Source organism: Tenrec ecaudatus, chromosome 2 (genome assembly GCF_050624435.1).
Source record: "Tenrec ecaudatus isolate mTenEca1 chromosome 2, mTenEca1.hap1, whole genome shotgun sequence".
NCBI classification, from domain to species: Eukaryota; Metazoa; Chordata; class Mammalia; order Afrosoricida; family Tenrecidae; genus Tenrec; species Tenrec ecaudatus.
The window spans coordinates 13,049,554-13,171,449 of NC_134531.1; the positions used below are offsets into that span (position 1 = coordinate 13,049,554).

Genomic DNA, 121,896 nt, shown 5'->3' on the forward strand with positions numbered 1-121,896 from the left:
GGAGATTTCATCTCACGTACTTTGGGTGTGTTGTCAGGAGAGACCAGGCCCTGGAGAAGGACATCGGGCTTGGTAGAGCGGAGGGGCAGGGGAAGAGAGGAAGGCCCTCAGCGAGATGGATGGACACGGTGCCCATGACAACGGGCTCAGACGTACGAACAATGAATGGTGAGGACGGTGCAGAACCCGTGGCGTTTCGTCCTGCTGTGTGTGAGGTCCCTGAGTCGGAACCAACTCAACGGCTCCTAGCAGCAACAGCAATGCTGCTTTTCCGTTGGGGGAGAGGCAGGATCCCAGGAGTCCAGGTGGAGACAGATGGCCCCGCGAATCGGAGCCGCTGGTAGTTGCAAAGGGGGCTGTTGTAAGTGTGAGCAGGAAGGTCAGGTGGGTCCCTCGGTGGAGACGTCATCCCCCTTGGTGCCAGGAACCTCTGCTGGATGCTGGCAGCCAGGGGAGGCCCGTCTCCTTCCTCTCTCCCCATCTCTTGTGCTTCTGCCCTCCGCCTGTCCCTCTCAGGGCCTGAAGGCAACAACCCCTTGGTGCCCTGGAGTTCATCCTCTGGCTCAGGGAGACGGTGGAGAGAGTGTGGCAGGAGTCCTGGCACAACAGTTACATTGTCTCCTGTCAGCTTGTGACGGGTGGAGTCTAGCCTGTCGATCGGGTGGCAGATTGATGACCTCATTTGGAGACATGACAGAAATTAATAGCCCACTGGAGGCCTGATTCTCTCTCTCCCCCCCCCCCCCCATCTCTGCTTCATCTCCCTGTGAGACATTCCTGTTGCCAAGCCACATGAGGCTATGCTGATGGCAGCCAGGACCCTGGAGCTGGAAAAGGCACGTGGAGACCCCACGCCAGCCAGCCAGCCAGAGATGCTTCCACCCAACGGACTGTGATCTTCCTGCATCCTGCATCATTGTGTGTGTTGCCTGAGTCTGGAGAGGAATTTATCGATTGGTATCAGACATACAGGCTAGTTAGTATTGGACTTACGGACTTGATCTGGACTGGCCGGGATGTTTTTTTAATATACAATTACTCTTTAATAGAATGCTCTTTATTACACGCATGAGTCTCCCCGGATTTGCTTCTCTAGTCTACCCGGACTAACACACCAAGCACATTGCCAAACCTTCCTTCTGAGGGGCTTCTGGGAGGACCCCAACTGCCATCCTTTGAGGCCAATGCTTCCAACCCTTTAAAGGCTGTTGGGATTCCCACTAGCCCAGTGGTCCTCAACCTTCCTAACGCCACGACCCTTTAATACAGTTCCTCATGTGGTGGTTACCCCAACCATAAAATTATTCTCATTGCTACTTCATAACTGTAATTTTGCTACTGTGATGAATCATCATGTAACTATCTGATATGTAGGATGTATTTCATTGTTACAAATTTAACATTAAAGCATAGTGATGAATCACAAAAACAATATGTCATTATATATTGTGAAATATTTATTTCTAATGGCAAATAAATGAAATTTTGTCTTGAAGCGTGGTATATCATGAGTAACAGTCTGCATGCCTGGTACTCATGTGGGCGTATCTGCATGTGGGCAGAACCCCCTGGAGACGGATAGAGGAGCGGTGTCTTGGTTCCTAAGACCATGGGAAATATGTGTTTTCCGATAGTCTTAGGTGACCCCTGTGAAAGGGTCATTCAACCCCCAAAGGGGTCGTGACCCCCAGGTTGAGAATCGCTAGCCATTGGCACACATCCACTGCCTGGGGTGAGTCTGACTCAGAGCGGCCCAATTGCTCCGGGCAGAATGACTCCCTAGGGCTTCAGAATCTGGGAATCTTTACAGGAGCAGAAAGCCGTATCTTCCTCCCTGCTGACGGCTGCGGGGTTCCAACTGCTGACCTAGTAACACCGCGATGCCACCAGAGACCCCACCCACCAGCCCTGAGGGGGATAGGGGAGCGTGAGCCCTAGAGAAAAGCCCACGGAGACCCCACTGAGCTGTGAGTGCTCCCTGTTAGATGGAGAATGGTCACAGGAACATCATGGATGCCGCATGCTGGCAGGGACACCGACACGCCAGCTCATGCGTGCGCTGACAGAGGCATGTCGTGTAGTACAATCACTCCGGACAGGAGTTTCAGACTTTTAGGAAAAGCTGACCATGCAGCTACCACATGACCCAGCAGTCATCCGGGCTTCTCCCAGAGCAATGAAAAGATACATTCATGCCCCAAACCAGGCTCACGAGCAGTCACCGAAGCTTAGTAACCCTGTCGCCTGCGGGAAAACGCCCAGAAGCCCTCCGAAGCACAAGCGGTCAGGCAGGTACCTCAGACCACGGCACACATCTGACAACGAAAAGGACCAAAGCCTGAGGACGACACCGGGCCACCCCTCCAGAGCACTATAGTGGGACCAGCGCCCAGGCCGCCTCCGGGAGCAGTCCAGCCGTTTGGAACGCCAGCGGTTTAGAGGTCAAAGAGGAAGTCCTGGTTGCCAAGGGGTGAGACGGTGGGTGGGAGGGGGGTGGGATGTGACGCTCAAGACCATGGGATTACTGGAACGATTCTTTGTTACACTGTGATGCAATCACGGGGGGAGGGGGGAGCGGGAGGCTGTAATGAATTCAAAATGAAAATGGACAGAACAAAGTGCCTTGTTCTCTTGGCCAGCAAGTGGCGGACACGACCCAGGACTGAGGCTTTAAGGGGTCCCACGGGGACAGGCGTGGCTGCTAGTGAGCAGCCACTGACAGACGCACCAACAGGGCCGGGGTCACAGGAACCCCCTTCTCTCCCTCACCCGTTCCTCAACCTGGAGAGCCCCCTCCCGTGCTCCCTGGGCCTCGTTGACAAGGCCTGGCCAACCCCTTCCGGAACCCCATTTCCTGCTTGCCTCTGCTCTCATCCTGTGGCCAGACTGGTGCCAGGCCAGGACACACTCAGAGGGTGTGTGTGTGTGTGTGTGTGTGTGTGTGTGTGTGTGTGTGTGTGTGTGTGTTGACGCTCAGGGGCCGCAGGCCACCACCCTCCCTCTGTGCAACTTGGCTGCAGTTCCTGACATCTCTGGGTCCCCTGGCACCTCCCTCCTCAGAGGCCAGAGTCAGGCGCAGCTCGCTGGGTGCAAAGTCTGGGCAGGCTTGCATCCTGGCAAAGGGAGCTGATCTCAGGGTCTCCGTCCTCCCCTCGCTAGTTGGAAAGGGAGTCCCCGTGCTTTATGGGTCCGGTCCGTTGGGCTCCAAGCTTTACTGAAAGCTGAGCACTGCCGAGAACGTGGTGTGTCTAGGAGAACTTTACTGACAACCCCTCTGGGGCTGTGACCCAGTTAATAAGCTGAGATGCGCGGAGCTGGGGGAATTACGGGCCATGCTCGTGGGAACAAAAAGCCCATCATTCCGCCTCTTCAGACTCTCTGCCAAATGACAGGCGGTTCCCACGGTCCCGTGTGAGGCTCTACAAAGTGCGTCTCACGAAGGAAGCAGTCTTCCACTTTATGTGTCTTTCTGTGGTGAACCGAACACGCTCGGGCATTTGTCTTTGAAATCTCCATGGAGTGGGTTGGTCAGTCTGGCCGCATCTCTGGGTGTAAAAGAACCATCTCAGAGGCAGGAACAGAGAATGCTGGGACGACCAAGAAAGACGGGCCACCAGTGGGGTCCAGGAGAGATCCCTGCCTGAGGTGGCAGGGTCACCACATCGCTGAGACCGTGAGGCGGAGCAGCAGGCAGGCTTCCTGGCCCACAGAGGTAGAGTCCAAGGGACCGTGTGCCTGACAGGCTGAGAACTGGACGGAGACTTGGTGGCCGGCTGAGAAGAGGCACCACGACAGACCAAAGGCTGTATCCTTCATGCTTTCTGATGCGGGCTTGTGGGCACCTGCTAGCTTCCCTAGCACACCCCTCTAGTCGTGCGTCTCGTCTGTGAGTTGGGTGTGCCCACTGCATCGACTTATTGAACCCGCCCAGGAATTAGGAAAGGTTTCCGTCAGAATAGGGTAAAGACGTGTGGAGGACGGAGAAATGGCTGACTCCCCTCTTTTGGCCATCGGCCCTGGGCGGCTGTGGAGGGGGAATCTCCTTCTTCTTCCCGAAGCTGAAGGCGGGCAGAAGTGGCCACTACGCCGGTTCTCCGATCAGGTCATATGGAACAATGCTCTTGGATTTGAGAAGCTCTTTAGGAGCGTGTGGTAAAAATGTATGTAACAAGGCCAATGCCACCTCAACTATGTCTACATGCAGAACTCAGCAACGTCGAGGACAGCCGCCCTCAGTCTGCTCCCCAAATGCATCCACCACCATTAACCTGAACCCCAAACCTCCTAAGCAAAGCCTCTCCTTTCCGCCCCTGTCCCTCTGCCCTGTCGTCGTGAGGGGCCGTGGAGTAGACTCTGACCCAGAGCGACCCTGTGCACAAGAGAACCAGATACCGCCCGGCCGGCGCCACCTTCCCCCTGGTCCTTTGCTTGAGCCCAGTGTTGTAGCCTCTGTGTCCATCCACCCTGTGGGGCTTTCCTCTTTTTCGTTGCCCCAGCCCTCGGTAACGATTATTCTTCAGTTTCTCTACATTTGCTTCATTTTACATAAATGATATCACAAAATGTTTCTCATTTGGCAGCTGATTTCTCTCAGCATGCATTCATGTTGTGACACACATCAGGACTTCATTCCTCTTTCGGTTCAGTTGCCCTTCACATTGAAATGACCTTGAGAGGGGCGCTGAGACAGTGGGGCAGGATGGCGCTGGCGGTCCACAGCGGGCGTGGGCCAGGGTGCAGCTGCGCAGAGAGCAGCTGCCTAAGACGGGCATGATCAGGTGTCTGCAGGATCGCGGTGCAGATTCGTTTCTTGCAGAACATAAGCCATTAGGAGATGTTTTATTTTTAGTGGCTAAAACCGTTAACGGGATCATTTCATTACAGGGTATGAATATCTTTTTGAAACAAGTGCCTCAAAGGAAGCATGTGAGCAGGTGAACAATGTGAAGGTTACTGACGACCAAGACAAAGAAAACACGTCTGAAGAGATGCTGGAGGAGGAGCCCCCAAAACATATAAAATCTGTTCTTAAAACAGGAGATAAACCAACTTTCCCCCACAGGACGATGCTGTTCGTTGTTGGTGTACGGGAACACTACAGGACGGGCCTGGTTTGGATACTAATGTCCAAGCACGTGCCGTGAAGAATGCCGAGCCTTGACGGTGGAAAGTTGGGGTTATCAGAGGAGGGGCTGAAGCACTCTCAACTCTAGAGGACAGGAGAACAGGCTCCCGGAGAGATGGACCCAGACAGACTTAGGGGAAGAAAGGACAGCCTGGTGACAAAATCCCACTTATTTTTGAAGTTGAATTAGTGCTACTGATGGAAATGGCAGCACTTCAAGTCTAAAGGCAGCAGTAACAACGGTCATACCCGCCCGTGATGGAACACAGTGTAATGAATTAGAGCTGGTGAGCCTATGCTTGAGAGAGGAGTCCACTGGAAAGAAGTTAAAACCTGTCTACTTGATCCTTGACTTGAGAGAAACGTAATCCACACCCTTGAAATAATCTCAAGTATTTTACTACAATTCTGTGAAAAATTGGTTAAAAGGAATTGACCCTTTACCGCGTGTTGTAAACTAAAAGGCTCCATACAAACATATCCACTGAAAAACAGAAAAAAGAAATGACATTGGGGAGAGGTCATTTGTCCTATTAACGTGAGGTAACATTGGCTCTTTTTTTTTTTTTAAGGTTAAATTGCTTCTACTATCCAGTCTGGAAATGAAGACAATACCTGGAAGATAAGCAAAGAAGTTATCATAAAAATTGCTTGAGTAAACAGCTCAGTTGCTAAATTACTTTTAAGTGCCATTGAGTCAGTTCTGACTCAACGTGACTCACTTGCTCAGCAAACAGATGAAACAAGTATAGTGAAAGATCTCCACCCTGGCACTGCCTCTGCTGATTTTAACCATGTAACAGTCCCGGGTTCTATTTGGCTGACTGCCCCTTGGTCGGTTTATAGGGTCCGCGTGAGCACAGCGAAGTCTTCTGGAATTCCTACAATTCTCCAAGAGTGCATTAGGTTTACAGTCAATAAAAGCAGAGCAGACCCCGGAGAAGAAATCCAGTCCAGGTGCTTGCTTAAAGATAAGTGCTGGCGCCAGGATTTGAATTCCTGTAAAGGAGTCCTTAAGGGGAACAAATGGTTAACTCCCCACTGGTCACCAACCTGTCGGCAGCTTGAATCCATCCAGAGGCACCTCAGAAATAAAGCTTGATGTCCACCTTCCCCCACATCAGCCCAGGAAAACCCTCCGGTGCATGGGTCTGTTCGGACATACGTGGAGTTGCCATGAGTCTAATTCAACTAGGGACAGCTGTTGGCTGGCTGGCTGGTTCATGTGCTTCCATGATGCCAGGGTACAACAGAGCCCAGCGAGCATGAAAACCAAGAACTTCCTTGTCATTCCGTAAGCACTGACGATCCAAAAAGCTCAAGAGCTCAATCTAAGACAAAACAGTTCACAAGTAGAGGATCAGGTAGACAAACGTAGGCACAGTCAAGCCACGGCTCACTGCTATAGGGTTTCAGCAACGCATAGCTCTCTGCAGATTTGGAATGCTCGCTAGAAGAAAGCAAAAAGCAACAAAGAAAGAAAGAAAGACAAAGAACAACAGTGCAAAACTGTGTAGTTGAGTCCCTCGCCTGTAGGAAGTTCAGATGCCATTCTTTTTTTATTTTTTGTAAACCCACAGCTAGGGTTGCTGTAAGCAGGAGAAAGCAGTCCTCTTTGGACATCATGCTCGGTAAAGAAGAGATGTACCAGAAAGGAAGCCCGTGGGCGAGATGGAGTGACAGGCTGCCTGTCACATGAGCTCACGCTTGGCAACACTGCTGAGGATGGGACACACCCTGGGGTCTTTTCATTCTGTAGTGTCCAGGGTCTCTGTGAGCAGGCACCAACCCAGTGGCACCTAACAACAACAACAGCGTGACAAATGACCACCAAGGGGGTGGCCTACAAGGGCAGGTATGCATCTATGCATCCCTCCTGGCTCCTGGCAATCCTGGGTGCCCCGTGACCTGTGCTACTTTATCCTCTGTCTGTCTTTACACGGCCATCTCATCTCCTCTCTTGCGCTCCTGTACAGGACAGCCTGGAGGCAGACCCACGCAGTTCCTATATGACTCACATCAACTGAGATTGTCCTCCCAGACCGTATTTGTCAGCAAGGTGATATCCGTGCGTACTATTAGTTGGGATGTCGTCACCGGACATTTTTGGAGAACATCATTCAGTTCCAAACATAACATCATTTAATTAGCGAAGAAGCAGTTGGCCATGGTTATAGAATCAATGGTCTGAAGAGTAATTCAGTTCTATCGGCATCTCAAGAAGACTTTGATGGTGAACTTCATTCTAGCCCTCCGAACCGGGCCATCAATCATCCTCTGTCTTTCTCTTTGTTTAGTTAAAAGATCATTGCATGGGGGGCTCTCACCGCTCTTACCACAATCCATACATCAAGTGCATCAAGCATATGTGTACTTGTGTTGCCACCCTTCTTTTCTAGACATTTACTTTCTTTTTTTTTAATGGACTTGTTTTGTATTCGGATATAAATGTATGTTGATCACATGTAGAAATTGACAATTGGCTTGACTTGGTTTGCGCGGACAATGAACTAAGACACCTGGGAGCCAGTGTCATCCGTGTTGCTGTTTTTAGCTGCCATCGAGGCGATTCCGACCCCAGCTAGTCTGTGGATGCAGAGAACCGCTCTGTGGGACTTTCACGACCATGACCTGTCTCTCTCTTTTTTAATCATTTTCCTGGGGGCTTGTACAACTCTTACCACAGTCTATACATCCTTCCATTGTGTCAAGCACATTTGTACATCCATTATTCTCATCGTTCTCAAAACATTTGCTCTCCACGTAGCTCCTCATTTTCCCCTCCCTCCCCATTCCCCCTTCCCTCATGAACCCTTGATGATTTATAAATTATTATTATTTTGTCATATCTTACACTGTCTCACCCACTTTTCTGTTGTCCACCCTCCAGGGAGGAGGTTATATGTAGATCCTTGTAATTGGTTCCCCCTTTCCACCCCACCCTCCCTCCACCATCAGGTATCGCCACTCTCACCACTGGTCCTGAAGGAGTCATCTGTCCTGGATTCCCTGTGTTTCCAGTTCCTGTCTGTACCAGTGTACATCCTCTGGTCTAGCCAGATTTGGAAGGTATAATTGGGATCATGATAGTGGGGACGGGGAGGAGAGGAGGAAGCATTTAGGAACTAGAGGAAAGTTGCATGTTTCATAGTTGCTACACTGTACCCTGACTGGCTTATCTCTTCCCCATTTCCCTTCTGTAAGGGGATGTCCAGTTACCTACAGATGGTTTTTGGGACTCCACTCCACACTCCCCCTCACAATGATATTATTATTTTTGTTCTTTGATGCCTGATACCTGATCCCTTCAACACCTCGTGATCACACAGGCTGGCGTGCTTCTTCCATGTGGGCTTTGTTGCTTCTGAGCTAGATGGCTGCTTGTTTGCCTTCAAGCCTTTAAGACCCCAGATGCTATATCTTTTAATAGCCGGGCACCATTAGACATTTACTTTCTATCGAGCCTTTGCATCCTCTATTTCTGCCCAGCTAAATGCAGCTTCTGTCGGCATCATCAAGAGTTCTTCAGAAATGCAGACTCTTGGGCCCCGCCCCGGACCTAGAGAATGAACGAAGCTCCATTTAACACGACTCTGGAAGCCCCGTGAGTTCATAAATGGCTGCGAAGCACACACTGGTGACACAGGGCAACGTCACCCATGTTTCCGATCCGCCGCCGCTGCAGCACACTCGGGGGGCGGGGGGAGCCACAATGTTGACAAGCACAGAAGCAAAGCTGCCGCCTCAGTGCTCACTTGCCAATGGAGAGCGTTCGAAATGGCCACGGTCAGGGTGGAAAGTGAGTGGGCAGTGACGTGCCCCAACGTAACTAGCTGTTGTTCTCAGAATGGACCAGTCGTTTGGAGGAACAGCCCGGAGGCAGAAGGCGCTTCAAGTCTCTCTCTGTTCCCTCTCTTTTCTCAGCCACGGTCTGCACGAGAAGTAAACACACCCTCTTCGTTAGTCGGGACTTATAAACGACGCCGAGCACATCAAGCAACGCCCTGAGATGGGAGAGTTTTTCATCCATAAATTGCAGCGGCAACATAAAAGGAAAGCGAGACCTTTGGCTGGCGACAAGACGCTCAAGAACTGTGCTGGCAGAATGCCAGCGAGTGCCCTGGGACCATGCAGCAGATTCTTCCTGCCCCCCCTCCCCCTGCTGTCTCCCTTCGGCTTTGAATTGGTGATACAATTGCAAGAAGATGTTGCATAATGACCACCCAGTGACTCATCGCACAGCCTTTGAGTGGTCTTGGGTGCCGAGAGCCATGGTGTGCTCGTCTACTAACAGGGGGTTGGAGGTTTGAGTCCATCTAGAGGTTCCTCGGAAGAAAGGCCTGGCTATGTACTTCTGAAAATTCAGGCATTGTAAAGCCTGTGGGGCCCAGTTCTACTCTGACACACACGGGTCACCATGAGTCAGAATGGGCTCAGCAACCGCTGGTTCAGTGTCCCCATAGTCCCTTCGTCCATTTGAGCTCTGGGGACGTTTTAAAGTTAGAATTTCAGCTTGATGTTCTTGCGTGGCCACAAGTCCTAAGAGCAGCATGACTGAACCATCTCCGAGGCAGGCAGGGGAAGGTTTCCAGAGTGAGACAGCTAAGCACTTGTGTATGAGTTGCCTAAGCTGCCAGAACAATCTATCGCGGATTGGGTGGTGAGGTAGTGTATTGTGCCAACCTGGCCGATAAACACATGTGAGGTTAATTGAAGGGAGGAGAGATAAATGGCTCAGTGAGTCTTGCCTTTCTAATTCTTGGGTCTCTGGCTTTCTGATGGTTTGACCAGGGTGCAGCTGCCTTAGCCAGTTCCCTGCTTCAGCTAGCAAGGCTCACTTCCTGCAAGACAGCCCTGAGAAGTGACATGGACCTACCCCGATGCAGCCCTGAGTGCTGGAGCAGCTGTGTGGAGACCCCTGCCAGCACTGAGATGCTTACACACTCACTGATTCGGCTTTCCTCCTGCAGTCAGCATCGTTGCATCTGTTTTGTGAGATGGAGGAAGGAGGACTTTGTGGATTGGTGTTGGACCTACGGGTTAATGCTGGACTTGTGGGCTTGGGCAGCACTGGGTTGGGATGTTTTCTTGATGTGAACTTACCCTTTATATAAAACTCTCTCCTATACATGAAGTTTCTGTGGATTTATTTCTTCAAAGTACCTGGACTAACACAGGTGATTTATAAGAGAATGGGCATTTATCCACTCACAATTCTGAAGGCTAAAATCCTGAATTCAAGGTGTCAGCCACGTTGATTCCTTGAGGGGCCTGAGCTTCCGGTATCTCTCTCCTAGCTTCCAGTCATGGCTGGTGAGCCTTGGCTTGTCACTCACTCCAATGCCTTATTGTCCCGTGCCTGTCTTCTGTGGAGCGCCGTCTTCTCTTTGATGAGGACACCACTCACCTATGAAGCCTCCTCCAATATGACTTCCTGCTGACTGGTACCATCTTCACAGACTTTCTTTCCAAACAAGGTCCATGTCCAAGTACAGGGGGCTAGGACTACAAATGATCTTACAGGGTACACCATTCAATCCATGACACCAGGACCCTGACAGGGGCATGAGTGTGCATGATGAAGCCAGGAGGGTGAATAGCAGGTGTTAGACGGACCACAGCAATTGACAGAGTCATCCCCAGTTCCGTTTCCGGTGAGGAGTCTGTTAGGGATTGCATTGTGTCAGCTTGGCTGGCTATGATTCTAGTATCGTGTAAGTATCCCCACATCGTGACTTAACGTAATTATCCTATGCATTGGAAACACCCTAACCTTTGTAATGCCCAGAGGCACAGTTGGAGGCAGTTAGGATGAGGCAGAGTACAAGAGGCATGATTAGAGACCGACTCAAGGTTGTGTCTTGAATCAATCCCTCTGGAGATGATAAAGCAGCTAAGCAAGCAAGTAGAGATCAGAGAGCCCTCAGTACTATCATGAAGAAGCCAGGAGCAGAGGGCATCCTTTAGAACAAGGGTCCCTGTGCTGGGAACCACCTAGACCCAGGGAGAGACTGATGCCCAAACACGTGGAGATCTCAAAGGGACACCAGACAGACTCACAGATGTTGAAAGGAGACAAGGACCTTCTCACAGAGACAACTGGGGAAAAGTCTTTCCCTAGACCTGCCATCCTGAACTTGGACTTGTGGCCTCCTAAACTGTGAAAGGACAAATTTCTGTTTGTTAAAGCCATTTAGGTAGAGCTACTACAAGATCATTCCAACAGCAGTCAATTCATCCTGGCTGGCCGAGGATTTCCTCATTTTCACATCGGAAGTCCCGAATCCATTGGAAGTCCCGAATCCCTAGAAACACCCATGTCCAGGGCAAACCCAGACAGCTGATCCCCTTCTGCTCTGTCAACTGAAACTAACCAGGACATATACAAAACAGTGTCCGGCTGGTTCCTGGACACAGAAGGCTCTCTGCAAGCCATGGTTGGTCAGAGGTGGTAAGTCAGCAGGGCTTGGCCAGACTGTTCACAGAACAAGCTTTGTATGAAAGGAACAGTGGAGGTGGGGGTGGGGACTGGTGAGGGCGCATCACTTCCCAAACATAGGTTGATTAACCCTTGGTGGAAACTCTGGCAACAAGGGTGGTGGTTTTCAATATGACCAGTCAGAGGATGCTTCTTGAAAAAGTCCTTGAAAATGCCTCCTGTTTCCAATTAAGGAGCCCTGGGGAACACTTCCACGGGCTCGTTGACCGCGCCCTTTCTGCCTGAGCTTTGATCGTTTTCCCTCACACCACGTGAAAGACTGAGGCTAATACCACACCGCCACCCCTCCCCACGACCTTTCCACTGAGACCAGAGCCGCGGGCGGACCGCCTGAGGTGCACATGTCATCCTTTCTCCTCAACAAGCACATGCAGACGGAGAGAGCTGCGTGGCTGTCCTCACCCTGGCCTGGGAGAGAGGGCGGAGGATCATGGGAGCCCCAGCGCCTGTCCCAGCACTTGTCTGTTTGTCGCCCTGTGGTGGCTTGTGTGTTGCTGTGATGCTGGAAGCTAGGTCGCTGGTCTTTCAAACGCCAGCCGTGTCTCTCAGTGAGCAGGTTTCAGTAGGGTTCCCAGACTAAGAACAGACTACAAAGAAGGAGTGAAGTAGAAGCTACTGACAACTATAGGCACGGTTTTGAAGCATTTTCTAATGCCGAAAGCCTAAACAAAAGAAACCGAACATTGCCGTAGATACTGCCGACAGATGGACCCCATCAAATCCAAGGGCACTCAGAATGTGACTGGGGTGGGGCTGATTTCTCAGAGGGGAGTTGACCACGGTGACACGAGTCTGGTAAAGCCTGTGGGAGTGGATCCTTCGGGATCGTCATTTGCTGATGGGACACGACCCAGGGTAAAGAGAAACAGCGGCAGAAATTCTCTAAGGATCAGAACTTGGAATGTGTGAAATATGAATGTAGGAAAATTGGAAGTGGCAAAAATGAGATAGAATGCATGATGATCGATATCTAGACATTAATGAGCCCAAATGGACTGGTATTTGGCTTTTTTAATCAGAAAATCATATGATGTAAGATACCTGACATAGCACACACACGAGGAATGGCTTGGTATACATTGTCAGAAAGGATCTTGCTAATTCATCATGAAGTACAATGCTATCTGTGATTGGATCATATCTACCCACCTTCAAGGAAATCCAATCAACACAACGATTATTCAATTGTGGGCACCAACCACAAAATCTAGTGATGAAGCCATCAAAGATCTCTACCAATGATTTCGATCAGAAAGTGATCACACCTGCAATCAAGATGCATTGGTAGTAATTGGAGATTGGAGCACAAAAGTTGGAAACAAAGAGGAAGGAACAGTAGTTAGGAAATATGGACTTGGTGATGGAAATGAAGCTGGCGATCACACGATTTACTTTTACAAAACCAAAGACTTGTTCACAGCAAACAGCTTTTCTCAGCCACACAAAAGGTGACAATACATGGGCATCCCGAGACAGAATACACAGATATCAAACTGACTCCATCTGCGGGAAGACACGGTGGAACAGCTCAATGGCAGCAGCTAAAACCAGCCGAGGTGCTGCCTGCGGAGCAGACCTGCAGTGGCTCAGATGGAAGTTCAGGATGAAGCTAAAGAAAATGAAAACAAGTCCACACAAGTCCAAATACGACCTTGAGTCTATCCCACCTGAAACTCAAGGACGTCTCACTAATGACAGAGGCCTGTTGACCTGTGGAGGACATCCCCATCATTCACGAAGAAAGCAAAAGGTCATTAAAAAGACAGGAAAGAAAGAAAAAATCAGCATGGATGTCGTAAGAGACTCTGAAACTTGCCCTTACTGTTAGAATAGCTAAAGCGAATGGAGGAAAGGATGAAATCAAGGAGGTGAAGAGAAAATTTCAAAGGGCAGCCTGAGAAGAGAAAGTGAGGTATTATGATGAAACATTCAAGGACCTAGATTCAGACAACCAAAAGTCAAGAACGTGCTCAGCATGTCTGAAACGGAACTCAAGGGAAAAAATGCAAGCCTTGAATTGAAATTTTAAAAGATTCTAATGACAAAATATTGAATGATGCAGAAGCATCAAGAGAAGATGGAAAGAATACAGAGTCCCTGAACCAAAAAGAATAGTCAACAGGGCACCATGGCAGGAGGTAGCATATGAGCAAGAACCAATGGTGCTGAAGGGAGAAGCTCAAGCTGCCCTGAATGCATTAGTCAAAACCAAAGCTCCAGGAATTCACCGAAGGCCCACTGAAATGTTTCAGAAAGCTGAAGAAGCACCGGAAGCACTCACTCATTCTTGCCAGGAAATTTGGAAGGCAGCTACCTGTCCAACTCACTAGAAGAGATGCGTATTTGTGCCTATTCCAAAGAAAGGTGATCCAACACAATGCTCCAACTATAGAACGAATCACTGATATTGCACACACGTGAACAAGATCATCCAACAACCCTGCAACAGCACATGGGCAGGGAGCTGCCAAATGTTCAGGTCAGATTCCATAAAGGACGTGGAACAAGAGCTATCCTTGTGGATGTCAGATGGCTCTTGGGTCAAAGCAGAGAATACCAGAAAGATGTTTACCTGTGTTTCATTGACTATGCCAAGGGACTGTGTGGACCATAATAAACTGTGGATCACCTTGAGAAGAATGGGAATTCTGAAACACTCCATTGCACTCATTTTGAACTTGTATATGGATCAAGAGGCAGTTGTGTGAACAGAATAAGGGAATACTTCATGGTTTAAAATCAGGAAAGGTGTGCATCAGCCTTGTATCCTCTCACCATACTTTGCCAGTCTGTATGCTGAGCAAATCATCAGAGGTGCTGGATTACATGAAGAAGAGTTTGACATCAGGGTTGGAGGAAGGCCTATTAAAAATGGGAGAGGGGGAGGCAGGGAAAGGAAGAAGGATGTCAACAAACCCAGGGACAAGGGAACAACAAGTGATCTAAAATTGATGGTGATGAGGGCATAGGATGCCTGGTGGGGCTTGATCAAGGGCAATGTAGCCGAGAGGAATTACTGAAACCTGAATGAAGGCCGAACATGATGGTGGGATGAGAGGAAAGTAAAAAGAAATAGAAGAAAGAACTAGGAGACAAAGGACATGTATAGAGGCCTAATTACAGGCATGTGCATATGTAAATATATTTATATATAACAATAGGGAAATATATCTGTATGTTAAGAATTAAGGTAGCAGCAGATGGACATTGGGCCTCAACTCAAGTACTCCCTCAACACAAGAACACTTTGTTCTAATAATCCGGCATTCTGTGATGCTCACTTTCCAAACAGGATCGTTGAAGACAAAGTGGGTGCCTAAGCAAATGTGGTGAAGAAAGCTGATGTTGCCTATCAAAAGATATAGCATCTGGGATCTTAAAGGCTTGAAGATAAGCAACCAGCCATCTACCTGAGAAGCAACAAAGCCTACATGGAAAAATCACACCAGCCTGTGTGTTCATGAGGTGTTGATGGGATTAGGTATCAGGTATCAAAGACCCAGAACAAAAAATCATATCAATGTGAATGAGGGGAGCATGGAATGGAAACCCAAAGCCCATCTGTAGACAATTGGACATCCCCTTACACAAGGGTCGTGGAGAGGTGATAACCAGTCAAGGTGCAGTACAGTACCAATGAAACATACAACTTTCCTGTAGTTTTTTAATGCTTCCTGTCCCCCACTATCATAATCCCAATTCTACTTTATAAATCTGGCTAGACCAGAGCAAATACACTGGTACAGATAAGAGCTGGAAACACAGGGAATCCAGGACAGATAAACCCCTTAGGACCAATAATGAGAGTAAAGATGCCAGGAGGGTAAGGGGAAGGTGGAGGAGAAAGTGGGGAACCAATCACAATGATCTACATATAACCTCCTCCCAAGGGGAAAGGACAACAGAAAAGGGGGTGAAGGGAGACATCGGACTGTGTATGACATGAAAAAATAATTATAAGTTATCAAGGGTTCTCAAGGGAGGGAGAGGGTGGGAGATGGGGAATGAGCTGATACCTAGGGCTCAAGTAAAAAGAACTTGAAAATGCTGAGGGCAACATATGTACAAATGTGCTTGACACAATGGATGGATATGTAGATTGTGATAAGAGCTGCATGAGCCCCCAATAAAATGATTTAAATAATTAAAAATGGCTTAAAAATAAAATAAAGAATTCAAATATCTCAAAAGCAAACAAACTTGCTTTCTCTGAGTGAGGAGAATCTGAAGTACTTGCTGATAAAGATCAAGGATTGTGGTATTCAGTATGGATTACAACTCAATGTAAGGAAGACCAAATCCTCACCCTGGACCAATAGGTAACATCAAGGTCAATGGAGAAAAGGTTGAAGTTGTCAAGGATTTTTTTCTTACTTGGATCACAATCCATGCTCATGGAAGCAGCAGTCAAGAGATCACAAGACATATTGCATTAGGTAAATCTGCTGCCCAAGACCTTAGAGTATTGAAGACCAAGGATGTTAACTTTGAGGACTAAGGTGTGTCTAACCCAAGAACATCACCGTGGGGTGTCCTCATGGAAATCCTATTAGGGGTCACTCAGAGTTTAGAATCAACTTGATGGCAGTGGACTTGGCTTTCCTGGTGTTAGACCACATCTTGAGAACAACATTCTCTCAACAGCAGGGCCATACCATGCAGCTAAGAAAAATACCTTCCATTGCTTCCACTGACACGATCTTCAGGGCCCCGTTTGGTGGGCCACAACAGCAGATAAGTTAAGAACTGCATCTTGTGCCTCACAAATAGTTAGGACGCTTGCGCTACAAATGGTCATCTTTTGGAGGCGTTTCATAGCCACAAAGGGTACACCCCACCCCCCCAACCTCTACCCTGCCCGCCTTGCAGAGGTTTTATAGCATCAAAAGCTGCTCCAAACAGCGTGAGCGAATACAAAACCTGCCGGCTTTCCAGGCTCGCAGATGTCCTGGCCACACTTGTCAGGGTTGGAGCAGGATCCTTGGGCCTCTCTTTGGCCTGTAACTGCTCACCAACGGGCAGCCCCTGGAAGAGGAAATTAAATCGGGAACGTTACCTAACCACTTCTCGATTTTCTTTTGCTGGGAACTTTGCCAGAGCCTGGGACTTGGGGGTGGGGAATGTTCCAGAAAGTCTGGAGAACTCTCTCCTCACCCTCAGACTAAACCACCGAGACCTCCATGGCATAGAGGGGTCCAGAGCAGGACAAGGCGCCCAAAGTATTTCTTTACTGCCCACAACTTTGAAGGTACACACAGACCTAGGTGTGATCATTGGCTGGGACAGAACGATCGGGATTAAATGACTCTCCTGATTTCTCATTGAAGCATCTATGGTAATTTACAGATATTCCACCTCCTGTTCTGGGACACAGGTCACTGAGGGCCAGAGGGGGTCTGGATGATCCTTGCAGGTGGGAGGTGGGTGGTGGGAAGCCGTCATCGCCCCCCACACTTGGGTGACCAGAATGGCTGATGGAACCTCCCCACAAAGCTGCCTGAGGTCTGCAAGAGAAAACACAGAAGCAGTTGAGAGCTCACAAACGCCTGTTGGCCAACTTCTCTCTCTGGACCACGGGACTTTCCAGCCTTGTGATGTAATGAAGAGGTGGTCTTTATGTTAAAATGTTGACAGTGTTATCCACCTGTAATTCACATACCAAACGATTCAATGGTCTAAGCATTTCCGAGAGGGTTGCGCAAGCATCACGACCAATTTCAGAATAATTTCATCTTTTAAAAAACAGTCTGCATTCTAGTACTCATTATTATTAGCACCTCATTTCCCTCCAATCTCCCCTGCCATAACCCTAAGAAACTGTTAATCCGGGTACTGTCTCCATAGATTTACCTATCCTGGATTTCATCGACCAAAATACCATATAACTCCCACCCCCCAACAACAATAACAAAATAAAACACAGAAAAACCTCAATCCAAATGAAAGCAGTAAGGAATAAAAACTAAAACAAAATTTCAGTGGGTTAAAAGGGAGAACAAATGATAAGGAGTTAAATTTTAACCCAACTACATCTGCATTGATCTACCTTCCAATGCTCTCTGCCTGGGAGCATGCTTCTTCACATTCCTGGTCTCTGGTCTCACAGGCTGAATCCATGCAGGGCTATGGAAACGGATTTGCTGCTCTCATGTCATCCATAGTCTTCTGCAAACCGGGTGCTCAGAATTTAAGTTCAAATACAGTTCCCTCCTCTTGGATTTTATTTTTCAGAATCCTTCTTTCATTCAGACTGGTGTGCTTCTTCTGTGTGAACATAGCTGACACCTCACTTAGATGGCTGCTTGTGACTTTAAGAAACCAGACACGATTCTTTCTGAAAGCCAGGCACCATCTGACTTCTTCACCACACTTTGCTTTAGCACCAAGTATTGAGTAGGGCCACATCATGAGAACTGATTATTCTTGGATTGGTGTTTATGATTAAGTGCAAGCTCAACATCCACTCATATAGCTGTGGTTTCTATATGTCCCTGGCCGACTTTATCTCTTTCATTTTCTTTGAGAATATTATAAATCCTCCCCATAGGGCACATGGTAATTCTATGGATAATATCATTTATTTAACCTATGTTATTAAATTTATAGTTGAGAAAAGGAAAGGATATATGTATAGGACAGATTTTCAGACTGAAATACAAGGATTGTTGACTGACACAGAAAACAAGTGACTAGACATTATTTATGCAAGCCATACAGATGGCAGAGAGCGCAAACGTCCAACAAGGCTCATTCACTGAAGCAGAACTGGGCCTGCTGGACTAAGACTGGTCATAGCAAAGCACAGAGAGTATGAAAGGCAAACTCTATAGTCATCTTGAGCTGCCATTTTTAGACACCTTCAAAGCAAGATATTTGAACCCCAAGCCAATGACTTCCAAATCCATAACCTTTGGATAGTAGTTGTCTGCTTGTTCGCAGTAGGGCATTTCGGCCTTAAGTCCAAGGGGGGATTCCAGTTCCTCTCAGCTGCTACAGGTGTGTGGAAGGTAAAGTCCGTTTCTCTTAGTGGGCTTTCCAAATCGTGTCCTTCACGTGTGGCCTCTGAGGGACGTTGTGTTCGAAAGGACAGCCTGAAGTCCCGGCTGTCTACTGCATGCAGTACGGATGAGCTCTCCTCGTGGCCCCCTGAGTCTCTTCTTCTTCTTCCTCTTTCCTCCACTGAGAGGTTACAGTAAGGAAGTGGGAATGGCTGGTGTAAAGAAGTCCCAGTAAGCTGAAGGAAGGGAAAGAGACTTCCCTTATGGATGCCCAGAGGGCTTAGGAAGAGATCAACGACCCCCAGATAGCACAGAGCGATGAGGCACAAAATTCTTGAGCAGTTCGTTGGTCACTCCATGAGGCCCTTGTCCTTTGTGTGGTGCCTGTCTTCTGCCCCTGTGTATTCTGGTCGTTGTATAGCTCAGAAGTGATTAGATCTAGGACCCACCTGATGCCTGCGCCACCTCATTCAGGTAATAAAAGAAATCCCTGTCTACACGCAGGATCATATTCACAAGCACAGGTGACCAGGACCTCGATACTTATTTTTGTGAAACATTGTTCAATCTGTCACAGGGAATCTGGTTGAGTTCCTCCTCTTCCTTCCTCATCAAGTCTTGCTCTTCCAGCTCCACCTTTTCCTCGGGTAGCCCTCCAGGTGGAGTTCCTGTCTCTCTCAGACTCTGAACTCCAACTTGGATGCTACGGGCCTCCCGTCTTCTCCAGCAAGCTACAGAGACTCGAACACGCGAGTGCCCGCTTGATTGCATGCAGCTTGACTGTCTCAAAGGCACGAAGCTCTGCTCACCATTTTTATCCCCCCAAGTTGTTTTTCATCCATTGCTAGTGGTGCCCAAGGAAACTCAGGTTAACGTTGATTTCTGGTCTCTCTCTCAACACCTGTCTCTAATCAATCACCAAGTATTTTATTTTTTGTGTGTATATATACATACATATATATATAATTCAACACTTGCCAATTCAAAGTTTTTTCAGGTGCACCGTTTAGTGCCAATAACATTAATCATGCTGGGCACTCATGCCCCATTAATCACTGCCGAATCTAATCACTAGATCTCGGACGTTTTGCCTCCTCAACACTTCACTGCTTAGTCCGGATGAAGGCAAAGGTGTCGGCCAATGGCTGATGCAGTCTCCAGAGATGAGAAGGGGAAAGGTCAAGCTAAGATTCCAGTGGTTAGAAGTCAGTGTGACTAAATCCAGGCCACATTCCAGGGACGGGACCTTGGGCCCCAGCTCTTGAAGGGAGACGTATTGAAGAACGTAAGGGCACATTTTACACCCTCCATGCAGTTCCACTGGGGCAGTGCCGTGGGGTTGATGAAACGAGAGGAGAAGGGGTGGGACATGAATATGGCCCACAGCTGAGGGGAGTTGGCACAGGGCAGGAGGGTCTCCCTTCAGGTGTCCTCTCCTCACTCTTATCAGCAGAGACCCTGCATCTCCACTTCTCTGCCTCTAGAATCAACTGAACTGTCAATGCCTCCTAAGGCCAATCTCAAGTTCAACTTAATTTCCAGAATGATCACTGCAGCCAATTCTAAGCTTTGTCCTTTGGAATTTCACACACACACACACACACACACACACACACACACACACACTTTGCCCCTTACTAGTTGCTGTTGAGTTTTTTTGCAATGCAAGTCATCCTTGGTCTCCATTGGGTTTTCAATAACTGTTTTTTGGGGGGAAATAGATGGCCAAGACTTTCTCCCGAGCTACCTCTGGCTGTACGTGAACCAATGACCTTTGGTTATGCGTCAAACACATTCACTGGTTTGCAGCACCCAGGGACCTCCTCCTACGTTGTCAAGCACTCAACAATACACAGTGGCCGCACCAAAGGCTTCAAGCCCACCACCAGCCATAAAGATGGTGGTGTTGTCCCTGGGTGCCATCTGGTTGTTGATGTTCAACTCACAGCAACCCCAGGTGACAGGGGAGATCTGGCTCATAGGAATATCATGTATGTGATTTATTTCAGAAACATCGGATTGTGATTTGAGTGAATGCTTCCAGAACATATCAGCTTCCCACGAATCGGTTTAAGCACCAGTTTGTTGCATGCCATTGCTTGCGTCCCCCTCAATGGAACAGCACTCTCCCCACTTCCTCCGTGGGGTTCCTGTTTCCAAGTGTCTTTCCTTTCCAGCCCCTTCCTGACTCTTAACATTCCTTGTTGGCCAACATTGCCCTTTTGGTCTCCTCTGACTCGCCCAGTGTCAGAATGAACTCCGAGGAAGCAGGATCGAATGGTAGGTCCAGTTTGGAGAGGCAGCGCTTCTTCCTGTTTCTCTCCCAGTGTTCTCTCCTTCACTCTCCATCTCTAGCCTCATACCTACAAGCTACTGAGAGTCACCAGAGCTCTCCTGGCCTCTTTGAAACCAGCATGGAGGGGGCGCCACGACCCATAACACCAGATCCTTCTGCCCCAGAGCTGGCTCAACTCCTTCCCTGAAATGTGACCTTGAGGTTAGAGCCAGCCAGGGTGCAGCATAGCACCATTGAAACATACAGCATTCTTCCAGCACAGTGGTTCTCAACCCTCCTCATGCCGCAACTCTTTCATACAGTTCCTCATGTTGGGGTGACCCCCCAACCGTAAGATTATTCTCTTTGCTTCTTCATAACTGTAATTTTGCTATAGTTATGAATTGGGGAACCCTATGAAAGGGTCATTCAACCCCCAAAGGGGTCGCGACCCACAAGATGAGAACCACTGCTCTAGTACTTAATGCTTCCTGACCCCCACTATCATGACCCCAGTTCTACATTACAAATCCGTCTAGACCGGAGCATGCACACTGGTACCGATAAGAGCTCTCCACACACGGAATCCAGGGCAGATAAATCCTTCAGGACCAATAATGAGAGTAGTGCTACCATGAGGGTAGGGGGAAGGTGGGGGGAGACAGGGGGAAGAGATCACAGTGATCAATGTATAGCACTCCCCACCCAGGGTGACGAACAACAGAAGGGTGGGTGACGGTAGACAACGGATGGTGTAAGATATGAAACTAATAATGATTTATAATTTATCAAGTGTTCATGAGAGTAGGAAGGTGGGGGAGGGAGAAAAAAAGAGGATATGATACCAAGGGCTCAAGTAGAAAGAAAATGTTTTGAAAAGGATGATGGCAACATATGTACAAATGTGCTTGACACATGTTATAAGAGCTCTAGAGCCCCCAATAAAATGATTTTTTTAAAAAGGAGTGTCCAGAAATTCAAGAAAAGAAGAAAGAAAAAAATATGACCTTGTAACCCTCCCCCCATACCTGTGAATGGGGTTGTTTGGAAATTGGGGTGCATTTTGTTTTGCTAAGGTTATGTAATATTATGTTAATAGACTCATGGCAGAGAAGACCTGCCCACTTCAATTGCCATTGAGTCCATTCCAACTCCTAGTGACCTACAGGACAGGGTGCACCTGCTCCCTCCGGCTTATGGGAGCCGAAATCTTCACTGAAGCAGACGCTTCACTTTTCTCCCTCAGAGCACGTGGTGGGTCTGAACTGTTGACCCTGCGTTGGCAGCCCATCAGACTAGGCCATCAGACAAAGGTGGGTCCTCCACTCTTGTCTCAGTGGTGTCTTATTTTAAGAGATAGAGAAGGCACACACACACACACACACAGGGATGTCACTCCCTGCAGGATGGAGCCCGACATGTCTTCAAGGAGGGAAAACCACAGGCTCCCAGCAGCTGCTAGAAGAACAAATACCCTGATATGAGCTTCCAGAAATCCAAGGCAGTCAGTTCTTCATCTTCAAAGTCACCACCTTGCCTTGAATTTTGTGCTGGCAGCTCGAGGCACAGAACACATTCCGTTTACCAAGTCAAGGTTCCAGTCATCACTGGAAAAAAGCAAAACTAGACTTCTATCTCCTTATTATTGTTATTATTCGGTTAACCAAGGAGAGAACCAAGAGAAACGGAAGTCAAATCCTCTCCATTCAGAAACAGGACTCTGTCCTTCTCCTCCCATGATTTACATTCTTTCTCTTGCTCTCCAACTCTTGATCAAACTTTGCCTCCGAGCGCCTTGCCGAGAGGGACCCTCGTTCCTCAGTGGTCTCCTGCTGGCCCTGCCTGTCAGTCTCCCGTCAGCTCGGCTCCATCCCATCCCAGCAGCACAGCCACCCCGCGAAGGCCAGCTGAAGTCCATCACCAGGGCCCTGGTTCCCCTGAAGGCGGTGATTAGGACTCTTCCTGCTCCATCTGAAGCTTCTCTCTTGTTTGCCCAGCAGCCTAAGTGGCTAATGGCAGATGGCTCAGGGATCAGAACAATGGCTGCAGGTCTGCAGAGATGGTGCCAATGAGGCGCAAATTCATTGAAAAGTGGCTCTACACCTTTTTCCATTTAGAACTCATTTAGTATTACCTATGTGGTCGTAGAGCCATGGTGGCATAGTGTGTGCTGTGATTCACAAGGTCCACAGTTCTAAACCAGCAGTTGCTCCTTGAGAGAAAGACGGAGCTCTCTACTCCCGTAAAGAGTTACCGTCTGAGAAACCCACAGGAAAAGTTCTATCCCACCCCAGAGGGTCACTGTGAGTCAGAACTGACCCGATGGTTGGGAGCTTAGTGAGAGCTGTGGTAACGAGAATCCATGCATTTGAATGATGTTGCTGGGGAATCATTTTGAAAATTTGTGGACTGCCAGAAACACAAACAATTCTGTCTTGGAAACAAACAAAACTGTCTTGTCTTGCCTCCTAGTTCTCTTCCCTTTTCCTTTCCTCCTGTCCCACTATCACGTCCCGCCTTCATTTGGCTCTCAGTGATTCCTCTCAGCTACGTTGCACTTGCTCAAATCCCACCAGGCATTCTCTGCCCTCCTCACCATCGGTTTTAGATCACTTGTTGTTCCCTTGTCCCTCGGTCTGTTGGCTCCTCCCATCCTTTCCCCAACCTCCTCCTCCCCCGTGTTCCCCTGGAACCATCGGTCCCATTGTTTTCTCCTTGCGACTGTTTATCCTCCTTATATAGATAGACATTAAAAAAAAAAGTCTGTAAATAGTTCCAGGTCTGTCTGTTGACCTTTATGAATGCTTTCCGACTGAGTCTGATGAGGTACCAAGCCCTGCCCCCAAACTCTATTCTTGGGAGTCCTCGGAGACTTCATTGCTTTGCTCCCCTTGCTGCTCTGTTGCACTCCCATTGTGTTTCACCCCGGTGAGGGGCGGGGAGTGTCAGACTGGGAGCAATTCCCACACTGTGTCTCCAGTGTTGTCCCCCATAGTGCTATGGATGAGTGAGGGGACATGTGTCTCATGGTGGTGTGAGCCCTACGGTATTCTCTGGGTCCTGTTAGACTGTTGTATGTTCATTTGTATAAGTAAAATCATTTGATGCATGAAAGAGCTCCTAGTGCATTGGGGAAAAGAAAGAAAGAAAGAAATTCAGCTGGGATGTGCCTTAGAATCGAGGATGGGGAGACATCCTCTCCCAGGCTCTGGATGTGTTCTCGGGGGACCAGTCCCTGAAAAAGCGGGATCAGCCAAAAAGAGGAAGGCCCTTCAGGTCATGGATTGACGCAGTGGCTGCAACAATGGGCTCGAGCATAAGAACGACTGGGGGGAGGACGCAGGACGGGGCGGTGTCTCATTCTGTTCTACATCGGATGCAATTCGAGGACACCTAACTGTAACCACAGTGCAGTAGCCAGAATTCACGCATTTGGATGATGGTGTCAGGGAAGAATTTTGGAAGTAATACTGCCAGAAAAAAAAGAACAGATCTGTGTTGGAGGTGCCATCGAGCTGGTTCCAACTCAGGGCAATCTTCTGCACAAGAGATCACACACACACTGCCCGTCCGCAGGGTTTCGCCATCCTCACATTTGTCCTTTAGGTTTGAGCCCCTCGCTGCAGCCACCGTGTCCGTCCATCTCGTGAGGGCCGTCCTCTTTCTCACCGCCCCTCCACTGTACCAAGCATGACGTCCTTCTCCAGACTCTCCTGAAACCGTGTCCAAAGCATGTGAGACAGAGTCTCGCTGTCCTGCCTCTGTGGAGCATTCTGGTCGTACTACTGCAAGACAGATCTGTGTGTTCTCTTGGCAACCACGGCACTTTGAATATTCTTTGCCCACACCGTAATTCAAATGCATCGATTCAGTCTCCCTTGTTCAATGTCCAACTTTCACATGTACATGAGGCAATTGAGAACACCATGACGTGGGCCAGGTGCGTCTTGGACCTCGCAGCTAACCGCCTTGCTTGTCAATACTCTAAGGCGGTCTCGTGTGGCAGATTTCCCCAGACAATGTATTGTCTGATCTCTTGACTGCCACTTCCATGAGCAAGATGAACTCCTTGACAACTTCAATCTTGCCTCTGTTTATCATGGTGTTACCTCTTGGTGACATAGTTCACAAAAGTCATGATCTGCACCCTAGTGGAGTGAGTTATGCCTGGGGTCGTAAAAAGCTTGCAAGTGGTTGTCTAAGACACAGCTGTGGGTCTCTACGCATCAGGAGCAAAACAGCAAGGAGGTATCCCAAAACACAGCGAAGACACAAGTCTTCACAGCCTCATGTCAGCTCCCTTGCAACCAGAACGCGATGGAGGCCAGCCACCTACCATCCTATACTCTTTTTATCAGGATCACAAGAGCTGATCCTGCGTAGAAGGAGAACACAGATGGAGCAAAACTCAAATTCCTATTTTTAAAAGGATAGGTAAATTGGAAGAAGTAGAACACAGTTCTGTTCCTGGGCTGGCCTTGGGTTGGGATAGACTTGACAGGAAATACTGTGGGCTTGTATTATTGGTGTATGAGTAGACTGTGTTACGGGTTTATATTATAAGCTGCCACTTTCGTTTTACATACAGTTTCTCAAGTTTATTGAATGGCAAAAGGTTGAGATATTTTGAGTCTATTTTAACAAGGGAGTCGAGTTGAGACTCTAAACTTTCAGAGTTCAGTGAGAGGACCAGCTGGTGAGTGCTGTGGAGTGGGCTTCCACTCAGAGTAGCCCTACATGGAACAGAGCCCGATACTGGCTGCTCCGTACCGCCCTCACCGTCCTGGCTGTTGGAGTCCACTGTTAACAGCCACTGTGCCAACCCATTTCATTGCGGGTCGCTGACCCTCCACTTCACTAAGTATGATGTCCTCCGGACCTGACTGGAGTGAAGGCGATTCCGGACCCCCTTCGTTCCTATCTGTAGGATAGAAACCAACACAACACTCTCATGACCCCAAATTTGACCTTAAGTTGAAATGAAGTCTTTTAGCATTTGCAGCAATACCTAAGCTTCTGAGAGCCAAAAATACTTGAAAGAGTGAGCGATCAGGCCCGTCTATAGCAAAAATAGCTTGTCAAGTGGTTGTTTTGTATCAGCGACCACCCGGAGCCTGGTGTAGGCCAACTCACAGCAAGCCTCGGAGCCGGCACTATTTTTATTCCCAGCTTGCAGAGAAGGAAACATCAGCAACAAAGAGGTTCAGGGATTTGTTCCAGGAAGCCCTAGTGCGGGGCTGCTAGCTGAGAGGTCAGTGGTTCAAATCCACCAGATGCTTTGTGGAAGAAAGGCGAGGCCCTCTGGTTCCATAACAGTTTATAGTCTTAGAAACCTGATGGAGAAGTACGAATTTGTCCTATCAATCAGAATTGACCGGGATCTGTCTGTCTATCTATCTACCTACCTACCTACCTACCTATCTTTAATTTGTTTTCTTTTTAACGGAACCTCCTCATCAGGCAGATGTTCAACCCTTTTCTTGAACCATTCAGTCCTGCAAAGACTGCAGTAAGAGGGGCCGTGTTTATGACCCTGCTATCTGGATGAGACTATGGGGACTGGAAAGAAGGAGTGGCTTGCCCAAGGTCGCAGAGTAAGATCCTGGTGGGGTTCACGCCCTGAGTCTGTCTGCCTTAAAGCGCCAGGATCTAGCGATGAAGCCAATCTGGTACCAGGGCCTCGATGACCCCTTGCTCAGCCAGGTTTACTCCGCGGTCTCCACATTCCTGAGAAAGCGACTGCAGTTGTGTGAAGAAAGTGGGCAGTGCTGGGCTTTGAGTAGGTTTGTTGTCTTGGGAGTCTGACTGGCCAGAAAGAGCAGCTTCAGGTGCAAAGCACTGCCTAACCTGGCTCTTAGCATAAGAGATTAAAGGATTACTTTATGGGTCTTTATCCAACTTTCTGCTTGACTGTCGTTGCCAAAGGCATCAGCTGGCCTACAGCTCTCCTGGATAAATACTTGATTGAACTCATTAGGGCTACACCGCCAGGCTCTGTTCCAGCTCGATGTAGCATCAAAGGTCACCACCTCAGTTTCTCTGTGTGGAAGAAGGAACTGACCCTAGAGCCCCTCTGCTCTGCATTCTATGTTGTCACGGTCTATGTCTCTGGTTACCATGGTCAGTTGACTCCAACTTGTGGGGATACCACCTACAGTAAGATAGAACCTTGCCTGGTCCTGCCAACTCCAAGATCACTGCTGTACTTGAATTCATGATCCCGTCACTGTGTGTGTCGAGTGCCTTCCAATCACTAACTTGTGCTTAGAAGTAAATAATCCTAGTCCGTCTTGCTCTGGAAGCTCGATTCTTTTCTACACACGAGTGTTTTAAATACCGGTGGCTAGGATTCCAGGGACCCTTCAATCCGTAAGCCACCCTAGTAGGACACACAGGTAAGTGATAGACGTCCCTGGCTATGCTCCATAAGTATTCCTTTCAGACTTCACAGACACACTGAGAAAAATTCATGAGGCCATGTGCTCTTGGTCTAACTCTTACTTAAATAACATTTTCGTGTGTTTGGGGGTCAAGGTTTACCCAGCAGCATATATTCCCATTCAACCATTTGGGTGCAAACTGTTCAACAGTTTGGGTACAAAGTGTTCGGCTCTGCTGGTTGCATTCTACACAAGATGTGAAAATGATCACGATTTCCATTTCAAAGAATCTAATGTCCCTGCATTCTTACACGCTTATCTTGGTCTTAAAGGCATCGTTCACCATTTGGTCACATCTAGGTGATGTTTTTAAAGGGGGTGCTGTACTTAAGGATGATATTCATTACGTCGTCGTGGGCCGATCTGCTATTTACTAGATCATCTCGGGTTACTATTGGCTCAAGGCTTCAGGAGCATCTTGGGACAACTGTCTTAAGGGTGTCCTTCAGTCTCCACCAGCCCAGTCAGGGTTTTGTTATGGTTGTCTTGTTTGGCGGGGAAACATTTGAGTCTCCATTCCACATTTTCTCTGGTTCTATCAGGGTCTGTCTATTGTCGATCGTGGCAGCCAGGCACTAGCTAGTTTTGGTCTCGGTGTAGACGGGGCTATGGGGCTATCGTTCATGCAGACGACTGTCCTATAAACTAGTTTCTTCTCTGCGTCTCTGTTTCCTCCTTTGCTCTGGATGAGTAGCCACCAATCATCACATCTTAAATGAGCTTTAGTCTGTTCAGGCTATCGTTACCGTCACTATTGCTACTTAAGATACCGCCCCCAAATCCAAGGTCGTGACTTCATCAACCATGGTCCTATAATGTGAGCCGGGGATTGAGAAAAGCACAGGATCTCGAAGCTTCTTGCTCTAAAACGTCAACTCTCGTGGTATCGCTTTTTATGTCTAACTACGTTCTTTGGTGTGTGTTTTCACCCTACTCTTTGTCCTTTCAGACGTTATCTTTGGACTTCCTGTTATGATAGGTGAAGATGGGCCCGTTACTCCTCCCGCCCACATGTTCACCCACCCCACCCCCCGCCAGCATCATGTGTCCCAGTGTGTTAAAAGCCTATTATGACCGTGTCGATCGGCTCAGCACTCAGTCAAGACGTCAATGGCATACGTGTCTCCCTTCCTGCAAAGCCGTTTGTCTTTCCTGGAGCTCACCGCCTCATCTTCTTTGCCTGTTTGGTTTTTTTTTTCCACGTTCGCTTTTTTTTCCCTCCCCAAGTGCTGGACTAGATCTGCCAGGCGGCTACAGTATAATTTTCCAAATGCTTGAATACATAAGTAAACAACCCATTCCATTTTCCCCACTGGAGCCCTGCTTTCCGGAACCTTCTGGCTTCCTGGCCCCATCTGGCCAGGTTGACCTTTAGGCCTGCCACACAGCTTCTCCTGGTGGACTTCCCTCTACCGCTCGCCGTTACGTCCTGTAACCAAGGCGCTCTCGCCTGCGCCTCCCAGCTTGGCTTCCTCCAGGTCTCGTGCTTGCAGCCCAAGTGAGGAGAGACGTCTGTCCTCTCCTTCTGTCTATGCTCCAACCCACGGAGGGCTCCAGTGAGCTCTGGGTGGCTCCTTGCCCCACATTTTGTTTTCTTGTGGTGAAATGCACATAACAAAAACATGTGCCGCCCTGACGAGTGTGAAGCGAGCCTTTCCGTGGCATGGATGACACCCGCCATGTGATAACATCAACAACCCACACGTTTTCTTATCACCCGGAACAGAGCCGCGTTCTGACTCCTGCTCTCTTCTCCCACGGCCCCTCTAATCACCACTAAGCACTTGTCTCCGTGTTTTTGCCTACTCTGATTATTTCAAGTCAGTTGGATCACACCCCATTTGTCCTTTGGTGCCCACATGATTTCACTCAGCGAATGCTTTCAAGCTTCATCCATGTGCAGAACTTTATGCTTGGTCATGGCCGAGTAATAGTCCCTCGTGCGTACATACGACACTTGGTTTATCCATCCTTCTATGGATAGGCACTGGGGTTATTAGCAATTATTGGCTATTGGGAGTCCTGCTGCTGTGGACATTGGTGGACACGTATCTGTTTAACTCCCTGCATTCAGGTCTCTTGGGTGCACATGGTGAGTCAAAAAGCATTGTGACATGATCCATCCAAGAAACCTTTATGAAACCATAACATCACAATGGGAAGCTGTTGTTTCTCAATGTGTCCTTCATCTAGTTCTGTTTTTTCCAACGTTTACATTCCAGTCACCAATAACTACCAATGCGTCTTGATTGCATGTGTGATCAACTTCTGACTGAAGTCATTGGTAGAATTCTTCAATATCACATCACTAGCTTCGGTGGTGGGCATATCATTTTTAATTAAAACGTTTAACTATTACATGTTAATATGAATGCATTGCAAAGTTTCTTCTGATTACTTCCAACCATTTGCATATGTCAAAAATCATTCTTAGGTTAACTGTTGAACAAAAGCAGGCCAAACTCTAAAACCAAACTCACTGCCAATTCTGACACACAGAGACCGTATGGGCAGGTAGAACTGCCCCTGTTGACTTCTGAGGCTGTAAATCTTTATAGGAGCAGAAAACCTCATCTTCCACAGAGTGGCTGGAGGGCTAGAACTGCTGAGCTTGGGGTCAGCAGCCCGATGAGAAACTCACAGAGCTCACAGACAAAACTCACAATTAAGGGGAGTTATGCGGCAAAGATAAGGATGGGTAAACAGTAAGGAGACAATCACGGTCCAGCAGCACCTCTGCCCAGCCAGGAGGTAAGCCTCTCTCTAGTCTTCAACCTCTCAGTCAGGAGGTCTCGTGGCCTCTCCTCTGAGGGCCAGGGAGCTCGCCTACTGCCCACCCCACTGTCCCATCGTCTTGACGCTGTGCCTCTGCTCTGTCTCACGGTCTTCAGCGAGGGAGGAATTGCAAATGTGCTCGGCTGGAGGGTCTTCTTCCTTGATGGTCCCCGGAATTCTCTCTGTTTCTGCTTCTGAGATGACTCATGTACACACACGAGACTGTTCGTCAAAACGGTCCCGACTCCCTCCATTAGTGTTTCACATACCTTGCTTGCGTCGTCCCACGCAAGCATTTGGTGGGCGTTACAGAGATGTGAGCAGGAGAGCCATACTAAGAGGTTTCACTCTATGCATCCGATTGGGTCGTGTAGAGAAATGAACCCAGTGACACTCATGTATGTGTAAAAAGTATTATAAATCAAGAAGGCACCCCAGCCCAGTCTAACTCAACTCCGTGGACCTAACGTTAGGTGGAGCCTTCTTCACACTCTCGTTACTGGGCCAATAGTGCAGAAAGGTGAGGGAGGAAGCAGGAGGAGTCCAGGCGGGTGGGTGCAGAGGTGCATGGGTCCTAGATCAGTGGAAACACGGCAGGACCCATGAGACCTCCCCTGGAAGCAGGCAGAGGCCTAGCAAGCAGGAAGGCATAGAGGCAGAGAGGAGGGGGTTCCTAGTGTCCCTCATATTAAAAGGCCACACCTCCCACGAGGCCTCATCCGGCTGTGGCTTGATTGACAGGTGGACTCCACCCCTACCACGTGCGAGTTGACATAACATCTAACTCCACAAATGACCCCTCAGCGGGAGAAGCGTGTGGCTCAGTCAAGAAAACACTTAGCAGATGACCTTCAACCAAGAGCAATGACACCGTTGGATGAGTTAATGTGGGAATATTTCTGAACTGCCCTTCTGAGAAGAAAACAGCGAATAAAAGAATTTCAGTCGATTGCTCTCTCGGTATGCCCATTAAGGATGCTTTCGTCTCTGACTAAAGAAACCTAACAACCTCGCTTGCTTGTTTAAAGTGAGTTGGAACTGAGGCCCCTCTTGGTGACGATCAAGGAGTGTAGCATTCAGTGGGGATTATGACTCAATGTAAAGAAAGCTAAAATCCTCACCACTGAGCCAATAGGTAATGTGATAAAGGGAGAAAATACTGAAATCGTCAAGGATTTTATCTTGTTCGGCTCCAAATCAAAGCCGCGGATCTTACAGTTAGCAGCCCCGACACATAGCTACTCTGTCGCCAGGGCTCCATCAACGCATGCATTCCTGAGCAAAGCTGCGGCACGGGACCTCTCGAACGTATTGAGGACTAAGGCGCACCTTAGTTTTTAATTGCCTCCTATGCGTGTGAAAGTCGGACACTGACTAAGGAAGACCGAAGAGTGGATGCATTTGAATGATGGAGCTGAGGAAGGGTATGGAAAGTCCCATGGACGGCCCAAAGAACCAACAGATGTCTTGGAAGAAGTACAGCCAGAGTGCTCCTCAGAAGCAAGGATGGCGAGACTCTGTAGGGTGCTTTGGACATGTTGTCTGGAGAGAGCGGTGCCTGGAGGAGGGCGTCCAGCTTAGTAAAGCAGAGGGCAGGTGAGAAAGAGGAAGAAAGACTCTCAGCGAAACAGGTAGACCCAGTGGCTGTGACCATGGGCTCAAACACAGCAACAAACTTGAGGTGGCGCAAGACTGGGCGGTGTTTCATTCTGTCGGACATGGGGTCACTCTGAGCTGGGACCAACCCAAGCACACCTAACAGCAACTACACGTCTTGGCCTTTCCCACGGATGGTTCTGGAAGCATCGTAGTCACGTTGATGAAAGAGGAGGGCCTAGCTGTGAGCGAGGGCTCTCCCCATCAGAGCTTCCCAGAAGCCCTAGCGGAACCCTGTGTCAAACGATGTCACGTCACTGCCCTGGCTGCATGTGACTGCAAAGGTGGGAGAGCCATGTGTGGTTTTGCTGACCCCTGTGGCCGTGGCTTTGGGATTAGCTCAGGCAGTTAGGGACAGTTCTTGGGCGTCCTGGCGTTTCCGAGGCAGTAAATTTGATTCCAGCCAGCAGGCGGTGTTCTTTGACCCCACACAGTGGGGTGAGGGTGCTGGGGACCAGGGCCGTTCTTAACCTTATTGACTCAGGTCACCGCAGCTGCTGGCACACTGCAACCACTCCATGAATTGCTGCAGGATGGATGAATGAAAGAAACAAGGTTAAGCGGGCTGGGGAGTTCATCGTTTTAAGTGCCAAGGTCAGATATGTCCCTTCTTCTTGGCCCGGCCCGCCCTGGGAAACTACCTTTGGCAGTCTGCTGAGTGGCCAGAAGCAGGGTCTGGTCAGAGGGCCTGGGGACACAGAAAGTAGCCCCAAAGCCCTGCCATCACCTTCTTGGGGAGAAGAGATAGCTCTCACCGGGGTCTATGTCTGAGAAACAGAGCGGTCCAGTCAGATGCCGCAATGCGGGGGAACTGCTCATTCCCACCTAGGACTTACTCACTTGGGAGCAGCGGTGGTCTGCTGGGAGAATTCTCGCCTGCCATGCAGGACACCTGGGCTCCATCCCGGCCCATGCACCTTATGGGCAGTCAGCACTTGTCTGGCAGTGGAGGCTTGCTTATTGCTGTGATGTTGAGCGGGTTTCCGTGGACACCTAAGTTCCAACCGATCTAACAGTTTCCTTCAGGTTGACGCTGTCTCATGGTAGCCCAACTCTTTTCAGTATAGAACTGGGCTCCACAGAGTTTTCCGCATCAGTTTTTCAGGAGCAGGTGGCCAGGCCTTTCTTCTGAGGCACCTCTTGGGAGGTTTGAACCCCGCATCACTTTACACCAAACCAAACCCCCTGCGTGGAGTCAGTGCTGACTCATAGCGACCCTGTAGGACAGGGTAGGACTGCCCTTGTGGGTTTCTGAGGCTGTAACTCTTTATGGAAGTAGAAAGCCCTACCTTTCTCCCATGAAGTGGCTGGTGGTTTTGAACTGCTAACCTCACAGTTGGCAGCCCAATGCCACCTTTACACCAGGGCCTCCCAATTACAGCCTTGTCCTATGAGTCCTTTACATCCTCGTGTGAACAAGCCTCGCTCTTTCTAGGAGTAGGTCCCGCTAAGGAGGGCAAAGAGCGCCGGAGAGCTGGCTACCAGGATACAGGAGGCAGCTCAGAGCCCCACAGGAGAACTGGAAATGAGGGAGGGGGTCATGTGTGTGGAGAAGAAGTTCACTACTTTGTGAAAGTACCGACCAGAGCTTAACTTTTCCTTAAACTTTCTTTTAAACTTTTATTGTGAATCAGATAAGCTTCAACAATTCACATGCTTTCTGACTCAACTCACCCATCGCTGTTTGCAATGTTCGGTCCTTTACCAACTTCTCTGAGCTTTCTCTTTCCAACCCTCCTTTCCTTAAATGCTGCCCCTTTCTCTTAAATAGTCAATTGTTTTTTCCACCACACGGGTGAATTTAGTTCCAGACCTGAAGGGTAAGGGCCATAGTCTTGGGGGTCCCCCCTGTCTCTCTATCCGACCAGTAAATCTGGTGCCATTTATCATTTTGAGTTTTCTTCCCCATTTTGCTCTTACTGCATCCAGCATCGTCTAATGTGATCCTGTGCAGAGCAGTTGGTGCTGGTGGTGGCCGGGCACCATCTAGTTCTTCTTGTCTCAGGGTCATGGAGGCTGGTGCTTGCTTGGTCCATCGATCCGCTGGACTAATTGTTTCCATAGATCTGATTTTCACCTCTCTTCTCTTCTCTGGATGGGAGAGGCCAGCGGTTGTGGCTTAGATGGCTGTGCAGTACCTTTGAAGACCTAGTCCCGACTCACCAAGCAGATGTCGAATGTGGTTTCTGTGAACTGGGCTGTGGCCACAGACCTTAGTGTTCCCTGAGATGGTGGTCCTGATTGTCCAGGCTCAGCAAGCCATTCCCCTAAGGAGTTTGGTTAGGCCTAAGAAGTAGCCTTCAGTTTAGTTTTTAAGCAAACTAGAGAGCTTTACTGTTCCCCAAATCCCTGGCCTCTGTCCTGCCTGCAGTTTGCCAAAGACCATGCTTGCTTCCCATCTCTGGATTTGAACTTGGAACTTGTGCTACTTGAGATGTGTTTTCCCTTCCCTCCAACTGGCTGACTCCCAGGAGCCCATCTGGACTCTGCCCACAGGGCTCTGCTCTGGGGAGCAACAGTGGAACACCCAGGGTGGGGTGCACAGTCTGGCTTTGTAGCCTCTCCCATGGACCCTGCTGTCTCCCACTGCATCTGGGACCCACGGAGCACGTGGCCAAGCCCCTGTGTCTCTTTGCTTGTGAGGGCCCGATTCCCAGAGGAGCCCTAGTGGTGGAGTGAGTTACGTTACACATGGGGCTCCCAACTGCAAGGGTGAAAGTTTGCGACCAACTCCTAGGGAGAAAGATGAGGCTGTCTATTCCACTAGCGAGTTAGAAACTCACAGGGAAGTTCTGCCCTGTCGACCCTACTGGCCGTGTCTCCATGAGTCAGCATCGACTGTTGTTTTTTTGGGGAGATTCCAGCAGGCAGGACCAAGAGCCCCGCCTCTCTGCTGTGCCCTCACTCGGGGCTCTTAGAACAGAGAAATGTGTCTTCTCCTCCAGGGTTCATGGCCTGCCGCCGCCCTCCTGCCCGAGCTGTCCCAGGCTACAGCCAGCTTCGTCTCCTCCCTCTACAAGTGGACGCTGACTCGCCAGATGTCCAGGCCAATGAACTCCCCTTCTGGAGGAGACACTTCCTAGTTTATGCCTGGCCTGCTCTCGAGGATGGCAGGAACAAACCCACCTGGGGCCCGCCCACCATCAGCCACACCTTAGACAAGGTACACACCCTCCTAGATCAGCAGGATCAGAGCAAGAGGGCAGTGCGGTCCGGGGAGACAGCTCAGAAGGTAGGGGGAGGGGGACGGAACGGCGCTAGGAAACGCAGGCCGAGTGGAAACAGGACACACAAGGAGGAAGTGGGAAGGTGCCGTGACATCCGGTGGATGGATGGCAGCCCATGCCACGCTTCGTCGTGCACAAGGGGCTGGGTGGGCAGAGCCCTTTTCCTCGGCAGCTTTTGCCCCAATCACAATAAAAACTTGAAAGAGAAATGAGATGGCCGAGCCCTGGCCGCACGAACCCTGCAACGGACACTGCAGTCCTGCTGTGTCCACGGTCAGTTCAGAGGAACAAGAGGCACACAGCTAGCTCTGAAGACCTTTCAGACACTTGGTGGAGCTTGCAGCTCCGGCTCACCAGCAAACTTGCTTCTTTCCTTCTTTGAGGATCCGCTACAGAGGAACAAACAGGCGGTGGCCGTGGCTTTGCCGGCCTCCCACCCAGGAGTGGGGAAGAAAGCCAGCCGTCGTGGTGGCGCTGATGCACTTGAGCGTGAGGCTCCCTGGGGCTGGTGCACGCCCCTCGCTGACGGCTTTTCTCCCGGGAGGCCGCCTGCCCAGGCGACATTTAAGAGAGAGCAGCTGGTGGATGGGCGTGGACCACAGAAACTTCTAGCGCTGACTAATCTACCAGTAAGGAGTTGAAAGAGAATGGGAAGTGGAGCATCTGTCTGGCTCTCCATTGTCCTCGACTGTAAAGCTAATAGATTGTACCTGGTGGTGTAGTGGTTACACGTTGGGCTATGGTCTGCAAGGTTGGCAGTTTGAAACCACCAGCAATCCCTCCAGGAGAAATACCGGACTTTTTACTCCATAGACCATTCAGGTCTCGGAAACCCTGAGAAGGTTACTATGAGTCAGCATTGATGTGGGGGCAGAGAATTTGTAGGCATTTTTTTAGTTTCCTCTGCAAAAAGCTACTCGATGATCCTGAGTATAAATGGAAATGACCTCACATGGATTGGTTTTACACGATCCTAGCATCTTTAGCTGTTGGAGAGTCAGACTTCCACCCCATGGACAATTAGATCAGACCATGAGAATTCATAGACCACGCTGGGCTGGTTATTAGGGAGTAGATCGCCAGGCCTCTCTTCCGAGTCTGCCTTAGTCTAGAAAACTCCACTGATGTGACTTTTCTAGTAGATGAACCCTCAGGCTAAGAAAGCTGACTTGAAGCATGGCCTGAGGACGACTCGAAGACCCCAGTGTGGGGTGTCATAGAAGCTGCTGCCAAGGCTTCGGGGTTCTTCGGGCATGTGTCTGCTCCTGCCGCGTGAGGGTCTCTCACCAACAGCCTTCTTCTGATCCCCCTGGGCTTCTTCCCCCTTCACATTTCTCAGCAGAGGCTGTGCAGCCTCAGTTTGGCTTGCGGCCTCAGGATGAGTCCCCCGCCTGCAGCCTGCAGTGGTTGCTTAATTCACAGTGTCATGGTGGGCTTGGGGCACCTCGCTCACACCCTGGTCTGGCACCATGCTGGCAGAATCCCTGGTGTCTAGCTCAGAACTTGGAGGTTCACACCTGGTGCAGGGTATGCCTTGAGGTCAACTAAAGATCACACTCAGCCAAGAGCCCCATCCCGATGCTCTCGACTGTCCACACTGGCATGATGCTGGATGGACCACGATTCTCCTGCCTTCTGATCCTTCAGGAGCAAGGGCAGGAAGCATCAAGTTCCCAAGAGGTGATTTTTTTAGGGGATGTTTTCCACGGGGCCCTGGAATGCAGGGTCAATTCCTAGATGGCTGCTCACTAGCCAGAAGACCTACAACAAGAGACATAAGCCTCTCTGTGCCTCAGGGCCTTTATCTGTATACAGGGCTCCGTAACAGGCCTGATCTCAACATGGATGCATACGGGCAGACCACCTGACAGAGGCTGGCACTTCCTGAGTGCTCCGTAGGAAGACAGCCTGTCTTGGAGGAAGAAGTGTCAGGGCGCTCCTTAGAGGCAAGGATGGCAGGCCTTTGTCTCACATACGGTGGACTTGTTGTCAGGAGAGACCCGTCCCTAGAGAAGGACATCATGCTTGGTAAAGGAGCCTCACTCTCCTGCACGGCCATCGAGTCAGTGCTGACTCATAGCCACTCCTTGAGGGTTTTCTGAGGCAGTAACGGTTTACGGGAGTGGAAAGCCCAGTCTTTCTCCTTTGTAGATGCAGCTGATGGTCACAGCCCAATGCATAACCATTAAGCCACCAGGGCTCCACTGGTAAAGTTGAGGGTCAATGAAAATGACCCGTCCTCATCCTCATTTGACCTCCATCTACGAGATCTCTTTTGCTAGACAATCTGGCCCTCTTTGCTTTTGATTTAAAAATGTTTTGTACTAGTTCAGAAACTTCGAAGAAATAAGAAGCAAGATATGCTCAGATTAGTATGTCACTAAACTAATGTAGAAAGTGAAGGAGTTTTAAACCAAAGTTACATGAGAAATGTATATCCACCAAGCAACTTGTATAAAAATACTTATAGCAGAGTTTTCATACTAGCCACAAGATAGAAGCCACTCAGCAGGCCCTGGATGGGTGGCTGCATCAAGTGTGCTCTGCACGTATGAAAGAATATTACGGATGTTGTTAGGCGCCTTCCAGTCCGTCCTGATGCACGTGCTGTGGAATCAAACACGGCGCCAGCCTCACAGTTATTCTTATGTTTGAGCCCATTGTTGCAGCCGTGGTGTCAGCCCATCTCCTCGCGCTGCTGCCTCTTTCTCACCAAACCTTCTCAAGGCTAGCTTTTCCCAGGAATTGGTCTCTGCTGATAACATGTCCAAAGTCCTTGAGATGAAGTCTCACCGGCCTCGCGTCTAAGGGGTTTTCTGGCTGCATTTCTTTCCTGACAGATTTGTTTGTTCTTTTGGCAGTTCACGATGCTTTCTGTGTTCTTCGGCGGCACCACCATTCAAAGGAACTGATTCTTCTTTGGCCTTTTCAGCCACTGTCTTGCTTTTGGGTCAGGCGCACGTTGAGCCCCGCAGTGGTGTCTTTGCCGTTCAAGACTATACAGACGTCTTGCGCAGCAGATTTGTCCAACGCAATTGGTCGTCTGATTTCAGGACTGCTGCTTTCCTGGGCATTAAATTTGGATCCCAGCAAGCTGAGGTCCTTGACAAAAGAGCGTAACTCAGACATAACAAGGAATGAAGCAGAGATGCAGGCTGCAGCGTGCATGGAGACCTCAAAACAGCGTGTGAAGCGACAGAAGCCAGACCTACAAGGTCACACGTTGTATGATTCCTTTTACCTGATGGGGCAAGTCCGTGGTGACAGAAAGCAAGTTAGTGTTCACCATGTGGCGGGGTGGGAAAGTCCTTCATGCATGAAAACGTGGTGAAAGTACCGGTAGTTAGAGGGGGTGCCTGAGCAGCACGGACTGCCTAAACACAGTGGGAATTGTAGAAAAAGGAAAGCGAAAGATTTGTGGAATAATTTTTTTTCTTGATTACTTTCAAAGACAAGTCAGCTGAGGAAGACACTTCTTCATTTAAAAGACACGCAGTCGAGTCAGGGCAGGTGGAAGTGAGGTGGGGCTGGGTAACTTCATAGCCCTTTAGCAGGAAGTCCAGCTATTGCCTTGACCCTCTTGAGTCCTGAGAGCATTCATGTTTATTGTGCCAACCTAGCCGATAAACACATGTGGGATTAACTGAAGGGCGGAGGGATAAATGGCTCAGTGAGCCTCGCCTTTCTAGTTCTTGGGTCTCTTGCTTTCTGATGGTCGGACCAGGGTGCAGCTGCCTTAGCCAGCTCCCTGCTTCAGTTGGCAAGGCTCACTTCCTGCAAGACATCCCTGAGGAGAAGTCACCTGGACCTACCCCAATGCATCTCTCGGTGCTGGAGCAGCCGTGTGGAGACCCCTGCCAGAGCTGAGATGTTTACACATTCACTGACTTGGCTTTTCTCCTGCAGTCAGCACCATTGCATCTGTTTTGTGAGCTGGAGGAGGACTTTGTGGATTGGTGTTGGACGTATGGGTTAATGTTGAACTTGTGGGCTTGGGCAGCACTGGGTTGGGATGTTTTCTTGATGTGAACTTACCCTTTATATAAAACTCTGTCTTATACATATGAGTTTCTGTGGATTTGTTTCTCTAATTTGCCCAGACTAACACAAGTACGCATGCGCTCATTCACTGATGATTGAGTCAGGCCCTCCCCCCCCCACCCCATGTGCCAGCCTTCATTCTGAGTGTAGGAATGAGAGTAGCTGACCCCTGTGTTCCCACGAGCAGCTTCTCCATTCTGGCTGTTGTTAGGTGCCGCGTGAGGTGGTTCTAACTCGGAGCATCTCAAGGTACCACAGAAGGAAACAGTGCCCGGTCCGGTGCCATCCTCCCGGCCACTGCCATGGTTGTGTATTTGGTCTTCAGCAGTTGTATCGGCATACAGTTCGCATATCATACCATCTGGTGGTTCAATCGCATCAAGAAGAGGTGTACAGTCATCACCACAACCCGCTCGAGACCCTTTTTTTTTTTCGTTTTCGTCCTCATTGCTATGAGCTTTCTATCTCCCCAACCTTCTCAGCTCCAGCCCCCAAAGAACCATTGATCTAGTGACTGTCTCTATAGATTTACCTGTCCTGGATTTCATAGACAGCAAAACATTCAGAAGCGAACAAACAAGAATAACAAAGCAAAACAGCTAAAAGCCTCAACTGGAAAGAAAGCAGAAAATATTAACAGCTAGAACAAACAAAACTGGATGATACGAGAGATCCAGCAGGGTGAAATTGTAAACTAACTGCATCTGCAACAATCCATGTTCAATGCACTCCGCCCAACAGCAAGGCTGCGCACACCCCTGGTCCGTGGTCAGAGGGAATTCACCCGGACTTTGTGGTAGTAGTTAGGTGCCACGGAGTCGGCTCCAAACCATAGGGCGCCCCCTTCTCCTGTGCACAACAGTACGGGATGCTGTCCGGCCCACCCTGCACCCCCTCACCACTCTCCCTCTGCCTGAGCCCGTGGATGCAGCCACTGTGTCCGTCCATCTCATTAAGAGACTCTCTTTTTCGCCACCCCTCCACTGTACCCAACAGGATGCCTTCTCCAGGGACGGATGGGTCCAGCGTACGTGAGACGAAGGCCTGCCATCCTCGCCTCTAAGGCCTGGACTGACACATCCTCGCCTGACACTTCTTCCTCCAAGACAGGCTGTCTTCCTACGGAGCACTCAGGAAGTGCCAGCCTCTGTCAGGTGGTCTACCCGTAAGCATCCATGTTGAGATCAGGCCTGTTACGGAGCCCTGTATACAGATACAGGCCCTGAGGCACAGAGAGGCTTATGTCTCTTGCTGTAGGTCTTCTGGCTAGTGAGTAGCCATCTAGGAATCGACCCTGCATTCCAGGGCCCCGTGGAAAACATCCCCTAAAAAAATCACCTCTTGGGAACTTGATGCTTCCTGCCTTTGCTCCTGGAGGATCAGAAGGCAGGAGAATTGCGGACCATCCAGCATCATGCCAGTGTGGACAGTCGAGAGCATCGGGATGGGGCTCTTGGCTGAGTGTGATCTTTAGTTGACCTCAAGGCATACCCTGCACCAGGTGTGAACCTCCAAGTTCTGAGCTAGACACCAGGGATTTAGGGTCAGAATAAACCCATTGCCATTGAATCAATTTTGACTTGTGCAGACCCTGCAAGACAGGGTAGCACTGTCCTTGTGGGTTTCTGAGACTCATTCTTCATGGGAGTAGAAAGCCTCATCTTTCCCCCAAGGAGCAGCTGGTTGCTTTGAACTGCGAATCTGGTGGTTAGGAGAGTAGCATGCATCAAACCCACTATGCCAGCACTGCTCCTGGGTCGGGGTACTCCCCCTCAGAGAGCTCGCCACCTAAGGATTAGATTTGAAAAAGAACCACTAAGCTAATATTGTTCAAGCATCCAGGAAATCATGTGGGGGTGGACCAGAAAGCTCCTCAGAATGGACTCGCTCTATGACCATGTTTTTATTTGACCAACACTCATGTGGCCTTTATTACATCTTTGACATTATTCTCTGCTCACATGCAGACAGGTTCTGCGTGAGCAGAACAAGGAACTACTACATCATTGAGAAAGGTACACCCCGGGGTGGTATGCTCTCACCATACTGAATCAATCTGTATGCTGAGCAAATCCTCGGAGAAGCGGGATTTTATGAAGAAGAAGACTGTGACATCGGGATGGGAAGAAGGCTTATTAACAGGCTGCAATATGCAGATGGCACAACCTTGCTGGAAACAAAACAACAACTTGCTGACACAACTTGCAGCTTGTTGATCGTGAGGAGGGCTTGAAACACTTGCTTATGAAGATCAAGGATGACAGCCTTCAGGGTGAATTACAGCTCAATGTAAAAAAAACCCGAATCCTCACGACTGGACCAATAAGTAAGTAACATCATGGTCAATGGAGACAAGGTTGACGTTGTCAAGGATTTTGCCTTGCTTGGATCCATAATCAATGCTCATGGAAGGTGTGCTGCATGAGGTCAATCTGCTGCACGAGATCGATGCAAAAGTGCTGACTTTGAGGACTAAGGTGCGCCATGGGATTATCAGGAGCCTCTCATGCATGTGAGAGTTGGACATTGAAAGGAAGATTCTTCGAGAAGTACCATGCAGAGAATCTGATTTGAGAGGACGTACACAATATCGGTGATGCTGAAGGCATTAAAGAAGTTGATTTAATCATAAAATCTTTCCACACACATTAGAAAATTTGTCCTCACTGATTTCACTTTCAAATTTTACAAATAATTATTGAACAAATTTTTCTAATCTTCTATAGTCTTCCAAACAGGAAAACAGGTATCTTTCCGTGTAATTCTCTGAGACTATTGTGGCGCTGACACTGAAATCATTCAAGACAAGATGAGAATGGCAGCAGAGTGATGGTTGTAGGCATGATCCCCTTTTGACTATATATATGCAAATTCTAAATAAAATATTTACAAAATGACTGCAGTGATATGTAAAATATTAATAAGACAACCAACAACTTGCGCAGTCATTGTTAAATGGAAACCCGGTTTTCTATGTAAACTTTCCTGGAAAACACATACAATATTATTAAAAGAAAAAAAATGATATCATTAAAAAAAAAAGTTGGACATGGAATAAGGAAGACTGAAGAAGGATCGATGCCGTTCAGTTCTGGTGCCGGTGAAGAGGCCTGGAAGCACCGCTGGCTGCCGGAAGAACAACCAGGCCTGTCCTGAAAGAAGTACATCTAGAAAGCTGCTCAGAGGCAAGGGTGGCGAGACCGTGTCTCACAGACTGAGGACATGTTGGCAGGAGAGACCAGTCCCTGGGGAAGGACATCACGTTTGGTAAAGGGGAGGGGCGGTGAACAGAAGAAGGCCCTCCCCGAGATAGATGGACACAGTGCCGGCAACAATGGGTCAGACACAGGAACAATTGTGGGGACGGCGCAGGACTGCAGTGCTGTTCATGGGGTCACCAAGGGTCAGGGCTGACTCGATGCCGTCTAATAACAGCACTTGGCTAAAGCACACAGAAAATCATGTGGGGGTCGAACAGAAACCTCCCCCGATGCTCTCTCATCTTCTTATCCGACCAGCACTTGTGTGGCCTTGATGATGTCTCACACATGACTCTAAGGCAGTGGTTCTCAACCTTCCTAACGCCGCGGCCCCTTAACACAGCTCCTCATGTGGTGGTGACCCCCCAACCATAAAATTATTTTCATTGCTACTTCATCACTCGAATTTTGCTACTGTTATGAATCGGGCGGCCCCTGTGAAAGGGTTGTTGGACCCCCTAAGAGGTCTCGACCCACAGGCTGAGAATGGCTGCTGTAAGGCCTATGCTCCTGGTTCCTCAGGGCACACCCGTGACAAAGACTCTTAAGAGCCCTGTTCTGCAGATGGTGGCACTGAGGCACACAGATTAAATACAGAGAGCAAGTCCACATGACCGGGGCGTTTCAAGGCCGCCCCCCCCACCACTTGTGGAGTACCAGTGAGCAGCCAACCACCGAACCCCGAATAGGAACGGGTGGAGAGGACGCTAGGCTGAGTACAGACAGCTGGGTCAGTAAATATTATGGGAAGAGAGGAGGAACTGGTGAATTGCTTCTGCGGTGAAACGATTCGAGTGAGTTTTATTTCATTACAACACAAGCACTTAATCCTGGGGTTTCCAGCTTCCCCGCATCCCCGTGTTTAGGTTTTAGGAGGGGCAGCCACGGCAGGCTCTTTATTTCCTGCTTCTACCAGGTCCTAACACACGCAAGTCCCCGTTCCTGCCTGTAGAAAATGACTCCGCGGTGTTAAGACTGGATTTGGATAAAGCTTTTTATTTTTTGTCTACACATGCCTGCAGGCTTGGGGGACAATTTCATGATCTTCTCTGGCTCACGTGGCTGAAAGGTCAGACCGAGGTCCCAACTCTGCCCTAGCACGGCCTGAGCCTCAGTGTCTCCACGCACAAACAGCATCAGTAATGCCGCTGCGGAGAAATTGGTGAAGCCGTGTCTGCAAAGCACTTCATCTGCGAGCCAGGCCTGACAGCGGCTGCCACTCACTGTCTCTGACAGCAAGTCTTCCTCATCGGGCAAGGTCCTTCCCGGCCCACGACACACCCCCTCCCACCCCCACCCCTCCCCGGCTTTGCCCTGAGATTTGGAAGAAGGGGAGGCGTGGCTCAGTGACTGGCAGAAACTGCCCTAAGGATACGAGTCCGTGTAAAATTCCAGGGTGTTCCCTACATCTCTTCTTAGTGATAAAATTTCTATTTCAAACAGGGCCAAAACACGTTCAACGCTGAGGCTGTGCAGCTCCGGAATTGGGTATGTCGACAAAAGAGGAAGTCAGGATTTTCCTTTTTCTTCTGAAAAGACATGAAGGGGCCTGTCTGACTAGGAAACCAGGGGCAAAAGAGGAAAAAAAAAAAGCAAAAAGTAAATCTTAGGGGAAAGAACCAAAACTCACTCACTGTAACCTTTATGGGGGTAGAAAGTTCTCCCCCATCCCCACCCCTGAGTGGCTGGTGGCTTTGAACGGCTAACCTTGTGGTTAGCAGCCCAACATGTAACCCAATATGCCACCAGGGCCCCTTAAAAGAACCTCAACTGGGGACAAAACCTGTTTGGAGCATCTTTTACAATTTGTTATTTTATCGTAGGACTGTTTATTTTTCCTGCTGGCCACTCCCACCTTATTTCCTGTTAATAAAACAGGTATTAGAGGATTGATCCTGCTGTTCATGCGTACATCGCCCCAAAGTACATGCAAGTTTTTCAGTAAAAATAACCGCAGTTTTGCTGACCGGGGGAAACAAGGATCCGATCATCCGCCCAGTCTGGTGGACTGGGCCCGGGGCCAGCAGCCACATCTGGATTCCAGTCTTGCCTCTCTGCACTGGCTTCACGCACAGGGCAGAGGAGGGAGGCGGCTCTGGGCGGGACGAATGGGCTCTAGCAGGAAGGTTGGCATTTCGAACCCAGTCCGATGTGCGTCAGCAGAAAGGCCTGGTGATTTTCTCCACAAGGGGAGCGGAATGGGGTCAAGGTCTCCTGCCGTGCTGGGGCAGAGAGGGGAGAGGTAGAGCCCTTCTCCGCCGCCGTCCAGGCTGCTCTGCTCCCCGCGCAGTGGCCGTCAACGTCAAGCGCTGGGAGGTGGCGCGCGTGTCCACGCAGGTGAACTCGCCGGCGCCTTTTCCGGGCGCGGTCGGGGCGCCGCAGTGACCCAGCAGCCCCAGGGAGCCCGGCCCGCCCGCGGGGCACCTGACGCCGGCCGACTGCCCGCTCCTGGCCCGACGGTGCCCGGAGGCCCCGCCCCCGCCCTCCCCGCCGCGGCTCCCGATTGGCGGCCCGGAGCGTCCGTCAGCGCGCCGCCCACCCGCCGCCGCGGGGAAGCCCAGCCCGAGCCAGCGGGCAGGCAGGCGGGCGGGAGGCCGCCGCGGCGGACGGAGCACGGCCCAGCTCGGCGCCCGGGCAGCGCGCGGCCGGCATGGCAGCGCCCAGGAGCCCCACGCGGGCGCGCGAGCGGGAGCGGCCTCGCGCCTCCGCCGCAGGTGGGTGCCGGGTCGGCGGGGGCGCTGGGGGCCGCCGTCGGGAGACCGGGGCGCGGGCGGGGAGGGCGGGGGGCCGGGCGGGGCGCCGCGGGGACCTGCTGGGCTGGGCGCAGCACTGTCGCAGCCTCCCAGCGGGGCCGAACGGAGCAAACCGTGCACGTCCAGTTGCACCCAGGAGACCCCTCTCCTGCCCACCCTTCCACGCCCCACCCACCAGGAAGACGAAGAGCCGCCTTCCAGATGGGTGGCCACCCAGGGGTGTGAACCGGCAGGTGAGCTTGGGGAGCTCGCCAGCTCGCACGCACCAACTGGGCGCGGGGCTAATGTTGGTGTTCGCTGCCATAGTTGAGCTGGTTCCCGGGCCTGGTCACCCCAGGTGTACCTTTGGGGAGCCAATAGCGAGGGCTTACTTCCTAGGGGCCTCTGTTGGTTCATTGTCAACTGCCTATCCGTTTGTGCCCACCATAGACTCCCGGGCTCTGGATACTGCAGCGCCAGGGGAAGTTGGCAGGTGCTAAGAATACTCTTGGTTGTTGCTGCTGTGGGCTCAGACAGGGGCTTTGATTCAGAGATCAAACTGTGCAGTGTGGGCACGGTGTTTTCTGGGAAGCAGGATGTGTCCCATCCACTCCTGAGAGGGGCTACCTGAGAGTGTTGAGCTAGCCCACCGAGCAAGCCCCCTCTAGGTCTCCGGCTCCGGCAGTGACTTACTCCCACTCTCAACAGGGAGGAGGATGAATTCGTTTTTCCAACCTCTCTGCTCCTTGGGTTACTATAGAATTCGCCAAATATTTCCTGTGGGAGGATTCCGGTGAACTTTCTGTTACGTTGCTCTCTCTCTCCTTCGGCTGCCTCCATTTGGCAGGGAAAGGACAGTTGGGAACAGAGGTAGGGATGGGAGCTGGGAAAAGCTGAGCAGGGTGGCACAAACGTGGGGACTCTGGGGTGAACCGAGTTCCCAGGAATGTCCCTTGTCCCTTTCCTCCGCTGGCATGCCAGCTGTAAGCTACGGAGAGAATTCTTTCCACTGCCTCCCGCCCGTGGGGGTCTGCAGCCGAGGTGTCACCGTGGCAGTATGTGATTCAGACTCAGGTGATGGAAAACTTTTTCCTCTGCAGCATACCTCTGAGGATTTAAAATGCATAGTTTCCCTTCTTTGCTGATTAGATTTGGGGAAGGAAAACACGCTGTGAAATCAGTTGCCAAAGCTTGGGATTGGAACGGCATTTTTTTTAACCCTAAAGGAGGAGTCCAGGTGGCATAGTGGCTTCTGTATTGGGCTGCTGCAGACCTCAAGGTCAGCAGTTTGAAACTCGGGAGAAAGATGAGGTTTTCTACTCCCATCAACAGTTACTGCCTCGGTCTGGCATCAAAGAACAAAAAATCACATCATTGTGAATGAGGGTGAGTGTGGAGTGGAGACCCAAAGCCCATCTGTAAGCAACTGGATTTCTCCTTACAAAGGGTCTCGGGGAGGAGATGAGCCAGTCAGGGTGCGATGTAGCAGCGATGAAACATACAAGTTTCCTCTAGTTGGTTACTGCCCCCCCCGAATATCATGATCCCAATTCTATTTTACAAATCCAGCTGGACTAGAGGATGTGCACTGGTACAGATAGGAACTGGAAGCACAGGGAATCCAGGACAGATGATCCCCTCAGGACCAATGATGAGAGTGGCAATAGCAGGAGGGTGAGGGCAAGGTGAGGGTAGAAAGGGGAAACCGATCACAATGATCTACATACAACCCCCTCTCTGGGGAACGGACAACAGAAAAGTGGGCGAAGGGGGATTCAGACAGTGTCAGATATCACAAAATAATTTATAAATTATCAAGGATTTGTGAGGGTGGGGCACAAGGAGGGAGGGGGAACGTGAGGAGCTGATACCAAGGGCTCGAGTAGAAAGTAAATGTTTTGAGAATGATGATGGCAACAAATATACAAATGTGCTTGACACAATTAATGGCTGTGTGGATTGTGATAAGAGTTGTACGAGCCCCCAATAAAATGATTTAAATACGTAAGTAGATAGATAGATAGATAAACAGATAAACAGAAGCGTTCCTGCCTCGGAAATCCCAGAGGGCAGTTGTCCCCTGTCCTGTGGGGTCCCGGTGAGTCAAGGTCAGCTCAGTGGCAGTGAGGTCTTGAGAAACCCTAAGGGGCAGTTCCCTCTGCCCTGTAAGGTTGTTTTGAGTTGGAATGGGCTCAGTGGGGGTGGGGACTGTCTTAGAAGGAGCCCTGGTGTCACACTGGTTAAGTGCTTGGCGGCTTAACGGAAAGGTTGGTGGTTAAAGCTCACCAGCGGCTCCGCGGGAGAAAGAGGTGCATCAGCTTCCTTTAACCCACCCACTGCTCTCCCATTGGCGCCAGTTCAGAGCAGCCTTTTTGAAACTGGATTGTTACAGAAGCAGCCAGCTTTATCTTTCGCTCAAGGACTGATTGCCCACCTTGAGGTCAGCAGCCCCGGTACCTTACCCCACAGGGATACCAGGACTCCTAGGATTGCCCCTGGGGCAGGTTGACTCTGTCCTATAGGGCTACTTTGAGTGAGGATTGACAGAGAGCTCCCAGCAGCACCCCCAGCTGTCACTTCTCTGCCACCACCAGCCAGCGGCAGGCCACCTGTCACCTGTACAGTTGGTTGGGGCTTTGTGGGGCTGCTGCCCACCTTTGTCCATCTCCACATGTGTGGTGGTAAAGTGAGAGGAGAGGAGACCACCAGGGTGCAACTACGCCCTCAGGTGCCGGGTGGTCCCAAGAGGCTAGATCTGGGTGAGGGTAACTATGTAATGTCAGGGAGCCCCCAGCAGGCAACCTCACGCCCCCTCCACCCTCACCTAGTTCTGCTGGATCTCCATGCCTTGGGTCAGATGTCAAGGGCCTAACACTGAAGTATGAATGTTCTAGAACTAGCTAATAGTTCCCGAGTGCTTCTTGTGCCCTGCCTCTGTGGATTTCTGAAACTGTAACTTTTTTTTTTAATTAAAAAAATTTTAATTGGGGCTTTTGTAGCTCTTACAACATTCCATACATCAATTGTGTCAAACACATATGTGCATATGTTGCCATCATCATTTTCTAAGCATTTACTATTTGAGCCCTTGGTATCAACTTCTCTTTCTTCCCTCCCTCCCCTCCCATCCTTATGACCCCTTGATAAATTATAGATTATTGTGTTCATATCTTGTACCAACCACTGTCTTCCTTCACCCACATTTCTGTTGTCTGTCCTCACAACCTCCTCCACTTCTCCTACCCTCCTGGGGCCTCTGCTCTGTACCCCCTCATTCTCAATAATCTTATTGTTGTTGTTTTGAGTCTTCTGGTGCCTGTTACCTGATTCTGTTGACACCTCATGATCACACAGGGTAGAGGGCTTCTTCCATGTAGGCTTGTTGTGTCTCTGCTAGATGGCCTCTTGTTTAACTTCAAACCTTTAAAACTCCAGGTGCTATATCTTTTGATAGCTGAACACCATCAGTCTTCTTCACCACATTTGCTTGTGCACCCATTTTTTTTTCCAGCAATCGGGCCAGGAGTGTGAGCATCACAGAATGCTGGGTTGTTAGAACAAAGTGTTCTTGTGTTGAAGGAAGGCTTGAGCAGAGGCCCAAAGAGGTCCAAAGTCCACTTCCTCGATGTATTGCCATATAAATATATGTACCTAGGCCAATATATCTCTTTTTATGAATTAATATATTTACATAAGTGCACACCTATGCTTATACCTCTATCCATAGCTTTGCTTCCTAAATCTTTCCTGTTTCCTTTTACCTTTCTCCAGCCCCACCATCACACTCACCGTTCTTCTGCCTCTTAGTGATTCCTCTCAGCTAGATAGCTGTCCCTCCATCTGGAACCACCGGTCCCATTGCTTTCTTCTCAGGCTTACTTCCCGTGCTTGGCTTATATTGGTAGTCAAAACAATAATACTAGAGACAAAATAGAAAGAAAACAAAAGATTGAGTAAAAATAAAACCATCACAAAAATGAAAATGCGTACACAATTCTAGGTCTGTCTGCTGACCTTTACGGCTATTGACTGTAACTCTACAGGAGCCAAAAACCTCATGTTTCTCCCTCAGGTGGCCAGTGGGTTCGAACTGCTGAGCTTGTGGTTAGCATCCTAATTTGTAACCCTCTGCACCACGAGGGCCGACTCAACAACAGTGGGTTTGCTTTTTGGGTTTTCAGCTCACTGATTTTATGTCGGGTCCTCAGGACACTTAACGCTGTCCGTAGTAAACAGACATCAGCTGCTGCCGCCGATATCACCTCTGTCCTATACTTTGAGGTGGGTTAGCGGCCTTGGTAGTGCGGGGGGATAAGTAAGGTCGTAGGTTCAAACCTACCAGCTGCTCTTCAGGAGAAAGACGAGGCTGTCTGTCCCCCGAAATCCTGACAGCTTCAGAAACCCTAAGGAGCAGTTAGCTCCACCCTGTCCCAAAGGGTCCCTGTGAGTGGGATATCACTCGACGGCGGTGGGTGTGAGGTAGTTTTTGTCACCCCCATGTGATGAAAGCGAGGGCTAGGAGATTGGTCATTCGCACAAGGTCTCCCACCAAGACTTGTCCCTGCGTTGTTCTTCGGAAGCTGATCAAGACGAGTTTCTCTGCAGCTGGAACAGAGACCTGGGGCCCTGCATAGGCAGTCTCTGGGACTGGTCACTCAGCAGGCAGGTGGGTTTACCTGGTGAGCAAGGTAAGCCTGCTGGGTTCAAGGTGTGTCAGAGCCACCACCGAACCCCAGGCTAGCCAGTGGGAGCAGTGGGGGACAGTTGGGGTTGTCAGCTTGCCAGAGTTATCAGCTGCTTCTGGAATAAGCGTTTCCAAGGCCGCTGCCCTCCAATGAGGGACAGGGAATGACCAGCTGGCGGGGCACATCTCTGCCACTGATTCCTCCCATGGCAGCTGTGATCTGAAAGGGGCAGATTTCCCTCCTTTAAAAGGTGGTCGGGGGACATCGTGCGAGAACACCCCACCCGCTTAAACACGCTCACACGCAGACACACTGCAGAATACGTGGACACCAGGTGTCACGAGCTCATGGTTTTGCACACTTGAATCTGCCTGCACATTTCTCCCGCATGCTGAAATGCAGAATGGCAGTTTGGGGTCACTGGGTGTTTTATCTGAGAGGAACCCTGGTGGCATCGTGGGGTATGTGTTGGGCTGCCAACCATAAGATCAGGAGTTCAAAACCACCAGCCGCTCCGTGGTAGAAAGATGAGGCTGTCTGCTTCTGCCTCCATGAAGAGGCACAGTCTTGGAAACCCACACGGGCAGTTCTACCCTGCCCCAGAGGGTAACTATGCGTCGGAATCCACCCAATGGCAGTGAACTTGGTCTGTTTCAGGAGGTGTTTTAGCCAAGTAGAAATTCCTGTTTGGAACAAGTGTTAACTTGAAATGACCCTTTGCCTGGCCTGAGTCCCAGTTTAGGCTTGGATTTCTCCGAGGGCCTTCCCCAGTGTACCAGAGGCACCTGTACCTGCCACTGCACTAGCAGGCAGGTGTGTCCCCTAAACATAGGTGCCGTTGTGGTTCAGTGTCTCCATGTCGGTCCCCTGCCGGGCCCTCGCCGACCTCAGAGTCCTTCTGTTTGAGGCCCTTGTTGCGGCCGCTGCGTCCATCCGATCCACGTCACTGGGGGCCTGCCTCTTTCTCCGCTGACCCTTCCCTCTGTCAGCCTGGTCTCCGCACAGCCCACACCTCCACGACGGGGAGGGCGCTGATGGAATGGGCTCCACTAGTCTGTGGTGGACAGTCTTCTAAGCCCACAACCCAGTTCTTAGCCGGTCTCTCTGCCCTGGCTCCTGAAACAGCTCTGCGTTAAGCCAGGGGGCACGAGGCCCTTTCCTGAGCTGCCTCGCCATGTGGAAGTGGCTCTCCTCTATGCCCTTCCAGAGTTTGAGAGAGCTCTTGTAGCTCTGTGGAACCAGAGAAGGGGGACCGGGGTGAGTTCTCAATACCCACCTAGAAGCTTCTCGCTCCCTAGTGAGATTTTGAGGCGACGACTTGAGTTTCAGAGGAGTGACTGGACCGGAAAATCCTTCCAGCACACCCCCCACCTCTGTCTCTTCTGCCTCTCAAACCCTCTGGGGACCAGCAGCCCTCCACACAGGGGGTCCCCGTTGTCTGCACGAGGTCGATGGACCACCCTGTCCTGGGAGGGTATTTAAAGGTGAGGCCTCAGCCCACAGGGGCGCATTTCCGTGTCAGCTCTTTTTCCCAATCCGCTTTGCTCCTGTGGTCTCCCCCACCCCCCCCCACCCCCCCGTGCCGTCTTCCCGCCGATTTGGCAGCCAGAGCGGACAGGCGGCATCGTGCTTGAAGGAGGAGGCTCGATGGAGAGTTGACGGTGGGTCCCAGCAGACGGAGACTCTCGCCTGCGAGAGCTGTTGCTGGGATCAGAAACAGGGACCCTGGAGCTCCAGCCCCGCGAGGCTCATCCAGACCCCGCTAGGAGCCCTCGGGCTGTTTTCCTCCGTGGACGCTGGCTTGGGGTCTGAGGAGCTCTGAGTAAAGGCCTGCATTAGCCCTTTCGTTCGCTCCTGGGGGGAAGCATGCACAGGGACCACGGAGAGGCTGGGGCGGGACAGAGGCTGCGTTTCTGTAACGAGCATCTGGGTTCATCTCTGGCAGGAAACCTGAGGTCGTCCAGCCCATCCCCTCACGCAGAGGAGGGCTGCCCAGAGACACTGTAAGGCCATTATGGGAGCAGACGACCTCATCCTTTTCCCCAAGGAGTGGCCCCTGGACTCGAACTGCTGACCTCTAGTGTTCAAAGACCAGGCCCCCAAAAAAGACCCCTTCCCAAAAAAGTCATTACCATTGAGTGGATGCCAACTCATAGCACAGGGGAAACCGCCCCTCGGGTTTCCAAGACTGTGACTCTTTACGGGACTGGAAAGCCTCATCTTTCTCCTGCAGAGCAGCTGGTTTTTTCGAACTGCTGACCTTGTGGTTAGCGCCCCAAGGAGCCTCCAAGGCTTTTCAGAAGAATGGCAGACAGAGTAATAATGTCACTGACAGTCCATTTACTAGAAAGAACCCTCATGGCATAGTGGGTAGGCATGGGGCTGCTAACAGAGAGGTTAGCAGTTCAAACCCACCATCAGCTCTGTGAGAAAAATTAGACTTACTACTCCAGTCTAGATTTACAGTCTGGGAAACTCACAGGGCCAGTCCCACCCTGTCCCGTAGGGTGGCTGTGGGTCAGAATTAGACTATAGGCAGCGAGTGTGGCTTGGGTTTCTTGTTTTATTATTTCACAGAGACATGATATCTCATCACGCTGGAGGGCTCTGAGCACAGCCCGAACCCACCCACGACGCTCCTCTGCCTGGCTGAGCTCCCTGCTCCCTGGGTTGGGCTGGCCTTGCAGGACATGCTGGCCCCTGGATGGCTTAGCAGGGCAGGCGGCCGGTGGGCCGGGGCTGGACAAGCTCTGGACCGCAGATGTCAAATGAAGTGTCTCAGCTCGGACGCTGCCAACCGGGCCTCCTCCCCCTTTGTGTGCAGTCTCCCAGGTTTAATGGCCCGCCACTGAGATCTTCTCCAAGTGTGCACTCTCACACCTGCTGCTTCCTGGGTCCGTGGCTGGCCCCTGAGGCTGTATGGCTCCTGATGTCAGCGGGACACCAGACTCTTCCTGTCGGAGCGCCCGCCGTGAGGAAGCAGAAGAGCTGTCGGAAAGGGGAAGTGGAGCAGGCGGCCAGCGTGGGCCATGATCGGCCTCTCGCCAGGGTGCAGCCGGATGCACAGATGTCAGGGGACGGCATCAGCTAGTCACCATTGTACTGGGCGTTCTGAGATAAGAACTTGGAGTTCAATTTGTAGCTGAAGGCTAAAGCTCCTCCCTCAGGTTGAGGCTAAAGTGTTGTCAGTGTTGTTCGGTGTTGCTGACTCGGTTCCAACCCATCGTGACCCGATTGCACAACAGACCCCAACACCGCCCGGTCTGGTCCCCTCCTCGCCCGTGCTCCGATGTCTGAGCCCATGGTTGCAGCCACTGTCCGTCCATGTCCTGGAAGGCCCTTCTCTTCTTTGCTGCCCCGCTGCGTTCCCAAGCACGACGTCCTTCTCCAGAGACCTTTCCCGAGAGCATGGCCAGAGCTCTAGGGTGAAGTCCCTCTGCCCCGGAAGCCCATGGAATTAGTAGTGGTCAGCGTTGGGCCCCTCGGTTTTGCACCTCAGACAGCCCCGACCTGGGCACGTTCCTTCCTTCTGAAATCCGGCGCCGAGAGGAAAATCCCTGGGAGGAGATGATGAGATCACTGTGACCCATGACCTGTCATTCTGGTCTGCCGATGTTTGCTGAGCTCACTACGCTGAAGCAGTGGGCTCTTGGCCAGGTGGATCGGCAAGCGTCCTGGCTGTGGGGAGGGTGCAGGGATTCGTTCCGGTGGACCTGGCTGGCATTGCTGTGAGTGGCAGCCGGCAGCCACAAGGAGGGCGCAGAGAAATGGAGGCTGTTCGCCGCCTCCACGTCCGTGTCATGTCCGTTGTCTGTCTCTGCATTTGGGGACCAGATGCCTGGGGCCCTGCTCATTCCACTGCCTGGAACCCCACCTCCCAGGTGACCACTTCACATTCTCACTTCCTGCTGTCTGCCGACAGGAGAGCAGTGCAGGGAAGAGAAAACACACCCGCGGCTCTTTATTTCCGGAACGCCAACTATTGTAAGAGTTGCAAGAGGCTGCTGGGGTAGAGACTATTAGTTAGGGCTGGGGGTGGAGGTGTGACGGAACAGCCCATGAGTGAGTCTTCCTGGCCCAACGTGGCTGCTGGAGCGCGTCGTCACACGTCCGTCACTCACATGGTGCTGCTGTGAGGGCTTCCAGGTCAGTGACTGCGCAGCACAAGGACGCACTGCCCACAGCACGGTTGGTCTGCTTGAGCCCATTGTTGCAGCCACGGTGCCAGTCGCGCTCTTGGAGGAACTTCCCTCACTTGCTGGCCCTCAGCTTTCCCAAGCACGATGTGCTTCCCAGGGACTGGGCTCTCCTGACAACACATCCAAAGCACGTGACACGAAGCCTTGCTGTCCTTGCCGCTCAGGAGCATTCTGGCTGCGTTTTCTCAAGATGGTTTGACCTGTTCTCCGACCCTCCGTGGTTGATTCCGTATTCTCCTCCAGCACCATCATTCCTATGCATGAAGTCTCTCTCAGTCCTCCTTGTTCAGTGAAGTGACATAGCTGCCTTTCAATACTTTAAAGAGATCTTGTGCAGTGGATGGACCCAATGTCATGTGTTGTTCGGTTTCTTGACTGCTGCTTGCATGAGCAGTGATGCTTGATCCAGGCAGATAGTACCCTTGACAGCATCCGTCTTTTCTCCTTGTATCAGAATAGGGCTTGTTGGTCCAGCTGTTTGGATCTGAGCTTTTTGGCATTGAGTGGTCACCTCTCCTGAGGACTCCTTGATCTTCCTCAGCAAGGGCTTCAAGTCCTCGTGGCTTTCAGCACGCAAGGCGGTGTCATCTGCATTTTACTCCTTATTAAGAACCTTCCTCCAATCCCAGGAGGAGTCCTGGTGGTATAGTGGTTACACGTTGGGCCGCGATCCGCACAGTTGGCGGTTCGAAACCACCAGCAGAAAGACCGGGCTTTTTACTCCCATAAGCAGTTACAGTCTCGGAAACCAGCAAGGACATGGTGGCAGTGAGCGCTTGACTATGGAACAGTACAGCGAGAGGACACATCCCTGACCCACACCTCTCCTGATGTTAAACCACGCCACATCATCTTGTTCTGTTTGAACGGCTGTCTCTTGGTCCGAGTCCAGGTCCCGCCCGAGCCCCATAAAGAATTCTGGAATTCCCATGCCTTTCGATGCTGTGCATAGTTTGGTCTGATGCACCCTGTTGAATGCTTTTGTCTAGTCAATAAAACTGAAGTAAACATCTATCCGGTATCCTCTGCTTTCAGCCAAGAGCCATCTGACGTCAGCAGTGACAGCCCTTGCTCCGTGTCCGTTTCTGGATCTGGCTGTTGTTGATGTTCTACTGCAACTGTGTTTAAAATTACCTCGAGCACTGTTTTACTTGCATGCAGCTTTGGTAGGGAAGAAGAAGGAGAAGGAATACCCCCTCCACAGTGAACCCAAATATCCCTTTCTCTTGACCGTAATTCATCCATTCGGTTATGCCCAAGACCCCGGAAGGATAGAACGTCACTCCTATAGTGAGTGGATCTGGAATCCAACTGAAAGTCAAGGTTCTAGTTGGGTGGAAGGAGGGGCGGATGGATACTGGGGACAGATAGCAGTCTCTGTCACGGGGGCACGCGGAATGGATCCGGTGGCGTGCACATTGGGTTGTTAGCTGCAGTCAGAAGTTCTGACAAGGGATACCCTCAGAAACTCTAACTCAGGTTGCCGTGAGTCAGAATTGACTCCCTGGCCGTGGATTTTTCTTGGGGCTGGGGGAGTGTGGGGGTGTTTGGGTATGCACCTAGGCAGGGGGCAGTGGTGGCTCAGTAGTGGAATTTTAACCTTCATGTGGGTGACCGGGGTTCAATTCCAGGCCAGTGTACTTCATGAGCTGCCTCCACCTTTGGTCAGCGGAGGCTTGTGCATTGCTATGGAGCTGCAGTTAGACAGACTAGGAAGAAAGGCTGGCGACTACCTTCCAAAAATCAGCCAATGAACGCGCTGTTGATCACAAGGGGCCAATCACAGCTGGCCACGGGGAAGGCGAGGGGCTGGGCACCATTCCATCCTGTGGTGGATGGGGCTGGCCCACAGGCAGCTCACACAGCACTGGCAGCATATGCCTGGGCCATTTCATTTTTTTCTTCAGTACCCACCACTGGGAGCATTGTTGGTTGTCGGTTGCAAGCACCTCTTTTCAACAATGGAGATTATACCAGGGTAAGTTAAAAAAAAAAGTATTACTGCAAAATATCAGAAACCTTTATTAAGCTGACATAAAAAGGCGAAGCTATTGTTTCTCAACATATGCTCCCTCTAGGTGTATGCGCTTCTGTAGGCAGCGTTTCCACCTCTAATTACGCTCAGGCGGAGCCTGTATTTAGACCAGGATAGAATCAGTCGAACAGAGCATGGGGATCGTGCCTTGTTGAACATCACAGAGAAGTGTGCATCAAAGGCGTATCCTTTCACAATACTTAGCCAGTCTGCATGCTCAGCAAAAATCTGAAGCTCTGGGACATCTGAAGAAGAATGCGGTGTCAGTGTTGGAAAAAGACTTCCTTAGCGACCTGCAGTATGCGTGGATCCAGTCTTACTTGCTGAGGATGAAGAGGATTGCGATGATAAAGATCGAAGGGTGCAGCCTCAAGGAAGGATTGCACCTGGACACAAAGAAAATAAAAAGCCTCACAAGTAGACCAAGAAGCAACATCACGAGAAAGGAGAAACGATTAAAGCGATCTTAGCTTTCACTTTCCTTAGCTCCACAATCAGCACCCACGGAAGCATCAGTCCCCAGAAACCAGGATGCTGTCGAACCAACCAGAGACCCAAACTCACAGCCACGGAGTCAGTTATGACTCCTAGCAACCAGAGAGGACAGAGTAGAGCAACCCCGGTGGGATTCTGAGACTGTTACTCTTTATGGGATTAGAAAGCCTCCTCTTTCACCCAAGGTGGTTTCAAACTGCAGACCTCGCAGTTAGTAGTCCAACGTGCATCCACAGAAATGTATGACATGGACAGACCTGCTGCCAAAGAGCTTTCTTCAGAGCGGTTCAAAAGTAAGGATGTCATTTGTAAGACCAAGTGTTCCTGACCTAAAGGTATGATCTTTTCAGTCCCTCTTAGACATGTGAAAGGCGGACAATAAATAAGGAAGAGGCGGAAGAATTGATGCACTTGAATGAAGGTGTCGGTGAAGAATCTTGAAAGTACCACGGGCAGCCTGCAAAATGAACATGTTTGTCTTAGAAGAATTACAGCCAGAATTTTCCTCGAGGCAAGGATGGTGAGACTGTCTCGTATAATTTGGACGTATCCAAAGGCACCGGTCCCTAGAGATGAACATCACGCTTGGTGAATTAGAGGGTCAGCACAAAAGGAGGAAGACCTTCCGGGAGATGGACGGATGCAGTGGCTGCCGTAGGGAGCTCCCGCACAGCAGGAGCTGTGAGACTGGCACAGAACACGGTAGTATTTTGTCTGCGTATCTAGATTACCGTGAGTCCAACGTGACTCAATGGCGGCTACCAGGAAGACCAATATCCTGTTTGGTGTTACTTTTGTTGGCTTTGTTTTTGAGATCATGGATTTCCTTTTGGGAAAGGTGATCTGAAAGGACACGTAAAGGAGAATGAGGCAGAATACTTAGGGAGGAAGACAGGGTGGCTTCTGTAGTAAGGTGCAGGTCAATCAAGTCCCCCGGATCCCCAGTGTCGGGCAGAACTCAACTTCTCATTTGGAGCCAGGCAGAGGTAGGGTAGCCCCCAGCCTAGCTCTACCTCCAGTAGTCAAGAGGCCAAGGCTCAAGACAAACTGGCTTTGATTTGTGCAGGAGGCTGGGTCCGGCTGCTCTTTCTTAGGCTTGTTTTGCCTACAAGGAACAGGCAGGTCTTCTTTCTAAAGTCCTTAGTATCCATTGCGTGGCAAAAACCAAAGGGCCACCCTTTGACTCGTTCTCGTGGGGAAGTGTGACAATCTGAAGACTGTGTTCAGTCCGAGAGAGTCACAAGGGCCGTGTGTTGGGCTCTGCTTTATCAGACGAGAAGCATCTGTCAGTGTGATGCTTGGAGATTAAAGCAACTAGGCATTCCTGGGGAAGGACGGGGGAGTGCAACCTGTTTGCGTCTCTGCCTGATGGCAGCACCTTGGCGTCATAAGCCCTGTGTGTGTGTGTGTGTGTGTGTGTGTGTGTGTGTGTGAGAGAGAGAGAGAGAGAGAGAGAGAGAGAGAGAGACACACCAAGCAGAATCCATTCCTCTTTGAGCCTTCACCTTCAGCCAGAGCTGCGTCTGGTGTCTGGTTCCCCTGTAGCACCACCTGCCCATCTCAGGAGCCTTCAGTGGGCTGCCTACAGACAGACGGTGAAGTCATTTGGCCAACTTGGGGCCTCTGCCTCTACCAGCGTGTGCCCTCTGCTGTCTCTGCGTCATCATCCCACTTCCTGTTCTTCAGCTTCCGAGAGTCAGGAGAAAGCTGACTTGAACTGGGCGGGCTCCTGGGGCCTTGGAGGGTTTGTGAAGCCGCTGCAGGACGGCCCACCTGCTGTGCTACAGCTCTTCCCCAGGAGTGAGTCCAGCGTCCCCGAGGAAGTGCCCTGAGGCCAGCACGAGGCACACCGGCTTGGTTTCTGCTGTCTCCCTCACACTGCTCTGCCCAAATGTGGCAGCCGCTGCCGCTGTCCTTTCTTTTGAATCCATAGGGGTCATTTTGGACCTTCTTCCTGACACCTGACCTGTGGAAAGTGGGAAGATGTTGTGTTCACTTTCACCGTGAAGAAGAATCATCGCATGCATTTTGTTAGCTGGACCAGCCTTTTGTACGACCTCCTGATTTCACCAAGCATCCTCTGGCTCTGGTCGTCTTGGTTACAGGGGTGGCTTCTGGTGCAATGGTACCCGGGGGATGTGTGTGCGCCTTGTGTGGGGCTTGCCCGCTTCCTGCTGCCAGGATGCAGATGCTTTTCCTATGAGTGAGAAAAGCCAGGGAAAGATTTTTAATTAGCAGATAACACAATCTGGATGTTTAAAACAGAAAAGAAAAGCCACCGTGTGGACAATAAATGAGAGAAGAGAGGTCAGCTAGAAGGATGGACAACCACGAACCAATAGCGCTCTGGTGTTGTTTTGGTGGTTGTTGTTATTGTTAGGCGCCATCAAGTTGGTTCCGACCACAGTGTCCCTCTGCACAACAGAAGGACACACTGCCCGGTCCTGCGCCGTCCTCACCGTGGTTCCTCTGCCTGAGCCCATTGGTGCAGTCACAGTGTCCATCCGTCCCGTGAGGCCTTTCCTCCACCTCACCCAGCATGGCGTCCTGCTCCAGGGCCTGGTCTCTCCTGGCAACCTGTCCACAGTATGTAAGACAAAGTGTCCCACACTTGCCTCTAAGGAGCACTCTGACTGTACTTCTTCCAAGATGGATTTGTTGGGGTTTTTTTTGGGGGGGGGAGTCTAGCACCACAATTCCACCACATCAATCCTTCTTCAACCTTCCATATCCAGTGGCCAACTTTCACCTGCATAGGGAGTGACTGCAAATACCCTGGCCTGGGTCAGGTGCACTGTCGTCCCCAAAGGGACACCTTGCTCTTCAAGGAGATGCTCCCTGGTACACTAATTAATGGGAAAGTCACCATGGGGCCAAAGTGAAGCGTGTCTTGTCTCAGATGCCGCCCCTTCTCTCTCGGTCAGCCTGCTCCTCAACAGCTCTCAGGAGGCAGAGAAATGAAGTTACTATTCCAAGGCCTGTGAGGTGAGAGGGAGAGGACAGACAGGCAGACAGACAGACATTGCACCGCCGAGTCAAGCCACAGCAGCAGGTTGGAGCACTGACTGGAATTTAGTGGCAGGCTCTGGTCTAATGCATGCATAACTTGCACCCTGAACTTCCATGCCCTGAACTGGGTGGTCGTGGGGGCCAGATACAACAAGGTCAGCTCCGGGGCTGATAACATTCTCGTGTCTTGCTGTGTAACCACATGGGCTTGCTTACATTGCAAGACCCCAAGCTTCCTCCCAGAAAGCAGATACAAGGCCCTTTTCCTGCACAGAGGAGAGGGGAGGCCTGCGTGGAGCATGCCCACCCAGCGTATCTTCCAGACCTGCCACTCAGCCCCACCTGGCAGGAGAAGAGGGGAGGAGTGAGTTATTGGGGCATGGAGAGGTTAGGAGTGCATCTTGTGAAGACCCCCCAACTGGAGGTGCGCAGGCAGTGGGAACACGGTACATGCATCATCTCTGGCTGGTTCCCCTCTGGGACAGACCAGGTGGTGTCTGGAGCCCAGAGTGCTGACTCTCTGGCCTTTCACAGAAAATGTGCCGGCCCCTGAGCTAGACTGAAGAAGGTGGGCAGTCACTTTGCTGGGCACCCTCCCGGCTGCCGCACCTGACACTTGATGCATGGAAGGACTTCCGAGAAGACGGGTGGGTTGAGAGCACTGGTCTCACCTGCAGGAAAAAGGCCCGCTGTGGAAATGATCATTGTTTTCCGGCTGATGGTTTTCATTCTTAAAAGAGAATTGCCCAGGAAGGCAGAGTTCTTTCACTGAGTCCTGAGCATCAGTCAGAAAGGGTAGCTTCTTGTTCAGATTGTTGATTGCTTTCTCCAAGCTTCTCTGTCTTCACTGCACAACTGGTTGTGGTGTGTGTGTGTGTGTGTGTGTGTGTGACAGAGAGAAATGAGAGTTCATCAAATAACCAGTCCAGTGGGTCAAGTGTTGGGCTATTAGCAATACGATCAGCAGTTCGGTCCCAGCAGCCACTCCATGAGAGAACGATGAGGTCGTCTGTTCACGTAAAGGTCGCCCGGGTTGGTGGTGTGGTTGCACTGTGGGCTGTGATCCTCCAGGTCAGCAGCTTAAAGCCACGAGTCTCTCTGAAGGAGAACGACAGGGCTTTCTACTCCCGTAAAGAGTTATTGCAGCCCAGGAAACCATTGGCATCGGCTCAATGGCAGTAGTTTTTGGTTTGTTGTTGTTGTTTTGTCCCATGAAGGAGCCCTGGTGGCAGAGTGGTACACATCGGGCTGCCACCTGCCAGGTCAGCAGTTTGAAACCACCAGCTTCTTTGAGGTAAAAGACAAGGCTTTCTACTCCTGGACAGAGTTGGCATCTCAGAAACCCACAGGGCCCATTTCTACCCTGTCCTATTGGGTCCCCATGAGTTGGAATCAACTCCATGGAAATGAGTTGTTCCCATAAAGATGTACAATTTCTGAAACAAGGCCGTTCTACTCTGTGCCATGTGGTCACCATGCGTCAGAATCAAGCGCATGGAAGAGTCCAGTGAAGACGTGTCTGCTGACGATTGGCCGTAGCCGGGCTTGCTTACAGGTTAGTAAGGGCACCACATGGGGGCTTCACAAAGCTCGTGGAAAAAGAGAATTGAGGTGATGGAATGTTTCCATGAGCCTTTTGAAGTCCCTAGCTGTGTGGTGAGGGGGTACCAGGAGAGAGGCTGGGAGGGACCCTACACCCAGAGGTGTTTGGGTCAGGCCTTGGTGGACAAGTCGAATTCCAGCCCAGAGCCTTGGCCAATTGGGTGTAAGATTTAGAAGAGGATTCTTCACGTAGGAGAGGCGTTAGATTGGTTCTCCATGCCCCGGCAATCATGCTTGAAGTTGTGGTTACAGATTTGTCATGTCAGCCTCTTGCAGAAGACTCCCCGAGACTTACTCTGCTCTCCAGGTAAACCGCAGAATCATTCAGAGCTGGGACCGGAAGGCCCTGTTGGCTGGAGCCTCACAACTCCCCTGGCTTCCTGTGCCTCACACCCTCCTTCCTGCCCTCTGGACCCCAGCTCTGCCTCACCCTCAGGGTGGCCTGCTCTGACGGAGCCCTGGGGACACCCCTCTGGAGTCGTGGGCCTCCACTCCTTCCAACACGCGTTCATCCCTGAAGCCCCCATGAGAGTCTGCTGTGTCTGATGTTCATACCATGGCTCAGGTTTTCCATGTCTGACCCGCAGGAAGTTCATAGTCATAGAATCATGATCCTGATAGATTGCGATCACTTAAAAAAGAGGAACGTCCCAACAGCAGAGACTCCCACGTGATGGGTAGGTCCCCTCCCCCAGAGGCACATCTATGTTCATGTTGGAAGGCGAGGCGGTGGGCACGTTGTTGAGAGACCCAAGCCCTGTTGACATGGGGGAGGGCTTCTGTGTTTATGGGGCACTTTCAGGTGCCCCATTACATGTGCTTCCCAACCACGTTGTCTCACCACGTGTCGTCCATCGGTGATAGTCATTGGGGTGAAATGGTTTGTCCCAAGTCCTGCAACTAGAACGTGAGGAGAAGAAGACTCGCTCCCAGCCTTGTGCCTGGTCAGCCTTATCACTTGTCCAGCAGGCAGGCCTCGGAGGGTGAGCCGGGACGGGAGCCACTGAGGCGGAATTAGCACCTGCTCTTCAGTAGTAGACCGCCCCCCTCCCTCTCTCACACACACACCCCTTGTGTGGTTTTATAGCTGGGTGGATATTTAAAACCACACACAGAGTGAGAAACCCAAACGCGTGTTTCAAATGATGGGTCCCATTTAACACTCCCATGTTGGGTCTCCAGGAAAATCCAAACAAAATGCAAACGAGAATCCTCTGAAGGCAGGATGATGCTCGTAAAGAATAACACCTCTGCCGCGTGATGGGCCTGGAGAATACGCTGAGCGAAATGCGCCAGCCACACGCGATCCGTCTGCACGGAGCAGGCAGAGGTGCAGGGCCGCGTGGGAGGAGGGGACGGTGTGTGCGTGGGCACGTTGGGCGTCTCTGCTTGTGGTGACTTCGTGTAGAAATGGTAGTGGCGGCGGTTGCACAATGTGAACGCAGCCATTGGACTGTGTGCGCTGATGAAGTGGAAGATGTTTTTATAGCTGTATGTGTTTTTGATTGTACTTGCTCACTTTTATGTGTGTTTTTGTAGCTATATGTTATAGAAAGTGTTTCTTTTCCCCACAATAAAACACTTTAAAAAATAAAACCCAGTCCAACGTCCTGAGTGCCAGGAGCGGTTTTCTGTTATGTCCTGACACTTGTAGCCGTAGCTCCCATAGGACAGAGGGGTGCTTCCCCATGGGTTATCCAAGGCTCTCCGCTTTACAGAGGCAGACGGCCTCATCTTCTTCCTTTGGGGCTGCCAGTGGAGTTGAACCGCTGTCCTTCCCATTAGCAGCCAAGTGCTTAAAGCATTGCCCCAACTCTCCAAACCAAACTCACTGCTATCCAGTCGATTCCTACTCAATGCGACCCTGTAGGACTGGGTAGAACGGCTCCTGTAGGTTTCCAATACTGTCACTCTATGGGAGTAGAAAGCCTCTCCCGGGGAGTGGCTGGTGGTTTCAAGCGGCTGACCTTGTGGTCAGCAGCTCACCACGTAACCCACTGCTCCAACTTGGCTCAAACAGGCTCCTTCGTGGGGCTTTGGCTAATGGCTTCAGTTGGGGTCACCGTGCCGAGACCTTGATTGAATGCCTCCCTGGCCTTGGCTTAGGACTTTTCCTGTGTTGGCTCTCTTCCCAGGGGCTCCCGGACTTCCAGCTTTGTGGGCTACTCTGCCCCACTGAGTGGAAGGACCGAGGCTTGAACCTAGCTGAGGCAGTGCTTGGAAAAGATACCAAGTGTGTTGACCTCACCATTGCAAAGATTGATTGAGAAAGTTCTTTTGGTTTGGTGTTCTATTTCCCTCACAGCTGATGTGGAAAAAGACAACTCACTTCTGAATTTGCGAGCTAGACGCTGTCCACCCATGCTTTCACCCCACTCCCCCGGCTGTTTTTAAGTTCTCCAAATTATTGGGGAAAATCTCAGATGACCTTAACCTCGGGGACCGAACAGAATGTGTTCTGTTTATCATTCTGTTTGTAGATGGCTTGGTGTCTTTGAGCGTTTATAACATGGTTATAACATGTGAACATGTGCGACATTTCACTGGGTTCTGGGACCTTGGAGTTTCTCAGAGTTGAGCAGTTGATCCCCACACTGGAGGCCCCCTCCCCACCCCACTCCCCTGCCCTGGAGCCTCCCAGAGGCCTAAGGAGAAAAGCAAACACCTGCAGGGTGACCTGCAGGGCCAGGGGTCTGCCTGCCACCTGGGAGCCACACCTTGGGGCCGTCCGTCCGACAACACTGGCTGTGCCTAAGCCCAGCAAAGGCGGCATTGTCTAGGTCAAGTCCACCGGCACATTTCCTGAGGGGAAGTCTTCCCACTCCTGCACAAAGAATGCCTCCTCCCATCCCTACCCTCCAGCCCCTGGTGGGAAAAGGGAGTGTGAAGGGGGGAGGTGGGACTAGGGGAGAGGACAGGATGTCCTTGTCTGTGTCACCTTTATTTAGCTCAGTCCTCTGCAGCACGTCCCACCTTTAGTGGGAATTAGCTCACAGCCATCTTCGCTTTCTCCCGGGGGGGCAGTGCCCGGCCACTCTGCCCACCCTTCTGTGGGTAGCCCGTCCGTCTCTCTCCACCGCCCCTCCATCTCCTGTTAAGGAGGCATGTCAGACGTGAGAGCACATAAACCTTCCGCTCGGTCTCATCCCAGTAAAAATATGATCATAATAGCAAAGTGCTCATAGCTGTCCGGGAACTCTTCCCCATGCTTTTCCAAAGGTCTGAATTAACGCCTTTTACATCCTTTTCACTCTGGCTGCATTTCTCTCCCTGGTAGCCCACCCCGGGCTGCTCACTGCAAGGTCAGCAGATCAAGACCACCAGCTCCTCCTTGGGAGGAAGATGGTGTTTTCTACTCCCATAAAGAGCTACGGTCACAGAGACACTGGGGCCGGCTCTTGTCCTGTGGGGCTGCTATGCGAGGGAAAGTGGCTAGCTCGGAGACCACCCCTGACCGATGTCCTGGGAGTGAGATCAGCAAGCCCAGGAGAGGAACTAACTGAGAGGGAAGGCTGGGTGGTAGGACCATGAGACCTGGAGGTGGCGGAGGATTAGCCTCCCAGAGCAGAAGCAGCCTGGAAGCGTTTCCGCAGGAGACGCGGCCCCCAGGGGTGTGAGTGCAGCTGCCTGCCTGACCCTCTGTTTCCGGCTCTTAGGTGCCCGTTAGCTTTGTTTTCAGGTTTTTTCTTCTTCGTGGTTTCCTGTTTGAATATCTGAATTACTTCAGCTTCGAGACATTTTAGGGAATGGAAATATCTTTTTACCGCAAACAATTGAAGGCTCCCCCTTCCCCCCACCTTCTTCCCGCTCTCTTCAGTGGTCTCACGCGCTATGAAGAGTGTGAGCGATCATAGATGTGATTTTCGTTTTAGATAATGCCTTGCTGACTTCAGCAGATTCTGTCCCCGAGTGACTCGAGTCAGGAGGGGTCTCAGCAATCTCGAGCGCCGATGACAGAGGATGAGCGAGAAGCCCTGCTGGTGGAGAATCACCTTTCCCGACATGATAGAAATGCTCACACCGTCCTGTACAGCTTAGTTCCGCTGTGGCCCAAGTAGGTCCATCCACAAGGATTAAAAAGATCTGTTCCGCATGTCTTGGCAGATCGGAGAGGATCAAGCCTGTCATTGTTGGCAACCCCGCTCCCTTTGTGGCCGGCTCTAGCAAGCCTGTGCTTCGTGGAAGCTTGTGTGGTACATTTGTTTGAAGCCCTTGCTCTGCACCCCGCCCACCCCACCCCTTTCATTTTGTACAGCTAAGCAGGCCGGGGTGGAGCTGTCTCTTCTGGCCTGAATCACTCAGGGCCTGACACCCTGGGGCAGGGAAGACGGGCCATTGGGCCAGCACGCGCAGACTTCTGTTGGGCAGGCTGGCAGCAAAGAGACCCTCGTGGACATTCAGATGTCAACAGGGCTAGCTGCTGGGAGCTGGTTTGGGGGCGGGGAGGACTGAGATTTGACTCAGAAGATCATCAAAGCTGAGATCTCGGCAACCGGTGCTTTGGCGAGGCGTCCCTGCGTGTCTCAATGTTTCTGAGTTGTGATCCGCTTGCTTATATGTGCAGCAGACGCTCTGTAAGTTGTCTCTTCAAAGGGTCTCGTTCCACACAGGCTGATGCTGTAGCTCCGCCCTTCAGCGACAGGCAAGTGGAGGGGCCTCACCCCTGCGTGTACCCTCAATGCCCCGTTGTCCTCTGTTGGATCCCAACCCTGCCACGAAAGGGGCTGGGCCTCCGGATCGGCTTCTTGTTCATCTTTCTCTCCGTCAGTTTCCTCCCCTGCAAAGCCAGGCAGACAAAAGTGGGGAACAGCCCCGACGCCATCGCAGAGGGACGGAGAACCGAGCTGGGGCTGCCCAGACCACAGACTGGCATGGCCATAAAGAGCAGTGCGGTCGCGTGCCTGCCACACCGCGGGTGCCCCTGCAGTACTACACTCAGCGACAGCACGCGGCAGTCACCAAATGACAGGTGCTGTGTGCCCCTGCTGTTGCGAAGCCCTGTGGCACAAGGGGTCCCCGAGGGGCACAAACAGGCACTTGACTTCCCACTGAAAGGCTGGCAGTTCGGACCCACCGAGAGGAGCCTCAAAAGACAGCAGCCTACAGAAGGTCATGGCCTCGAAAACTGTGGAACTGTTAGTTCTGCTCACCCTGATGGGCCCCGAATCAGAGCCGACTCCCTGGCAGCAAGCAGCACAGTCCAGGTCAAAGTTGAGCAGTGGCTACCAGGGCAGGCGGGATGCGGGAGAGGATCTTATCTTGGTTTAGCTAGCACTGGGTGGGCCCAGAGGTCATTCAGGAGAGCACGGCGGGGGGTGGGGGGGGTGGGGGTGGGGGGGTGGGAGGGGGTGTGAGCTGGCAGCAGCCGGATTCGCCCACCAGGTGTAGGAACGGAACAGGAGTGGGGACTGAAGAACCTGGTCAGGAAGCCAGCGCTGCCCGGGAGTCCCCACCCAGCCCAAGACAGATGCCAGGGCCCTGGAACTGCCTGCTCACAGGGTTCCCTGCCAGCCTGCTCTCCCCCCCAACACACACACACACACTGCCAGCCTGCCCCCCCCAACACACACACACACACACACACGCGCGCGCACCAGTCAGAAGTGGATAATGTTCTAAGAAGTCTCTTCACAGAAGAAAACAATGTGAACAGTCAGTACCTACAGGACAGCACGGAGCTCAGCTGATCCAGCAGAAAATGCAGACTAAACTGGGGAATCGCCCACACTGGTCAGCCCCAGGCAGCTTTAAAACAAGGCTGGCACACGTGCATCCATCCAAACAAACAATGCTGACTGGTATTGGAGTGCCAGGAACTAGGCACCCTCTGGGAGATGGTGGATGCAGAGTTCTAGGGCAGAGTTCTTTGTCCGGAGGGGGCACTTGGAATGCCCGTACACAGAAACATGGGTATTCCCTTGACCCAGGTTTCTCTTACAAAACATCCTGTGAGTCCACAGGGATTGGGGAAGAAGGCCTTTGTCAAAGGAAAACGCAGGCCCCGGGCCCGGTGTTGACCAACAGAGCCACGCGGGCATCGGGTGTGCCTGACCCAAACCGTGCCGTTGCTAGTCACTGCTATGCCTGTGAATCCCAGACAGGGGATCAGGACCGCCAACAAAGAATGGATACATCGGATTGACGGCATTGGTGAAGCATCCTGACGGCACCGTGGGCTGCCAGGATAAACAGATCTGTCTTGGAAGAAGGACAGCTGGAATGCTCCTTAGAGGAGGGGTGGTGAGAGGTCATCTGGCGTAATTTGGACAGGTAGTCAGAAGGGAGCAGGCTCTGGGAAAGGACATCATGCTTGGGGGGCGGGGGGTGCTCGGTGAAAGCCAGGAAGACCGTCAAGGCTCAGACATACTGGTGATTTGGAGGACGGTGCTGGACTGGGCAGTGTTGGATTCTGTTGTGCATGTGTTCCCTGTGAGCCAGGGCCAATCCTACAACCCCTCACAAAAGCTACAGTGTTACACCAGGAGTCCCAGGGGTGATGCAAATGGTAAGGTTGGACTTCTAGCCAAATAGTTGGTAGTTCCATGATACGATAGCCGAAGACAAACGGGTGCATAAGCAAATGTGGCAAAGAAAGCTGATGGTGCCCAGCTATCGAAAGAGATAGTGTCTGGGGTCTTAAAGGCTTGAAGGTGAACAAGTGGCCATCTAGCTCAGAAGCAATAAAGCCCACATGGAAGAAGCACACCAGCCAGTGCAATCACAAGGACCAGATATAAGGCATCATGCAAAAAAAAAAAAAGAATATATATATGCGTGTGTGTGTGTGTGTGTGTGTGTGTGTGTGTGTATACCATAGTGAATTAAGGGGGAAGTGCAGAGTGGAGACCCAAGGCCCAAGTGTCGGCCACTGGAGATCCCCTCATAGAGGGGTTTAGGAGAGGAGATGGGTCAGTCAGGGTGCAATGTAGTACCGATGAAGAACACAGCTTTCCCCCAGATCCTGGATGCTTCCTCCCCCCAACTACCATGATCCGAATTCTACCTTGCAGGACTGGATAGAGCAGAGGATGTACACTGGTGCATATGGGAGCTGGAGGCACAGGGAATCCAGGGTGGACGATACCTTCAGGACCAGGGGTGTGAGGGGCAATGCTGGGAGAGTGGAGGGTGAGTGGGATGGAAAGGGGGAACTGATTACAAGGATCCACATGTGACCTCCTCCTTGGGAGATGGACGGCAGAGAGGGGGGCTAAGGGAGACTCCGGATAGGGCAAGATATGACAAAATAACAATCTATAAATTATCAAGGGTTCATGAGGGAGGGGATAGCAGGGAGGGAGGGGAGAAAAAAAAGAGGACCTGATGCAAAGGGCTTAAGTGGAGAGCAAATGCTTTGAAAATGATTCGGGCAAAGAATGTACAGATGTGCTTTATACAATTGATGTATGTATATGTATGGAGTGTGATAAGAGTTGTATGAGCCCCTAATAAAATGTAAAAAAAAAAGTCAGTAGTGTGCACCCACCCCCAGGAGGCCCCTCAGAAGACAGGATTTGTTATCTGCTCCCAAGGGGTCACCTCCATGAAACCCACCCAACCGGGCACTTGGACTCTGCAGACTCGGTCGGCAGGGAGGACACGCCAAGAGTCAGCATCAGCTCAGCTGTGCGGCTTGGGGCTCGCTGTTTCTGGGTGCTGTCGACTTGGTTCCAGCTCTGAGCCCCACTTTGTACAGCAGAATGGAGCACCACGCGGCCCTGTGCCAACCTCACAATCGCGCTGATGTTCAAGCCCATCGTGGGCAGCCACCGTGTCCATCCATCTTGTCGAGGGTCAGATCGAAAAGCTGGGCTTCTGGGGTGGTACACACGGCTAAGCACGCTACCGCGAGCCCTGAAGTTGGCTGTTCGGGTCCCCCAGAGGCACACTGGGAAACAGCAGCCATCTGCTTCTGGGAGTTGAGGCCTTGAAATGCTCTGGAGAGGGTCTTCTGTACCCCCGGGTCACCCTGAGTCCGACCGACTTGGTGGCAGCCACAAACAACAGCAGAGTAGCTTTGTACTGAAGTCGTATGCAGATAACAGCCTCTTCACGCTGATACTTATGCAAATAACAACAGCAGCAGTTCTGTGCTGACACGCACATCTGCTGTCTAAGTATTTAGATCACTGTGAATCACGCGTGTCCAAAGGTGCCCTGGTTTCATTAAGAGGAAAAAGAGACTGCAGTCATGTGTAATAGTACTTATTTTTATTTGTAGAAATGTCAACGGTTACTGTGTAAGTGACTGTGTGACAGGCAGAATTCTACTTCTGCGAATTTACTGAGAGATGTTTGCTTGTGGCAGGATTTTCAAAGTGGGAAAATTATTCTGAGTCCGTGTGAATTATGGAAGTATTCTAGCTTTATGTTTAAAATGTTTTAAAATCAGAAGTTCTCCTAAGTTCCTTGTGACTGCTGGCAGGTGAGTTCCGAGTCCCGGTGTACAGAGTCCCAGGGCCCCAGAAGGGGATCTTTCAGAAGCGCATTCCAGCCCTTTATCTTGAGGAGCCTGGGTGCAGACCGCCCATCTTTCCACTGGTCATCGAGCGCTCACGCACTCTGTTGCTATACTTTTACAATTCAGTACTTTAATCATACTGAAAAGAGCTGTGCAAACAATTTTAGAAAATCGTCTCTTTTTAAAAATCATTTATTGGGGCTCATATAACTCTTATCACAATCCATACATATATCAATTGAGTAAAACACCTGTATATATTCATTGCCCTCGTCATTCTCAAAATTCGCCTTCCACTTGGGTTCCTAGAATCAGCTCATTTTCCTTTTTTCCCTCCTCATCCCTCCCCACTCCCTCCTCCCTCATGAACCCTTAATAATTTATAAATTATTATTTTATCTTATCTTACACAGCCTGGTGCCTCCCTTCACCCACTTTCCTGTTGCCCATCCCCCAGAGCGGAGGTTATATGTATGTATATCCCTGAGATCAGTTCCCCCTTTCTACATCCCCCTTCCCTCCCGGTAGCGCCACTCTCACCGTCGGTCCCGAGGGCTTCATCCATCCTAGATCCCCTGTGTTTCCAGATACCTACTGCACCGCTGTGCATCCTCTGGTCTAACCAGGTTTTCAAGGTAGAATTGGGATCATGATAGTTGGAGGGGAGGAAGTGTTTAAGAACTAGAGGAAGGTTGTGAGTTTCATTATTGCTACACTGAACCCTGAGTGACTCATCTCCTCCCCACTACACCTCTGCAAGAGATGTCCAGTTGTCTACAGATAGGCATTGGGTCCCCATCATGCACTCCCCTTATTGATGATATGATTCCCCCCCCCGCCTTTGTTGCTTGAAACCTGGACCCCCTCGGCCCTTCATGATCACCCATGTTGGTGTGCTGTTTCCATGTGGGCTTTGTTGCTTCTGGGCTAGATGACTGCTTGTTGACTGTCAAGCCTTTAAGTCCCCAGATGCTATATCTCTCGATAGCTGGGCACCATCAGCCTTCTTCACCACACTTACTTATGCACACATTCGTCTTCAGCGTTTATGTGAGGAAGGTGATCACACAATGATGCTTTTGTTCTTTGGTGTCTGCTACCTGGTCCATTCAACACCTCGTGTTCACTTAGGCTTGTGTGCTTCTCCTCTGTGGGCTTTGTTGCTTCTGAACTAGATGGCCGCTTATTTGCCTTCAAGCCTTTAAGACCTCAGACACTATATCTTTTGATAGCCGGGCACCATCATCTTTCTTCACCACGTTTGCTTATGCACACATCTATCTTCAGTGATCATGCCGGGAAGGTGGGTATCATGGAATGGCCATTTAGCTGAGCAAGGTGCTATTGTATTGAGGGAGTGTGCATGAGGAGGCCCAATGTCCACCTGCTACCCTACTACTGAACCTATAAATATATGCACCCAGGTCCATTTCCCCCATAACCGTGTGTCTCGTGTGTGTGTGTTCTAAGCCAGTCTGCTAGCCTCTGTCTTTGAATGGGTGTGTTCAGTTCATTGACATTCAGAGTTATTACATCCATCTGTGGACTCAGTCTGTGATGTCATCTTGTACCTTCTGTGTTGGGTATTTACCTACTTCCTTCTTGCCAGTACGTTGTGTGTGTGTGTGTGTGTGTGTGTGTGTGTGTGTGTGTAGGGTGGGGTTAGAAAGGTTCATTCTTGCCTTCTTTGCGCCCTTGAGCTAATGTTATCTTGGGCGCTGTTTTCGATGTGTTGACCAAAGGTGAAGTTGAAAATCGACTTTTGCCATATACTCATGAGTTCCCTGTTTCTCCCAACTTTCCCTGCCATAACCCTGAGGAACTACCGATCCAGCTACTGCCTCGGTAGATTTCCTTCTCCGGGTTTCATATACAGAAAAACAAACAAACAAACAAAGCCTTACAGTGATACCACAATGAAACAGAAAAACCTCAATAGGAAAGAAAGTAGAAAATACTAAAAATTGAACAAATTAAAAATGGGCCCAAAGCGAGAGCAAATGATGGGGTGTTAGATTTTAGCCTAACTACATATATATTAACCCACTTTCTAATACACTGTGTGATTGCATGTCTGTGTGATGCATCCCTGGTCAGTGGTCAGAGGGAAACTTCATCTAAAGGAAGACTGCAAATGGATTGTAGATTTTCACTGTAGCCTTCTGCAAACTGGCTGCTCAGAACTTAACCCCAAACACCTTTCCCTTCTTTGATCTCGGATTTTATTATTTATAATCCTTGAGTCGCACAGGTGGATGTGCTTCTTCCGTGTGTACTTAGCTCACACCTCACTTAGATGGCTGCTTGCTTTCAGACAAACCTTGGGAGAAAGATGAGCTCGCTACTTCCAATAAGAGTGACAGTCAAGGAAACAAGGGCAGTCCACTCTGCCCTATAGGGTCGCCAAAAGTTGGCATCAACTTGATGGGAGTGAGTTTGGTTTTGTGGTTTTGAAGACTCCAAATGCTAATTCTTTCTGCTCTCCAGGCACCATCTGATTTCTTCCTTCCTTCCTCCCTTGTTTTTTTGGTGTGGGGAGGTGGTGAAGGGGCCTAATTTAACATATACATAGTAAATTTTTATTTAAAAAATTAAAAAAAACACTTTACTGGCACATAATCCACATACCATGCAATTCAATAGTTCAGTCATACCACGAAGTATTGTACAGTAATGACCACAATAAATTTTAGAACATGTTCTCCCTTGTACTAACTGTTAGTAGCTCCCCATTACCCTGCTCCCCAACCTCTCCAGATGTACCCCCAAAAAGCCATTAATCGCACTTTGCTATAGGACCCATATCTTCAGTGATCTTTTCATGACAGGGTGGAGTGACCAGGTCATAAGAAGGAGTTGTTCTCAGATCAGGGCTACAATCAGCGCTTACCTTCTTGACACCTAGGGCTTCCACTATGAATCTAAACTGAAAGAAAAAAAAAAAGGCCGAGCTCATTGCTGTCAATCTGATTCCAATGCAGTGACGCTATCAGAACTGCTTCTTGGGATTTCTGAGACTGCACATCTTCATGGGAACAGACAACCTCATCTTTTCTCCCATGTAGCAGCTGGTGGGGTTGAACACCTGACCTCGAGGTGGTTTAGCAGCCCCATGCCTGACCCAGTAAGCCACCAGGTCTTTTGGTATCTAAGGAGAATAATACAGAATGGTTTGACGAGCTAGTCTGCTGTTCTAAGTAGATGAAGCAGTTGCTTTGGGCAATGGCCCTTTGCCCAGTAACTGTAAATATTTTCTCTGAAAAAATGTATTAGCTGGTAAATTCCTTGTCGAGGCTGTGAGCAAACATGCTGAAAAGGTGCATAGCAGTGTGGTGAAAGTTTTTCCATGTGGTCAGTCACAGGAATTTTCCGGAATCATGAGCTGTGGGGGAAGTTAATTCCCAGTGGGTCCCGGGACATTGGGTCATTGTTGACACGCCCCGCCCTGGGGAGGCCCTGCAGCATTTTCATGCTCAGATGTAATCGAGGGATGAATCTCGGCCACAGCCAGCACCTCAGCCAGCACGCCACTGCAAGTTCACAGTGTGAGGTCCCCCAGCCTCCTTAGTCAAATCAGGCATGAGGACGTCGTCCAGAAGCCCCGTATCTACCTCCATCTCACACTCTACTTTCAAGTGATTGGCTTCCTGGAATGAGGGCCCCTTGTCTGCCTTTGTGTCACATGCTCTGTGGTGTTAAGGTGATGCGGTCACCCCAGCTGAGAACCAGGCAACCGTGGCGGGGGTGGGGGCTATGGGTGGGAGGTGCTGCCTGGTTCCCCGTGGTTCCTGGCTACTCGGTGCTGTTCCCTGCTGGCTCAGGTTCAGGGACTGAACATGGAGGGCCACTGAGGCACTGGTGCTTGGAGAATTCTGTGCAGTCTTACTTCAGCGAGGCTGTGGTTCCTCTCCGAGTTTCATAGTCGAGAAAACCAAAGCAGGAGAAGTCACTTGCCCACAGTCGGTCACACAGCCAGGGGAGTGGTGGCGGCAAGTTTCCTGTGAATTCTGAGGAGCCTGGGCGGCATGGTGGTTACACAGGGGCTGCTGTCTGCATGGTTGGCCGTTCGAAACCACCAGGTGCTCCTTGGGAGAAAGATGAGGTTTCTAGTCCTGTAAAAATGTGGTCATAGAACCTAATCGACAGTTCTGCTCTGTCCGAGAGGGTCACTGGGAGTGAGAAACACTCACTGCTCAAGGATGCTCTTTAGGGACACGGGTGGTTCATTGGGGAACTCTTCTATGTGCGACTCTTTCATGTAGCCTTCTAAGGCCTAAACTGGTTCTAGCAGAACTCCCAGACCAGGGAAGATTAGAAAGCTCTGAGGAGACACTTCCCAACGCAGCCAGCGAAAATCCGGTTGGCCACGGCAACACCAACTCCCTTGGAATTGTGTGCAACAAAGCTATTCCCAGATAGCACCCCCTAGTGAATGTGCTGCCTGACGTGCATGTGAAGACTGGACGTTGAATAAGGAGGACCGGAGAAAGCTCGGTGCAGTTCAGTTATGATGCCGGTGAAGACATGGAAAGCACCACGGGCTGCCACAGGGACACACGGATCTCTCGGACGAAGACGCGCAGCCATGGCTCTCCTTAGAGGCAAAGCGGGTGAGGCTTCGTGCCACGTACTTTGCGCGTGCTGTCAGAAGAGACCAGTCCCCGGAGAGGGACATCCTGCTTGGTCAAGTAGCAGGGCACCAGAAAAAGAGGAAGCCCCTCAACTAGACGGGTGGACACAGTGCCTGCTCTGCGGAGGCAAAGGTCAGAAGCACTGCGAGCGAGTGTTTCCTTCCGTTGCACGTAGTGTCGCTATGAGACGGTGGCTCCTAGCAACTACAGTCATGGGATGTATCGCCAAGGGGAAGTGTACCGCACGAGACCTCTTTAACGTGTTGGAGAGCGAGGATGGCCCTCCGAGGACTGAAGATGGCCATCGTGCTGGGCGAAGTAGAGGGGCAGCTAGGACGAGGGAGACCCTGGGCAAGATGGATTGGCCCGTGGCTGCAGCACTGGGCTCACACGTAACAATAGTGAGGTGACGCAGGACAGCTTGTTCTGTCGTACCGGAGGGTCGCTAAAGCCAGAGCCATTTCCAGTTCCTGGCCCCCTCGCAATGGCAAGAACCATCCTAAGGCTGAATATTCCTTATTTTCAGATGAGAATCATTTGGACACCTTTAAACTGTTTATGTAAATCATCGAGAGAGGCACTTTGTAGATAAATCTTCCGGTGTATCTGTGTTTGGAACAAATAAGACAATGCAGTTCTAAGGTGAGTTAAAAAAAAATTTTTTTTTTTTCCCCCTCCACAGGAAATGACAAAGCTCCCGCCTGGACACTCGTCACAAGCCACGCGTTCGAGGCCGCGTGGAGGCTGGCGGTGGGGGCCGTGATGTTGGCCACCTCCCTCCTGCTGGCCGCCCTCTGCCGCTTCCAGAGACTGTATCTGCACTTCAGGCACCGGCTGAAATGGTGGGTCCACGGGTCGTCCTCCGATTCCAGAAGCCCCCCCAGGCCATTCGCGACAGAGGCTGACACTCTTGTTCCCTTGGTCTTTCAGGTGGATGGGGTACCTGCAGAGAAAGTTCAAAAGTAAGTACTCGCCCGTGTGGGATTCCGTAGAGTTAAGATGGGAGGCTGGGGGGAAATCGGGAGCTAATAACGCGGAGCCCAGGAATAGAGAAAATATCCTAAACCTGGTGGTGGTGGTGACTGAACTGTCGAATTTCATGATCTCGGAATTATGTGCCGTAAAAAAAAAAAGAGGAACAGATGTGGCGTGGACTCAGGAGGAGGGGGAGTGAGAGAATCCGGTGTCTCTGATGTTTGTCTTTGGTACAGAGAACCTCAGCGTGGGGGCCGAAGTTGATGTGCTCAGCTACTGTGCGCGAGAGTGGAGGGGAGAGACTCCCGGTGCCAAGCTCATCAGGAAGGTGTGTTTGTACACAGGCTACGGACGCACGTACACCTTTTCCATCAAACTCGGGGGAAAGACGGAGACAACCCAGGCCTTAGTGAATTCAGAGATCTGATGCAAACGTATCAATGCGCTCTGATTCAGAAACCCCAGTGAGACATGGTGTCCGGCCATGTGCCCAGAGCTGGCCCTTTGGTGCTGGTGGCCATTAGGTGCTGTTGAGTCAGTTCCGACCCTGGCACCATAGCCCGGAACACTGCCCGGTCCTGCGCCGTCTTCACAATCGCTGTGACGTTGGAGCCCATTGTTGCGGCCGCTGCATCCATCCATCTGGTTGAGAATCTTCCTGGTGACCCTCTACCAAGTGTGATGTCCTCACAGGATGAGGTAGAGCAGGTCTGCGACTGAGGAGACAGGGGCGTCCGGCTCTTCCCAGCCTCTCCGGGCGGGCCCCGCAGCACCTCCGCACACACACCGGAGACTGTTGGAAGGACCAGGCACCTGCTGTAAATTATTTAGAAGATTCTTTTAATCTTTTCTGCCAGCCCAGTCGTGATCATATGCCCAGCAGTGCGGGTGATGAGCTTTGTCCTAGCAGAGACCAAAAAGAAAGGGGTGCCCTCAAAGGACCTCCTGAGTGTGTGGCCGTCAGTGTACGTGGCATTTTCCACTGTGGACAGGTCACACCCAGGGTCTCCCCAGAACAATCCCTCAGGGCCCTGGGCTTCCAGGGGCTCGTCTGAAAGCCCACTACCTGGGACAGCATCTTCTGGTGTCCTTACATGACCACTTGCACTTACAAGTTGTCACTGGATTTTGCCTGGGTGGGAGTAGCACCCCACTGTAGACCCCGCAGGCTCAGTTCTCGGGGCCCCTGCCGTTGCTTAGCGGGTGTTTGCTGTCCTTCCGGCTGACAGGCGTATGAGGAACTGGCTGGGAGGCTTCGCATTAAGTGCGTCCGGCCTGTGAAGAGAGATCACTACGCAGCCCTCCGAGCGGTGTTATTCCAGATCTTCAGCCAGGGCCTCCCGCTCCCGTCCTGGATGAAAGAGAAGGATGTTGTGAAGGTAAGGCCTCTCCCCGGGCAAAGTGAGGCGGGCTGGGCTCGGGCACGAGCGGAGGGAGATCCCTGCCTTTGCTCAAGAAGGGTATCCATTCATTCTTCTTAAGTAAGGCCAGCCAGCAACAGTCACTCTTTCCCTTTATAGAAGTACGTGAAATTCGACTAACACAAACCAAAACACACACACACGCACACACCCCTGCAAAAAAGAGAAAAAAACTATTGGCATAAAATGGATTCCAACTCACAGGGAACTTATTATAGGACGGTATAGAACTGCCCTGTGGGGGTCTGAGGCTGTAAATCTTTATGGGAGCAGAAAGCCTTGTCTTTCCCCCCTGGAGAAGCGGGAGGGTTTGAACTACCAACCTTGTGGTTAGCAGTCCAGTGCATAATCCAGTACACCACCAGGGCTCATAGCAACCTCATATTGGGTTTCTGTGGCTGTAAATCTTTACAGGAGCAAATCGTTTCATCTCTCTCCTTCAAAGCGGCGGAGGGCTCTGAATTGACAACCTTATATTGTTAGTGTTCCAGTGCTCGGCAGACGGAAGTTCACGGGAAAGTCCCATGATTTTTTCATTCCATTTCCATATGGCCACGTCTTCCCAGGGACTCCCTCAGGCCCCTGCTCCGTCCCCAGCCCTGGAGACCACTGACTCGGGGTGACCCTTACACAAGGAAGGAAACACCACCGTGGTGGCCCTGCCCCATCGTCACCTTTGTTCTTGAGTGTGGGCCCGTTGCTGCAGCCGCTGGGTGAACCCATCTTGCCGAGGGCCTTCCTCTTTCCACTGCCGTCCTCTTTCCCAAGCATGAGGTTCTTGTCTAGGGCTGGTCTCTCCGAAGTACGTGAGGGGAAGACTCGCCGCCCTTGCCCCAGAAGAGTTGTGCACTACTTCCTCCAAGGTGGGTGTGAGGCTCTTTTCATCCACGACATTTGTGAATTTGTAGTTTATTCCTTTTTATTGTGGATTGGTTATTTCTTTACACGAATATAGAGAGTGTATCAATCCATCGGCGTGGTGGTTACATGTTGGGCTGCGACTGCAAGGTCAGGCGTTCAAAACTACCAGACGCTCTGTGAGAGAAAGACCAGACTTTCTACTCCTGTAAAGCGTGTCGGAAACCCACAGGGTGGTTCATTCTAGAAGGTCACGATGAGTTGGGATCGAATCGATGGCAGTGGGTTTGGTTTGGTTTGGGTCTCGCTGTGGTTGTCATCTGATGGGGAACACGTCTTCATGTGTGTCTGTGGCGGCCACATTATCGTCCCGGAGGGGACTGGTCTGATCAGGACGCCCATTTTTAACCTGGGCTGTTTTCCCACTATTGATTGCATTTGGGGAGTTTCTGTATATTCTGAATGCAGTTTTATCAGTATGTGACGTGCACATGTTCGCTCCAGGTCTGTTACTTGTGTTTTCAGTGTCGTAATCATGTAAAGACCAAACCACCAGCAGCAGCAAACCAATCCCCACTGCGTTGGTTTCCACTCAGGTTGACCCTACATGGGTTTCCGAGGCCGTCGATCTTTACGGGAGTAGACGTCCTCATTTTCCTCCTGAGGACCAACCGATGGGGTTGAACCCCTGACCTTTCGGTTAGCAACACCTAACCCACCCACCGCATAATCTGAGTTTCCACGTTGAAACGCAGTGTGCGACTCGAGTGTCCCTTTCAGGAGTGGGGAGCCAGGAAGTGCAGAGTGTGGGCGTCTGCGCAGCTGTCCGGCTGTCTCGGGCTTAGCACTGTTTTCACTCCCCCCGTCTCCTGCAGCAAGTGTCTGTCCAGTGCGTGCAGTGCTGGTTTGAGGGCTGAGGATAGAGAGAGAACACGTTTATGATCTAGACGCTACGTGTAGATAAGAAGCCCTCCTGCGTAGCAGTTACCCATCGGGCTAAGATCCGCAACGTCAGCATTTCAGAACCACCAGCCAGCTTGGCCGGAGAAAGACCAGGCTTTCTGCCTCCGGAAAGAGTCACCGTCTTGGAAGCTAACTGGGCAGTTCTGCCCTGCTCTGTGGGGCCTCCAGGAGTCAGGATCGCTCCAGGACAGTGGAGCTGCTTTTTTTCTTGAGTTCTGGTGGCCCCATTGGGAAAGCATCCAACAACTGAGCACGAGGTTGGTGGCTAAAGCCACTGGCCCTGAGGGAGGCAGACGAGGCTGTCGGCTCCCAGAAAGCTTGACAGCCCAGTCGCCCTATATAGCAGCGTTTCCAAAATTGGGCACTGCCACCCCTGTGGGGTGCTGGACCAGTTTGCTTTGAAATCAAATCAGTGGCAGTGGGTTTCGGTTTTGGTTTTGGTTTGATTTGGTCTTGACACTGTTCAGACAGTGAGACACAAGCTGGAGACGCCGAGGAAACAAGTGTAAGTTGTATATCGCTGGGACACTTGAATTCAGACTAGGTAAGGACTCTCCAAATGCAATACCATCCCCTGGGGGTGGGCTGCAAAAGCAGATTTTATCTCCCTTCATCCTGGATGGCAGGCTATTGTACAAAAGTTTTTCATTGCTGCGGGGGGTGCGAGGGGAGAATAATTTTCCCCCTGAAAATTAGTTTGGGAACCTGTACTGTAAATGCTCTGAGTTAGAATCCAGCACGCGACTGCTTTGTTGAATTGTAGCGGCTTGTGTGTTGCTGTGAGGCTGGAAGCTGTCACTGGTATTTCAGACACCAGCAGGGTCACCAAGGGTGAGCAGGTTTCAGCGGAGCTTCTAGTTTAAGAAGAGACAAGGACTCGTCTCCCCACTTTTGAGGCAGAAACCACGAAATACCTTATGCCTAGCGTGGGAGTATTGCCTGGTACTGAAAACCTAAACAAAGGAAGCAGAACATTGTCAGAGATACTGCCGGCAGATGGGCCCCCCAAGTCCAAGGGCACTGGAAATGTGACTGAAGAGGAGATGATTTCTCAGAGGGGAGTTGACTGTGGTGGCATGAGTCGGGTAAAGCCTGTCAGGGGGGAACCTTCTGGATCTCCACTTGCTGATGGGGCCTGATTCAGGGTAAAGACAAATAGCAGCAAAAAATGTTCTAATGAGGTGAACTCGGAATGTGCAAAGTATGAATTTGGCAATTTTGGAAGTGGTCAGAAATGAAATGGAATTCACAAAAATAGATGTCCTAGGTGGTGGTGAGCTCAATTGAACTGGTATTGGTAATTTTGAGTCAGAAAATCATGACTTACTGTGCTGAGAATAACACAATCGAGAGGAATGGAATGGCATGTATTTTCAAGCAGGATTTTACTAAATCCATCTTGAAGTACAACGCTGTCTGTGACCGGATTGTATCTACCTGCCTTCAGGGAAATCCAATAGACACAACTATTGTTCAACTTTATGCGCCAACCACAAAAGCTAGTGATGAAGAAATTGAAGAATTCTACCAGTGACTTCAGTCAGAAATTGGTAAAACTCGCAGTCAAGATGCAGTGATAATTTTTGGTGATTGGAATGCAAAAGTTGGAAATAAAGAGGAACTGTAGTTGGAAAATACAGACTTGGTGATAGATATGAAGCTGGGAACGATGAAACATACAACTTTCCTATAGTTCTTAAATGTTTTTCCCCCGATTATCATGATCCCAGTTCTACCTTACAAATCTGGCTAGACCAGAGGATGTTCACTGGTACAGATAGCAACTGGAAACACAGGGAATCCAGGGAGGATGATCCCTTCAGAACCAGTGCTGAGAGTGATACCAGGAGAGTGGAGAAAGGGTGGGTTGGAAAGGGGTAACCGATTACAAGGATCTACATATAACCTCCTCCCTGGGGGACAGACAATAGAAAAGTACGTGAAGGGAGATGTTGGACAGTGTAAGATATGACAAAATAATAATAATTTATAAATTATCAAGGGTTCATGAGGGAGGGGGGAGTGAGGAAGGAGGGGGGAAATGAGCTGATATCAAGGGCTCAAGTAGAAAGCAAAAGTTTTGAGAATGATGAGGGCAAAAAATGTACAAATTTGCTTGACACAATGGATGAATGTGTAGATTGTGATAAGAGTTGTATGAGCCCCCAATAAAAGTATTTTTTTAAATGAAGCTGGAGATCGCGTGATAGAATTTTGCAAAACCAACTACTTATTCATAGCAAATACCACTTTTCATCAAAACAAGGATACTATGCACATAGATTTCCCCAGTTGGAATACACAGAATTCAAGTTGAATACATCTGTGGGAAGACACGATGGAGCAGCTCACTATCCACAGCTCAAACCAGACCAGGGGCCGACTGTGGAACAGACCCTCAATTGCTCATATGTAAGTTCAGGATAAAGCTGAAGAACATGAAAACAGGCATGAGAGTGAAAATATGACCATGAATCTTTCCCACCTGGATTTTGAGAACATCTCAGGAACCGATTTAATGCATTAAACACGATGATAGGATACACGATGAACTGTGGGAGGACGTTAAGAACATCATTCCTGAAGGTAGCAAAAGGTCGTTAAAAAGACGGGAAAGAAAGAAAAGGTCACATGGATGTCAGAGAGACTCTGAAACTTGCTCTTAACGGTAGAACAGCTAAGGCAAATCTGTGAAAAGATGAAGTGGAAGAGCTGAAGGGAAAATTTCAACGAGAAGTTCAAGAAGAAAGAGACAGATATTCTAGTGAAATGTGCAAAGACCTAGAACTAGAAAACTGAAAGGGAAGAACACACTCGGCCTGTCTAAACTGAAAGAAAAACTCAAGAAAAAATCCAAAATTTCAATGAGCAAAGTATTGAATGATGGAGGAAGCACCATGAGAAGATGGATACAGCAGTCAGGGTCACTGTACCGAAAAGAACCATCCCACCACTTCAGGAGTTCGCATATAAGCAAGAACCAATGGTGCTAAAAGAAGAATTTGAGGTAGTTAGTGTATTGTGCCAACCTGACCGATAAACACATGTGGGGTTAATTGAAGGGCAGAGGGATAAATGGTTTGGTGAGCCTCGCCTTTCTAGTTCTCGGGTCTCTTGCTTTGTGACGGTCAGACCAGGGTGCAGCTGCCTTAGTCAGTTTCTTGCTTCAGCTGGCAAAGTTCACTTCCTGCAAGACGTCCCTGAGGAGAAGCCATATGGACCTACCCTGATGCAGCCCTGGGTTCTGGAGTAGCCATGTGGAGACCCCTGCCAGGGCTGAGATGCTTACACGTTCACTGATTCGGTTTTCCTCCTGCAGTTGGTGTCATAGTGTGTATTTTGTGAGATGGAGGAGGACTTTGTGGATTGGTGTCGGACTTATGGGTTAATGTTGGACTTGTGAACTTGGGCAGCGCTGGGTTGGGATGGTTTCTTGATGTGCACTTAACCTCTATATAAAACTCTATCTTGTACATGAGTTTCTGTGGATTTGTTTATCTAAAGGACCCAGACTAATACAAAGTTCAAGTTTCACTAAATACATTAGACAAAAACACAGCCCAGGAATTGACTGCCTACCCATCGAAATTTTTCAGGAAGCTGAAGAAGCACTAGAAGCACACAGTCGTCTATACCAGGAAATTCAGAAGACAGCTACCTGACCAACTGACTGGAAGACATCATATTTGTGCCCATTCCAAAGAGAGATGACCCAACAGAATGGCAAACTATAGAATAACCTTGATAGAACACAATTAAAATTTTGCTGAAGATCGTCCAACCACAGCTGCAGCAGCACACTGACCGGGAGCTGCCAGAAGTTCAGGCTGGATTCAGAAGAGGACGTTGAATAAGGGATATATATCACTGCTGATGTCAGATGGACCTTGGCTCAAAACAGAGAATACCAGAAAGATGTGTTGCATTGACTATGCAAAGACATTCGACTCTATGGACCATAATAAACTATGGAAAACCTTGAGGAGAATGGGAATTCCGGAACACTTCATTGTGCTCATTCAGAACTTGCAAATGAATCAAGGGGCCGTTGTGCGAACAGAACAAGGGAATGTCGCATGGTTTAAAATTAGGAAAGGTATCTCTCACCATACTTATTCATTCTATATGCCGAGCAAATCATCAGAGAAGCTGGATTATATGAAGAAGAGTGAGGCATCAGGATTGGAGGCAGGCTTATTAACAACCTGCCATATGCAGATGACACAACCTGGCTTGCTGAAGGTGAGGGGGACTTGATGTGCATGCTGATGAAATCAAAGATTGCAGCCTTTAGTGTGGACTAAAACTCTGTGTAAGGAAGACCAGAATCCTCTCAACGGGACCAATAGGTGACGTCATGATACATGGAGAAAAGATTGAAGTAATGAAGCATGTGTCTTGCTTGGATCCACAGTCAATGCCATGGAATCAGCAGTCATGCAATCAAAGACGTATTGCAAGGGGTAATTCCACTGCTCTTTAAGATACTGAAGAGCATGGATGTTGCTTTGTGAACTAAGGTGCGCCTGACCCAAGGCGTGGTATTCTCCATGATCTCCCATGCATGTGAAAGGTGGACCCTGAATATGAAAGACCAAAACAGGATCAATGCATTTGAGTTTTGGTGCAGGAGAAGATTACTGAAAGTTCCATGGACGGCTGAATAAGGACAGACTGATCTGTCTGGGAAGACGGAAGGCCAGAGTGCTCCTTAGACTTCATCTCCCATACTTGGGACATGTTGTCAGGTGAGGCCAGTCCCGGGAGAAGGACACCATGTTTGGTGAAGTGGAGGACAGCAGAGGTTGGGAAAGCCCTCAATCAGATGGATTGACACAGTGGCTGCATCCGTGTGCTCAGAGAGGGACACAATTGTGAGGCTGGCACAGGGCCGTGCAGTGCTTTGTTCTGTTGTGTATAGTGTCGCCATGGGCTGGAGCCAACTTGATAGCACCTAACAACAAGTTGAGTTGCCATTGGTATATACACACCCATACATATGTATCTGAATAATTCGCCTTATATGGATGTCAAAGTTGGACATTGCCTAAGGAAGACCAAAGAAGAATCAATGCATGTGATGTATGGTTCCAGCAAAAGGCTGTGGCCTGTCAAAAAGAACAACAAATCTGTCTTGGAAGAGGTGGTGCCACGACGCTCCCTAGAAGCAGGGATGGTGGGACGTCTTCTCAGATCCTAACCGGAGCCCTGTAAAACGGGCAGTGTGCTCTTTCAGGTCAGCTGCAGATGAAGGCAGGGGCACTCGATGACCCATGCCGCTGAAATCATCTCACAGCCAACAAGTGACAGATCCAGGTGGAACCTTGCGTGCTTAATTCTGAAATCCACGGTGTCCTGATGAGCTGTAATGTTCTCACACTGCTGAGTTAAAAATTAATCTGCAAAGGCTTACATGTAGGAAGTGTGGGAAGTAGTAAATCGATTAAAAAGATGGTTCCCATAGACATCATCTATATAAAGCTTGGACAAAACGTGGCCTAAATGCTTCTTCAAGGCAAAGATGGTGACACTTTGTCTCATATACTTTGGACATGCTGTCAGGAGAGACCAGTGCGTGGAGCAGGACACCGTGCTTGGTCAAGTAGGGGGCCAGGGAAAAAGAGGAAGGCCCTGGACAAGATGGACTGACCAGATGGCTGTAGCTAGGACGGCATTGCTGTGAGTCGGAACTGACTCAACAGCACCTAGCAGCAACCTCTAGAGTCCTGGGTCCCAGTTAGCTGTCCATTGGGTTTCCAAGTGCGAGATCAGTGTGAATTTGACAGCGGCTCCATGGAGAAGTGAGGCAATCTGCTTCTGTGGGGATTTATAAGGGGCAGTTATCCTTTGCCCTCCAGGGTCTCTCTGGGTTGGAACGGCCTCCGCTGCAGAGCGAGTATTACCGATTTGACATGATCTCTTTGTTGCTGCTAGGTCCCCGCGAGTCTGTTCTGACGCACGGCGACCCCATTAGAACAAAACACCACGCTGTCCTGCGCTATTTGAAAGTTTCGGTGAGATAGCACTCAGCATCGCTGCACACACAGGCCGCCACAATGTGTCAAACTGACGGCAACCTTTGTACAAATGTGCTTGATACTCTTGCAAACCCACAGGGGCAGTTCTACCTTGCCCTGTGGGGTCCTTGTGCGTCATTGTGAACTTGGTGGCAGTGAATGAGTGCTTCCATTGGCGTTGATTCAAATAAAAGGAAATCCTTGACAACTTTGATAGTTCCTCTGTTTATCAGGAGGTTGCCCCTTGGTCCAGAAGGTTTTTGTTTTCTATTAACTCGTAATCCGTACGGAAGTCTTTGACACCACCATCTTTGATCTCCATAGTACGTGCGTCAAGCCTTCTTGACTATGAGCACGAGGGTTGTGGTACCTGTGTTTCCTAAGTCATTCCTGAGACTTCCTCTCATCCCGACACTGCGCTACATACCGTCCCGCTGTCTGCATTATTGACTCAACATGGACATTGAATAACTATGGCGAAAGGATACAATGTGGACATTCACTTGACCTTTTAAATATCCTAGTTGGGGGTTACATTTCAGATCATTTTTGTTCATCAGTTTAAACAACTTATCAACCCTCCCCAAAGCTTGTCCCACCCTGTTTTGGTTCTCTCCAGGCATTTGTTGAGTACTGTCTTCCCCTTCCCCTCGCTAACACGTCTACCCTCTGCTGCTTCTCCTGACCGCTCTTCCCTGCCACCTCTGGTAACCATCAAGTCGGCTTTATTTTGGGGGTTTTTGGGGTACCGATAGCCTTCCTGTTAACTTTTTTTTCCTAACAGTGGTCTCAATCGGTATCTGTCCCTTTGTGGTTGACGGGTGCCACTCAGCATAATGCCTCCATCCATCCGCCACGTCAGCTTCATCATAGACACACGTCAGGATCCCGTTGCGACACACTTTTTCTGATGGCAAATCGTTCAGCATCCCGTGCTCTGCCCTCTTGACTGCTCCCTGTTCCCTGGGAGGACAGAGAAGTGTCCTGGAATTCCCATCGCTCTCCACGCTGCTCGTAGTCTGTTACAACTCAGCCTTTGCATAGTCGACAAGACACAAACAAACATTGTTCTGGTGTTCTCTGCTTCTAGCCAAGATCCACCTGACAGCAGGGATGGCCTCATGCTACGTCCTCCTCTGCATCTAGCTTGAATGGAGCTCCCTGTCCCTGGGCACCGGCAACTGTGTGTTGTTGTTTAATTATTGGCAGAAAAATTTCACTTGCGTGTGATCCTGTTCAATCATGTCTGCATTCCTTTGGGGGACCTTCCTGTAGAATGGGCACAAATAGGGATCTCTTCCAGTCGGCTGGCCAGGAGCCTTCTCTTCCAAATTCTTTAGCCTAGACTGGTGAGTGCTTTCCACACGGCATCACCCTGTGGACGCACGGCGGGTGTAACTGGTATCCTGTCCATTCCGGGGGCCTTGATTCTCGCTGCTGCCTCAATTGCCACGTGGGCTTCCTCCCCCAACGCCATTTGTTCTTGGTCACATGCCACTTCTTGAAATGGTTGAATGTCAACCAATTATTTTTGGCATGACCGCATACAAGATTTTGCCCACCGAATCTTTCAATATTGCAACTCAAGGCTTGCAATATGTTCAAGTTCTTTCAGCTTGATATAAGCTGAGCCTATTCATCCTTTGTGGTTTTTCTCACTGCAGGTCTCTGCGTGTTTTATCATGCTGCTTCACCTTGTCTTCTCAAGCTGCCCTTTGAAAGGTTCTTTGCGATTTTCAGTCACCATCTCTTCCTTCTGCTTCAGCCACTCTACATTCAAGGGGACATGTCAGAGTCTCTTCTCAGAGCCACCTTGACCTTTATTTTTCATGACCTTTTGCTTTCTTCATGCCATCCCACAACTCAGCAGATCTTTGGTCATTAGTGGTCAGAGTGTCAAATCTGTTCTTGAGATGTTCTAGAACATTCAGGTCGGATAGACTCAAGGTTATATTCTGACTCTCGTAGACTTGTTTTCATTGTCTTCAAAGTTAACCTGAACTTGCATGTGAGCAACTGAAGGTCTCTTATTCCAGTTCCCTGACCTTGTGTTGGCTGATGACACTGAACCACTCCGTTATGCTTTCGTAGAGGTGTAGATAATCTGATGTCTGGTGTTCCCTCTGGCACAGTCTATGTAGATGGGCACCATTTATGTGATTGGGAAAAACGTGTCCAATGAAGAAGTCGTTGCTCTTGCAAGACCCTATCATGCGATCTCTAGCTTTGTTTCTATCACCAAGGCCACATTTTCCAACTACTGTTCCTTCCTCTTGGTTTCCCACTTTCGCATTCCAATCACCAATAATTAGCAACACATATGGAATGCATGTTTGATCACTTTCCATCAGAAGTTGGTATAATTCTCCAGTTTCTTCGTCACTGCATACATTTGAATCATAGTTATAAGAACTGGTTTTCCTTATAGGCAGCTAGATATTATCTTATCACAGACAGGGTAGTGCTTTAAAATAGATTGCTAAATGTTCTTTTGGATGATGTCTGTGACACTATCCCTCTTGAACTTGCCATTTCCAATGTAGTACCCCAAATGATCGCCCAGTCAACACGGCCAGTACCAGTCCAGTTCAGCCCACTAACGTCTAGGAGCGGTAAATCTTTCCCTGTGCCTTCTGTTTCATTTTTGACCACCTTAAACATATCTAGGTTCATATTTCATACACTCCGTGTTCTACTGATTAGTAAAAGTTTGCAGCCATCTCTTCTCATTTTGGATTGCGCCCCATCAGCAAATAAAGATTCCAGAAGTTTCGTTTCATCCGCCTCCTTGAGGTGGCTCTGCTTTGAGGAGACTGCCCGTCCAGGTCGTCACTTGCGTGCCTTCCAAGTTGAGACTCCTCTCCCAGCACTGCCTCACACAGTGGGCCGCTGCTCCCCTGAGGCTGTCAGCGGCTACGTCCTTCTCTGTCGTCAGTTCCTAGTCCTAAAGCCCTGCTGAAACGTGTTCCCCTGGGGTGTCCCGGCAGGTGTACAAAATACCGATGGCGTCGTTTCCAGCATCACAAGATGACCGATAGGATTTACAGATAGCTCCATCCACCCCTCTTTACCAAACAGGAAGGTGACTGGGTCTGCTTACCGCGTGCGGAGTGCCGGCTGCGATGTGGGGGGTGGGATGACAGCTGGCGCAGCCGGAACGGCGTGCCGTCGCGGGGAGGCACTAACGTTGTCGGCATCTGCTTCCTTTTTAAGCTCCCCGAGAAGCTGCTCTTCTCCCAAGGCTGTAACTGGATCCAGCAGTACAGTTTTGGGCCTGAGAAATACACAGGCTCCAACGTGTTCGGAAAGTTACGCAAATGTGTGGAGCTATTAAAAACTCAGGTGAGTGCGTCGGGGGACAACGGAAGACTGAGAATGACCACCCGCGCCCCATGGCAGCCCCTCATCTCTAGCGGCAGGCGCAGCCCTGTATGTTGGGTAGAGAGGGACACGGGGTGGACTTTCCTGCCGGCCTTTCTCCTCCCAGGGAATGGAGAGGAACATTGTTGGACACAACTGGGCTCCGCCTTCTCTCGCCTCAGGGCGTTTGACAGGTGCATACCTTTGTTTCCCTGGGACCGCAAGGCGCTGGTTCCAGACAAGGAGCCCAGGAATGCCCTGGAATGCGTCCTACTGAGTGCTCAGGAGGGCACCCATGTCAATGCTTGACTCGGCGTATCCCCTCGTACAGACGCAGACAGAGGCCGCGGTCACAGATCTCAGTGCTGCCCCGACAGAATGTTAACCAAGAGAAATGCCTTCCCTTTATTCTCCCCGGGCCACGTGTCCGGAAGTCCAAATTCCGAGCGCCAGCTCTCGGAGGAAGGTCCCTGTCCCTTGGAGCATCTGCTCTCAGGAGATCTTCGTGAGACTTGGCATCTCTCTTGCCCGTCTCTGCTCTGCGCACTTGCGTAATCTCTCTTGTGCCACGCAGGAAACCGACTGGAGACACAGGGCGCACCGGTCCTGCCCCTGACTATAACCAAGACAGGCCGCTCCCACGTGGGTTACAGCCACAGGCAGAGACAAGCCCCATCCATTACGGGCTTCTAGAATTAATCCTGGGCCCACCTTTTCTTAGCTGGGCCACCTTAGTTCCATCACTTCCTGAGGTGTAAAGCAAATCAGAAGAACGTCCAGCCCGCGTGGTGTAAAGAGTTGACAGGCTCTACAGCTAACTGACCGAGTTGGTGTCGGCTTGGAGGAAGAAAGGCCTGGAGACCGGTCTACTTTTGAAAGCCCCATGGGGGACAGGTTTGCTCTGACACACAAGGTGACCTTGAGCTGCTGTCAACTGCACAGCAGCAGGTTCCACTTGGTTCTCCACCCGCCCTAGCAGAGATTCCGAAACCCATTCAGCTTTCCAGCCCCTTGGCCAAAACCAACAGCAGCATGACTCCGCGCCCCTCTGGCAATCCACACCTGCCCCCACGGTCCAGGTGAACGTGTAGGTATCTGCGTTTGCAGCCCCCCACCCCCCACCCCGGGGCGCTCCCGCTGGCCCTGGGCAGCACCGATGCACAGTTCTTGTGAGGGGTGAGTGTGAGCACGCTAGCGCCCTGGCGTGGGAGCATGCTCGTGCTTACAGCGCTGCGAGTGCCAGGAAAACGTGCCCTCTCCTCTGCTGGAACATCCTGTGTCATGTCCACCATGCTTAGCGTCGCGCCTCGTAGGGGGTACGTTTTCGAAAGTATAGTATCTCCAGCGTGCCATGCTGTAACAGAGCTGCATAAACCTGACTCTGTGTTGAGATTCGGCGGTGCCAAAAGATGGCGGGACGTCCACGCCCTTCCACGGTCTGGTTCTGGTGGCAAGGTGATGAAGCCAATGCCATTGCCCCTCCTTCTCAGCCTCCCTCTGGCGTCTCTGTTTCAGTGGACCGAATTCAGCGTCGTGAAGGACCAGCACAAGAGAGGGAGTAAGTGCAACATGCTATTTTCCGACGCGATCCTGGAATACCGACTGTACGAAGCGTTGAAATTCATCATGCTGTATCAAGTTACGGAAGTGTACGAGCAGATGAAGGCCAAGAAAGCCATCCCCAGCCTCTTCAGCCTGCTCTTCTGCAGGGACACGTCCCCCGACCCCCTAAGCTTCATGATGAACCACCTGAACTTGGTCGGGGACACGTGCGGTCTGGAGCGGGTGAGTGGTGCCCGGGAGCTTGGACTGTGTGTGGGAGGTGAGCGTGTGACACTCAGCAGCCGTGAATCCAGCGGCCTCGCGTGGTCCTCCTGATGCTGTCGCCCCGCCAGCTCCCTCTCCTGGCACACCCGTGCACAACAGCACAAACTGCTGCCCACCCCGAGCCACCTACCCGTGGTTGCCGCTACTGAGTGGGTCGTTGGTTGATATTATTCCCTCTGAAGAAGAAATAGGAGCCCTGGTGCTGTAGTGGGCTACCCATTGGGCTCCTAACCCCGAGGTCAGCAGTTTGAAACCACCAGCCACTCCACAGGGAGGACGGAGACTTTCTACTCCCATGTGGAGTTAGCAGTCTTAGAAACCCCAGGGGCCGTGCAGCTCTGTCCCAAAGAGGCTCTGGGTGTCAGTACTGACTTGACGAGGGTGAGCTTTTTGAAAGAAGGGGGGAAAGGACACAACGAAACTCACTTGCCACCGAATTGGTGGTGAGGACGAGAGGTAGGACGGCCCTGGTGAGGTTCCCAGCCCGTCGCTGTTTACAGGAGTAGAAAGCCCTGTCTTTCTCCGGAGCAGCAACTGTGGTTGCTCTCAGACTGCTGGTCTTGCCATCAGCAGCCTGGTGCGTAACCTCTGCAGCACCGGGGAACGTGCTCTGTGGTGGGCCGTGTTCCATAGCCAGGGTGATGACCAGGGCAAAGTCCACTTGGGAAGCCCAATCACGTACTGATGTATGGGGAGGCATTGGAGCTGAAGGAAACGTTTTAAAACCAGTGGACACCGATTTCCTCTTGGAAGGGGTTTCTTGCTGGTTTCATTTGGCGAACAATGCGAGCAGACTTTACACACGCTGATTTAAGATAACATTAAGCTTGTTTGTATTGTAAATGTTCTTTTTTTTCCCCACAGAGATTTTTCCCTTTGATTCTCCCCCCTCTGCCCTACCTCCCCCCACCCCCACCCCAATTGCTCACTTGTTCCCTTTGTCCCTGTCACAAGCACACAAGCATGTGTTCCCAACTCGGGGCCCCACTCTGGGATTTACGGACAGGTCATAAACACACAGATCCTTCCATAAAGTGTGGGGTAGCGGGAGGACAGGGTGTAAAAGGGTGTGTCTGTGACCTGTCTGTCATCTCGTCCCCAGATTGATATGTTTATACTCAGCTACTCCCTGGAAGTCAAGATCAAAGTGCTCAGACTGTTCAAGTTCAACTCTAGGGACTTTGAAATCTGCTACCCAGAGAAGCCCCTCCGAGAGTGGCCGGAGATCTCGCTGCTGACCGAGAATGACCAGCACTATCTCATCCCCGTCTTCTGAGCTGGGCCTGATGGGCGCAGGCTCGGCCCAGGGACAGTGGCCTCCCTCGCAAGCAGAGTTCCTTCTTCCAGCCCAGAGCTCAAGCTGCAGCCACTGACCCGACGGGACAGGGATGCCTTTGTGGGGACTCCTAAGTACTCGGGGGTGGAGCCCCACCGGAGGGCTGGCTCTGCCATGTCCTCAGTGACATTCCGCGTGCTGCTGCATGGTTGACCTTGTTCAGAGGACTCCTTGGTCACGTCACATGAAGGCCAGCCGTCAGGAACACATGGAAACTTAGTGTGGAACCAGCAGCAGCAGGAGGTGGGAAAAAAGGAGAAGAAAACACGTCAAGAAAAGCAATTGAGCTGAAAAAGAAAGCGTCCCCGTGGGTCCACCCCTTGTCATCTACTGTCTGAATTGCCTCTTTGACTCACCCAGGGACAGTCAGCTTGGCCCTGCTTAATAAGCATGCTCTTCCCGGGAGTCTGTATGGTTCACAGACTGCCAAAGTACTCGTTGAACTTGACATCTCTGTGTGTGTGTGTGTGTTAAGTCTCATGTGTATGTGTGTGCATACACAGAGATCCACCTGTATAGTTTCTATGTACACACACGCACCACCACCACCCCCCCAACCACGACTTTGTCATGTTGTACAGGCTTGTTGGATAGCTCTTTCTCTCTGTCATTGTCCCCGTGACTAACCTCTGGCCACGCACTTTGTATCGCTATGAAAGATAAATCCTGCCAAGGAAGGCAACTCCAGGACAGATATCAGACTGTCTCCCCAATACCACACTGGTGGCTGGGGGACGTTGACATGGGATCTTGCTGGGGTGGGAGGAATGATGCCCCTCCCCCACCACACACAGACGGCCAGGTCCTAATCCTGAAAATGTATGCACACAGCCAGTTACCAGCAAAGGGGGATAAAGACTGTGGATGGAACTCAGGTCATCAGCTGACCCTGAACAAGGGAGGTTGCCTGGGTTGTCTGCTTTTAAGTCATCACAGGGGGACTTAAAAGCAGAAGAGGGAGGGCTGGAGAAAGAAGGAGGGATGGGAAATGCCAAAGGACATAAGATGCTGAGCTGCTGGCCATGAAACGGAGAGAGGGAGTAGCCAGGAGACAAGGAATGCAGGCGGCTCCTGGAAGCTGGGTCAGGAAAGCAGCAGATTAATGCCCCTCCGGGCCTCCAGACAGGACGCGACCCCATGACGCTGTGACTGTGCCCAGGGCTCCCCTGTCAGAATCACCTGCAGAAGGTGCAGGTGGCCAACGCGAGTCACAGAGCCGCAGGAGGAAACGAGCAGGGCTGCTGACTCACCTTGGTGGTTGTGGTTCCATGGGGGCTGCAATCCACATGATCTGCAGTTCGAAACCACCAGCATCTCCGAGGGGTAAAGACTGGGCTTTCTACCCCGGAGGTCCTGTAACGGCGACAGCCTTGGAAAAGCTACAGGGGTCGCTGGTGAGTCTGCCTTGACTCCGTGGCAGTGCAAGTGCTCTTGTGCTGGGCTCCACTTTGACGAGTCGTTATTTTGGAAGTACCTTGCTGGGCTGCTCTGAACTCCAATAAATACAAAAGGATTCTGAGAATCTTCCCAGGGACATCCTGTTTCACGGTCACGTACTCACTTCCCGGACTGACTCTTCCCCATACTTTAATCTTCTCCCGCCAATACATTTTTGAAGAGGTTTGTTACATTCTGCGGTGTATGAAACCTTTCCATGCCTGTGCTGCAAGCACCGCTTTCCCACACTCTGTAGTCCAGCAGCCCCAGAATGCACCGTGTTCTTGCGAGTTCGTGGTCTGGTCCGTCTAGGAGCCCAGCACCACACTGAAGTTCAGGAGTCAGCATTCTTTAGAGGGTGCTGTACGTGGGACCTTCTGCTATGATGTATTGTTCAGCATCTCCACTCCAACTGAGCAGGCCATGTTGTCGTTCGGTTCTGACTCTTGGCAGCCCGTTTACAACAGAACGAAACACTGCTTGGTCCGGCACCATCCTCACAAGGGTTGTTATGTTCTGAGCCCACTGAGGCAGCCACTGTGTCCAACCATCCTCACCAAGCCTGAGAGGTTTCTCCATGTCAGTGTGGGTGACAAAGTCTCACCACCCTGGCTTCTAAGGCGCATTCTGGCTGTACTTCCAAGACAGGTTTGTTGGTTCTTCCAGTATTCTTCGCCAGCACCATAATTCAAACGCATCGATTCTTCAGTCTTCCGTACTCCGTGTCCAACTTGCACATGCGTGTGAGGCAATGAAGAACACCATGCCCGGGTCAGACCCACCTCCGTCCTCAGAATAACATCCTTGCTCTTCAGTACGCCAATGAGGTACTTTGTAGCAGATGTACCTGATGCAATAGATCCTTTGATCTCTTGACTGCTGCTTTCATGAGCGTTGATTATGGATCCAATTAAGACAAGATCCTGGACAACCTCAGCCGTTGCTCCGTCTATCATGATGTGAACCTGCTGATCCTGTGGCGATTTCGGTTTTCTTTCCATTGAATTGTAATTCATACCAAATTTACTGCCATCGAGTCGCTGCCATCTCAAAGGCACCCTATCGGACAGGGTAGGACTGCCCCATGAGTTTCCGGCACAGTAAGTGTTTCGGGAGCAGAAAGCCCTGTCTTTCTTTCGAGGAGCAGCTGGTGCTTTCAAACTGCTGACCTTCTAGCTCGCATCCCAATTCGTAACCGCTACACCGCCAGTGAAGTGGTGGCAAATGCCAAGACTTGGGACAAAGCGCTGCTTTTTAAAACACTTTGAGGAGCTTTTCTTCCTCAGATTCGCCTACTGCGGCATATCATTTGGTTTCTTGGATGTTGACTTGAAGAGATGCCATGGGACAACTCCCACCCCCCCCCTCTGGCTACACAAAGGTGGAGAATCCAACTCCACAGCTGCCCAGGGGGTTTCCTGTGAGGCAGAGATCAGGTGTGCATCCACCTCTAACCTTGCTCACACCTTTCTGACACCAACTGCCCATCCCCCAGCCTCCTCCTTCTCTGCCGGATTCAACAAATGATGGCAGTGGCCCCACAGGACTGAAAGACAGTCCCCGTGATTATGGGAGTCTATTCAGGAAATTAGCAGGCTACTACAAATTAGGACCAGAAAGCGCCAAGGACACCGTCCTTTTGTTGGCAACGCCATCAGCCATGCTGGTGGGCACGTATCTCGCTGGTCCTCAGCCCAGCGGCCATGCAGGTCCTTGGCCCCTGCCCTGCTTGGGCAACTGATACAGAGCTTTTTTTTTTTAAAAATCATTTTCTGGGGGCTCAAACAACTCTTATCACAATCCATTCATGCATCCATTGTATATCAAGCACATTTGTACATTTGTTGCCATCATCATTCTCAAAACATTTGCTTTCTACTTGAGCCCTTGGTATCAGCTCTCATTTTTTCCCTTCCCTCCCCACTCTCCCCTCTCATGAACCCTTGATAATTTATAAATTACTGTATTTTGTCATATCTTACACTGTCCAATGTCTCCCTTCACCCACTTTTCTGTTGTCCATTCCCCAGGGAGGAGGTTATATATAGATCCTTGTAATCGGTTTCCCCTTTTTACCCCACCTTCCCTCCATGCTCCCTAAGAGTGGTATCACCACTCTCACCACTGGTCCTGAAGGGATCATCTGCCTTAGATTGCCTGTGTTTGCAGTTCCTATCTCTACCAGTGTACAACCTCTGGTCTAGCCAGATCTGTAAGGTATAACTGGGATCATGACAGTGAAGAATTCAAGAACTAGAGGAAAGTTATGTGTTTCATCATTGATACACTGCACCCTGACTGGCTCGTCTCCTCCCCGCGACTCTTCTGTAAGGGGGTGTCCAGTTACCTACAGATGGGTCTTGGGTCCCCAATCTGCATTCCCCCTCAATCACAATGATTTGATTTTTTTAGTTCTTTGGTGCCTGATACCTGATCCCTTTGGCACCTCGTGATCACACAGGCTGATGTGTTCTTCCATGTGGGCTTTGATGCTTCTGAGCTAGATGGCTGCTTGTTTACCTTCAAGCCTTCAATACCCCAGACGCTATATCTTTGGATAGCCAGGCACCATCCGCTTTCTTCACCACATTTGCTCATGCACCCATTTGTCTTCAGTGATCGTGTCAGGAGGGTGAGCACACAAGATGCAGAGCTTTTTTTAGGGTGGATAAATGTCCACAGGGAACCCCACTCTGCAAACCAGCCTCCTGCTCAAAGGCACTCACTACTTGGCTGTTCTCATTCTGCGGGCTAGGAAGCGCATTGCTCTGTGTCATGGTCTTAGTCCTTCATCCTCTGCTGCTGCTGCCCCTTCATACAGACCTGCCACCACGCCACAAAGGGATCTGGCTCGTGGCTCCTTTGATGGCCTTGGAATTCTCTTCCTGCATCTGAGATGGCTCCATCAGGCTCAGTGGAATGACAGAACTGACCAATCTCTTTGCTTAGCGTCCTGTACACCTTACATGCATGTTCCCATCCAACTGTTACAAGCACTATGGGTAGAAGAACCATACCAATAATTTCACTTCACTGCAGTTATGGATCCAAGTTAGAAGAAACCCTGAAAAATTTCAGTCTTTTTTCTGTTTGATGTGGTGGTGTTTGTTAGTCCAGCTGTGAAGTTTTTTGGTACCTTCATGTTGAGGTGCAATCTATACTGAGGGCCATCGTCTTTGATCTTCATCACTAAGGTACTCCAAGTCCTCTTTGGAAAAGAGGACCGCACGAATTCTTTTGAGGGTCAAGATCAAAATCTCTGTAGAAATGTCATTTCCATACCACGAGATTGCAAAAGCATTTAAATAGTTCCTGTGTTCAGTGAGAAATATTGAAAGTACCATGGACTGCCCAAAGAACCAACAAATTTGTCTTGGAAAGAAGTACAGTCAGAGTGCTCCTTGGAAGCGTTTGTCTCACCTACTTTGCACGTGTTGTCAAGAGAGACCAGTCCCTGGAGAAGGACATCATGCTTGGTAAAGTAGAAGGGCAGCAAAAAAGAGGAAGGCCCTCAGTGGGGGCGATGGACACCGTGGCTGCCCCAGTGGCCTCAAGCATAGGAACAGTTGTGAGGATGGTGCAGGGCCAGGCCGTGTTTCATTCTCAGACAGAGTCACTATGAGTTGGAACCAACTAGACGGCACTGAACGTCAGCATGTTCAGAGACTGCCAATTTATGTGTTGCTAAGATGCTGGAAGCTAAGCCATTGGTATTGCGATACCAACAGAGTCACCCACGGTGGACAGGTTTCAGCGGAGCTTCCAGGCTAAGACAGTCCAGGAAGATCCGCTCGTGAAACCCCATGGATCCCAATAGGATATTGTTTTATATAGTGCTGGAAGTTGAATGCCCAGGTTGAAGGCTCTGAGATACCAGCACCTGTGCACCTGGTGTGAGACCAGGCAGCATTTCATTATGCTGGATGTGGGGTTGCCCTCAGGTGGAGCGGAAGCTGGAGCAATGAGCATCTTTGAAAGACTTCATGTCAAGAGTGTTTAGGGAGGAGATGGTGCTTTCTGTCTTATATTATTGCTGTGTAGTTTTGTAATGAGTCTAACAACATGTTTGGCCAGGAGGCACCTCATGTAGGCAAACACCCCTTTTAAATGTCAGCAATCAACTGGAAGTGAACATACTGAGTGATGCCAACCTTCACATGCCTTTTTGACCTTGTGCGTTTCAACGAGAGCGCAGCCGTAGCCGCAGGGAAAGCGCGTGCTGTTGGCCTGTTCTGATTACAGAAGACACATTCTTGACTTCTGGCCATGGATATGCCTACTGTGGGAGCCCTTGTGGCACAGTGGTTATGGAATTGAGCTGTGATCCATGAGGTTAGCAGTTCGAAACCACCAGCAGCTCTGTGAGAGAAAGATGGGGTTTTCTGTTCCCGTAAAGAATTTCTGAGTCTGGGAAACTCACAGGGGCAGTTCTACCCAGTCCCATACAGTTGCTATGCCTCGATAGCGACTTGATAACAGAAGGAGTTTGGATTTTGGTTCCCACTGAGGGTTGGATGAGTAGCAGGACCAGCTGACCTTCCCCAGGGGAAGCAGATGTGCCTTTCCCGCCAGGCAGCTGGGTTTCTTTTATTGTTCACACTACCATCCTATTGCCCACCCTCCCAATCTTCCAGTCTTAAAAGATCCTCATTGAAGAAGACCAGTATAAAGGGAGGTCAAGTGGCCAGATGGGTCAGGCAATTCATGTTCTGCTTCATGTCCAAAGCAAAGACATTACTGTGGGTGGCTTCTGGGTTCATCCCAAACACTGCCATCAAGTTGATTTCTGACTGTTAGTGGCCTTGTAAAGCCCTGGTGGCAAAGTGATTACGTGCTGGGCTGCTGACTACAGGGTTGGGAGTTTCAAACCAGCAGCTGCCCCTTGGGAGAAAGATGGGTCTTCCTACCCCCGGGGACAGTCACAGTCTCAGAAACTCACAGGGCGCTTCTACCCTGTCCTATAGGGTCGCTGTGCATCAGCATTAACTCAGTGGCACTGAGTTTGGTTTTCTGGAGTGACCCTATATTGTGTAGGTTCCTAACCTTACTTGGTCTACAACCTCCTTTTTCAGAAAACAACAAACTACTCAACATACACCTTACCTTGGCAATTAAAAACACTATAGCCCATAATCCAGGATAAAGTGTAGGTATCTGTTCTTATTGCCCCCTTGGATTATTCCAGCACCCACTTGGGGGAAGTATCGCCAGTTTGAGAACACTGTGAACGATGATTTCTGAGTCTATAGATCTTTATGGGAGCAGGTAGCCTCCCGTTTATTCTGCAGAGAAGCTGATGGGCTTGAACCTATGGCTTTTCAGTTAGTCATCCAGTACCTAACCCACAGCACCGACAGGGCTCCTAGGCTTCATGCCAGGAGCACCATGATTTCACAGGTCTCCCGGGCTCTCTATCCACCCAGGCCCACTGCTGACTTGAATGTCTTCAATATGGAGCTTCAAAGTGGAAGCAGGCCTTTCCACCCATGAGGAAGCCCTGAGATGCCCCAGGGCCTCGTCTAGCTTGTGAAGAGGGTCCGAACAATGCTGGTGTCGTTTGGACCGGACCCCTGGGAGAAGGGCAACACTGGCCAGGGACTTCATTCATTTTCCAAGAATGCTCTTGCCAGTTAATTTTGGGTGCAAATGTTATTGTGCTAAACTAGGTGAGTTTTCTCATGTTAGTGGAACTAGAGAGTAAGTCTGCTGCGCAAGACACTGAAAAGCAAGAATGTGGCTTTGTGGGCTAAGGTGTACCTGACCTAAGCCACGATATTATCAGTCACCCCCTATGCGCGTGAAAGTTGGGCACTGAATAAGGAAGCCCAGAGAAGAGATGAGCATCTGGACCGCGGTGCCAGAGAAGAATGTTAAAAGTACCACGGACTGCTAAAGGACAGACCCTTCTGTCTTGGAAGAAGTACGGACAGACAGAGTCTCTGGAGAGTCAAGGATGGACAGACTCCATCGTATAGACTTTGAATCTTTTGTCAGGAGAAATCGGCCCCTGGAGAAGGGCATCGTGTTTGGTAAACTAGGGGGGGCAGCGACAAGGAGGAAGGCCTTCAACGAGACGGATTGACACAGAGGCTGCACCCATGGGCTTGATCCTGGGAACAGTTGTGAGGATGGCGCAGGAGTGGGCCAAGGATAGCTCGAGAGCATCGGGTCTCAACCTGTGGGTCGAAACCCCCTTGGGGGGTTGAACAACCCTTTCCCAGGGGTCGCCCGATTCATAACAGTAGCAAAATGACAGTGATGAGTTATCAACGAAAATTATCTTATGGTTGGGGGATCACCACAACATGAGGAGCTGTATGAAAGGGTCGCGGCATTCAGAAGGTTGAGAACCACTGCTCTAGAGTCTAGTATGTTGGCAATAGGTCACTGTGGGTCAGAACACAGTCAATGGCACCTACCAACAACCGTGGAACATTTTTTTCATGACTTAAGGGATTTATTAGAGAGGTTAACAGATTGCAGTTCAGAATCAGTAACGGCCAAGACACTATTGTTAAAATCAGAAAATACCTTTTAAAAATAATCATTTTATTGGGGTCTCATACAGCTCTTATCACAACCCACCCATCCATCCATTGTGTCAAGCACATTTTAAATCCTATCAAAAAACCAAAGCTCACTGGCATCGAGTCCATGGTGACTCACAGCGACCCACCCGTGTGAGTACTGAGACTCGCTGTTTTGCGGGAGTAGAAAGCCTGTCTCTCTCCCACAGAAAGGCTGTGGTTTCTAACTACTGACCCCACACTAGCAGACCTATGAGTAACCACGACCCCGCCGGGGCTCTTACTGTCCACGCGAGTCTTGAAGAGAAAATAGTTTTTCAGAACACGTTGAAAATTTGAGGGATTCTGTGTCGAACAAGAAACACAAAACTTTGAAATAGATAGTAACTATCTGATTTGTGAAACCTTTACAGAATATGAATCCCAAAACCTCATTGTCATTGAGTCAGTCCCCACTCCCATGAGTAGATGCGCTCCCTAAGGGGGGCCCAGGAAGCAGACGGGCACGTTTCTCTCTCAGAGCAAAGAGGTTTCCACACAGTGGCCGTCTGGGGACTGCTTAACCACTCTGCCACCACAGCGCCTTCAGGATAAAAAGCAACCAAGCTTAGGTTGTTGTTAGGTGTTGTTGTTAGGTGCTGTTGTTAGGTGCTGTTCCAACTCATAGGGGCGAACGGAACCACTGTTCCGTCATGTTCAATTCTGTTGGATCACCTTTCTTGGGAATGGGCAACAGGTGGATCTGTTCCAGTTGGTTAGCCAGGTCTTCCAAAAATACTTGGCTTAGCCAAGTGCTTCCAGCGCGTCATCAACTTCTTGCAACCTTTTCGATTGGTTTCCCATCACTTCCTGAGACTTGCTTTTCCACAGGCCTCCAGTGCAGCCTGGACGGCTTCTTTCAGTACCTTCTGATCCTCGTCATATGTGAACTATTGAAATGGCTGAACATCGAGTATTTTTCACTGTTTTTGCTTTATTTATTTTCCCAACAGTTTTACTGACATATGATTCACCTATCCTACAATTCAATGGTTCAATCGCAATCACCATCAGTTTTAGAGCATTTTCTTTCTTCTTGTACTCACCGTGATTAGCTCCCCATTTCCCCCAACCTCCCCCAGGAATCATTCGTCCAGTTACTGTCCCTATAGCTACACCTTTTCTGGAGTTCATCTGCAGAAAAACACGTTTAGAAACAGAACAACAAAGTAAACCAGATAAAACACCTCAATCGAAAGGAAAGCAGAAAATATTGGAAAGGAGAACACATTTAAATGGATCCGACGGGAGACCAAGTGACAGGATGCTAAATGGTAACCAACCTCCGTCTGCGGCGGTCCACGTCCGATGCGGCTGCGTGTCGGCGAGGGTTTCCCACCCTGCCAACCACTATCACAGCCGGTGTTCCCTCATCGTCGTCGATGCTTTGGCCATTGTTGGGTATTGTGCCCCTAGAGTAGTCCAATATTGCAACTCAAGGACTACAGAATAGAAAAGACATGGCTAATTTCAGAAACACAAGTTTTCTTTTAAAGAGCAAGTCCGCCTAACTATGTGATTCTCTTTTCGAGAGCATATTTTACACTGCTTAGCAAGACTAGTTTACTGTGTGAAAGTATATATATATATGCATAATAAAATCAGTGGTTCTCAACCTTTCTAATGCTGCCACCCTTTAATACAGTTCCTCATGTTGTGGTGACCCCAACCATAAAATTATTTTTATTGCTGTTTCATAACTGTAATTTTGATGCTGTTATAAATTGTAATGTAAATATCTGATATACAGGTTGTATTTTCATTGTTACAAATTGAACATCATTAAACCATAGTGATTAATCACAAAAACAATATGTAATTATATATTGTGAAAGATTTATTTCTAATGACAAATAAATGAAATTTTGTCTTGAAGCCTGGTGTAGCATGGGTAACAGTCTTCATGCTGGGTACTTGTCTGTGGGCGTATCTGCATGTGGGCGGACCGCCTAGAGACAGATAGAGGAGCAGTGTCTAGGTTCCTAAGACCACTGGAAATATGTGTTTTCCGATGGTCTTAGGCGACACCTGTGAAAGGGTCGTTCGACCCCCAAACGGGTTGAGGACCCACAGGTTGAGAACAGCTGACATATGTGATTAATATAGGAGCATCTCAATTACCTGTGGGTGGTTTGTCTCCAGTTGAGTGTTCTTTAATTGCTTTAACGAATACTTTAAAGAATCTGTGTATAAGGATTCTATTCAGCTACAATTTTCTTTATAGATTAAACCTCTGGCCACAGGTGAGATCAAACAGCTTTACTATCAGACAGAGACTATTGTAAACTGATCATGGTGGATCAAACTGCGGGATAGCATGATACTTGACCAGCCGACTTCCCTCTTGACCCAGCCTCAATTTGCTCTTGGCATAATTATTTCTCACTTGCTCCACCACAGAAATGTTTTCTCTGGCTTTTTTAAAAAAAATGTGCTTGTCACGATGGATGTATAGATTGTGATAAGAGCTGTACGAGCCCCCAATAAAATGGCCTTTTCTTTCGAGTCTTTATATTTTTTTATTACTTTCTTCTTTCTGCTTCACTTTGTTTTTTATTGTTCATGTTAGGTTTCTCAGTTTGAAACAGAAGGAATGAATGGAGACAGTAACAGATGCTGAGGTTGATTGGGGATGGGGGGCATTGGGGAACAAACAATGAATTCAGGACAGGAGAGGGAGCACTGGAACGGATTGTGATGATGTATATACAACTCTTAACAATGGAAGTGTATGATATGTGAATTTTATATCATTAAAACTACTAAACATTAAAGAAAATAAACCAGAGTTGACCAATGGCTACCGTGGGTGAAGGAGGAAGAGTTTATGCTTAGGAGACATTGAGTTTATGTTAAAGGCGTGGAATAATTTGGAAAAGAATATCAACGATGATTCATTAACAGGGCACAATCATTGCCACTGAAATAGACATGCAGAAGGGGTTGAGTTGGGAAAAGTAAATGTTCTTTATAGCCATTCTGTTTCTTAAAAATCCTGTGTCACAAAAATTCAGACACAGACACAAATTATAGTGTCTATTTGTTGTGCGTAGTTCTAAAGCCAGACACAAAATTAAGTGTATCCAATTACAGACTCACTTTTATGGTAAGTGTCCAACATAATGGAGACTTCCCTTAATTCACTTTACCTACGCTTCTCATCCACCTGGCGCTCACTCACCTATTCAGCAATCCCAGGATGCCGCCAAAGCAGCCTCAGTGCACGCTACATCTCTGCGCCTGCACCCTCATGATGGGGATGAGGAAACGAGCTCCCAGGACGGACCAGGGCTGGCAAGAGTGAATCACTGCACATGATAGCTATAGAGGTCCCCCGGCCCACTCTGAAATGTCTGCATTGTCTGTTTTTAAAGAAACGATTTTTGTATCCACTTTTTCGGCATTTGCCAACGCTCTTGGTACCTGAGATTTCATACTTGCGGCAGTAGGAAACACCTACCGCCCCGCTATTTTTGGATATTAACAACCTGTCGGGAATGAACACTGAAGTTCCGGGCAAGAGTAATGTGAGAGCAAAGGCTTTGTGTCAACTTGGCTGGCCTATATTTGATGCTCAGTTTCACGGTTATGTAATGATGTCGTGTGGCAGCTAGGAAGGATGAAGTCGTCCTCCATTTTGTAACTGGGTGTTGTGTTAGGCTGGGTCTGACAAAGAACAAACCAGTGACCTGCATGACACTGTATATGTATTGATAGAGGAACTTGTACCGAGAAGATGGCTCACACAGTTGTGCTGTGGGGGTCCAGTTTAGTTCAATGTGTGGGGCACATGTTAAGCAGGAGGCTTTTTTAAAATCAGGTGGTTGCCAGGTTGACGTGCCGGGAAACAGGAAGATGAACCAGGAAGCAAGAAAATCACAGGCAGATAAATCTGAGGACAGCAGGTCAGACTTCTGCCTGCAGAATTGAATGAATCGGAGGTCAACAGGTCCCAGACAATATAACAGCCCATTGGCTCAAGTCCAGAAAACTAGAGGTGGATAAGATAGATGCAGGGGCCAGGCCAGCAAGAGGGACAAAGCTTCCACAGAGTCTGCTTAAAGAGGAGTAGGAATCAACTCAGAAAAAACATTTTTCCTACTGCAACAGGGCGCTCACCAAGGAAGGAGACCACCTCCTTCCCAGTCCTCTGCTTTGGCTGCTCACAGCAAATCCCATCGTTAAGTCGCTTACACTGTGTTAGGTTAGTCACAGACCCTAAATGCCAAACCAAGGAGTCCTGGAGGTGTTGTGGCTTACTAACTGCAAGGTGAAGAGTTCAAAACCACTGGCTTCCCCACAGATGAAAGATGAGACTTTTTACTCCTGTAAAGATTTATTATCTCAAAAAATATATATAGTCTCAGAAACCCACAGGGGCAATTCTACTCTGTCCTATAATGTCCAACATGATGTCCAGGAGTTTGTTTTCTTGGTAACTACCAAACCACTGAGAATCCTGGCTAAGCCAAGTTGACACAGAACCCAGCTGTCACGGGTGTGGTCTTATATTGTCACATAAGGATTCTAACCATGTCGATAAGTGAAAATAAGGTATGTATTGTTACTTGCCTAGGCCTAATAGCCATGCCATTGAAGCTTACGAGTGGCACGGGACGTGGTGCCAGAGAAGTGCCCGCAGCCTGAGCACCGTGCAGTTGGCGCGTCCAACGGTGCCTCCTCCCAAGACTCCTTGCACCTCTTCAGCTCAAAGCAAGGGCCAACCTGACTTAAGCTCTCCTGAGATGACCAAGCAGCCAGACTATGACCTGGAGACCATGTAGAACAAAGCAGAACCCACCGTAGCCGTGCATCCCAATGATCTCTCAGTCCTTTGAGCTTTCAGGACGGCCCTGGTCCTGGCCATGCAGGTGGAGGAGCAGACCAGCAAAGAAACCAGCAGGCAGAACTAGCCCCAGTGATGACTGCAAATCAATTAAAACATAATGGAAGTGTCCCACCGACTCTGTGAAGCCCCTTGCATGTCTAGCACACAACCTTTGCCTGTTCAGTTATTTACAGGCTTAAGCATTTTTGGCAGCAATGACAAGAATCTGTTTGCAAGCTAACATTCCATGATCCTTGTCGTTTTTCCATCACCCCTACCCTCACCCCCAACTTTCTGCATACTGACCCTAGTAGCCACTAATAAACGTTAATATCTATTTTTTTAAAAAGCTTAGGAGCTTCTTATGCTATTTGCTGCTACCAGCAAGTGTCATTTGTTTGCAGTGATCCTTGGAAAATTTAGTCAGAAGACGTTCTTAAAATAAAATGGAAGAATGTTTGCTGTATGTCCTTTCATCTCATTCTAGAGGTGAGCAAAACCTATTTCTGTACACACAGTTTATTTCAAAGCAGGAATATATCATGAGGAGCATTCCTGAAATAGAGAAAACCTTTCCCCCTGCTAAAAGAGTGAATTTGTAAACAGAGAATATTTCTAGTTCCTGATTTATAAGGCTCAGAGGGAAGATCTAAATAGAGGTCGGTAGTTAAAATCAGGTGTCAGCGTAGCACCCCAAGATTGTGTTTTGCCGCCGTACATGCCGGGAGAGGCGGATGCGGTGCACATTTGTCCTGTTAGAGTGCTTTGGAGTCACTGGTGATGAAAATGGCTGATGTGCTCGGCTGCGGATGAAGGTTAGGGGGTTGAGACAACCCCAGATCTACTTCTGAAAACCCCTGGGGCGTAGTTCTGCGCTGTCACACATGGGGTTGAGGTGAGTCGGGGTTCTGTGGCAACTGGTTTCCTAGACTGGCTCACGGACTCTATGACTTCCCGGTCCTTCACGTTGTACGAGCATAACACGTACTGATACTCACTGCAGAGTCTCGGTTCTTGCCTCATGACTTCACCGATGGGTAACATCACAAGAGAGGGAGATAAGGTCGCGGGAATCAAGGGTTTGTCTTGCTTGGAGCCACATCCTCTTTAAAGAGGTCTGTGCTGCACATTCACCCAATGCAATGAGTCTTTGATCTCCGGACTGCTGCTGCCAAGAGCATTGATTGTGGATCCAGCCACATGCTTCCAAAGCTTATTTTGTTCCACACAATAAAACACAAGCAAACATCACTCTGGTCCTCTCTGCTTTTAGCCAAGATCACTCTTACATCAGTAATGATATTCCTGGTTACACATTCTCTTCTAAATCCGACCTGACCCTCTGGCAGAAGCTTGTCACTGTCTTGTTATGTGATCTTCAGCAAAATTGTACTTACATGTGAGAGCAAGGATCTTATTTTATAATTTGGTCATTCTGCTGGGTCACCTTTCTTGGGAATGGGTAGAAATATGGATCCCTTCCAGTCAACTGGCCAAGTAGCTGCCTTCCGCATTGCTTGGCATAGATGAGTGAGTTCTTCCGGTGCTTCTTCGGCTTTCGTGAAAATTATCAATTGGCTTCTGTCAATTCCTGGAGCCTTACATTTCACTAAAGCACTTTGAATTTCTTCCTTCGCCACCACTGGTTCTTGCTCATGTACTACCTTCTAAAGGGTGGGATGCCCACCAGTTCTCTTCGGTGCAGTAACTGTGTGATGGGTCCATCTTTGGATGCTTCCTGCATCATTCACGATTTTGCCCATAGAATTCAATATTGCAACTCAGGACTTGATTTTGTCGTTGTTGTTGAGTTCTTTTGGGTTAAGATACGCTGAGTGCTCTTCCCTTTCGGGATTTCTCGCTCGAGCTCTTTGCCCGTTTCATGGGCATAGTTTACTGCCTACTTGAGCTGCCCTGGGCATTTTCTGTTCAGCTCTTTGACACCATCATTTCTTCCATTTGCCTTAGCTGCTCTACAGCTCTGCAATTAAGAGTAACTTTCAGAGTCTCCTCTGCCATCCACATTGAACTTTCCTCTCTTTATCGTAGTTTAACGATCGTTTGCTTTCCTCATGCACGCTGTTCTTGAGGTCCTCCCACAGCGCGTCTGGTCTCTGTCATCCGTGTTCAATACAGCAAATCTGCTTCTTGAGGTATTCTCGAAAATTCAGGTGCGGTAGACTCAACGTCCTATTTTGGCTTCGTGGACTTATTTTCATTGTCTTTAGCTTCAACCTGAACTTACATAAGAGTAACTAATGGTCTGTTGCACAATCAGCCCATGGCCTGGTTTCAGCTGCTATTCCTGAGCTTTTCCGTCGTGTCTTCCCACACATGTCGTCACTGTGGGTTCTGCGAATTCCTTCTGGAGACACCCATGTGTCTGACTGCCTTCTGTGTAAGAGCTAGTTGTAATGAAGAAGCCATTGGTCTTGCAAAATTCCATCATGCCATCTCCAGCTTCACTTCTATTGCTATGGCCAAATTTCCCAAGGACTGATTTTTCCCATCGACAATAATTATCAATGTATCTTGATTGCATGTTTGATCCGTTTCAAACTTGAAGACACTGGTAGGAGCTTTCTGTTTCAGCACCACTAGCTTTAATGGTTGGTGTATAACTTTGAATAATAGTGGTATTGACTGGATTTCCTTGTATGCCGATAGATATTACCTATCACAGACAAGATAGATCTTCAAACGTTCCTTTCTGATGACGGATGTGATGTCCTTCCTCTTGAATCTGTCAGTCTTGGCATAGTGGACCATAGGACGTTCTGATTTAAATGGCCAAGACCAGTCCGTGCCAATTACTAAGGCCTAGAATATCCAGTTTTATATATTCCATTCATTTTCTGACAACTTCTAATTTTCCTAGATGTATGTACGTCTCGAGTTCGATTATTAATTGATAGTTGCAGCTGTTTCTTCTCATTTTGACTCGTGCCCCATCCGCTACTAAAGGTCCCCCGGGCTCTACGCCCATAGGCACTGCTCCCCCAAAGCGCTATAGCTGACGCTGTTGGAGAAGGCGGGTCTCCCTCAGTCCTGCGTCGAGTAATTTCTGGCCTGGAGGCTGATTTTCTGGCATTGTCTCTGACCACATTCCGCTTTTATTCATGAAGCCTTCGGAATATGAGCGTGTCTTGCTGCTTGCTATCAAGTTTTCTGAGGCTAATTCCTCTGTCGTGGACAGCATATGCCTTCAGCCTGGAAGCGCTGCTGAAACCTGCTCACTTTGGGTGACCCTGCTGACATTTGAAAGGCCAGTGAGATAGCTTCCAGCATTCCAGCAACGTACAAACCACCACAGGACGAGGGGGTGCCCCCCCCCCAAAAAAGTCGGATTTTTTTCCAAAGCTATGTACTTACATTTTTTTTTTACAGAGCAACCTGATCACCTTCAAAGTACTCCACATGACACTCAATACAGGTGTCAACTCTGTGATTCCTGGAAACGTTTTTCAAGCTCATCTGTTGGAACGGCTCACAGCACCTCGTTTTTCTTCGCCCTTCTTCTTTTCTAAACATTTTATTAGGAGCTCTTAAAGATATGGTTACAAGCCATAGTTCCATTAGATCAACCGTAATTGCACAATTGCTGCCATCATCATTTTCAACACATTTTCCTTTCCTCTTGAACTTGATATCAGCTCCCCTTTATCCTCCCCCTCCCCCACCCCGCCCCCCTCCTGAACCCTCAAATATTATGTATTATTATTATTACTTGGTCTCAACTTAAACCATCCCATGTATCCATTCTCCTTAAATTCAGATGCTCGGTCCCTTTGAGTGGGGTTATACAGTCACCACCGCTATCTGCTTCCTCCCCCCTCCCCATAGCCCCAGGAAGTCAATACTCCGCTTCCTGTAGCTGAGGGGATAATCTTCCTTGAAGTTTGTGCACCGGAAGATCTTGGTACATACGCAGGGCTAGCAAGATTAGTGAGGTAAAACCAAGGCCAGAAGAGTGGGAGGAGGAAATTTTGAAGAACTAAAGCACAGTTGTGTGTTTCATCCGTGCTCTACTGTACCCCGGATACACCGTCCCTACTGTGTGGCCCTTCTGTGAGGAGGGACCGTGCAGTTGTCTTACAGGTGGGCTTTGGGCTCCACCTTGCCTGTGTTCCTTCACGTCAGTTTGCTTGTTTTTGAACTCCTGATACCTTTTCCTGTTGACACCTCATGATCACACAGGCTGGCGAGCTTCTTCCATGTGGGCTTTGTTGCTTCCTTGCTAAATGGCTGCTTGTTTAACGTCAAGTCTTTAAGACCCCAGACACTATATCTTTTAATAGCCGGACACCATCAGCTTTCTTCACCACATTTGCTTATGTACCCATTTTGTCTTCAGTGATCGTGTCAGGAAGATGAATGGCCTACATCACCAAATTATTAGAACACACTGTTCGTGTACTTTTTAAGGTAGGATTTAAGTAGAGGCCACAAATCTTCTGCTTCCCATTAGGCTTAATCTACATACCTAGATAAATACACCTATCTTTATATATTTCTATCTTTACATATATAATTATCCATGCTTATACCTATATATATAATGTTTGCTCCCTAGTTTTTTCCTCTATGTCTATTTTTCTTTCCTCCTGCCCCCCTATCATACTTACCCCTCGTTCGCCTCTCAGTAATTCCTTTCGGATACCTTACAATTGATCAAACACCCCCAAGGACACTACACCCTCCTCACTACACCTCCTCGATTTTAGATCCCTTGCTATTCCTCTGTCCCTGACGTATTTGGCTCACCGCTTCCCTCCCCCATTTCCTCCTCTCCCATATTCCACCCTTTCACCCCCAAACCGTTGCTGTGTCCTTGGGATTGCTTAACCTGCCTATCTTCTGGAGATAGACATCAAAACAAAACGAAAAAAGAAACCATATAAATACTTCCAGGTCCACCTGCTGACCTTTGTGATTATCCCCCGGCCAGTCCAGAAGAGGTTCCAAGCACTGCTCCCCAAGTCAGAAATCTTCATTCAGGGGTTCCTTAGGGGCTTCAGGGATTTGTTCCCATTGTTCTGTTGTACTTCCCTCTTGGTTTGCCCTTCTGAGGGGAGGTCGGACCAGCTGCCCTCCCTGCAGTAAATCTTCAGTGCTGTCCTACATGTATGTGATCTTGGGAGAAGACGTCATGTCCCAAACTAGAGAGGAGATGCCATATGCCGAACTAGGGCCAGTTCTGCAGTCCTCTCTCTGAGCTAGCTCTTCCGGGCAGGGACATCTCCTCCCCAGGGCTTGGTGTCCAGGGTGAGGTGTTCTCTCTCTCTCTCTTTCCCTCTTAGTTTGTTCCATGTGGACAGGACAGACCGGCCTCTCTCTCCAGATGCTATCTTTCAGTACGGCCCTCAGTGTCCCTGCCATGTGGAGAGGGGTCTTCACCTCTTTGATGTCCTCAAATCGCTGTCCTTTCATGTCCCTCTTCATTCTCAGAAACAGAGTGAGGTCTCACGGAGCAAGGTCAGGTGAGTAAGGTGCATGGGCATGCTGTCTTTTGCCAAAAACTGGCACACTGAGATGGATGCGTGAGCAGGTGCAGTGTCGTGGTGGCAAAACCAGTCCCCCATCTGCCACATATCAGGCCCTTTTTGTCGCACACGGTTACATAATCTTTTCAGAACCTCTAAATAGAACGCTTGATTCACAGTCTGATCTGGTACAATGAACTCCAAATGCAACATGAGTCGACATTTTCATCTGTTCGGGAAGTTGACGGACCGTCAGAATGAGGTTTGTCATCAATCAACATTTCACCTCTTTTGAAATGAGAAAAGCACTCGTACACTTGAGTCTTTCCCCTCACACTGTCCTTGTAAGCTGTGTTCAACATCGCCACATTTCTGTGGCATTTTTCCCGAGCGGGAAACAAAATTTGATAGCCACGCGCTTTTCTGTAAAATTGGCCATCACAAAAAACGAGGTTTGAATGAAACTGCTTTTACGAAAAATTCACTGTGACCAGAGAATCTTCCTAGGCGATGCCACTGGGTGCATGAACTCAGAGTGAGTTGCTCAATGCTCACCTAGCAGGAAAAATGAGTGCTAAGAAAGTCCCACCCAGTAGAGCCTCTTCCATTTTGGGGGGTAGGGGTGGGGGTGGGGGTGGGGGTAGTGGGGGTGGGTGGGTAGCCTCTCGTATGACAAACTGACAGAGTAGTGATGGCTTCCTAGGGTAGGAATAGCCTGTCTGGACAGCAGAATAGACACAGGATTAGCTCAGGACTGAGGCAAGGGAGGAAGTACACAGAGACAGAGAGAGGGAGAAGGAGAGGGGGAGAGGGCAGCCCTGCAGAGGGGGAGGCCCAGGTCTTGAGAAGGCTCAGAGGAAGGGCTGCAGGGTGAAATAGCGTTCGCCCCAAACACCGCTGGTCTCCTTGTAGTAAAATCAGAAAGACAAATATGTACCTCTCTTTTATATGAAGCTGGCTTCAACAATAGATCAACAAGCCTGACAGAGTACCAGAGAAACTCAGCCCTGATAAATATTTGTTCTGCGTTTAAGTCAACCGTCTGAAAAAGGTCAGTGAGTGAATTCAGTGTTTGCATTTGATTTCCACCCCACGAAGCAAAGTGGAATGCTTCCATCTGATTGCAGAGCCAGGCGCAGTGCTGTTCGGTGCCATCCAGTCTGCCCCAGCGCGTAGCGACCCACACGCATCAGAAAGGAATGCCGTCGCCGCCGGGCCCTGCGCCGAACTCAGAATTACTGTTCTGTCTGACTGAGCCCGTTGCTGCAGCCCCTGTGTCCATCCATCTCGTCCAGGGTCTTCCTCTCTCTCACTGTCCCCACCTCACCAAGCATGGTGTCCTTCTCCAGGGACTGGTTTCTCCTGACGACACGTCCAAAGGGCATGCTCGTAGACGTCTTTACAAGCGCATGGAAATGGAAAAGATGTTCTCCCCTCCAGGGACGACGACCCCATAGGATTTCCTTTATTTTTAATCAGGAGGTAAAGTGGGTTGGGTTTTTGTTCCTTCTTTGAAAATGGTGATCGTTGTCTTCAATGGCGGTTGAGTCAGCTGCAACTCCGGCAACCGTGTGTGTCGCAGACATGGTCCTGGCCACCTTCGGGTGTTTGAGCCCTTTGTTTAGGCTCCACTGCCCATCCTTCTCATGGAGGGTCTCCCTGGTTTCCACAGACCCGCTATTTCCCCAACTGCGCTGTCCTCTTGTGCCGATTCGTCAAAGGAAGTCAGCCCCTCTCCTCGATGTTAAGAAGCATTCGGTCCAATGGTGTGGCGTCGCCGTGACCTTAAAACAATCCGTGGTGAGAGACAGGAGTTGGGACATCGTTCCCTCTTCTGATACAGTGTCATGGGAGAGACTTCACCAGCATCAAATTGCGATAAACGTTTCCAACACTTGCTCTCAATATCCATCCCCCCACCCCCCACCCCCGCCAAGAGTCTGCTCCTAGTGCCGGTCGTCGACCCAGTTGAGCAGCACTGAGCCCTCAGTGTCAGGCAGCGGTCAGTAGCTTCTGTGGTGCTTCTCTGGACCTGTGAGTTTTGCACAGAGGAGAGGGCACTGTTTGGCTGTGAGTCTCGGTCCCATAATGCCACCGTGTGGGGCTGGGCGGCAGGGCCTGATTGGTGGCATCCATCAGATGGTGGCATCCGATGGAGTCACGGAAGGAAAGACATCCGTGCCTCCAGAGGAAAGATGACGTCTTTCCACCAACAAAGGCTCTGGGCCCTAGCCCTGCCCTGTGGCAGCGGGCCCACCTTTTCTTGATTTGCCTAAATGGCTGTTTGGCCGGGTCCTTGGTCAGCTGCTGGGCGGTCCTGCTGTGAAGATGGGCCTTCACGGCAAGGTGATGCTTTCTTAGGAAGTCGTCTGCTTATTCCTTTTTACTCCCATCGAGTCGATGCTACTCAGAGCAACTCTGTAGGGCAGGGTAGAACTGCCCCCGGGGCGTTCCAGGACTGTGACGGGAATAGAAGGCCGTCTTTCTCCCTCGGAGCAGCTGGTGGTTTCAAACTGCTGACCTCGCAGTTAGCAGCCAGAGCACGAATCCACTATGCCCCCGGGGCTCAGAAATCACTCCATGACCACTATACGACCAGCCCTTAGAAACCGCAAAGGAGTTCTTTGTTGTTAGCTTTTGTTTTCCTTTGACCCCGCTTTGAGAAACTTGAGAAAGCCACTCAGCAGCTTTGTAAATACGATTTTTCTGAGCCCCCCCCCCGCCCCTGCTAAGAGGACATGTGTGTAGAACGGGGGTCAGTCAGAAAGTATTGCCATGTGGTTTCCAGTTCCTCCGTGAGCATGTTTGCTCTGAACTAAATGTGCTTCAACCAGCCTCACTAGTCAGTCCTTCTCAATGTTGCACCTGTCTTGGTCTTGTCATTCTTGTTGTTAGGTGCCAATGAGTCCGTTCTAACCCATAGCGACCCTGTGCACAAGAGACGGCAACGCTGCCTGGCCCTGCACCAGCCTCACCATGGTTCCCATGCCCGAACCCATTGTTGCAGCCACCATGTCAACTCCGTCTTGTCGAGGGTCTCCCTCTCTTTTGCTGCCCCTCTCCTTTACCAAGCGTGATGTCCTTCTCCAGCTACTGGCCTCTCCTGACAACATGTCCGAAGTATGTGAGACAGAGTGTCGCCATCTTTGCCTGAGCATTTCTTCCAAGAGAGAGTAGTATGCCCTTTCAGCAGCCCGTGGTATTTTCAACATTCTTCTACAGCGCCTCCGCTCAAAGGCAGCAGCTCTTCAGTCTGCTCTGCTCGATGTCCAACTTCCACGTGAGGCGATGGAAAATACCATGGTTTGGGGTCAGGGCACCTTCCTCCCAAAGGAACAGCCTGTTTCCCAGTCCTCTAAAGAGGTGTGTGTCGCAGAGGTACCGAATGCAATCCATCTTCCCGCTTGACTGCTGCTTCCATGAGCATGGACTGTGGATCCCAGCAAGGCCAGGTCCTTGACAACTTCAGCCTTTCCCCCATTGACCATGATGTCACCTGTGGGTCTAGTTGTGACGATTTGGGAATTCCTGACATGGAGTTGCAATCCGTACTGACGGTTACAATCCCTGCACTTCATCACGTCCTCCTCGTTTCCAGCAAGCACGGTTTATCAATGTTGAATCAGAACAGCGCCTTCCAAGCTGGAGAAGTTCGTTCCTGAGGCTGTGGCGAATGTTGTGTGGCACTCCAAAGGGTCATCTTGCTAGATTAGCTCAAGGGACACGGAGCCATCACGGGGGCTCGGTAGATGCTTTAAGAAGAAGGGAAGCTGGGACTAGGAGGGGGAAGGCAGGGAAGCTGTTCTGAGGAGGCTTTCCATTTGTTGTTGTCGTTGTTGTTCCTCTATCCTGACAGCGCACCTGCTGGTTCTTTGAGGGCAGCCCCATCCATACTGTGACTGTGCGCTTGCCCCTCCAGCTGTCTTGTTTCCCCAAACTCAAAGAACACCTCCAAGGGATGTTCTGTGCGTCCTTTGGGGGTACCAGAGGTGCCCCTCACGTGACGTATATGTTGAAAGGCACAGAACTGTGCGGGGCAAGGGGCAGAGAGATGGAAACACCGCCATCACACCTGTGCAGAGCTGGATGGGACGTGCACAAACAGTAGCTTCCCCCTTGGGTATTTTCGTCTGACAGAGGTTTCCATGATACCGCGTGTGGCCACAGCAGTGCTCACACCAGTGCACGTGGCACCTTGGACGTGGGAGCCAGGCTCAGCCGTTACGTCTCAGAGGGCTGGTCGCATGCAGTGTTGACTCCACAGTGACCTCCGGCACAGCCGAAGGGAGCTCTGCCCGCTCTTCAGCTCCCCACCCTTGTCGTGCCGGAGCCCACTGATGCAGCCACTGTGCCAGTCCTTCTCCTCGAAGGTCTTCCTCTTTTCCACAGGTCCTCGCCCAAGCAAGCTGTCCTTCTCCAGGGACTGGTCCCTCTTGGTAACGTGCCAAGAGGGACAGGAGAGGAAGTCTCCCCCTCCCCCTTTCTAAGGAGCATCCTGGCTGCCCCTCTTTCTCAGCACACGGGCTTGTTCTTCGGGCCTCTCCTGGTGCCTCCGCTCTTCTTCACCGGCACCATCAAAGGCGCCAGACCTTCCCTGGTCTTTCTTATTCTTGTTTCCAACTTTTACGTGCATATGAGGGGACTCTAGCTACGACGGCTTCGGTCGGATGCACCTTAGTTTTCAAGGCCATGTTTTTGCTTTTTAATACTTCACAGAGATCTTGTGTGCTTATTCCCCAGTTTAACACGTCTTTTGAATTCGTGGCTACTCCTTCCGTAAGTATTGACCGTCTCACCACTCTTGTCTCACTGGTGGCTTGTTTGTTGCTGCGGCGCTGGAAGCTACTCCACTAGGAGTTCTAATACTACCAGGGTCCCCTGGGGAACAAGGTTCAGCGGGGACTTAAGGAAATAGAAGTCAAACATATTAGTATCCCCACATGTATAAAATACAGTTCTGTGTCACAACCTATGATCTTTCCCCCTGTGGTAGTTACATAATCTGTTGTCAATTGGAGACTGCACAGTGAAGGGGTGGAGTTTAGCCTGTCAATCAGGTCATAGCTTGATGACCTCATTTGGAGGTGCTAAGGAGAGAAATAGCTCGCTGGAGGCTGGATACACACCCAGTCCCTGTGAGACATTACTGACGATGAGCCTGATGGGGCTATACTGATGCAGACAGAGCCCGGAGCTGGGGGAGCCACGTGGAGATGCCTGTAAGGGCTGAGATGCTTCCACCATCACTGGATCCACAAGACTTTCTACCCACTGGCCTGTGATCTTCCTGCAGTCAGCATTATTGCCTGGCGGTGTGGGTCTCAAGAGGACTTCATAGACTAATATTGGACAGATAGGCTCATCTTGGACTTACGGACTTGATCTGGGCTGGGCTGGGATGTTTTCTTAATGTACAATTACTCTTTTATATAAAGCTCTTTCTTATACACACATGAGTGCCTCTGGATTTGTTGCTCTAGTCCACCCAGACTGACACCCTGCCCTTTGCAATGATCTCTGAACAAAGACGACAACAAAAGCTCAGGGACAGTACACACTTTTTTTTTTTTGATTAGTGGGTTCAGTGATTTGTAAGTCCTATGCCTGCTTCACCCCACTTCTCTGTGAGTGTGTCATCCTGCAGTGGCTTGCGTGTTGCTGAGATCCTGGAAGTCATGTCACTCGTATCTCACATATCAGCAGGGTCACCCAGGGTGAACATGTTTCAGCAGAGCCTCCAGACTACAACCAGACTAGGAAAAGGGACTAGACCATCCACTTGTGTAGGATTAGCCCCTGACAACCTCAGGAAGAGCAACCGAACAGTCAGATACAGGCAGGAAGGTAAGCCCCTCAGCTTGGAGCACGCTCAAAATACAACCAGGGATGAGGTGCCTCGCAAGGAAGAGGGGGCCTTCATGACGTGGCCGATATACAGCTTTGGGGACCGTCAGTGGTTAATGGGGAATGACCCAACATGAGAGGAGACTGTGGCAAGTGCCAGTGAATCGTCAGAACATGGGGTGTTTAAAGTCTGAATCTAGGAGAATCGGTAGTGGGGCTGTTTCTCCCGAAGGTTCTGTTCCTTGAACCAGGACTTCAAAAGGGCTACAAAGTAGCTTTCCAAGGTGGATGAGATTCTGAGCTATCAGTTGACCTAAAAAAGTGAAGGACATTAGGGGCCAAATGGAGTTTTGCTAAGACTGTATCAGGCGCGTGGTTAAAATTAACCTGGGACATTGAGCTCACCCGAAACAGGTTCTCAGACAAAAGCATGGTTTAGTTGGGCAGGTCGGGAACAAGCAGGCCCTAAGCTGTCCTGGGAATGCACTGCTGTGCCCAGGGCCACCCCGCTCCACATTCCTGTACAGAGCCAGAATGTAGCATCAAACTGGGTGGTGACCAGGAAACCAGGCCAAGGACGTGGCAGCCTGAGTCACCATGGCCTCACCAGGAACACATTCCAGCTCAGATCTTAACCACACTGGAAACCCAGAAGGACATGACCCGGTGTCCCGGGGAATCCGGAACACGAGTGTCCTAGAAGCTCATCTCAAGACCCCAAACTGACTGCCACCGAGTTGGCACAGTGGCTGCAACACAGGACTCACACTTAATGATGTGAGGCTGGCCCAGGACCGGTGCAAACCTGGTTTACATCTGTCCTCGGCAAGGTCACTATGAGTCTGCACCAATTGGTCGGCACCAACAACAATTGGCTTGAGACCAACTCCTGTCAGAGTAGACTTACGCTGGAAAGGACTTCCACTGGCTGAGCGTTCAGAGATGGACTGCCAGGCGTTTCTTCCAAGGTGCAGAGCTGGACTGCCAGGCGTTTCTTCCGAGGTGCAGAGATGGACTGCCAGGCGTTCCTTCTGAGGTGCCTCTGGTTGACTTGAATCATCCACCTTCATCACGAGCCGGCAAGAAGATGCCTGCTGCTGTGAGGGACCGAGTGGGCGCTCTTGAAAACATGGTTGCCCTTAAAATTCACCCCAAAGGTCTTAAAGGTTTGAAGTTCAACAAGCAGTCATCTAGCAGGGAAGCAAATAAGCCCACGTGGAAGAAGCACACCAGCCTGTGTGATCATGAGGTGTCGACAGGATCAGGTATCCAAAGATCCCAAACAAACAACAATCTCGATGCAAATGAGGCAGGTCAGAGTGGAGACCCAAAGCCCATCTGTAGACAATTGGACATCCCCCTACAGAAGGGGTACAAGGAAGAGAGCATTCAACCAGGGTGCAGTGTAGCATTGACAAAACACATATCATTCCTCTAGTTCCGGAATACTTCCTCCTGCCCCCCGCCCCACTACCATGACCCTGTTCTGCCTTCAGATCTGGCTAGCCCAGAGAACCCACATTGGTCCAGATAAGAGCTCTCAACACATGGGATTCAGGGCAGATAAACCCTTCAGGACCAGTAGTGGGAGTAGTGATATCATGAGGGTAGAGGGATGGCTGGGGAGGGGAAAGGGGAGAAAGGAGGAACCCATCACAAGGTTGTATATATCCCCCCCACCAGGGGACGAATAACAGAAATGTGGGTGAAGGGAGACAACGGACAGTGTAAGATATGAAATCATAATAACGGTATATAATTGATCAAGAATGCATGAGGGTGGGAGGGGGAAAAAGAGGAGCTTATACCAAGGGCTCAAGTAGAAAATGATTTGGAAACGATGATGGCAGCATATGTACAAATATGCTTGATACAGTTGATGTCTGGAATGATTTCAAAGGAAAATCAAATGATTTTCAAAGAAAAGAAATCATCCCACAGGATGCTGACTGGACTGTTGGCCCGATGTCCTGCTGCAGGCCTGTGGTGAGACTTCCTAGAGGGCAGGGCTGAAGAAGCAGCCTGGGTGGCCCGCAGCCATGAGGAACCAAGTTCCAGCAGCCCCATGAGCCCTGTGGATTCGCCTCAGGAATGGCCAATGTTTTCAAGCTTGCCCCCCAGTTCTGGTGTGTGGCACATCGCCTGAGGTACAAATGCACACAGTAGCACTTCCCAAGCCACTGTAGATCAGCCTCTCTGGTTGTGACGGCAGAAATCCACTTGGGTTCTTTTCACAGGGCAGGAAGCACAGCCCCAAACCCCACAGGCAGTGCCTAGGCCCAGACCATTTAGAATGCAATTTCTCCTCCTGGTGGCTCCTCCCCGGCCCCGCACCCCTGAGCCAAGCCCGAGCCTGAGCCTGCTCCTGCGCTGCAAAGACTGCATCGCCAGTCACCAGTTCAAATTCCGATTGCCACCCAAGGGAACCATGTGGCCGCTTGCCTCTAATCAGCGGTGGGGCCATGCGGAGCCCCTCCCCTCCTAGCAGTCCCAGATAGAATGGTTCCGGGAATTCTAAGCACCTCTAACACCCATGGGTGCCGAACTAGCGGGGGTGTTCACACTGCAGACCCACGCCTGAGGGGCCCCTAGTGATAGCAGAGAATCCGGCTCTGATCAGCACAGGGTTCAAGTGTCAGGCATCCCAATTAGCCCCTTCCGAATGGCAGTCCCAGCTGACCTGACTGCGCACGCCCTGAAGCAGAAATGTGTATGTTTAGGGGTGCAAACCTGGCGATCCCAACGGCCGGGGTGGGAGAACCCCAACCAAGCTCCCTGCCATCGAGTCGATTCTGACTCCCAGCCACTCAAGAGGACGGGGTGGAACTGCCCCCCTGGATTGCTAAGACTGCACTCCTACAGCCTCGTCTTTCTCCCAGGGACTGGCTGCTGGTTTTGAACTGCTGGCCTTGAGGTTAGCAGCAGCCCAGCCCGGTGGGTGCCTCACAGTATACTGCCTTGTACTTCACCAAACTACAGAGCCTGGTTGGCGGCACTGGGTCAGCATTGGCCTGCTGGTTCAAGCACACCAGCATCTCTGCGGGAGAAATGGGGAGGCGCCGCGGCCATGGATTTATGGCCTCAGAAGCCCTCTCTAGGGACCAGCTTGACGGTAGTGGGTTTGGGGGTTCACATTACATCCTTCTCACTCATAGCGACACTGCAGGGCAGGATGTAACTGCCCCCTGAGGTCTCTGAGGAGGCAGAGAACCTCATCTCTCCCTCACGAAGCCCCTGGTGGTTACCAACCGCTGACCTTGTGCCTAGTTAGCAGCCCGCCGCAGATCCCACTGTGCCCCTGAGGCTCCGGGCTGGGCAGAGCGCAAAGTTGCAATTGTGCAGATAATCCTCACGCACACACAGCACTGTTGTGTGTTCTGTTCTGTGTCCACGGTTGGCAAGACACGCATGGTGACTTTCAAACGCTGGCTCAGGCCCCGCGAGCGTGACCCTGCCATTTGGGTGAAAACCGGATCCCCGCTGGCTTGTTCACAAACCCTCATTTGGGCCGTGTTCAGCCCCGGGTGCCTCGCAGGCAGCAGGCAGAGCGTTTTGTTGGCTCCAGTCCTTGAACTTCACATTGCACACAGTGGCTGTGTCATTGCCAGCTTCCTCCAAGTCCCAGGGCCACTTCCTTAATTTGTTGTTCTCTCCCGGCCTCAGGTAGTAAATTCTTCCCTGGCAGGGAAATTGGCCCCTTGGCTCTTGAGCCTTGCACAAAGGTCAGATCTGATTGTCTGGAACAAGGCACGTGTCATTCGCAACAGCTCCGTCCCAGGTGACTCATGTTTACTGTAGTTAGACCTTGTCCTCACCCCTTCAACGACTTCTACAGGATATTATATTTATGAAGCTGCAGCCCTGGGCCAGGGAACCCCGTGAGCCCCTGGGTCTTAGAAGGGTAAACCTGGGAATTTTTCTCACGGGCCAGCTCCTGGCCCTTTGTCACTGGGACCCGGCCAGCAGGAGTTCCCTCTGGTTTCTTTTGTCTGCTGCTCTTTCGGTAAACTGATCACTGGCGCAAGAGGCTTGGCTCCATTCAGGCTCAGATTTGATTAACCACTCACACTGGGTTGGCTGGACTTTCTAAAGAAGACAAGCTAAAAAAGAAAACAAACTACTGGGGGGAGAATATACATATATAATAATTATATACAATATGCAAGACATTCTATTATATATGTATATATAAAGGATATGTTACGTCACATATGTACACATAAATATCTATCAAATATTACATATATTGTTGTTAGGTGCCGTGAGGTCAGTTCTGACTCAAAGAAAGCCTGTGCCCCCCAGAAGGAAACACTGCACAGTCCTGCGCTGTATCGCAGTGGTTCCTGTTTGAGCCCACTGCTGCAGCCTCTGTGTCCATCCATCTTGTTGGGAGACTTCCTCCTTTCTGCTGCCCCTCCACTTGACCAAACATGGTGTCCTTGACCTGTCCAAAGCACATCAGAAGTCTCACCATTCTTGCCTCTAAGGCGCACTCTGGCCCTACTTCTCCCAAGACATAGTTTGTCCTTTTAGACGTCCACAGTACTCGGTTTCTTTTTTTTAAATCATTTTATTGGGGACTCATACAACTCTTATCACAGTCCATACATACATCAATTGTGTAAAGCACATTTGTACATTTGTTGCCCTCATCATTCTCAAAACATTTGCTCTCCACTTAAGGCTCTGGAATTAGGGCCTCATTTTTCCCCGTCCCTCCCTGCTCCCCCCTCCCTCAGGAACGCTTGATAATTTATAAATTATTATTTTGTCATATCTTGCCCTGTCTGACATCTCCCTTCACCCACTTTTCTGTTGTCCGTCCCCCAGGGAGGAGGTCACAAGTAGATCCTTGTAATCAGTTCCCCCTTTCTAACCCACTCTCCCTCTACCCTCCCAATATCACCACTGTCACCACTGGTCCTGAAGGGATCATCCACCCTGGATTCCCTGTTTCCAGTTCCTATCTGTCCCAGTGTACATCCTCTGGTCTAGCCAGATTTGTAAGGTAGAATTGGGATCATGATAGTGGCGGGGGGGGGGGGGGGCGGCAAGGAAGCATTTAGGAACTAGAGGAAATTTGTATGTTTCCTTGATGTTACATCGCACCCTGACTGGTCGTCTCCTCCCCAAGACCCTTCTGTAAAGTACGTTCAATGTCCTTCACCAGCACCACAATTCAAAGGCATCCATTCTTTCCCCTCTTCCTTACTCAAGGTCCAGCTTCACATGCATAGGAGGCCATGGCAAATACCATGGCTTTGCCCAGGTGGACCTTAGCCCTCCAAGTGACATCCTTGCTTTTCCATTCTCTAGGGAGAGGTCTTGTGCAGCAGTTACCTAATGCAACTTGTCCTTTGATCTCCTGGCCGCTATGGCTCCCAAGAGCATTGGCAGATGAAATCCTTGACAACCTCAGCCTTTTCTTCATTGATCATGATGCCTATTGATTAACTTCTGAGATTTGGGTCTTCCTTACACTGCGTTGTAATCCACACTGAAGGCTGCAATCTTGGAACTTCATCCGCAAGTGCTTCAACCGCTCATCATTTTCAGCAAGTACGGTTGTGTCGCCTACATATCACAGGTTGTCAATAAGCCTCCCTCCAATCTGGATGTCTCAATCTTCATCGTATAATCTAGTTTCCCTGATGATGTGCTCGGCACACAGATTGAACACGTATGATGAGGGGATACAACCCTGACACACACCTTTCCTGATTTTAAACCAGGCAGGATTCCCTCGGTCGGTTCCCACAATTGCCTCGAGAGCCATGGACAAGCTCTGAATGAATACAGTGACGTGTCCTGGAATGCCCGTTCTCCTTAAGGTCATCCACTGCTTAGTGCGGTCCACACAGCCGAATGCCTTTGCACAGTCAATGAAGCACAAGTCAACATCTTTCAGGGGATTCTCTGCTTTGAGCCAAGATCCATCTGACATCAGCAATGAGATCCCTTGTGCCACGTCCTCTTCTGAATCCCGTCTGAATTTCTAACAGTCCCCTTTCAATGTACTCCACCAGCCATTGTTGGACGACCTTCAGCAAAATTGTATTTGTGTGTAATAGCAATATCGTTCTATAATGAGAACATTCTGTTGGGTCACCTTTCTTTGCAATGGGCACAAAAAGGAATTTCTTCCAATCGGTTGGCCAGGTAGCGTCTTCCAAATTTCCTGGCACAGAGTGAGTGCTTCCAGGGTTCCTTTAGCTTTCAGTATCATTTCCATGGATATGCCATCCATTCTTGGAGGCTTGTTTTTGGCTGATGCATTCTGTCAGCTTGAACTTCTTCCTTCAGCTCCATTGGTTCTTGCTCACATGTTGTGTCCTGAACTGGTGGACTACTGACTGACTGTAGGCTACTCTTTGCAGAAGTAGAAATCCTCATCTTTCTCCAACAGAGGGGCTGGTGATTTTGAACTACTGACGTTGTGGTGAGCAGCCCAACACATAACCTCTGTGGCCTCAGGGCTCTCGGAGAGCCTCCTGTGTATTGTTGTGTCCAAGTGTTTGGATGCAACATGAACCCCATGGTATCTCTGAGACCGGCCACAGGATCACACACCTTGCCCACGCATGGGCAGCCACTAGACCCTCCCACTTCCTCACTCTCCACACCTGGGCCTCCCTTAGCCCCCACCTGCTGCCTAACTCTTCTTCCTGGTCCTTTGCTCCTCCACGTTGGCCCCACCTCTGTCTTCACTGAAATTCTCCCATATAGTTCCCCCAATATCTGTGCCTTCCTATGCGCTGTCCTTTCTCCTCCGCCCCCCATCCTCTTCACTCCCTGGGGCAGGACTGCCCTGGCCCCTCCCAACGCATCATAGCCCA

General features: G+C 50.1%; 1 protein-coding gene and 1 pseudogene across 1 annotated transcript; both read left to right on the forward strand.

Annotated features, from left to right (window-relative positions):
- LOC142439650 (peptidyl-prolyl cis-trans isomerase FKBP3 pseudogene) overlaps nucleotides 1-5,350 on the forward strand; it is a 28,347-nt pseudogene extending 22,997 nt beyond the window's left edge.
- A 39,508-nt stretch (nucleotides 5,351-44,858) lies between these two features.
- Nucleotides 44,859-101,372, forward strand: OTULINL (OTU deubiquitinase with linear linkage specificity like). Its single transcript, XM_075540872.1, has 8 exons — nucleotides 44,859-45,010; nucleotides 74,828-74,987; nucleotides 75,076-75,107; nucleotides 75,357-75,448; nucleotides 76,350-76,499; nucleotides 87,593-87,721; nucleotides 89,255-89,524; nucleotides 90,669-101,372. The coding sequence occupies exons 1-8, from the start codon at nucleotides 44,947-44,949 to the stop codon at nucleotides 90,840-90,842; spliced, it is 1,071 nt and encodes a 356-aa protein (XP_075396987.1). The 5' UTR covers nucleotides 44,859-44,946; the 3' UTR covers nucleotides 90,843-101,372.
- Nucleotides 101,373-121,896: the final 20,524 nt, after the last annotated feature.

Bases quoted from the DNA above. Each gene is read 5' to 3' on its own strand.
- OTULINL (XM_075540872.1), top strand. From the start codon at position 44,947: ATGGCAGCGCCCAGGAGCCCCACGCGGGCGCGCGAGCGGGAGCGGCCT. The intron at 45,011-74,827 runs GTGGGTGCCGGG...CCCCCTCCACAG, and splicing joins GCCTCGCGCCTCCGCCGCAG to GAAATGACAAAGCTCCCGCC. The intron at 76,500-87,592 runs GTAAGGCCTCTC...TTCCTTTTTAAG, and splicing joins AAGAGAAGGATGTTGTGAAG to CTCCCCGAGAAGCTGCTCTT.